The 108622-nt window shown below is 41.8% G+C and overlaps 2 protein-coding genes across 2 annotated transcripts; one reads left to right on the top strand and one right to left on the bottom strand.

Annotated features, from left to right (window-relative positions):
* Positions 1–13052: 13052 nt before the first annotated feature.
* fgf22 (fibroblast growth factor 22) lies at positions 13053–37414 on the bottom strand (the record flags this gene model as incomplete). Its single annotated transcript, XM_079266884.1, has 3 exons — positions 13053–13247; positions 14982–15085; positions 37009–37414. The coding sequence occupies 3 exons, from the start codon at positions 37412–37414 to the stop codon at positions 13053–13055; spliced, it is 705 nt and encodes a 234-aa protein (XP_079123010.1).
* Positions 37415–46859: 9445 nt separating this feature from the next.
* polrmt (polymerase (RNA) mitochondrial (DNA directed)) lies at positions 46860–87849 on the top strand. The gene is made up of 21 exons (XM_079267871.1): positions 46860–47015; positions 47274–47372; positions 47638–48455; positions 48840–48973; positions 53503–53689; positions 57124–57273; positions 59204–59371; positions 59854–60024; positions 60720–60959; positions 62794–63579; positions 63868–63990; positions 65189–65311; positions 66735–66914; positions 68006–68092; positions 69774–69887; positions 78708–78760; positions 81937–82035; positions 82337–82409; positions 83862–83953; positions 85790–85863; positions 87110–87849. Exons 1-21 carry the CDS (start codon positions 46874–46876, stop codon positions 87157–87159), a joined length of 3963 nt encoding a protein of 1320 aa, XP_079123997.1. The 5' UTR covers positions 46860–46873; the 3' UTR covers positions 87160–87849.
* Positions 87850–108622: the final 20773 nt, after the last annotated feature.

Consider the following 108622-nt stretch of genomic DNA (forward strand, 5'->3'; position numbering starts at 1 on the left):
TTTCAGTTTTTCCCTTTGAATGAGGCCTCCAGCAAGAGCACCGGGGCTTTGAAGCACATTTAGCTCAGTGGCCAAATCCTGGAATTACAACATCTACGTCTGTCACGTGATGCCATTGGGCCTAAAAATACTTTTTCTTATAGACTTACATTTGGAAAGAAACATCTGTTGTAGTAGGTACATTAACTCCCCAGTAAGAGCACTGTATTAGCCTGATTTAAATCAGTAGCCTATGTCCTAAAAGTTGGTAAATGCATTAATAATCCAGAGTTTTCCTCCGTTCATGTGATTGAGTCCGACAGTCTGGACCGAGGGCTGGGAGGCGGGGTTAAAGGAAAGGCTACTTTCTGCTCGATGAACTCCATGGATGCAGAAGATCTGCGTAAATTTATACTCTGAAGACAAACTTTCTTTGCATCAAGCGCCACTGAGTAACTTTCACAGGAAGGAACGGGGCCCTGCCTCCCTGAATCCAGTTCTCTTTATGCATCCATGTTTTGTATCTATGGCACTTTAAGCATATTTCATTACTTCTTAGAATTCTTAAACTTTCTTCTCTCACTGTTTTGTATAAACTGAGCCACTTAAGCTTCGGTGACCTTTAGTTTGATAAACCTGAAGTGAAAAAACGAAATCATTTGTTACGGCTCCACTCTTTAGCTGTGACCTTTGGGCTGTTGTTGGCTTCTGTCAGTGTGTTGATTCACCAACAACTAAATGAGTGACAGAAACTGCAGGTTTGCATGTCTATATTCTCAACTCACAAGTATGCAAGACTCTAAGCCTTGAGATCGCAGTCTGATAGCTAGAAGTCTGATAGGCTATCGTGACTCATCTGTTGGTTTGGTTTCACCGCAGTGGAACATGTGGGTAAATGGCGTGCATTATAAAGTCTGAGGTAAAATAAGGAATATATGAAGAAGTAAGCACAACGAAATCTATAAATCAGACGTTTGTATGTAATTGTTCTCGTTAAACGGGAATAATTGCTGAAGCATGCGGAGAAGAGCAAATAGATCCACGATATCTTTTCACGATGTTTTTACTGCAACTCAATCCAACATCAGGTTTAATTACTTGCTGTTAGCAGACTTGTTTAACACGAATCAGTTTCCACCACCAGTCATGTTCACTATGCATCTATGACTCTTTTATTCTCTTCATTATTTATATTTTGGACCATGTTGGTTCTCCTCTCACTTTTGGTGAATACTCATATGTGGCCACATCAAATGACCCTTCACGGAATAAACTTGCAAAATGCAAAAGGCAATGTTGACCAACCCGAAACAACCCGAAGGTTTCTTTGAAATGTTGCTACAATCTTGATCCGCAGAAACCACAGTTTCCAGCTGCAGATCTGAGCGTTGGTGTTGGTGCACAGTTGCAGTTTTGAAACCACACTTCATTCGTTGCATCATTATTCAACAGGCAGCAGCAGATGTTTCCCAGTGCATTGAAACATATTTCATTGTTTATACTCCAGGCTTTATGCAAACCATAAACACTAGTTGGATTTGTGTTGCATTCAGTACGACCTTTAATGTGCAGACAGAGTCTCTGCACCGCAAGCAGAGATAGGTGAGCAACAGCAGAGTAGTACTATTTAAACTTACCCTGAGAGCTTTTGTACATTAAAATGTACCCACCTTCACCAGCTGCAACATTAAAGTGATGTACACTCGACTGCATCAATAATTATAATCCAGTAATAATATCTTCAATATTTCTTTTAAATGGACCATTCTGCATAATGAGTATTTTTACTGTGGTTCTTGAAGTACATTCTGATTCTAATACTTTTGCACCGTTTCTTCAGTAAAACTTTAAATGCAGGATATTTACTTGTATTTCTACAGTGTGATAACGCTACTTTTACTGAAGAAACCGATTTGAGTACTTCTTGCCACCACTGCTTGATCTTGACTCAGCACTTTTAGGGTGTTTTCACATCAGGTACGACAGCTTCGTACTGTGCCGGAGTACGACTGCCCCCTCAGAGTGATGTCTGACATTGTACTCATATTCTGATCAATGAAGGTTTCTGTATTCGTCTCAGAATATCTCTGTCAAAGTATAAGAAACTGTTGTAAATCAAGCTCAGGCACCAAGTTATTACTCAGAGGTGTGAAACTAGCGGTTAGGTTTGTCTAACACAGTGTCAGTGTCTTAACGTTTTGCTGCTACTTCATGCTCAATGTAACTAGTTTTCTGTGCAGGTGTGGGTCTGTTTCCGTTTGACCTTTAAGGTTCAGGCTGTTGAGATGATTTGAGGTGATTTTAAAAGAGGTCTCATGCAACAGAAGACGCTTTGGACAGCGACCACATCACTGCAACCCTCAGCCTGCACGAGCCAAAACACAGCCGGCTGGCAGGAACAGAAACTAGCATAACCACAATTATCTTAGAATTAGATGAGCTGACTTCACGCTGCTCCATTAGGATGCCGTGTTCAAACTCATTGATCTCCAACTAATTATTTTCAAACAAAATATGTCACGAATGACTTCCTCAACCACACAGATATCTACTCATCAAACACAATCAATTACAATTCAAGTACAAAAGCCCTGCAAAATATCCTGTGCATCATATTAAATGAAGACGATCCTCTAAAGGAGTTAAATCTAATATTTGTTTACATTTTATCCCTGTAAAGCTTTAATATGATGACGAGCTGTAGTAACTGCTAGCCAGTGGTAACTGTGTCCCGCGCTGTTATTTCCACGAGCTGCTTTACCATCTACTGTACAGTGGATACCCGTTTAATTGTGCCAATTCCATGCATTTCATACATGACATGTACATACTCTACACAAAAACACCTTACTCACTACCACAATAAACATTTGTACCACTTCCACTCTTGGTGTATTTGGGTCATTGGAGTGTAACTTTGATGGGGAGTCTTACTGCATCATGTTGTGCTGCAGTCTTACTGCATCATGTTGTGTCTTCACACATCTACTCTACATTTGTATACCATCAAGTGTAACATTACACAAAGTGTATGTTATCTCAGCTGTTACGGTTACTCTGTTAGTACTTCATGACGTCCAGCAGAGAGCGCCAGAGTTTACAAAGAGACTTTTAAAATTGCTCTGCTTTATCACCATCAGAGGGTGCTGCTTCTCCATCAGTGCAAATCGAACGTAAAGTCACAAATTGATCTGTCTAATGACTCTTCTAACAGCATCGGTCTGTGCTGCATTAAAGCCCACTGCCTCACTTTGAGGAAACCAGTGAGCATGTGATCTCGCTCCAAATACATGGGGTACATGTCTCACAGTTAGACCTGGAGGTGGTTTATAAAGTGGAGCTATATGAAAATGAAAACAACCACTTACCTGATGTCTGATTATATGGTGCCGCTTGCTACATGATTGGGGTTTTAAAAACCCTTAAAATCTAAATTTCTGATTAAACAGCAACAGAATCTTCCTGGTTTCGGGATGAAAGACCTCAGAGCCTCGGAGGCCCACAGCCACTGAGTCTGGTGCTGAGGCTGTGGAAGTGCTGCACAGGACGGGAGAAATCTGCACTTTACTCGATAGCTACTGCATTGTTTCATTTTCTTGCTCATTTGTGGTCATTTTAGTTTTGATGTAGACGTCAGTCGGGTTGAGATTGATCTTTCTGTGCTCTTCATACCGTCATCATAGTTTATTCTGCCTCGACTCTTTCTTTCTGGCTTTGACGTGATGTTATGAGCTAAAGGGGGCCTACCGTGTCGACACATTGAGTACGATTTTAGAGGCACTGTGTCAAAGTCATGTGTTTTCAAACCTTCATATAATGTACATATGTGTCGAGCCAGGACAGATTTGTCATCGGTCCTTAAGGCCCCACACTTTGGCCTGCAGTTGAACCCACAGCTTGTCTCGACACAACTCTTTCTGTTCCACCGTCTGTCCGCTATGGTAAAGTACAATATAACCTTTATATACAGCTTGTTTTTAAGCTTTAGTTTTAGCCAGGATTTGAGTGGAAGATTGTTCCCTTACACACTCAGTGGGAGTGGATCTGGCATCCAGTTTTCTTGCTAGTGTCAAGTTCTTTCTCCTCCGACATGTTGACAGACCTGGACAGAGTAAATGCTAATAGTCTGATACACGGACTAAAATCCAACGAAAACCTTCTCGCCTGCTTTATTTCATATATCCTAACAGGGAAAATAAAGCAGATTTTTGACACTGTTCACGAAAGAAATTTGCTTTTAAGGAGGAAAAATACACCTGTTAATCTTTGAATTAAAAAAACAACAACTGCAGTGTTGAAAAAGTAGCGCCAAGCACGCAGTGACAAAACACAGAGTCTGTCTGGTTTCAGGGGCATGAAGAACTCCTTCACACAGCGGGCCTTGAGGGGCAGGGTGGATAGGCTTTGGCACGGCGAAAATTTAGCATGAAGCGGCACTGACTTTGGTCTTTTCCAGTCACTAACAGCCAAAGACAACCTCATGATGTTGACTGGGACGTTGGCCAACATGTGGCTGTTCTGCCTGAGCTGGCCAAACTATAGATGGTCTGTGCCCCTTAAGGCTGCCACCACCTTTTCTGTGATCATCTTCTTATATTCTAAGATTTTATTTTGATTGCGTATGTACATTTTGATTACATTCCTATGACAGTTTACCAGGGGTGGTGCAACCTTTATGCTCACATCTGCATGAAGAGATGTTGATCATAGCGTCATAGCCAGTAGCTGAGGCTACATCAAATTAAAAGATCTGTTGATGTGCAGCCTGTGGTTCCCAAACCAGAAGTCAGAGTGAAACAATGGTGCATTGAGAAAAATTAGCAGCAGTCTTGAACAACTGCAAGTATTTAGTTATCATTTATTGTTAGCCTTTTACACCAAAGCCTTCAGTGTAGCATTCAGAGCTCTAACCTTTTTCACCACCTTCCCAAATTGTCCTAAAATACACTTTAAATCGTCCCAGTATACTTTTTTGTTGCCCCAATACTAAAATGACAATTATAAAAACATTTTCCACAGTTAAAAAAGTGATGCGTTGCATAAATAATACACTGTGAAAATTGTTAAATTATAAATGAGCTCACATTTTATAAAAACATTCATTGACCATGTCTTACACGGTATGTTTTGCCGGTGACTCGAGTCAGAATCCCACCACCACTTCAGGACGCCAACTGCCCGACAGCCACGACAACTACTTTCACTGCCGCGGTTCGTCGTCTTGCTGTGTGTGCGTGTGTCAGTGTGTGTGTGTGACAGAATACTTGTGCACTCTTGACGAGCGCTACCTTTGGTCCCGAAACCTTTCCAGCATGTTTTTTTTGTCCCTGGGTAAGCGGGACACCCTGTGTGACACATTCTCATTCTGGCCTCTACTTGAAATGCACTTAAAAATGTTGATGGCACATTATTCCTGCTTTTTCTTTTCTGTTTTTTGAATGCGTTTTGTATGCGTTTTTTGACACGACAGCGAATGTTAAGATTGGTAAGGACATCACGGTAATATAATAGTGAGGATATTCTCTCTCTTGATGAGCGTTAGATGAGAAGATATAGACCACTATCTGTCCACTGCATTGAAGCTGCAGCCAGCTGCTAATTAGCTGAGGTTAGCATAAAAAACTGTCAGCAGGGACTGCTAGCCTGCCTCTGTCCAAAGTTGAAAAGGAAATGTGCTTACCAGCAACTCTAAAGCTCGCTAATTAACACATTATATCGCATTTGTTCGGTCTTAAGTCTCCAATGGTTGCTTGGCAACATCACGGTGAAACCTGCTCCAGCCCAAGAAATAGTTTCGGCACATGAACCCCTTGCCGCTTTCACACTTAAGGTCTACATAACTTCGTTTATGTAATGTCTTAATGAGGGAGTTTTAGAGGTGCTTGTGGGTGGATTTCTTAACCTTTGCACAGAGCCAGACTAACTGTTTGTCCCTGTTTCCAGGCTCTATGCTATGCTATGCTAAGCTAACCGTCTGCTGGCTCGAGTTTCATATTTGCTGTGCAGACACGAGAGAGGTATTAAACCTTCTCATCTCGGCCTGAAAGCATAACTTGGTGCTGGATAAAGCTCAAAACGTTTTGTCCTCCCATATGAGAATAACAATCATTTGATTTCCTTACTTTTCCTCTCATCCATTCTGATTCACACAATCATCCCTCCGTCCACCTCTTCACCTTGTCCCCCGGTGTTTGGCACGACTGCAGGCATCCGGAGAATGCCCGACATGGGGTTCGGCCGGTCGGCCCCACATACCTGCAGCGTGGCATGGCAGGGCTTTAGGGGAAATGTGGCGCATGTGCCACTCAGCAGCCCTGTCTGATGTCCAGTAAGTGGCTTCAGACATGAACACTAATCCACTCAGTGATGAGAAGGCCTCAGTCTGATGGCTCTGCTGCGGGCTGCCAAGACTGTCCGAGCACACGCTCAGGTTCAGACAGAGCGCGCTGAAGACAAACTCTGGGCTTCAAAGGGAATCATTGCAACTTTCATGAAATTGCATTTCCTTTGCAGGTATTTGACTGTGATGAATCAATTTGTTCATGCTTTCCTTCTTTCTTATGAACTATTTCAAAAGGACAGTGAACTCTGTCTTTGCTCTCAGATGAAGTAGAAGACATATGAAAAAGATAGCGTGCGGAACAGTTAAAAAAGCCCTGTATTTTTCTTTTTACATATTTTTGTCAGAGCAGTGCAACGGTGAATGATATCACAGCTGAGTGGAAAACTTCAACCTCGTTAACGTTGATATTTCCGTTCATTACCTCTAAAGTAGCTTCAAAGTTATTAACAAAATCTTTCAATCAATTTGTGCCATTACATCTGTAGCATTACATACCTCTGGAAAAAGGAAGTTCTAAGAGTTCGTCTAGTTTAGTGATTGCTTCTGAAGTTGTGATAAACCAAAAACAAGTTCATGCTGGCCGAAAAGGTTTTAGCCTGAACCTACCCTATTTTGTTCAATTCCCTTTAAATTCATACATTCGTGTAACAAACTTGTCATTTGCGCATATTTGACCACTGGTTCATTTGGGCAGTCCATGTTTATTCACCTCAAACAGCCGATGAACTCCAAAACTTTGTTTGTACTCGCGCTTGGCAGAGTGCGTGCAAGCTCCCAGCATGCATGGAGAAGTTTATACTTCGCTGTTCGTTGCATTGTCCTCCGAAACGCCAGAGGGCGGACGAACAAAATGACCTGTGGAGAATCAAATAGATAACAAGTGTAACCCATAGACCAGTGGTATTCAATTCAAATTCAACCAGGTCCAGTTAGAGGGAATCTCCTCAACTTGCGCTGTGATTGAGTCCCATATTTATTGAAGTAGCCTAGCAGTTATATCAACGTATGTATGTAGTCAACAACTGAAAATAAAGAAAGTTCAACGGACAAACATTTAAAAAATATTTATTGTCAATTTTCAAATATAACTCAAATGATACTCTAATGACAAATAAATGTTCTCACATTTCAAGTAAAATAAGGGCCGCATTTAGGATTAGAATACATAATGGAACGCTTTTAAAAATGTTCATCTGAAAGAAAGTATTTCATTTTAGAAAGATTTATTTAACTGACTTGTCCTTGCCCTTCAGATTCAAATTCATAGAATAAAGCCAACAGCAAGAAGGAAACTTTCAGGGTCTCCTGTCGATCTAGCCAGCTGTCACCTTATTACAGTTTTTGCTGTGAAATGAGGAGTTATCGAATAGATACCCAGAGCTCGTCCATTGCAGTCTTTCAAAGCAAGCGACAGAGAGAAATAGAAACAGAATATTCAAACATAATTTCTGGCCAATTTCGCACCTTTTTATCGACCTTGCATGCAATCGGGCCTCACCTAAATTCCCCCCATGTTCAGTCTAAACACAAGCTGATGATACACCCACTCGTGTCCAGAATGTTGTACATTTAAATTCAGATTGCCACCTCTAGTCCCACATAAAAAGAAAATGATCACACCATGACTGTGTTAAATATGGTATTATTTCAGATATAGTGTTGAAAAGGTTTCCGCAAATGTTAAGATCGTTGTTGCTGTGTGAACATTAAAGCTACAAGAAAACCTCCACAAAGGAAAATGTTGTGTTTTTTCCCCCCCATTGATGAGCCGCTTCTTTGACTTTACCTAACGGCTGGCTCAGTAACGGTTATGTATCTGACTCGTGACGAGACTCCACAGGACACAAGAGAGATTGGATTTTCTTCACTTCACACAGATTCATTTGCATTACAAAGTATACAAGTAAACCGCGCTGTCCGGAGTCAGACAACTTCACAATAGCACTGTACATTATTTTATACATCCATACCCTTCGAAGATGTCCTCCTCCTCCTCTGAACTTTCACCTAGACAAGTCACACTGTGTACCTCGACCAAGTCATAACAGAGTTTTTTTTTGATGAACAACAGTCTCCTTCCCCGCTCGTCTTCTCCTGATATGGATATGATTGATTTTACACAATTTCAAGACACAAATCTTTTTTTCTCCCACACTGCAAACTAATGTTTGCACCACTTATGACACGAAATGAGATTTAAGAGAAAAAACTGAACAGGTTCTGCTCTCTCGTGAATTTGGTCAAACATACATGTATGTAGTGTATACCTGATAACCACACACACACACACACACACACACACACACACACACACACACACACATGCTCACAAACTCGCATACACTCATCCGTCGTCCACCCTTTAGTCCATCTATTCAGCATTATAACTTGGGCTGTTTTTGTAACAAAACAAGGCCTAATCCTAAATTCAGGGAGCTGTGAATGTGCCTCAACAAATGGCAGACAAATGAGAAGGATTAGCGAGGGCCTGTGAAAGAGTGAAAGGTTTGCCATTGATCTACGGTGGTCCTGTTCTCTTTCAGGGCCACTCGGTCTGAAAACCCCACTGAGTAAGAGCATACAGGGCCACTCCAGAGCCCCCTAGGCCACCGAGAGACACACAACAGCCACAATTAGTCTCAGGAGCTGTAATGGCAATTCAATAAGCGCTTTAAAATTGTGCCTTAGTCCGTCTGCCACCCCCCAACCCCTCCCATCCCTCCCATTTTCGTCTACATACATAAGATTGGTATTATGAGTGGCGAGGGGCTCTTTTTTTTCTTTCCCACCCACCACAGTTCTTTTCAGTCACTGTGAGAGAAAATGACCACACAGGGTTTCAAAGGTTCCAGGGGCTGTGGTTTGTTGTCGCTGAAGCAGCGTGACTTGTGCCCCTGTAGATTTTGCCTAAGGCCCTCAAAATGGGCTTCAATGATTACATTTTTTTTCTGTCAATCAGCTGCGAATTCATTTTTGAAGCAGTCAATGTAACCTTTTCCATTTTGAATGGGTCATGCAGAATATACCGTCACATGTCCCGATGTGAAGGTGTGATGTGCTTCGCGGTGTCTTAAGTGGGCAGACAATACAACCAAATTCATGTTGCGTAAGAGGCCTGTGCCGAAACATAAAGAGATGACGCGCTGTGCAGCCTACCAGGTGCTGTCTGACGGACACTGAAGCGTCATTATCGTCATCGCATGACTCACTCTCTCGGCCTTCTGTTGACACCGATCAGATCAAACATAGCCCAAACACCTGTGCTCTGGACATCAACACATCATGGCAGAGGAGGAGCTGAGGATGTCTTCTGGATGGCTGTCATTTCCATTCTCCTGGGCTCTCTTTGGGACATTCCTCGTTGATTTTGCACAGTGTTTAGGGTTTTCCTTTTGCCTCCTGATCAAAGGCCAAAGCTTTTGATCAGGACTTCCAAAGGATCCCTCTTGTTTTGCTGGCAAGCACGCTGACAGGACAGTGGTGGAGCAATGATAATTACAGCTCCCATTTGGTGTCCCTGGAACTGGCACATAACAGCCAGTCGAACCCTCAGGCCAAGGAGAAAGAAGAGATTCTTGGACGGTTAAAAAAAAAAGGGGAGAGAGGAGAGGTAGAGGAGAAAAGGTGGACGACAAACTGACGAAGAGGCGAGTGAATCGGGAGAACGGGCAGAAAATGAGATGGCTTTGTGCCGTGCATGTTTAAGTGTGTCTGCCTGCTGAGGGTTGGATACCAATCAGATGTTCAGAGATACCTGTAAAACTGTACTGTATTCTGCACGTCTGTATAGAAAGCAAAACAGCTTAAATATACTGTATATCATATACATGCAACATTGTAGTACTGCGAGCTTGCTAGCTTGTACGAAAAAGGAAATGTAAACATGAAGATTTGCCGTTTAAGGCTGTTTGCAGGGAAACTGTTCATTTTTTATACTTCGGCATTTGTACAGGTAGGACAAACTAGATGCGTTTTGATGAGTGAACTTAACAGGTGTTGGTAGGCTGATTTTGGTACCTTTGGACAGAGACTGACCAGCTGTTTCCCCTGGTTTACAGTCTTTACGCTAAGCTAAGTTAGCTGTCTGCTGGTGGAAGCTCCATTTTAAAACGTACGGCCATGAAAGTGGTATCGATCTCATCTAACGCTGGGCAGGAAAGTGAATGAGCACGTACTCCAATGTGCCAAACTTTTCCTTTCTAATGTCTATATTTTACAGTTAGAATACAACAGCAACAAAAGGAACATTTACAAGCAGTCTTTACTTTACCCGCAAGGGTGCACAGCTGAGGACAAAGACATTTGCATGGCAACAGTACCGCCAGACCCCCCATACTGATGTGCTGCACCCAGACCTGTGGAGCTGAACTACAGTGTGACTTCACGCCATCCTGACCAGACATGTACCCCCGTCACAGTAATCTCACATTATGACAAGCTGAAAGGTTGGCCTTTATTCACCCCAAACAGCCACTATTCATCCCCCGACTCTCCTTTCTGTTGGCTGAAAAGAGCCGAGTGGCCTCCTGTACCACTGGAGGGCTCGTCTGTGTGTAAATGACCTCGATGCTCGGGTGCATAGTTCACGACCGCGGACCTTTCATCAGACACGGGGAGGTCCTCCACATCAACGCCTCTCCTGCTGTGAGTTTTGTCATGATTATGATGAGGAGGGGGATTATGTCTGAGAGCTCTGACGGAGATGTTACCAATGCTTAACAATCAGCTTCACGCTTGAGACAAGATTAAAATGCCATTTTGGGAGACGTGATTTGCAAACTGCTTTCTACTGTAGCGCAAGGCAGGGAGCCGTGACTCATGATTTATCCACATTTTTTATTGAAGTTTACCAAACTCAGCATGGACCAAGGCACTCACATGATTTTACTTTGCTGAAATGAATCTAAAGACTGTTTGTTCTGAGACTTTGGCCTTATATACAACCTACTATTACTGGCCTAGAGCTTGACAGCTGTTTATGATAAGTGGATCACAAGTGTACCGATATCCAGTAGTAATACCATATAAAATGAGCTGAATATGGACTTGATTACTTTTTTTTCCCCTTATTTTTTCAAACAGTATGACTACAATCCAACACAAAAAAGTAGACAATAACAATAAACATCAACTTCAAACAGTTAGAGTACAAAATGTTTTAAATATATTAAATGTTCTATTAGCAACAGCCTTGTTGAGAAAATGTTAGCAAGACTTAAGAGAGAGGCAGCATGTAATAACCCTTTACTACTGTGTACAAAATTAATGAAGTTGCTGCTATGTGACATCTGCTTTACCTATGTCTGCTATAATGCGTTAAATGACTCAAAACGTATACTTTTTTAATTTCACAACAAAGAATCGGAGACTAGATGAGACTTTGCATTTTCTTTTCTGATACTGATTCCTACTCTATCAGCTGTGGGTTGTTGAACGGGAGAAGCAAACACACAAAGGTCATCTCAGAAAATCCAGCATGTAATCCCAGTAGTTAGCGTCGTGTTCTTGTCATACATAGACATACACAGACAGAACAGTTCATTTAGCAATGTGTTTTAAGGCAGTAGAGATTTTCATCTCGTCTGCACAGTTCAGGTGCAGATCAGTGTCTCTTATCCAGTAGTGTCAGTACAGTATATCCCAAGCAACATGTGAGGATGTTGGATTTGCAGCAGCGCCATAGCCAGGATTTTAGAACCACTGAGGGCATGAGTCCAAGTCCCCTTCGAATTGTTCATTAATTATTTGGTTTCTCGTTCCTTGTTAACACTCCGATTAGCAACTTGAGGCGCGTGACTGGAGTTAAGAGACGCCATGTACAACCGTGTTGTTTCACAAGTAGCGCATTTTAAGCCAATAAAAAGCTAGATCATCGTCAGACGACAGCCGGTGGGTTCCATTTTGGCCAATGCTTTCTGTATATGAATACGTAATCTGTGTATAGAGATTATAATGATGTAAATCCTCACAGCTTTACTTCACTTAAATTTGATTCTGGTGTATGGATATACACAGATACCTATTTTGTTATAACTTTTTTTTTTATTTTCACTGGCCTAAAAGTAGTCAGATTTAGCCTTGTAAAAATATCACATGTGACACATTCATCTTTTCCATTTCACGTGTGAAATGTCCAAAAACCACATTATGCCTGTACGTTAATTCAGTGAAATGCTGTTTGACATGTATGTGAATGTATCATATGTGAAACGGTGTTGCACAAGGAAATATTATTATCTTATTATCATTTTTCAATTCCTCATTGGTTTAAATGGTGGTCAACATGTGACGAAGATGAGAAATGTGTTTAACATGGTATGATACATGGTGACAATTTAATTGTAGAGTCGATCGCATGCTTCCGTTCTTAGTTAGCGGAGCATCTAGAATAGCCTTGCTGTCCCTTTTCAGTCCTCTTACAGCCTCTTAAAGTCGTCACCCCAACACCGCACATGCAGTTCAGACACACAGACGATACTGTAGCCAGACAGGTGCCTGGATATAGTATAATCCTACTGTATATTTACTGTATTACTGAACATCATTAGAGAAAATAACTTAAAGATCATACTAAATCTACAATTGTTACAGCCCTCAACAAATGTACATTTATGTGACAGGAGGATGGAATAATGAAAATGAAGATTGCCTTCACGGCTGGATCAACACTAGTGTGAGGAGGCAGGTGAGCCAGTCGGCCGGTTGCCGGTCAGAGTTCAGACTTGGGCAGCTAGGAGGGGAGCATGGGCAGGAAATGAGTGGACGGGTGTCTCCGGCGAGCCTTGTGACCCCGCCGTGGCTTCCCCCGCCCGTTCAGCGAAACAAACATCTGCCTGCCGCTGTGCTTCCAACGGAGGGAGGCGTACGTGTTGTAGCCGTTCTCCTCAATGCGCTCCTTGAACTTGCAGCTCGGGTTGTACTTCACCTGTGATCAGAGGGAGGAAGACGGAGAGGTTTAAGAGGCTATTCCTGATGTGCTGGATTAGGCCAGTTTCCAATAAGTGCACAAAGGTTAATGTCTGTTGTTGCAGTAAAGGATTTCCCAGGTGTGTGTAATTTATAGTTTTTGCTTCAAGTATTTCGCTGGTTTGTCTTTTTGAAGCCACAATGGAAGTTTTTAGTCTACAATTAAAGGCTTGGTTCACCCCAAAAAACATTATGTTCTTCACATTGGGGTTTCACGATATCCACCTCTCATTTTCCATAAACCAAATACAGTTTATGTCAGTCAACTTTGTTTGTGCTGCTCAATTTATTTAAGAAATAAAAACCTCAAAGCAACATGTCCTTCCAGAAACAATGTTCTGATTACTTGGAATAAGCTACAGGCCCCGATCACTGAAAGCTGATCACTGACTGGATCACATGGAGTTCTGTGAAATATCCTGAGTAACTGGGACATTGTTACTGGAATGAAATGTTGCTATTTTTCAATGCCATCCTTTCAGGGTTTCAGTTGCAGGAACAAAGCTCAAACCCCCCAAAATACCACACATTTAAACACAAATATTGAGAATAATTTGGGTGAACAGAACAGGTAACGCGCTCAAAGTAATTAGAATGAACAAAGTTGGGAATAAAACCAACCTTTTTCAAAATGTAATGTTATGTTCTATCAAATATCTCTTTTCTGATTAAGAATAGAATAGAAATGTACTTTATTCATCCCCAAGGGGAAATTTGTCTGTGGCAGCAGCAAACAGGGTTACACAATAAAATAAAATATTGGGTATGGAAAATGCACACTATATACAACATAATAAAATAACAGAGCAGGACCTATTAACTTTAAGAAAACAAAGTAATAAAAATGCACAGTATGTACACTGAATAGAATTGTATTAAGTTAACTAAGTAGGAAAACAAAATAATAATAAAAAAGAGCTTAAGAGCTTTCTATTCAGGTATATTAATCTGTGAAGGTAATCCAACAGTCAGCAAAGCCACGTTTGAGTCTTGAAAGATATTGTAGTGAAAAGAGGTTCTGCTGCATTCCCTTTTCCAGATCGTAATCGTGCGGCCGTAATGAGGCCCTGTCTGTGATAGCATCAGGGTAGTATGAGCCCGGCGTGATTCACCTGCCTTTTTTGTTATTGTGGGAGCATTCAGGCCCGGGTCTTCAGATCTGCTTATGTCTTATTTACTGTGTTCGCTTGTTGACGGCACTTCTCTTATCACTGCTGCTGATAAGAGGACTGCTGTCCAAGATATAAGTACATGAGCTAGACACCACACACCTCAGGTCTGATGTGCGGCTGGTTATAACAAAGAGAGGTGATTACTTTCGAAAGCTTGCTGTGTGAAACATCAATTGGCAGATGGCACGCGAAGACTTTTAAAGGAGCCCAGCTGGCTTTTTGTCATTGCTGGTCTGGTGTCTTCTCTCTGCTATTTATTTTGACAGTGGAACAAGCCAACTCAAGCTGCAGGTATCGTCAGCCGTGGCCCAGGTGTACAGCCATGATTGATTGCGGCACTCTGACCTTTTCTCTGGACTTTCCAGCAGAAGATTCCCTTTACTGCCGCAGAATCCAGCATGTTTGGGTAGGCACTCATTTGGGACCCCTATACATACCTCCCCTACCCTCACCACCCTCCTCCCTTTCCCAGCCCTCCCATCTTGACCTGCAGAAACAATGTTGCCGGGTTGTATACGCACCGATCCAAAGAGCGTGCCTTTCTTGGACATAGCTAAGTACAGCCCGGTGCTGACAGATTTGATGGCAACAACTCCCACACTGACAGATCGGATTTCCATCAGGCCTGGAAAATAAAAGAGGGAACAAGAGTCTGGGTTAGAAACATGTAGCTTTTGGGAGTTTCCCCATCAAAAGCCACTCTATCATTAGCGATTAGAATACCAGACAGACATATGCTCTGGGGGGAGCCAAGGACAAGAGAAAACAGCACACGGATTCACATGACATGCCCAACGGCTCGGAAGAGCTCCCTTTGTGAGAAGACCAGTTGAGTTTGGAGCGTCTCGCTCAAAAGGTTGAGATTTGATCATATCAGAAAAGGCGGGAGTTTATTAAAGCTTAATTCAATAGCTTAATCTGTACACCCCGGTCTCGGACTACATCCTGAGATGCACCAAATTTGTAACATGCACTTCTGCAGCACACACATACAGTGTCTGAGCCTGCACAGTGTCATTCTGCCTCACTGCCTGCATCCGTTCAAGCCTCCTAGCTCCAGATGTGACACTCCACCCTGATGATGCCCAGTTTTGACACTCCACCCTGATGATGCCCAGTTTTGTTTACTGAGGGACACAAAACCCGGGCCTGCCGGCCACTTAAGCAGCCTCTCCAACTCACTTCACCCCGCGAAAAAAGCTGGCAAGCTTGTGGCCTAATTGTTTCCTCTGGGCTCTGATTGCAAACAAGTCCCATGTGGCTCCCTCTTGATCTGTTTTTTGTCCGCATGCAAAAATAACGGCACACAGCCATTGTCATGGCTACGACAGGGAGATGTTTTGGAGATGACCTGAAGGCTTACCGCATGGTTCTGAATAGCAGCTAATTGCTGGTGATGAAGCTCTCTTTTGGATCATGTTTTTTTTTTTTCTGGCTTAAATCGCCCACTTACACCTTCAAAAGCGCCCTGATGCGGCCTGCTATCTCACCAGGCCACGGAATCTTCTTTTTACACCCCTGAAAACCACGTCTGTGCAAAGAAAACATGCAATGTTGCTGCTCAAACACGAGGCACTGTGAGATATTTGTAGAAAAGGGGATTGTTGGCTTTGGAAAGATGCTGTAAACAAAGTACCAGATCAAGGTGTTGAAGGACAGGGTGGCGCAAAGCTGGTAGGAAATGAAGTAGTCATAAAAGCAGCAGTGGGCCACTGGTCTGGGTACCCAACTGACCAAACCCCAGCTGCTTTGGTACAACAGCGAAGTCTTGTTCACGGCAGTGACTGAGTTCCTGAGCAGTCTCGCTGGTTAAACCTGTCCAGCAATGACATATAAACGCTCCCCTCAGGGGTCCCGATAACCAAGATGACATTATTTGTCTGTGTCTGCCAGAACTGTCATATTTCTGTGTGATGATGTCCACGCAATGTTGCCGATGCCGACTTTTCTCAATGAGCACATCTGAAGGGCTCCAAAACTTAAAGAAATATACATCTGCTGCTCCCATCATTCTAAACACGCAACTATCTCCAACTGTTTTTTTATTCTTTTTTTTTTTTAGCTCTGCTCCCCAGTGGTGCTTAGTGGTGCTTGAGGTCATCTACTTCAGGCACGAGGAAGTACAAAGAGTAAAAAGGAGGAAAACCATGAGGAAGGTAAACAAACACAAACTCCTTTTGAGTGTCTTTCTTCTCTGACAGGGCCGTGTAAACGAAGCCCTCTATCCGCTCGCCACAGCTGCGGGGAAGGAGGGAATGCCTCCGTCGAGTCCGTCCAGGTACCAGCCCAGCTGCACCCCTATCATTCCTGCCTCTGATCCTCCGAGGAAACGTGAACACTTTGATGGCAGCCTCCTCTTTACGAGCTGTGTTTACAAACACCGGGTGCGCTACGGTGGCACCTGGAGCGTGCAAGGGACTCGTAAGCAATTAGCCGAGGCCCCGGCTGGTGATTGGAGCGCTGCAAGGGTTTATGGGGGATTAGTGCAAGCCAATGAAAACCGCTGGTGCCTGTAAGTGGTGCCAGCCATTATTTGCTGGTTTGAGTTTCCAGGCACAGTAGGTGTGTTGGAAGGGATGTTTGTCACATCTGAGACATTGCAAAGAGTTGTTCGTGAACAGTTCAAGTTTCAAATTAGAAGAAGAAAAAAAAAGCGTTAAAGCTGGAAAATAGTCTTGAAGAAATGTATTTTTAAAATTTGAGGGGTCCCTCTGGCTGACATCTGTAATGATTTTGTGAAGCACTTCAACAAATCTCTACAGCACATTAAATACTTTCTCTCCTATCGTCTCACAGGTAGCCTTCATGTCATTTCATTCATACATGCTGGTGTAGCAGCCAGCAGACACAAAAGATCTGAGCACATGAAATGGGGATTTCACATTGTCTCGAGGAATCACTCGGGCTCTGGACGCTTGACCACACATCTATAAAGACCAGTTAGATCCATATAACTCACAGTCCCCCCTTTGAAAAGTCACTCCATTGTGTTGAAAGCCTGAGAAATCAGAGTGAGGTATTTCAAGCTATTAGAGGGTTTTCCTAACTGCTGAAATCCAAATGTCACTTTACTGGAAGGAAAGGCTGTATGACGGAATCAATTCTAAGTATTCATTTTTAACTGGAACTATTACATTTTTTCTTTTATCATTTATCATTTGTTTTTGATTGTTGGAATCCTAAAACTATTAATTGTGGCTTTTAGGCCCCTGCAAACCAACTTAAATTTAGATTGGACAAATGAATACGTCTAACAGTGTGCAGTTTGAAGTGCAGTGTGGGGATAATCCTCTCTTTACACCCTGTTAATAACGTGTGGTCTGGTCTAAATTGTTAAGAACTTTTAACACAAACGGGCAGGAATATATAGTTTGCTCCAATAAAATTACCTTTTTTCTGCCGTAATAGTTGAGTGTTTAGAGAGAATTAAATCATTTTTTAAGCTGTGAATAATTTTCATTCAAGAACAGTTTCAAACCTTTTGAACCAAATCACAATTAAAAAGAAGAGAGAGAAAGAACGCAGACAAATTCATTCTTTGTCCCTGAGTTGCATTGGAAAGTGAAGGTCACTCCTGCTCCGCGTTCTGCTGAGCAAGTATCAACTGATGGCCCGATTGAGCTCATGAAAAAGGTCATTTTGGCTTCCCACTTGCAATTGGCAAGATCTCTTAACCTTTGACATGTTTTGGCTGGGACTGTCAATAAGCTCAAGCTGCCATTACAAGCAAATCCTGCACTATACATGTCTAGTCAACTGTGGACTTGCCATTTATTTCTCCTCTATGGGATTTTTAAAAGCATAGAAAAAGTCTTTGACCCAGTTTTTTTTTTTTTTTACTTTCTTCTCTTTCCGTCCCCCATTTTTTGGACGTTAGCCCAACGTCAGATCATTCAAGCCTTTTCTGACTTTGAAAAAAAAAAAAGAAAAAAAAAAGGCAGAAAGGAAAGAGAGAGACACTCTCACGGGGTTCCCTTTTGTCAGACTCATGGTATGGGGGAGGAGGAGGGAGCGAGTACAGGGTGAAGGTGCTGGTAATAAGATGGGGGTCTCGGTGGTGGGGGCAGGCGCTTCCAATGGCTGCTGCCCCCGAATAAGTCTTTGTTACTCACCTGAGAGGTGAAGAGCTAGACAAGCTAGACATTAATGACCACGGGTTTTGAATGGGGCTCTACAAAAGTGTGGCAAAATGGTTCCTTTCATCACAAATTTGAAGCAGAAAAGAGTGAAAGATTTTTCCTGCTCCTTTCCTCCCCGTCTTCTTTTTTTTATTGCTTTTCTCAGGTCTTTAATTTCTTGGGTTGCCCCCTTGAGCAGCCCTCCATGGCTCAGTGCTCGACCAGAGCGGAGCCTGGGAATCTTGGAGTTCCCGCTGTGCTCCTGCCCTTGATTGACATACCTTTTCAATTATTTCACAGTTTGCTTGCTTTTTAAACGAAGAGGGCCCTGTTGTTTTTTTCCTTCTGCCCTCCTTTTCAAAACACAAGCTTTTCATGTCGGGTCTGGGCTGCCGGGCCTAATGGCTGTGACCAGCACCTTTGATCTGCCATGACCCCCTTGAAGGGTCTGGTACTGGGCGAAGCAGCCGCCTGTGTGTATCGGCACAGACAAAGGCTGCATCACTCACCATTGCTTTAAACACCTTGAGATATTACCATGAGAACAGGCGCTCTAGTGGAGGCCATCACAGGTGGTGTGATGTGGAAACTTGGACATTAACCCTTGAATGTACAGTAAAATACTAAACAAATGACTTGTGGAGACAGGTTGGTTTTGATTGCTTAATTCCCAAAGGGAAATGTGCAACCTGCAAACAATGTCTGTGTTCGCGTATTTATGCAACTTTGGCTCATGGACACCACAGCGCTCTCTAATACCTTCGGGGTTGATACCGTTTTACATTGATATCCAAGCAAACCTGCGTGGTGGTAATTTCTGATTAACAACATCAAGACGAGTTTTGTCTTCCTGTAAGTTTAACTCAGCATCTGCAGATGAACTCACGCCGCAGTCCAATGAATGAGCTGCATGAATGAGCACAGGAGGTGTCAGCTGCATCCGAACATTTTTGTAACGTTCTGAAACTGACAGTCGGACAGTCACAGCCAATTTGCGCAGGTTTGAGCTTCGCTCTCGGAGTGTGTCTGCACTCGGTTCCATTTTTACTCTTTGCTTCAGCCCGTTGTTCCCACTAAAAATGCCGTTTTTCTCACCCCAATGCTGAGTTTTTATCCAAAAATGTTAAGTCTTCCAAACACTGGATGTGTTGCAAAGCGATGACATAAAGTACCCAGTGGGGATTGTGGTATTGCTGTGTGTTAACCTTTGGCCACTTCTAACTGTCTCTGTGATCAGTCATCTGGTTGTCAATACACTACAACTTCATCATCATCATTCACCTGTATTTATGCTTTTTGTCAGAAGACGTCACAATAATTGAACAACTAAAAAAGAGGAAGGAGACAATTAGCTTTTCTATTGTGCGGGTGGTTCCCTGATTATGGGTCCCTTATTATGTGACTTATCTGAATATGCTGATCATAAAAAGAGGATCTGTCGTGGACCAGTTTTACCTGCAGTCTGAAAAGCAGCCAAGAAACACAAGCAACGATTGCACACTGCCCTTTCATTTAGTAGTCCATAAAGCATAATCATGACATTGATTTGGGGCAGAGGCCATTGTTTATTCCCTGACAACATAATGTTGAGCAACAAAAAACTGATTATGGCCCTTAGCATGTGGTGAAGAAGTGTATCAGCACAAGAATAACTGCTTCGGTGTCAGTGGCCTTCAGTTTCAAACCGTGGCGGAAGAAGTATTCAGTAAAATGTTCCCTGTCAGTGTTTAACCAGGCTGTTTCTGGATTAATACTACTGCTGTGTATGTTACATTTGTAGATGTTAAAGGTTGCGCTAATTTGAACTACTCTACATACTGTTAAGTTGTTTAATTGACAGCAATGCATCATATTCTGTAAGATCATCATTTGTTTGTAGCACCACTGTCCTGGGAGAACCACGTATCTATAAAAAGTCAACCTCAGAAAAACAACCCTGTTGCATCTTATAGCTGACCCAAGAGACCCGACACGTGATTTTCACTGTCCAGGAAATGTTGTCAGACAAATGTACAAAAATACAATATTTCCGGAGAGTGGAGTAGAAATATAAAGCTTCATAAAATGGAAATACTACGAGTAAAATCGCTTGAATTTGAGTACTGAACTTGGTTGAATGTACGCTGTCTGAGAGATGCAATCAAAATGAAACAATGACTTTAAACTAGGACTGATGGAGAAACCTTTGTGCTACTGAAAGAATAAATCTCTGCTGTCTGGCACGTGATACTGGATGAGTGATGATCTCATTGCCGCGAGTGGGCTGATATGAAACCTGATCTTCAATTTGTTGTGGAATATGACAGAGAGGTAGTTTACGGGAAACACTGTGTTCTGCACTGAAATAGTTTGAATATTGATGTGTATTCCTCTCTCTTAGAAAGAGGATGTAAAATCATTGGAAGCAGCCCTGCTAGGTTCGTTGTGAAGATGTACACTAGTATTTATAGTGACAATTGAATGACAGCAAAGTTTTTTTTACTATTAGGTGTTTAAGAAGGTTTATTGGTTTGACTTGGACTCTGAAGAACCACTTGAAAGCAAAAATGTGAGCATTTTCATGTTTTTGGAGTGTATATGTATGGTCCTTTACATGCCTCGCTCAAATCACGTAGGGGCAGGTCAGGTCAGGGAGGCACAGACAGGAACAACACTGATCAGCCCCACACGGACTATTAGTTGAAACCAGAGGATAGAGTCGAATCACAACACATATACAAAACACACCCGAACTGAGTCAAAGGCAAGAGTAAACACGATCCTCCTGATGAACCAAGACTTCAGGGGATGACTGGGAGTCTCTCCTGGTAAAGTATACTCTATCAACCGAACTTTTGACCCCCTGGGACAAATCCGTCCCACACAGCCCTTGATTAGCAGATGGTGAGGAATTCCCCAGATCATGTTTTGTTTAAAAAAAAAAAGAGAAGTAACTTCTGGTTCAACACGGGACACAACCACCAGTCTCCTGGTAGAAAGACCTGCGTATGACCCAACCATCCAACTCGTCCTCTTTCTCCTTAAAGCAGCCTCTGATTCAAATAAGCCGAGAGCAACGCCATTTTTTAAAACCAGGCTGACTGGGTGCACCAGGTTGCACGTGAGTGGAAAGGACATCTGTAACTTGGTGGTCATCTATGTGCTTTTTATGCACACTTGTACTATAAATAGTCAACAGTAATATTGACCAGAGAGGTGGTGTTTTGGGCGCACAGCAACACATTAGACTGGACTGCTTGACAAGCAAAACCTTGTGAGCACGGAGGACTTTTGGCCACACCCCAACCAGAGAGCAGGTGTTTTACATCTGCTTTTAAAGGCAAAAGTACCTGCTTTGACATGACTGATTTGGGTGCCACAATGATTTTCTGCCCTATATCTTAAATAACATTGTAAATTAGGTCATCGTTGATTAAATTACTATTTGTGCTCGGACTTTTGAAGGATATAACTATTCAATTTATAAGCAGTTGCACATTGCAGGTTTACTCCCCAATTTAGATGTTTTCACCTGGTTCCTTTTTTACAAATTTGTATTAGGGTCACATAATGTTTCATAGACATAGTGATGAAATGATGCCATTTATTTATGTTCGAATAAGTGATCAGGCTCAAAATAAATATGATGCAATGCCTTTCTTGGTTTATTGGACCGACAAGTTCTGGACAGCAGTATACATTTTAGTCTCTTTAAAGGAGTTGTGACTGCCACTCTGAGAGCTCAACTGTTCCAGCAGAGGATTTGTGCTTTGCTGTGTGTGTGTGTGTGTGTGCGTGTGTGTCATGTGCAATTTTAAGTGTGTTTGTGAGTGTGTGTTGCAGAGCAGCTGTCGATCTAGAGGCAGTTCCTCCCTCCCTTTCTACAAACTGTACCTGTCTTTCTCTCCTTCCTCCTGTCTCCCATCTGCCAGCTTGCCTTTCACTGCCCGTCTGTCCCTCACGTCTCCTCTGTCCTACCTCTTTGGTCTCTCTGTCCCACAGTCTGCTTGGGTCAGCCCTCCTCTCCCTCCCTGCCGGTCGGCGGACATGCATCATACCTATCAACTCTCAAAGGACTGGGATGATTTATTCATCCCTATAACAGCTATGAAATATGTCTGCAGCTAGCTGAGCTGAGCTGAGCTGAGCTGGGCTGGATTTATCACACACACACACATATACACAAAAAAACACAGAACACACCACTTGCAGTTACAAATCTCAGGTTTTTTTAACAGCGAGAACCAAACAAGGAAGATAATAAAATCTAGAAAATGTCATCACGATAACCAGTGATGAAATGAAAATCAAATTAACTGCGCTGCACTCTCATCACCCACAACATTATTCAAAGCAGCCAACGCATCCTCCTATACAACGCTTCATGGGATATCTTACGAAAAGTTATTTTTCGTGCGTTCCCCTATGAATGTGTTGTTTGGGGAAACCAAATCAGGTGGTTAGGTTTGTGAAAAGATTGTGTTTTGGGTAAAAATATGTTTGAACTACTTTGTTAAGTTTAGTCAACAAAACAATTTGTTTAGGATTTGTAAAAGATTGTGGTTTGGGTTAAAATAAATAACTATGTTACGTATCTTACAGAGGTCGTGTTATTTAAGTACGTTAGTTACATTACAAAAGTAAGGTAAAATAAGTGAAGATTGTCTTTTGGTTTCTTACGAGACATCGAGAGACAGCCTGAGTCTGTTCGACCTATCTATCCATCCATCCTTCCATCCTTCCATCTATCATCCATCCATCCATCCATCCATCATTCCATCCATCCATCCATCCTTCCACCCCAACCTCCTTCCGATGTGGAATTTGTCACTCTTTATACTACGTCACCTGACTTCCTTAGAGGCAGACCTGGTTCATGATTACGTGGGTTATATTTGAATTACGGCGCATTACCTTTCTACGGTATAAGTACACATAGTGGGTGAGAACAGCCTGAAGCAGCACATTCAAGCCAATATGCAGAGTAATTCAGTTCCTGAAATGAGCTCAGACTGTCTGGGAGTCTGAACAGTGTTTCTCTTGCCAAATTTAGCTCTGAATTCCTGGACAGAGATGAATCCTTCAACTCGACTCATGTTTGATCAAACTAAATGTATAAATTACATAATTAAAGTATCATCAAAGGAAATAAGAAACAGGATTATTTTTTGCGCCTTTTTCTTTTTTCTCGCACACTTGAACTTTCACAGGTCTAAACATGCCGTCACTCTCAATCACTCTGTACGCACGGTGTGCCTGTGTGCATGTGTGCCGCCATTTAGATATGACTGTGTCCAATGGCTTCTATTCCTTGAGGAAGTAGGGCGCAAAAACGACATGTGCTTGTGTGCGTATTTCTGTGAGTACTTTCCCTTGCATGTGGCCCGCCCCATCAAAGAAACAAGGACGAAGGATAGAAAGGACAGGAAGAAAGGAGAGAAAAGACTAGCAGAGGGCTGGTCTTCCCTGCCCACATATCACTTGCTGTTCCCACATTCCACTAAAATCTCTGGAGGGATGAGAGTCGAGATGAGACGGATAAGATTATTTTTCTCCTGTCTTTTCAATCTCTGTCCATGTTCAATGGCCGTAGCGTTTTGTTCAGCGTTGGTTTTATTTTTATCACTAGCATTAGTGTTATTATAATTTTGCAGGTCGCATAAGGGAACATCCTCCATTGACAGTAATATTCTCTCATCCATCCATGACTCTCTCGTCCCCTTGACCGAGGTCAATAGCTGCTTTGCTTTAACTTTACGTCAAAGAATTCTGTATGTCTGCTCCTCTTGCAGCTCTGCAGCACTGGGGATATAAATCTATTCTGTTATAGAAGAGCAAATGTCATCCATGAAGAAACACCTCAGCACAAACTACAAAAGCAAATCTGGAAACAATTTGAAGTGCAGTCTCTTAGAGTTGTGTGCGCAGGCTGGTCTTCGGCCAGTTCCCCCTGCCTGCCAGACGAAGCCACTGAGGGAGGTGTAAAGCAGAGACAATCTTCTCCTCTTTTTTTTTTAAGCCATGTGAACAAGCCACATGGTGGTGATCTGCTGAAAGCTGACTCCCGCACTCCCTCGGCCCCAGCCCAGGCCGCAAGGGGTGACATTCTCTCACACACAATCCAGGGGCCGGTCCTCTTTCAGGACTCGCAAGCGGCCCTGTTACCCCCACCCTTTCATACGGGGCTGCTGGGAGAAGTACTCCAGGGATTAGCCCAGCCAGGTCTTTCAAAGGCCATTAGAGCAAATTACAGGTATCCCGTTACCAGTGCGCTGGGACAGGCCAGGTGAGGGGCGCAGAGGCCAGGCGGGAGAGCAGGGGTCAGCTTGGGACAAAAAGACAAGGCCACCCTGGGCCCCACTCTATCGGAGTGTCTGCCTGGCTCCACAAACTGGTAGGCCCGCATCTATGAATGGCTCACTTGATGGGACCTCAGAGACATTGTCTCACCACCGTAACTTTAGCCTTTTTTTTTCTTAGTACCCCTCCTACAAACCCCCACTACTCACTCTCCCCACCCCTTTCTCGTCTTTCGATTGATGCGGGCATGGCTTTGCCCAGATAACCGATCACACAGAAACTACTATAAAACATGAGAAAAATCCAATGAAATACGACACAAGGCATGTGTCATATCGACCGCGGTATTGAGAGAATGATCTAAATGCTGCAAACACTCACGGCCTGGTTGTGCGCCACACAAAAATCCCTGCCTTGGGCCAGAGATTTCGTTTGAATTGCATTAACCATTTCTGCTTCAAACCTAAATTTGAAATGTAATTGCAACCACACAACCATTAATGTGTGCTCTGTCAATGTATCAGTACGCTGCAGGCATCGTGAGGCTGATGCTGTTGATAACGTTGTGGAGATGGCCACTGGGAGTTCCGCATCCTGCCATTTTCCTTTCTCTAGACTGCTTGCACACACTCTCGGCCCGCACGCACATGCCTCTTGGCGACTTGCGCCGGCCACACACACGCAAATACACACACGCACGACTCGGCCAATCCCAACCGGTGGATGACAATCTAGTGAAGGAGTTGCGGAAGTGTTTCATTAGCCAATTACCGCTGGTAGATAAAGCCCGCGTTCCCACAGTCCGCGAGGCCGGGGGTCAAATGTGACCAATTACCCTCCATCCCCTCACAGGACAGATTAGTCTGTCTGATTTATCCCCAGACAGACTGACCCAATACTCTAGAATCACCACCCACATCTGGATATATCTGTGTACACATGTGTGTGCCTCTTCAGCTGTATGTGTTTGAACAATTTCACTGTTCAAAATCACGGCTTATACAGGCAGTGAACCTGAGAAAGTGATACTATCGGGCACTAAATACTAGTACAAAGACGAGAATTTTGTGAAAAACAATGGCAAGGCTCAGGTCAAAGATTCTGGCAGTACTGGAATCTCTTCTACCACACACACAGTCCCCATCAAACAGTGATTAGTGGATCTGCATGTCCTGTCAGCATGCACTCCACGGTAGTTACACCGCTGAACACTAACTTCCTTGGACATGCTAAGCTGTAATTGTATGCAATGGAACATCAGTCAGTTCATTAGGGACCTCCAGGACTGTAAATCAAATGGGAAAAGACCCTCCGCTGATCAAACCCCAAATTTACAAGCACGGTGGGGGCAAGCCAGCCAGAAAAGGTAACACTGGAGGACAACCTGGGGGAGTGTGCGAGTGGTGGGGTGGAGCGCTGCTGTAGTGAGGCTGAGGGATAGCAGAGGTGAAAAAGGTTAATGAAGCCCACGGTGCACTCCTCTGTGTCTGTGTGGTACAGAGGGGCCGCAGTCGTACCGACCAAGAGGCCTTTTCTTTAATCAAGGAGGGCAAACTGCCTCCAAATCATGCATCACATCCGTAACAGGCGAACAGCAAGCTATCAAAGGCTTCACAGATAGTTACAAACAGATCTGCCCGCCGAGAGCTTTGTGACTCACGGCTTCTGCAGTTTCCTGCACTTTGGTACGGAGGAGGGGCGGCTGGGACGACGGGATCCACATTAGACTGAGGTCATTCTCCTGTGCCACTTAATTGCAGTAAGCTGGTGTGTTGCATCTGTGGCTGGTTTGGTTGGCTGTCCAGACCCGACTCAGCCACCCTGAGTGGAAACATAATCAGGACGAAACAAAGGCCTTGTTTACAGTTTCCTACCATCATCTTCCCGGGTAGTTATCGAAGAGAATCCGCATCTGAGTCAAACCCGCATTCCCTGTCAGTTTTAACCACATTGAGTCTCTGCCCACATATGCTCTTTTATTTTTAGATTTATTTTTCCCTCCCTCTTCAGCAAAATTAACTCAGATCTTGCAGGTGATGATCGTGCAGGCTGCCTAGCTAAATTTGTGAAAGTATTCACTCATGCTGCATTCATCTCTCATCCAACTTGTAAATAGGGCTCACGTGAAACTCCAGGCTGTAATCACAACTGGGAAACGTTTATGTATTTGCAGGCTGAAAATCAAACAAAGATGGACGCCTCATATGTCCTAAAGTATTTTTAATTACAGTGTTGAAGATATTTTAACCAAAATTGTATGGATACAAACTACTGTACTAAGGGGCACTACACAAATTGTACACATGAAGCTTATTTTACTTGTCATGAGGAGTACTGCTCAGCTTGTGAAAGCTGTTGTACAATATCTTCTGTGGCGGGAGATTCCCAACTATCCAGTTGCATTATGGGAAAGGTAGGATCCTGTGTTTTTGGAGCTTGAACCATACTTTGGATTTAAACCCAGGATATCTGAGCCTTTGCTGCTTCGATTTTGACCATTCTTTGTTTAATATGTCTCTTGTGAGTCCCTCCCTGTATGTTTTCTTTATGTTCTCAGGACTGTGTCAATCCCGCCAGTTCCTTTGTCTTCCCTGGACGCCATCAAACAAACTGAATACAGGTCTTTTTTTGCAAGTAGTTCTGTATTCAACATTAGTCTGAAAACCCACCAAATCCAAGTTAGTTTGGAGAATACTGCCAACCATAAGTGCTCAGGTGTGGAGCGAGGTTCCAGTGACTGAGCACCAGGACACAGAATATTCCCTGTGGCCTGAGTTTGCCCCATATTTATATTATTAAAATGAGATGGGCACACAGGGAGGTGACAGAAGGCACAAGAGTGAAATCAGGGCCCTGTCAGAGCTGTCACTTGCTCCACTGGCCAAAGGGGCCTGACCCTAATCCTATCCACTGCAGGGGAGGAGACGGGGAAATGGAGACAGCAGGAGAGAGAGAGGCATGGTGATGGGTGGAAAGGGGCAGACAGACACAAAGAAAGAATCGAAAGGATGATAGTGAAAGATATGTGAATAGAAATAAATATACAAAGATAAATTGGGTACAGAGAGAGAGGGGCATGAGGTTGACATCAAACCAGCTTCTGGCAAAGATGAGATGAAAACCCGGTGTTTCACATGTGTTTGAATATTTCAATATTTTCTCTGCCCGCTCAGTTATGGGGGCAGAAAAGCGTGTTAAACCCACAAGCGTATCTTCCTGAATCACTCGAAAATAGATGAATGTTGTAGATGAATGTTATGATGTTACGTCCACTTTCTCAAGCTCTGAGAACTGAAGCAGTTTTCTCATATGAACTCCGGACAACGTCCACAGAATATGGTCTCACACTTCTTTACTGTTTCCCTTTCACACATGTAGCACACAACAGTTGATTGTCCGTGTTTCAGACGCGTTCTCATCTATTGGCCTCACGACTCGATTCAATCACGATTTGACCTGTCAACGATTCAAACGCACAACGATTCGAGATGCATCTCCATGCATCGCATCCTCAATTTTCCATATGACTGCACATGGATACTTTTTCATCAATTTAATAGAAGCAGACTGATACATCTGGTTGCAGTGCATGTGTGAAAGCGTCTTTAATCAGCCAGATAAAATGTCTAGTAACTGTTCAGCAAGAAGGAAGCAGCGTTCAAGACGAAGATCTCAGTGTGTCCACACAGGAGCGAGGCATGTTGTGGACTGCACTGTCCGACTTCAGCTGCATTACTGCAGTGCTTTTCGCCACCCTCTATGTTCTAATGACGAGCATGGACGTTCCAGACGGGAAAACACCCGTGTGCACACAAGCTTGCACATGTCAGCGTGCGCACAAACACACACACACACACACACACACGCATCGGAATTGAGTGCAAGGTAAAGTCTGGTTCATATTAGCCATTAAGGAGAGGAAGCGCACATCTTTTTCAGTTTAAGGTCCACTTCATGCTCCTGCAATGGCACAAGTATAAACACAGGCACATGCTTTCTAAAATGTACACACTCGTTCAAAGAGCCCTGACACGATACTCACATCCTGCTCGTGTTCGTTTAGCAAAATGGCCTCAGAGATAAAAAGCAGGTACGGGTGGATGTGTGTAATGCAGTTCAGAGAAGACGCTGTATGGTCTCAACCTGTTGGTATGCGCAGACCTGCATCGAAGTCGCTGTTTTTAGCCCTCCACATTTGCATTAATTATCCGACTCTCATGAAATGTATTTACAGTACGGGTTATTCAGAACAGACGGACTTCTCTGCTTCAATCTTGAAGTCACAGTCACACAATTTCTTGCTTTCACAAAATTGGCATCTAAATTCAAGACAAACTAAATATAACTTGTGTGATTTTTAAATCTAGCATTTTTAGTAATTTCAGATAGGTGAACCCTGTTCCCACCCAGGTGTCATTCCATATCGTGTGCATTTCTACATTGTGAGCCGTGTGTGTGAATTGTCTTTAAATAATAATAATATCTGCTCTCTTATTTATGGATTAAAATTTTAAAAAATGCCGTACGATCATAATTAACATTTTGAACTGCAGATTCTTTCATCTGTATTGAAACAGTCAGTCCTTTCTCACTTGAACTCAGTTCCTATATTCAGCTCTATTTACATATTCATGGTCTCATACTGTCTGGTAAACGTATTTAGCCGAGCTAGCGTCTCGGCTCTATGGCAGTGCCTGTCGGTTCATCACTTTGGTCCAGACTGAAATACCTCAGAAGCTATTGGATGGATAGTCATTAAAGTTGTGACGTCAAGTGACGTTGACGTTAACTTGACTGACTCACGACAAAATGTAAACTTTGCTTACTTACAACTATTGGATGGATTGCCATTAAATTCTGTAAAGACATTCATGGTGCCCAGGGGATGAATGCTAATGACTTTGGTGATCTGGGGAATTTTCTTCTAGCCATACCAGCTAGTCAAAGGTTTCACTTATTCTGTGAAATATCTCAACATCAACCACAGATGGGCGCGACATTTTGGTACAGACATTCGTGTTCCCCAGATGATGAATCCTAAGGACTTTGGTGATCACCTGACTTTTCTTCGAGCATCACTACCTGTTTACGATGAGCATTACAGCCTCACAGAGCAGCAAGCATGGCTGTAGACTCTTAGTCTTGTTTAAAAATCACATCAAATAATCAGAACTCGCACAGAAATACATGAGGTGATGTCTGCATGATAAGAAATGTTGGATCATGACAGGCTTTCTGGTGCTCAGTATCTTATCTACTGCACAATTCAGTGTGATCAGTTAAATACAGTAAATGTGTCATTTCCAGTTATGATCCTCAGTGTGATGCAGCTCCATTTCTCCACAGAGGTGTCATGATTAAACAGATTGCCATTCTATGACACATTGCCAGGAGCTGTAAACTAGATTTTTATGACTTAGTTGCCTGCCAGCAAGTCAATATTTAACTACACAGATTGATGAGCAGGTTGTGGTTGCTCTGCTTGCATGTGTGAGCTGGCTGAGATTAAAGTCTATTGAAAGTCCACGGAGTCCTCCCGTGTGCTGGCTTAAAGCTGCACAGGGAAAAACAAGGGCAAGGAGTACCAGATTCACCTGAACGTCACCTACAGAAAGAAGCGCCTGATTTGACTTCTTATTGCTTCCTTTATGATTTGGACCAAATCCTACAGGGACGGATTTCTGTCTTCAGGGCAACAGGTGCATTACATTCCAGCTATTATTGCTTCCTAGTCTTGGACTCCTCGTGATTTTAGCTTAGATTTGAACACCTTTAAACTCCTGTAGCTGTAGACGTATTTAAGGTTGCCAAGTTGTCGTCCAACGAACATTGTTCGATGGCGAACAATCAGTCCGTTCTTGTGGGAAAAAAAGACGGACAATATAGTATAATGCTTATTACAAAACCTCAATTTTGCTCTCTTACACTCTTAAATCATTTATTCATGTTCACACTATTTCTTCCTTCAAGTATTTAGAAATGGATATACTTGAACCCTGTATTCAGGTCTCATTCTCCGTCTTAAAGAAGCTTTTCAGAACATCAGTGCAAACACCTTTTATCAATGGCCTTAAGATCCAAGGAGCCGCTTACTGGCACTGTGAAGTCTTCCCTTTTGTGTTCCCTTCACACCCACAGGATGTCAAGAGCTGTGGGATGCTATAAAGGAATTGGCTGCTGGAGCCAAAGTCATACTCTATAAACCTGCTGATGAACCAGTAAATCCCAGAGAGGAGCCAGAGCCAGACTGGTAAAGGTTGTTAGCTACTAATTGCTACATTTCTAGAGCCCATTCATGATATCAAACCCTGGTGGCAGAAACCAGGGAACCTCGGCTAATTAGGGTGACACTGACACTCTTGTCCTGCAATGTTCCCAGGACAGCTATCATGTGTGTGTGTGTGTGAGAGCGAGAGACCGATTTGACATGCATGTTTAACATGCGTGCGTGTGCCAGTGATGTTTTATTTAGCTTTCGGCCTCTTGATACAAGACACAGCTGGCAAAGGGTCGATTTTCATTTGTCTCCCACAGGCCGAGGCCATGCACTGTCCTCATTGAAGGGATAACAAATGCGTGATTCGTGGGATTTTACCCTCCTGTTGGCATCCAAAATGTCCACGAATCCCGCTCTCAGTTGAGACGACCCGGAGGAAACCTTACATAATGCCTAATGAGCAACGGGAAGCGCTCCAGCACTCCTCCAGCCTTTAATTTCCACCTCAATACTGAGCAGAGCACGCCCCAGCCCTTCTCCTAGCCTCATTAACATGTGTATTCTCCAGATTCAAAACACCAAAGCGTTTCCTTCGGCCAGGTGCTTCCCTCTTTAGCCCCGCTAGCCCCCGGTGCTGTTGATCCAGTCACACGTCCCAGTCTGAGCTCTACAAGAATTCAAGGTGAGTCATGGTAAGGATGCAGAATGCCCAGGACAGAATAAACGTTCTTACACCTTTAAAATGGGAGACGGCACGCAACAGACATTTTGTAATGTCTGTCCCTCTTGGCATGTGTCTGCCATTGTCCCTAAATTGCAGCCTAGATAACACACGAGCTGGAGATGAAGAATAGTGGTGTTTTTGAGTCTCGCTTTATGTCAAAAGAACGGCTTAGTGTGCATAGATTATCTCCGATTTAAAATTATTTTGAAATCCAAGTGAAACGGAAGTTAGAGTGTATTTAGCTTCTGTGTCGTATTCCCCAGTGAAACTGGTGTACAGTTAAAAGACTAATTGATGATTGAAGATTGATTGATAGATGGATGTCATTGGTTGAAATTGGTTGTTACTAGCTCACTCAAGCACACATCATATTTAGTTTTAAAAAGATAACAGGGTTTTGATATAAAAATACGAAGAATTTTTTTTTGCATATGTTGTTCTAAAAGGGTTGAAGAGACATTTCTCATTACCTTTTGACTTTAAGTGTCTTCTGCTTTAGTATAATACAATGGTGAGTGCTTAACAAGAGCTTGAGAGTACTTTAATGTATAGGACTGTTCACAACTGGTACATAATGATCATATTTCCTGGGTATGAGGTATGATTGAATTAGTATTTACTCCCACACTTAAGTTCAGCTGACCCATAAATTAAACAGATTTTCAAATATGAACTCTTCCTCACTCGCATGTTCATTTTACTACTGTGTGTGCGGAGACAAACGTTCATCACTGTCTAACTGGTCAAACCTTTGAGGTGGATTTAGTCCTCTGTCTGCAGCACTCGTCCTGTCTTTTCCCATTTTTTAATTCAAGTCAGTCACTCCTTGGCGAGTGACAGTTTCCCCCGTCTAAAACAAGTTTGAATAATTTCCACAACATTTTTCAGCAGGGTGGAAGATTTTCTTCCCATGGGTCCCGGCCAAGTCAAATACACTCGTGAACTTGGAAAACTCTCACATCAAACAGCAAGATGTTGCACACCAAGGGAAATTTGGTGAACACAACACACCCTGGCTGTGAGTGTTGCCCGGCTGTAGAGCGCGGATGGAGCTTGTCTGGCCGCGGTGACTTCTGTGATCATAGCGGCGTGGTGAGGTGACCTTATTTCCTAAGGGTGAGCGGGGCTGTCGCTACCTGGAGGCTGCACAAACCTTTGAAGCCTTCAGCCACACACACACACACAAAATGTCACAGGCCATCCTTTTTTAAATGAGATGTAAAAAATGAAACATGAAATAAAATATACGCAGTGCGGCACGCCAAAAGGAAAAAATTGGAACGCGAAACCGAAAAAAGGGATGAAAATAGAAAACAAGCTTGTAATTGAAAACCATAAAATTTCAATGAGCCTTCACGTGAATTTGACTTTGGTGACCGTACAAGGAGCCCATTCCCCCGGTTCTCTACTCTCTATTTCGTACTGCTCCACTTAGCTTTATGATTTGCTGTTGCAATTGATCACGAAACGGTTGCTGGGCGTGCCCACACAGCTGTTGTGCTGCAGCGCTGTCTAATTAGCAGGCAATGACCGATGACCCAGGACAGGATATGATGCGTACCTGCCTGGAGCTTTTGTAAACACTTGGGTGTGTTTTTCCCCTCGGTCATTTTCTGCTTTGCCATAGGTCAAAAGGAAAACATGTCGGGGCCCTCCCCCTTTGGTCCCTCAAAGTACTGTAGAGTGTCTCGTCTTGTGGCACTTTCACCAAGTTATTTTTAGAAACTTGGATGATGGTTGTAGGTGGATCTATATTTAGAGCGTGTGGTTTCACAGGCTGTAGTCAGATAGTCGAGTCACGTACGTATCTTGTCTGATTACTATCTTTCTGGTTTGATTAACAAATAGATTGACGTGCCGCTAAGCATGAAACATGCTTGATTCTGAAAACAAATCAGGAGCAGATACCGGAAACTGTAGTGTGTGTGTGTTTGACGGTGGTTGACTGTGTACTTTTGACTGTGTGTGTTTGACTGAGTGTATGTTCATGTACATTTCCGTGTGAGTGCTCACAAAGCAGGGCATTTAATCTCTTATCTGTCCTTTGGTAATATCTGATAGGGCATTTTAATGAGTGCTGCACATCATTTTTGCATGTTATACTAGCAGCTTATCCCTCACAAACCCAAAGGCAAGACTGATAAACTGAAATGCAGTCATTTACCGTTTGTGTTTTGCATTTCTCTCTATCAACCCTGGCCAGCTCTGTCATCTCTCCGAGTCCTCCTCCCTCTCGCCTCTTCCCTCAGCTGTTCCATGCCCCTGCTCCGCTGGGATTGATACAATATTTTCCAACCCTCAATTAGCAGAGAGAGCCTGTTGACTAATTTTAACTGTTTTTGCACCTGAGAGGGAGCTGGGAGTTTGGGCTGGAAAAACTGAGTGGGGTGGAGGTGAGGGCCGGGGCCTGGGTGTAGCAGGCAGAGCTGTCAGGGCGTTATAGCTGTGTCGACAAGAGTGTGAGGGCGACACAGAGGACAGAGGAGAGGTCGGCCAGACTGCTGGGCAACGCTCCTGAAAGCTGCCCAGCAGGCTCAGGGCTGTCCTGAGCTCAGGTTAGTCTTGTACAAAACAATGGAAGAATGTGGAAATTATAATACAGGCCCAAACAATACGGTGTCTCCAACATTGTCTGTATTTGTCTGTGTGGGTATGTTTTTGCAAGAACGTGTCTCAAACTTTTTTTTAGGTTTTGCCTCAGATAGAACAGGAGTTCTCAACTTTTTGTAACTTCAAATTCTCAAGACAATTCAGAGGACCACCTTTCCAAATAAATGAGAAAAAAACATTACATGACAAAAAAAGGAGACAAAATAAACTGTAAATATGTGCTGTGTGTCAGCTGTAATGACCTAAATACATATTCTGCTTACCCTCACCTATCACTCCCTGCCATTATCAATCCAAATTTAACGTATTCAGGGTCATATTTCCTCACCACGTGCTTTGGAGCTTTTACTGGTGCAAGGTTGTCTCCAACATCACTCTTTTGTTTCAAAAGACGATCCGTTTTGTGTCCGTCTAATGTGAGGGGACGTTAGCTCGCTAACAGTTGCAAAAGACGTCAGTCTCTACCTGATGATGTGTCGTGGTTGGTTAACTACTTTGTTTGATATGCTGTGTTTTTATTTTATTTATTTGGATTCTTGTGCACATTTAGACACAGAAATAACTAGCTTTGTAAAATACCAAAAAATAAATGTCGTCAAACCATTTGTCAGTACTTCCGCGGCCCACTAGATGGCGGTCTGGGGTTCACCCGTGGGCCTCCACCCAGTGGTTGAGAATATCTGAGATAGAACCAAATATTTCAAAAGTATCTATAACATCCTAAACAAGAAATGACTCCTGTTTCCTGTGTGAGACTAATGGCGATGTTGCCCTCTGCGTCACTGCTCCTCTCATTAAATATGCACAACTTCCTGCTTGCCCTGCCACTCTAATCTATAGCATGCCCACCGTATCAGTATCAAGAACTTGTCTGGGTCAGGAGGCTTTAAGTCTGATTGAAAGCCTCCTCACGTGACGGCAGTAACGGTAGCCTCGCACAGAAACCGAGTGAGACCTCAAAACGGCCTTAAACCAGATCTGCCCCATTGTGAGGCGCAACCACAGACTGACCACAAGGTCCACATGACCGCTGGTTTGGCACAGTGCTCGGCTCCGAAACACACCCTCGCTGTGTGCGAGCGAGCAGATAGAATCGTTCTTTCCACCAAAGGAAATGAGAGGACGATGGCTAAAATGTATGAGGACATTATATTTGAGGGGACTGCACTTTTTTATATGTGCAGTCCAGAGCTACTGCAACCACCGAAGCATTAATAATGACAAGAAAAAGCACGAATGTCACAATCCTCAGCCCTCATGTTGCCGTATTGCAGCCACTATTCCAGCATGACCTCTCGGGTGTCAAATTCATGCAACGTTTGGGAGTGATATTTTATTATGGTAGCTGACAACTACCACTAATATCAAAGCATAATGTCCCAGCTTGGAGAAGCCCACAGGTTTGACTTTAATGTTGTAATAATTCATCTCAACTTGAATTTCTACCAGTGTGTGTGGTTTTAAAAGATCCTGCCAGGTGACTAATCCCGACAGGTGAACAAATGTCATCCAGACTGCAGCTTGGAGTTTATTGAAACAGTGGCAACAGACTGGCTGGCCTGTTAGCTGGACGCAGCAGCTGCTCCAGCCCCCAGTAGCCGTATGGAAAAACTCTGACTCACCCACTTGTATAAAAAGGCATTAACGAGCAAATGCATAAATATTACAGTCAAAGGCATAAACGTCTCTAAGGGCCATCCAGTCAGTCAGTCAGCCGGTGACTAATGGAGAGGGAGGTCAGATCGTGAGCAGAGGCGGCTCATCTGACCTGGTCATGCATCTGAAAGACGCCCATTGATGGACATGCTGAAGAGGCTCGGCTGCTGTTTGAGCGACCTCTTCTCAGGTGTCCCTGAAGCACGTTAGGCACAGACTATACAGAATAACCTATGGGTGTCTATGTAGAACTGCATTGACGCATGCTGGATACTTCACGTTGGGTATTGGTGCTAAGAGGCATGATTGTGGGGTGCAAGGAAGAGCCACAGCCTCTATGGAGAGTTACAGCCGTGTGCCCGATTGTCAGACAAATGTGACGGCAAACAGTAAGTTGCTCAGTGAAAGAAATCACAAATCCAATAGCAGGTTGCATGAGGCTTTAAAATGCAGCTTTGTTTTTACGTCTCATTGTTTATGACAAATCAAACTATGAATACACGTGAATCAGTGCGTGTATTCGTTGGAGGAATGTGTTCCCGTTTCCACCTGCTACTTACAATTGATGCATTTTCGTCACAGTTTTGACAAGTTAATCCCCGGTGAACCTGAAGCTTTTTTTTTTCCAAGCCCAGTTTGCATCGCCAACTGATGCTCAATGTCTCTCCTCAAGTCAGCTTTCTTGTGCCGGCTGTCCCACGAGGAGTCTAAATCCACACTAGGGTATTCCCTTCTTACCTAGCAACGCGCCTCTCATGCTCTAAACACAACACAAGTAGCTCAGCAGCAATGAAACCAAAGGATATCCCTATGAACTGCTATAAAAAGTGAACAGATAACAAAGTCCAGCCATAAAAAAATAAAGAGTGAGGGCGTCACAGGGCATCCTGTCCTCTCAGTGACACTCAACACACAATTAATGAACAGAACTTAGATGCACTTACTGTCTGGGTAGTTTTTCCGCCGAGTGCCGTCCACCTTGCCTGTTTTGTCAATACAGAGGAAGAACTTGTTGGCAGAGTAAAGTCGCCGTAGCCGGACGTCGCCCTCTAGGTGATTGTAACTGCGAGTGTGCCTCTCCAAAGTCCATGAGCAGTTGATGCCACTCGCCAGCACCTGAAGGGGCTCATGTCCAACCCCAGGAGGACAGGCCCCTGTGGCGGTGCCAGCGGTGACCAGCAGCAAGGTGAAGCATGCCAGGCAAAGGGAGGCCGCGCTGGGTAAGGGGAGAGTCCGCCCGGTGGAGGCTGCGGTGGTGGTGGTGGTGGCGGCGGCGGCGGCGGTGATGGTGGTGCTGCCAAGGGCAGGTTCAGGACAGAGATGAGCTACGGACGGCGTCCATCTGCACATGGTGGGTCAGACTCCCAAGGTGCACCTTGTGCAAGCTGTAGGCATGCTGATGATGGGGGAGATGTCCCGGCGGAGGGATGACAAGAGGGTGGGAGTCCTGAAGAGAGAAGGGAGATCCTCTGGATGTCACAGATGACCAATTCCCACCTCAGAGCTGACAGCAGGCCTTCCTACAGCGACACGCTTTCTCCAGTTGTCATCTTTTCGGTCTTGCTTTCGATTCTACTTGTCCGATCCTTTCGTGAAGTGTTTTATGAATCCACCTTTAAAAAGCTCCTCTTTAGTGTCGCTCCTTGTTTCTCTGGCTGTTCTCCTCCTTGGACTGAGGTCTTCTTTCCCGTACCACAGATAAAGTCCTGGGCTGTTTGAAGATGCGCATGTGTGTGTGTTTGTCTGTGTGTGTGTGTGTGTATATGTGTATTTTTGTGTTGTAAAGTGTGTGTGTGTGTGTGTGTTTGTGTGTGTGTGTGTGTGTGCACCTAGCGATGCACTACTCTTTCCAGCTGAATAGGAACAAGGTGCCTGTCTGAGCTGCTGACCCGTGGCTGAGAGGGAGTTGAATGAGGAGGGTTGGTGACTGACTGCGTGCGTGCGTGTGTGTGAGTGTGAGTGTGTGTGATACTGAGAGAAAGGGAGAGAGAAAGAGAGGGAGTGAGCGAGTAGAGGGAGAGAGCCGGTGTGTGTTTGCGACAGAGAGAGAGAGCTCGGCAGTGAGAGTGTGTGTCTGTGTGTCAGTGAGTGAGCGGCAGCCAGCGAGTGTGTGTCAGCTATAGCACGGGGCAGTGAAGCAGTAAGTGAATGGCCTCACGCTCAGTCAGTCAGTCCTCTCTTCTGTGGAGGCACCGGCTGAGTCGTCCTGCATTTTATCCTGGGCAGGGCCAGCATCTAGGGGGTTGAAAGAGAGAGGGGTGGGGTGGGGCCACCGCACTCATTCATAACCATTTTGAACAAATGAGGAAAGCCCGCATAGAGCACCGTCCCCTTTCTTTTTTCTATTCTCTCTCTCTCTCCGAGAAGTTTATTCTGTGAGAAACAAGTCATTTGCTTTTCACCTGAAGATTTTATTATCCTCTTCTTCTTTTTTATTTTCTTCGTCACGGACACCTGGAAAGACTTACATCTGCTTTGCCCATCCCAGAACCTCTGCTGTCTCCCCTTCATGTGAACAGTGAAGCATTTTGCAACACGGCCAAATCAGCTCCATTACTGTCCAGTGAACCAGCTCGGAGACTGGGTTTTTTTGACACCTTCACTCTCTTTTCTTCTCTCTGGCCACATGTGGCAAATTAAGGGAGCCTTTTTTCTTTTTGGCCGCTGCTGGTTTGAATCATCAAGCAGTCGGAAACACAGAGCAGGTTGCAGGAGTGTCTGCAGAGTTAGTCCAGATGAAGCCTGAGAGACTTTCTGATCACCTGTGTTAATATTTCAATGGAACACCTTCTCTGATCTTTGCCATTTAAATTGGGGGAGCAGGACGGAAATGAAGAACACCTTTTATTGTGACTTCCCACACTCTTGTCTGTTTTTTACAAGCCGTGTAATGAACCTGATTAGGGCAAGAAAGCCCATTCGGGTTTGATGAATCTTTACTTCGCGTATTCGCGATTGTGTATTGTTAATATGTGAAGAAGACAAAAACATTTTATCCTGTCCAACTCGAACATAAAGGAAGATTTTGGTAAGTATGCTTCTGTACTTTCTTGCTGCAAGTTAAAGGAGAACATTGATACCACTATATGCGCCGCGGTAAATATAAGAAACAGCCATTAGCCAGTTAGCCTAGCTTAGTATAAAGACTTGAAACGGGGTGAAACAGCTCGTCTGGCTCAAACCCCAAGAGCGCTGGGATTTGAAGCAAATTTTACATGTTGGTCAAACAGTGGAATTACAACTTAAGTGTCCATCACATGATGCTGTTGGTTCACAAAGATCTTTTACCATTGACTTACATTGGGAAAGAGACTTTTGTTGCTCAGTGGATAGCCCTTCTTTAAATCATCAGGTCGTAAAAGTTGTAAAAATGCACTAATAGCCAAATCCAGAGTTATTTCCCTTCCTTCGTTTACGTGAACGAGAGCAAAGAAATCAGTTGTCAGTAAACCAGTGGACTCCAGAAACGTGCTGGTCCTGTCCAAGAAATACACATAATCCCCTGTAAAAAAACACTGTTGAATATGTTGTTCTTTAAATGAAACATATATTATGTAAAGTAGTGAGCTTTAGAAGTGCTGGGCTGCTTTTGTTTCCTTTGGACGGAGCCAAGTTAGCTGTTTCCCTTTTGTTTTGTTTTGTGCTAACCTAAGCTAAGCTAACTGCCTGCTGGCTCCAGAAAACAAGATGGAGACTTCAAAGAGAGGCTTACAGCGATGGGACAGGATGGGACATACAGTACATAAAAACATGCACAGTACAAGCATCCAGTTAACTTTTTCTGGATTCTGGAGTCCGTGCGCTTGTCGTCCACACAGTCACAAACTGTGGGCGGATCTACATGGACGTGGCAGATGCAACAACCATGAATTGGAATAAAATGTCGAACGATCCCTTTAAAGTTTTTACATTTTCAAAGTGAGACGAAAACTGTGCTGGTGGATCGACGAAAAGAGAACGAAAAGTGAGAGAATTAGTGAGAGAAGATGCAGAGGTTTTCAAGTGGGGCTGTCCAGCGGCAATTCCCTCCTTTTTAAAAGAGTCCCTCTTTCAATTATGAGTACCACCCTGAGGCCACGCTTGTCCTGGGCTGGAGGTGTGTTTGAGGAGTACGTGCTCAAAGAGGGTGACAGTCACTTCACACTCTTCAGCTTGTTAACTGCCCCCCAGAGACTTGCTGTGCCGCTAGCCCCTTTTTAAACCTTCCCATCATAAAACAAAACACTTATGAGAACGAGTCCAGTCACCTCTTTCTCCTAACTTCCAGCTCCAGTCCTCCCCCAACCATTCCTGTCTACCTGCCAGTATGTTCTGGTCTTCTGGTGCCCGCTGGGCTCCACATCAAAGCCGCTTTCAGCATAGATCTATGTGGGACCTTCGTAAAAATCACAGTCTTTCACCCTCAATTAAACCACGCTGCCGTGTCTGTTGACTTCCTCTGGTTTCATCCTCCCGTCTCTGTCCTTGGAAGTCTGTTCTGCATAGGACAGTTTTCGGTGAAAGACAGAGAGGGACAGAGATGATTGTGAACGTGTTCTTCGTTAAGTGATGAACTTGTTTCCCCATCTTCAACAAGCACAAAAACATGGATATAGTTTTGAGGACATCTGAGTGTTTGCAGGCTTGGCTCAGTATTTCATTTGTTCTTCTCTCTCTTTCAGCACTGTAACAATATTTGTTGAAAGATTTATGCAAGGCATTTGGATAACAGTTGCCTTTGCTTCATGACTGACAAAAGTGTGAAACACTGATGGAGCTGCATCATCTGGGCCACTTGGGAACTCTTGGTAACTAATCAGTTAGACACGCTTGTTGTTCTGAAGAAGTGACACGTTTCAAGTTAAAAATCAACCTGCTACATCCTGCTTCACTTTTCTTGTTGATTGAGGAAGATTGTTTTGTTGCACATGCTTGCAAGTCAAATGATCCTTCCAGCTAATAGTCCCAGCAGACTCCATATGTCAATTGTAAACTCCCCAACAGCCCTTACCATTTATTTTTCCAGTATGACATTGATTTGCCAACTTTTTTCATTCAGGTCACAGAAGTTAAACTAGAATTCATGCTACTTTTCTGATCACATTACAGTCAGGAAGAGAGACACAGACATTTTGTAATTGTATCTTGACTGAAGTTAAAAGTATTCCAACTACTTTAGAAACCAGTAAGGACATGGTAGACCCTCTTCTCAGCACACTACAGCGCCTTGCTTTATGTTAAAATAACATGAATGTCATTTTAATTTAAGTTCATTTAAGAAAATAAATGAATCACTCTTATTTTATTCTGATAGAGGACGAGGTGTCTCATTCTTTTCTGTTGGAGTGTTGTCTCACACAGTGGTGCCAAACACACATACAAGCAAACAAAACAAAGAGAGAAACAAAAGAGTAAAGGAAGCCTCAGGAAGTTCCAGTTGTCCTTTCTTTGCCGAAAACTCCCCGTAATTAAAATCATACAATCATTCGATGTAACTTCTCAAAAAATCAGAGTGCCCCCCGAGGTCAAGAACAAAGCTCGGGCCTCATGTGAGTGTCAGATGTGGCAGCAGATTGCTTTGTGGTGTCTTGGAAGCAAATGTTTGGGCTCTGAGCTCAGTGCCAGAGCAGACACAAGCATAATGTGTTTCTTTGTTAAATGTCATAACGTGCAATCTCTCTCACTGTTATACAGTTTGCATCTTTGATGTTGAGGACGCAATTAAAACTATTTCAACTTTGTGACATATAATGAGGATTGGATTAATGGATTGGTCATGGTGCAAACCACTGCATAACTTCTATTTACATCGATCAGAAACAGGTACAAGAAAACCTTTGGAGAAAAAATGGCTGATGCTTGTGGCTGTGTTCAACTCTGTCACCCAAATATGACATTCCTCTACAATGAAACAGCATTGTCAGTTACTTTTCAAGGGAAAGTATTTTCTCCTGGATTGAATCTCTTTCTGTTGTAGATACGTTTCTAATTATATTCCGCGTAGGGTGGATGTTTGGGTGGACAGGCGGGAAAAACAAACACAATGTTTGTGACCCGTGTGAAACCAATTTTAATTTGCGTCCGTAATTTAAATAACTTAACAAACGTAAACATTTTAATGATGTTTTTACCGAACCTCAAGACGCTTTGTTGTTTTTTTGCTTTCTTTCACTTGACAACGTTAACCACGTGTTTAAACCGACAGTAATCCTGGAAACAATACATTTCACTCTAACCGTAATGGAGAGTGCACTTCAGTTGTACGGTTACGTCATTTTGCAGGAGACAGGGCTGCTCTGTGAGAGGCACAGTAGTAGTTTGAGCTGAATGCTAACACAGCTTAGTTTTTAGCCTGTTTCAATCAATCAATTTCCTGCATTTCTGCATTTTACTGCTGCATTTTATTTCTTACACTGTTTTTTTAATTGTTTTTGAAATCTCCTTTTCTTTTGCCTTGTGTTTTGATGCTTTTAATGGTTTTATGTGAAGCACTTTGAATTACCTTGTTGTTGAAATGTGCTGTACAAATAAACTTGCCTTGCCTGTTAACGTGCTAACATTTGCTAATTAACACTCGACACAAACCACAGCTGTGGCTGCTGGGAATGCCATTCGTTTTGCAGGTATTTGGTCCGAAACCAAAGTATTGGACAAATTAGAAATGTGACATGATGACGGTGGCAGAGGATCGAAATTCATCCTCAGGGGAACATGAGTGTCTGAACCAAATATCCGGGCGAGCTGTCTAATAATTGTTGTCACGTTTCACTCAAAGCTACAAATGTGATCTCAGAGGAGAAGTCAGGCGATCAACATCGTCGTTAGGACTCATCCTCTGGGGACCATGAAGTTTCACCTTCAATCAATCACAACAGTTGAAGAGATATTTCAGTCTGGACTTGTGTGGGTGTGCCCTGAGCTGAGAACACCACTCTGTGAGCCAGGCACCCAAGGAGGATGTTCTCAAGTGGAGGAACCTAATCTTTCCCAGCAGGAATCCAAGCGGCTCTGTAAGTGTATGAATAGAGATAATATCTCAATAATGAGGCCTGTTTTGTACCATCAAAGTCTTCAAAAGGGTCTGAAACCCGACCTCCCTCCTAGCACTGACAATCCCTCAGTAATAGCTCCCTATTATTAATTGTTTCGCCTGCCTGCTAAGTCTTTGTCTCTCTTTTTCTCCCTCTTGCTCTTGCAGTTGTGTTTTTGCTCACCCATGACCTCGTACTTTTAAGAGTGCTGACATTCTGCCAGTTTGTAACTCAGTGGTAGGGAGGTGTTTGTTTTTTTTAAACAAAACTGTTTCCAGACAACAATCTACTTTCTCTTCATTGTAGATGCTAAACTGGAAGTTGCACTCGCATTCGGAAATTATCTCACACGTATTATTCGTTGGCAGTGAATCCTCATAGTTTCAGCTGTTATGCAATTCCTCCTTTCAGCGTCCAACACTGCCTGTGTTGTTGCGTCAGAGCCGACTCACAGGTGTGCTTGGTATCTTTGAGCTGTCTGCTGTGGTTGGCTGACAAACATCCGGACGTGGTTGAAGGAACTGACCGGACCACCGCAACTCAGCCCCGTTTAGGACGCGGGCCCTTTGCATGTCCTGCTCTGTGACCATTGTCTGTTGTCGGCGGCATTATGATAAGTGGGTCGTCTATCTGATGCTGTGAAGAGTTCTGAGAGATCCAGCCTCCCAGTTCTCCCAGCAAGCAGAGATCCAACCGTCTGATAGTGTTTGATGAGAAGAAGAAAAAAAGACTCTTCAGGGGTGACTCAGCATCTGCGCGTTGCTGATCTGATGTATCAGAAGCCAATTACAGAGGACACACGGACAGGAACGGGAACGGGACGATGAAAAAAGCACTTTAAAAAATCTTTGCTGACTCAGCATTTCTTCACTCTCCCGTCTGAACGCTGAGGTTGAGGTTGAGGTTGAGGTTGCCATAGCGTCATTGAAGTTTGAAGTATAGGCCTACATAATTCTTCCAAATTATTCTATTAACGTGCACTTGCAAGCAGTAGCATGACACGTCTTAAGACATTTTAACTGACTCTCTAATTGAATCCGTCTTCAAATGCAGTAAGAGCTCTGTGAGCCACAGCAGTCCGGTAAAGGCCCGTGCAGAAGCCACGTCTCCCTGTAATGGACAGTAATGTAATGGACATAAAGTGTGTGATGTGATGAGTAATATTTCATAATAATGTTTGAGTCAGTGCTGCGGAAATTTACAGAAGGCTGTAAAAAAAGTGCAGCTTGGGCCCAAAAGTGTGTTTGTTAAAAAGAAGAAAAAAAAGTTTCAATACATTTTTCAAATTCAGCTCTGAATATGGCCTCTCGGATGTCTCATGTGGAGTCTCTCACGTGGGTAGTTCCTTAAGAAGCAGTTTTAGTTTACACAGGTCACTAATTCCATGTAAGTGGTGCACACACACACACACACACACACACACACACACACACACACACACACACACACACAAGAGACTCAGACTCACACACAAACACATGCCAAAGGCTGTTACCAACACAAGCATCTCACACAGAAGTATCTCCATCAAAAAACAGCCCTCTCTCCATCTGTTAAACAAATAGGGAGCCCCTACAAAGGTGTGCAAAAGAGTCCACATGATCAAAGTGTGTGAGAATGGCAGCCTTGTCCTGGCCTGGCCATTATCAGGCCCCATGAATGCCTGTCTTCTCCTCTTTTGTCGGTCGAGGCATTGACAGTCACTCACCCGGCAATGACTGTCACACCAGCGCAAAGAGCCAGCCGCCGACAGGGGCCAACCACATCAAACGAGGCTGTCAAGGGGCCCTGCTCGTGAACCGTGGCAACAAACACCTCCTGATCCTCACCTACAGCTCTGCAGCAGACACCCACCGCTGTGCTCTCAGCCACAGCCACTGCCTCCACTGAGAAAAGATGTACTGCATGGACCCCCCCCCCCTCTTCTCTCGCTCTCTCTCTCCCTCTCTCTCACTGTCAAGTAGTGCTTGTGTTAACCTCCAGCCTGCCGAGACACAAAGGGCCGCTAAAGTGTTTAAGAATGCTTTATGGATGCATGACAGGGGGAGGCCGACACTGCTGGGGGGTCAGAAAGTGTACAGGATGTGAATGAGATACATTCAGTTTTGCTTTCAACTTGGAGATGAGTCACGCTTGATTTAAACTCTGTGACGTTCGAACTTCAAAAGTCCAAAAGAAGAAGAAGACAATCATTTAAAATTGGCTTTAATAATAATGCCGTGTTTTACTGGCAGTTTCTGTGCTTGCAAAGAAAAATGTGAATTTCCCATAACTTTATCATTCATGTTGAAGGTCACAGGGGACCGTGTTGTACAATACAGACGTAGCAATTTTGGGCAAACGGTCCTCTCAGTCAGAGCCAGTCACTACTGGAACAATCTTCCTGTTGAATTAAGAGAGAGCACAAATGACCAAACCTTTAAACATAAACATCAGAGATGGCTTAAAGCAAACTAAACCTGCAGTCACAACTAATCTCACCACATCACCTCTGGCACACAATTGTTTTTACATACCTGCAACTTTTGTAATGCATTTATGTATCATATTGTGTTGTACTGCAGAACTTGTTGAAGCTTTGTAATAAAACATCAGGTAAGTCATTTGTAATAACCTGCCCAGGGACGACAGATAAAAAGTAGTGCTCTAGCGAACGCTGGCACATTTACATACAGGTAGAAGCTGATGTATTTATGAATGTGCACTGTCTCTGGTAAGTAAATAAATAGATACAAATAAAATACACCACTTTGTCTGCTGCATATTCAATATTTACGTCTCCTCAAGAAAACGTATTTTGTGTGCTGGGCTCTTAATTTAAACTTGTTTCCTTGTTTAACCAGTACACAGGATTATGATCATAACTTTGCTGTTCGAGACTAAACTATATATTGTACCAATGATGGTAAAGTTGCATAAACCAAAACAGCTCAGAGAATCCTATATTTAAATGAGGGTGTAAAATAACACGTATGTGAATACAAATGTTGCTTGTATCATTGCAGGACACTGGTTTTCACCTTGGTCTCCTGTTTGACCTCCTACTTTGATTGACTTTGATGAGACTGCCACCTGTAGGCCAAACAATAATTCACTGTCCGTACTCTGATGTTTATGGCAGTTCATGTTAGTCAAAAAAAAGACAGCGAAGAAAATAGAAAGAAATAATTAGCAAAAAACAAGTGCAGTTCTGCCTGTTGAATATAGAAAGAGAGAGAAAATACATGAATATGGGTGATAACTAAAACTCTTTCTAATTTCTGCTAGCCCTTTAAATACATCTAATTATGTCCTGGTTTATTGATTTTCTAAAATGTATTTGAAACAACAAAAGTATTGATTTAGTATAATATTTTGTATTATTTTGTATCCATGTAATTGTAACAGATGGAAAGTTTGTTTAAACTGAGCCTTATATCTAAAAAGCATGTTAGCGTGTAACGTTAGATTAATATTCAACTGATAATTTGTAATGTTTCATGGCCCACACCTGATAATCGAACATGGCTTCAACAAAAGTACGTCAACGGGAAATCATGACGATAATCAAACACCTTTACAAAAACTCCGGCTGACCTGATAACATTACACCTCAATTAACATTCAAATAAATGATTAGCCATCATTACATCAAAATTCCTGTCAAGATACAGAGCAATTTAAAAACGTATCGCTGCTCGATTTATCTGTGATCCTCTAGCCATGCCTTAACCTACGATCATCGCTCCTCGCGACTAGCTTGGTCTAATTTAAGATGGCTGCCTAGAGCTCAGGAGTAACGCGGTTGTTACATGTCAACATGTCACTCCTCAGAGTATGTGCCTTTGCAAAATGTTTGAGTCGTCGCAGTTTATTTGAGAAATGTCCTGTTCGCGTGTCTCTAGCGGACCGCTGTGAGCTGTGCGTGTCGATAAGAGACGGCGGGGTCAGACGAATATCAGGTGAGCCGAAGGAGTCTCCTGTGTGCAGTGACAAGTATGATGGACAAGTTTGCCCAGTGGTCCGAGGACTATTGTGATGTAACGTTATATATGAATGTAATTGTATGTTTATGCAAAAATAATGCAAAATGACCTTAGAAGTAATTGTTTATTGGCAGAAAGCAGAACGCCCTATCACTCTTATAATATGTAGTTGTTGCAACTGTCTTGCAACATGTATTTATTATTAACTCTAATGGTATGTGTTTTTATTTTCAGAGACACCCCTGCTGCTTCAAAGGAGAAATGTTTCATTTGTGATCCCAAAGAGAGACGATACTAAGAAACGTGTACTGGAGCAGTCTCAGTTGTTAGACGGTATGATGTTGTAGACGGCAGGTTGTCATGCTGACACATCTCAAACCCCCAATAGTAACTTAAATGATCAATATTTGCAATTTAATGCTGAATATTTGTAGATCTTCTCTGAATGCTTCCAGCCCAAACTGCATCTGTGTCCTATTTCGTCCAGGACTCCTGTATGCTAGAGTACTTGGTAGTTCTTTCTGTCTATCACTAAACAGGCGGGTCAATCATTTTGTTGACTCACATTAGATTTGCCTTTTGTGTTTTTCTCTCTTAGTGCTTGAGGCCAGGATCCAGCAACTCCAATCTGACATCGTTTTAGATGTCCACCATGCAAAGGTGCATTTTGTTAAAGCCGTTTTATCTGGTAAGGGTCCCAAAGGGGCACCTCAGGAGAAAAGTGACATTCCTAAATCCGGAAAGACTCTTAAAGCTGCTTCTAAATCTCAGCCCAGCCGCTGGATGGAAAAATTAACTCGGGAGAAGAAAAACAAACTCACAAAGCAGCAGCACCTTCAACAGAAAATACAGAAGAATGTAAAGGAGAAACCTGCCGCCAAATCTAAAGGAAGCAAAAGCAGCTCCACGCTCCCCGGTACTTCACACAAAACTATATCTAAAACCACGCCCTTGATTAAGAACAGTCGTCGCATGAAATTGTCTGATGAGATTCGTGCTGCAGTTCCCGCTGCAGCAGCAGCGGGGACAGCCGCTATGGTACATAAAGAATCTAAAAAGAAACAGAAGGGCTCTAAAAATCCGGTTCCCGGTAAAGAGGGCCGGAAGCAGACTGTCACTGACGCCCAGAGCAGCGCCGAGGAGCAGGCCAAGGTGGAGGAGCTGGAGAGGAGGCTCAGTCAACAGGTAAGCCAGTGGACGTCGGCGAATAGCTTGCAGCACCTACAGGACGACGGTGAGGCCACTGCATGCGGGGACATCCAGCTGAGCATCCGCTCCTACCTGGAGGCGTGTGTGTTCGCCGGGGCCGTTGAGAGGGCGCACCGGTTCCTGCTCAGCCAGCACAGAGTTATGAGTCGGCGTAAACACCTGAACACGGATGTCTACAACATCATGATGAGGGTGTTGGCCAAGAAGGTGAGTTCAGCGACCAAGACACCATGTTTTAAAAACGGATTGAAACTAGCATTTGTTTAGCTCCCCCTCTTCTCTGCTGTCTGCTGGGTTTATTTTTGTGTGGTGGTTAACCAATTAAAACACTCAGATTTATTAACAGCCTAGTAAATCTTGCGTTGTCACTGTTTATAAGTCATGATGGTACACGTGTACTTACTTGTGAATACTTCTCAGGTTCTCTAGTAGTTGCCATTCTTTCTGTTGTATTTTATAAGTTAACAACATTATGAATTCTCATCTTTTGTCAGTAACTTGAGTTTAATTTTCAGATGTTTCATTGGTAATGAAGAGTATGTGGAAGCAAAGACAAGTGGTCCTCCCATGCATCTCTCTCTCTGTTTGTAGGGCACGTTAAATCAAATTGGCCGCATGTTTATCCTGTTAGAAGAGGCTGGTCTGAAGCCAAATCTGGGATCCTACTGTACTGCTCTGGAGTGTATGGGCCGCAATCCCAACTGCTCCCCAAAGGTCATCACAAGGTATACAAACACACACACACACACACACACACACACACACACACACACACACACACACACACACACACACACACACACACACACACACACACACACACACACACACACACACACCACCTATGAACAAGACTCATGATGTGCTGTGTTTGTAATAACGCACATTTACCATGGGACAGAGATTTTTTGAGTTTTAGAGGAGAGCAGTTGTAATACAGAGGCTCACCAGCAGGGGTCAGGCTGTGCTCATAGATTGCACTTTTGCACATCCTTTCTTGAGTTCTTGCCTATACTATTCATTTATGATTGAAGACATGATTGTCACTGTTTAAGACCATTTTAATCTAATAATAATAGCGTCAGAGAAGAAGCAATGTGTAGCAAATAATGATGGTCAAAGCTTCCCTCTTCCGTTGTAAACAACACAAGTCGTCTTTGTGTATCAATCGTAAATTCAGACACGCTTTATTTTGAGTGCCACACACAGTACCAGTGTTCTGTGTCTCCTCTGTGTTGAGCTGACAGGATCAAATGTTCATAACACTTTGAACCTCATTTGCGGTTCCTTTCCCTCGTCTCTGATATTGTTTCCATGGCAACCCAGCATCACAGGCTTTGTTTCTTAAATCATTTGTCGATTTTTGAGGTTTTCGAAAACAAATTATTGGAGCTTTTCCCAAGGCCACCTCGACTTGTTTTGGTTGTGGCAGCATGCTGACGCACAGTGTTAATGAGGTCGTCTTAGGCTGATTAAATAGTTAAAAGACAGCAGGACGCTGCCGTCATGCATTGAGGTGAACTTAACTTTTCATCGAGGACAGCCAGCAGCCCAGTTGTGTCTCAGCGGTAACTAGGTCATCCTGACAAATCCCCGTTAAGTATTATTAATCAAGTTTTTATGTCACTGACCCACAGTCTGATTAATGACATGACCTATAGCACATACAGTATCCACCGACTGGGCACAGCTTCAGCAGAACTCTACATGTGTCACAGTGTGTGTGAGCCTGTTTGATGGCAGCCAATACAAGCAGCTGGCCGGCTGCCCAGGCAGTAGAAGAGCTCGTAGGGGCCTAACCTGAAGTTATTATAGCAGAACAAATACTGTATAGACCCTGTTGAACAATGCCCTTTCATGCCCTCTTTAAAAAGCCATGACCCAGTTCAGGAGTATTCTTCTCAGTCTACATTTCAAGAAAACGTCATGATATGTGGAGAAGGCTATCTTCCTCCAAAAGCTTTTAACTCTCCTATCGATCTAAGCATCACCCTCAAAAATCCATTATTGGTTTGGTCCTGATATTTATTATTAACTGTACATTGTTGGTCCGTTGTGATCAATATCAGGGCTTGTAGGGTAAACTCAGGTATCGTGGAATTTGACTGTGTTCTACGGTTAGTTACCACTTGAAGACAACTTCCTCTTGGTAGTTTTATCTTTTGAGTTTACAAGTTCTGCCTGAATGCATTATACGTTTTGGTCCTTTCGATATAAGACCCCTTCATTCACAGAGGGAGTGCAGGTTCAGCCAAGAGTTGCAACAGGTCCGTCAATTTCTGGAAAAGTTAAGGTCAGGAATTTTGCGTAATTTCAAAATGAAAATTGTACTTTTTTTAATTCGTGAATTTATTTGGGGGAAGGGGGTGGGGCAAGCTGTGCAACCCAAAGTTTGCACACAGCCCACATTGTCTGCTCGGATTGCTAGCTTGCTAACTCACCACCAACTCCCGTTAAGTCCATCTTGAATTTCTCCCTGAATTTTTGCAACTCTAGTTCAGCCTTCAGTCTGAGTCTGAATAACTGAAGTGCAGCTTCTGGCACTGCTAATCACATTGTGCAAAAGAACCCACTCCCACAGCAGGAGTTTGCAGTGAAATTATGAAACATTATCACTCTTATGTAGGCCTGTCGCAATCCTGTCACACAGTGGTGCTGCTGTGTTTTGCTTTGCAACTAGACCTAAATCCATGTAGTTCATTTCAATGGCTGCTCGTCAAATAGTTTGCCAAAACGATGTTGGACTCAGGACACATCACCCTATGCAGCGTGGGCCAATAGCGGGCCAGTGGGGTTGTGGGTAGGTGTCTGGTTGGTCCCATCGATCACTGTAAGCCGATGCTCGTATGACATCGCTGTTCTGCTGCGGAGCACCTCCTGCTCAGTCTCTGGTTGAGCAGTCCTCACCATCATCATTTCTCTCCGTGACTCAGTGTGTTTGTAGTCTGCCTGTTCTTTCCTTTACTGTGTTTTCTACCTATTTATTATGGCCCGACTGCTGTGCTCTCCTAATATCACTCTCTTCTCTGAAGTCTCCCCTGCAGCATCCTCGCTCTCAATGTACCAATCTGTTCCCCTCTCCTCTGTCTCTCTGTCTCTCTCTCTCGCACTCACTCACTCACTCACTCTGACTCACACACCCTTATCCCTCTAAGTTTTTCCCTTTTGTAAGTGCTGTGTCCTCTGGAGCTCTTTGCCCCCGAGGGTGCAGCAGAGCAGCCACCAGGCTGATTATGCCCTATCTTTCAACCTCTCTGCCGTCTTTGTTCCTCTGGACCACAGTGCCGGCACCCAGACTAATCCTCTCTTTGTTGGAGGCTCTCTCATTTACTCCGACCAAAATTGCACATTGCATCACACGAGAATCCGAGGCATGAGTGCAAATACCTCAGAAATATGACGTACACTTCATAACTTCAAATACTAGACGTCCGACAGAATGTTGTAATACGAGGCTTTGTTAGTTCTATTTCTAAATTTCTGTGCAGAACCCAGCTCACTTCTGGATATAATAAGTCGGTGTAATTTGCTGAGCCAAGGTTTCCTCCAGACGGTAATTAGCGCGCTGTTATTTCTATTTGTCTTTAGGAAAAGCAGTGCAGGGTGAAGCAGAGCTCTCTCATCCTCTGTGGTCGATGACAAATGGGGCTTCCTCGTTTCCGTCTCTCGGCATAGTCGTGTAGTTCTGTTATTTACCTCAAGGGAGCAGTGCAACCAAACATGATCTTCAGGCTCGTTGTTGGGCTTTATACCCTAAAGTGTGCATGAATATAATCATGTTATTACGCCTCATTTAGATTCTGGTGATTGGTTGCACATTGCTATTGTCTTTATGCTGCAGTCCAGTCATGGAGACTGTGCTCTCTCGAGGAGATTATATTCAAATATACATTTCACTGATGTCGTCAGCGCCCGTCTGCCTCTGTCTCCAGCTCATGCTTTGCCTCTGACAGAAAGGCCCCGTCAGTGCAAATATTTCAATTGATATTCTGCAACTGTTGATTAGGGACGGCGAGACATATACAATGATCCGACAGACGAGGGACTTTTTTTAAAAGCTGAATTAATCAGTAGCCCGGCAAAATGATTATCTCACTCCCATTCCCACATCAACAGGCAGGTCAGAAGGTCGTGATCTCTGAACTTGTGATCAGACTCCAAAGTCTGTTCCATCATAACAACCATGATCTCCCACGCAAATGAAAATCTACTGAGTCAACTTTCTGAAGACTGAATCTGAACCAACACACTGAGCAAATAACTTTCTGCAACAGAGTTGTGTGGAGGTTATATTTCGTCATGTGTGTGTGTTTGTGTCTGTGTACGCATGTTTTAAGGAAAACACAAGCAGCTTTTACAAAACAAGCAATGCTATTTTTACATGAATACATTTTGACCCTTTTCAAAGGGAATATATAAAATTTCCAGTAAATCACAAAGCAAAGTATAAAGACAAAGTACACACATGTCACAATAATGTATTAAACTCTTGTACAAAACAGCTGTTGTCTTAAGCACGGCTGTCCTGACCAAAGAGTTTCTTACACGACTAACGCTCCTTTTTTGTCGACCGACTGACGGATCTGTAAAACTGAGTTCCTCCACAATGAATCGCTCAAAAGCACCACTTTAAATCTTTTGTTTATTAGAGATGTGTTCCTAATTTTCAAAGCAATAAGTCACGCAGCATGACCAAGCTTAAAAATGACTGATCGGCGAAAGACATTTTAGTCGATCAGTCAGTGCTTTTGTCTTGTTGTCATTTTGACTTGAGTGTCATCCACTATCTGTGTCTATTTAACCTCTCCTGTTGATGCGTAGACTTTAGTTTTTACTCCGTAATATATTGTATGAAATCAATGTGCATTAGACACTAAACTTTGCTGCCTTCTTGGCCAGATAGCCACTGCATTTTATCTGGTTGAATAAAGCTCTTTCGGTGTTCTGTGTCTTAAAGGTTAACCAGATGATGTCTAGTCTGTATTCCTACTCTAACACTCTCTATTGACTGTACTATTGGCAATTGCTACTCATAGATCGCATATGAGTCTGTGGGGAGTAACTGGACGGCATGATTTTATTCCAAAGAAATTCCAATAGCGGAGATTTAACCGCCAAAAATCTCAAAACCTGGCATGAAATGAATATGCAGCCAGTTGTTCTGATGAGCGTCCCCACAGCTGTAACATGGCTCAAATCTGCTCCAGGGCCAATAACAACCTGCTTCACCAACTGTATGTCCCTGTGTGTGCAGGTGCCTGAGCCAGATGGAGGAGGACGGCCTGTCTGTGGACTACCTGTTCAGCCGCTGTGTGTTCCGGCAGGATGAGAGAGACATGGTGCTGAAGGCCGTGCACATCGTCCAGCCCGACTACTGTCCCGGCCTCAACGCGAGCACAACCGAATGCTCCTCATCGCTGGTCCACGACTTCTACACACAGGTATCGCAAGCTCGCTTTGACACCGTACACTGACACATCATTACTTACAGGCACTGACAGCCTATTTTCTCAATAATAACGCTTGGCTTTGAGTGATGTCTCCTTAAATGAACACATTATTTTCTCCCAAAGTTTGAACAGTTAAGGTTATTTAAAGTTTTTTTTTGTCCATGCTTTTCTCACTGTCTTTAAGTGGGTAGGGGTCTGTTGGAGAACAGGATAACGTATTTCAGAGACCAGGACCCCCGTTGTAAAAGCGATTCAAAATCTCGGTGGGATTATCCTGAATAAATCAAAGTTGAATAAATATAAAAAGAGTTTATCAATATTTAAAAAAAAAAAAATCAAAATCTGTCTGCGGTTTGGTTGCTCATGTTGTCAGACTACTGTCAATCAAATCTGATCAAACCACACACACACAGTCCGTATGAGGAAGATCAGTTGCTTTTAATAAACTCTTAATAAATAATAACATTTTTTTCCTCAAACTTTCATTTCGGTTGTTGCTCATTTAGTCATGAATGATTAATATTGAAGGTTGTTGAATTATGGGTCTTTATTGGTATATACTGTATATATTCAAATATCATCAGGGTAAATTGTAATTAAAACATTTTGAGATTGTGGAATGAATGAATAGCAGAGAAAAGTCAGTGGTCCGGGCTGTAATCCTTGTGGCTCGCCAAAGTTAACTCAAAGTAAAGCGTTCATAAATTCAAGAGTTTTAGTGTCCATCATTATGTTAAAGATAAACACAAACGATTGAATCTCTTCAGTCATCATAACCAGTGCGTCCAGGTGTTGGCTGCTGGTCGCCATGCTTCAACCTTACAGTAGATTCAGTGGATGTAACAGTGACTGCTTTGCTAATCTTTGGATGGCAGATGTTTGTTGTAATCAGCAATTTTGTGTCACTTTAAAAAGATGCGATGTACACGCCATGTACATGTATATTGCATATGAAATGGATATTCAATCAAAAAGCATTATAGAAAGGCTTAAATTTACTCAGGAAGTGCATGGGGGTTTATAAGAGTGTTAATGTACGAGTCTAAATACAGAATAAGTTATTTCTTCAAGGCTGATTCTGTATGTTTTTAGTGTCAAAGCACCAGAGAGCTGGGAAAGCTGGCATGGCTCCAGCGTGACTACGAAAGATTTGATTGTCACCCCTTCACAGCCAGACAGGCACTGGCCTATTTATAGTGAGCCAACTCTGCTTTCTAATGGGTCCCTCGATTTCCTTGCCTTTCCTCCTCTCACCTCTTGTCTTTTTTTCTCTCCTTTTTTTTTCTTCCCACCTCCCTTCCCCTGATGATCCTCACGTGATTCATTAACAGCTTTTTGTTCAATTGCGGTATTTTCAGCCTCAATCCTTGCGCCGCTTTCACTTAGGTCGAGTGACATATTTCTGGTCTCCTGTAGCTCGTTATTGACCTGCGTGTGTGATGGCGGCAGTCAGCAGGTCATGTATTTTTGTCTTAGGAGTGTATGTGACGCTACGCCAGGTGGTGAAACAGGTCAAATGTGACTGCTCCATTACAGTTCCGATTGCATTTGTAAGGCCGGTGACTGTGACTGTGACTTTCTGGCAGGTTGGTTTTAATGACTGAAAGGCTGTCCAAATAACTGGTCCACTAGATAACAGAGGAGCAGACTGGATGGTCTCTGGAGGATTTTGAATCGGTGTTAGCGGCAGACACACAATCTAATTAGAATATTGTTTGTTGTTGTGAGATGGAATTTTGATTAAGCTGATGCTCGTACAAAATGCAGTTTGATCTAGTTTCAACTTGTCATCAGAGATTGAATGGTATTCTATCATTTGATCGTTGTGTTCTTCTGGAAACTGGCCTACATGCATTGTGGATGCGTTGTGGGCTGGACTCAGTAGGGATTAGGAAAAACATTGTCGGTTTGGACATTTGAGTTCATTCAGTTTTACAAAGTATTCAAATAAAATCGCACAGCTTTGCTTTAACAAAATTCCAGCGCAGTCTGTCGAGCTTTTTGCTTTTCTTTGTATCCCAGAAGCTTCAAACCCATCGTGCCAGCACTATTTCCTCATGGTATACTGATCATGTGGTGTTCGCTTCTTAGCTAATCTATTGTTCTGAAGTTGTGTTATTGTACAAAGAGCTGTGTGTGGGACGCTACCTTAAGCTTTGCTCTGGCTGCTGGCAATGCTCCATCTCTCTGAGGCCTGATTTACAGTCTGATGTTGTTCTTACTGCTGTTGTGTACTCCATCCACTCATGCCCACAGCCTTTCTTCGATGTGGACAGATAAAGGTCTTACTGCCTCTGTAAACAACAATGTACTTTTAGAGATTTTATTTCTTCTAGCAAGAAATTTGGCAACAGTCGGTCTGTTCCTGACAGTAGTTGTTCACCTTGTCAGTGCAAACTACTTTAAGGCGCGCTATTGTTGTTATTGTTGTTGTAGTACTTGTTGTTGTTGTTCTTTTTATTATTAGTGACAATGATGCTTAAAATAATGAGAAAAGAACAGCAACAACAACTACTGCTGCTACTACTATTGTTATTATTTTCAGTTACAATTACCCCTAAAGAATTTGAGAACTGAATTATAATAATAAAAACCTGATAACAGAAATTGGATAGAATTATAGCATCATATGTATGCTAGTTTACATCTTTAATTCTCTACTAAATCGAAAAATAATGTCCTTTTGGTTATTAAAAATGAACAAATACTGTACATCTGTCCATCAAACACCGTTACAGCCCTATTTGTGATCAATATTGGCTTTTGCAGAACACTGAGTTTGATGGAGTTATTTCATATAATGTAACGGTGACTCCAAAATTCACCATCCAAACACTCTAAGCTGCCATTAAATGTCCAGTCGTGTCTTGAAAATAATAAACTCAGAACAATGATCTCTTTGTTTGCCAACTAGCAATACTGAGCCAAAGCTTGTGAGATTGAAACTGGGTTTAAAGCTCTCTTGGCGGCAGACTGCGATGGTTTCATGACTTGGCCTTCGCTCACTGGCCTGAAAAGACTCTTTTCTACTTATTGCCCTGAATTGGTCCTCTCAGGCAAAGTTTATCATCCCGGTAGTCATCCAAGTGACTTCCAGCCAATAAGTGATTGGTGTGTTAGAGGTGTTTAAAAGTAAGATGGTGTCTGTCTGTCAATCTTACCATCTTGAGAGGTGAAGCGCAAGGCAAGAAGGGTCCAGTGTGCAGGATTCAGGGGGAACTATTGTCAGAAATGGAATCTAATATGCATAACTACATTTTCACTGGTGTAAAATCCCCGGAAAAGAATAATCGTTGTGTTTTCGTCAGCTTACGATGATTCCGCTGGATGCCACAAAATCCTCGACACTGGACCTTTTAATGTCATACAGTTGAAGCAATCATTATTTCTTAGCTTCTGTCTTTCTCACTTGTGTGTGTTTTTAGAGGTCCGACCACCAGTTCCCTAAACTGGACTTCACTCAGGAGGAGCTTCAGGAGCGCTTCAGACTCCAGCTCAGCATGGAGCAGGCCTGCACTGTCACCATCGACTCCGTGGAGGCTGCCAAGCCCGTTACTGAACACATTGCTAAAATGGTAAACAAACCCACTTGTTGCCTCTCCTCATCTTCATCACACTCTCAATACACTAGATTCTTAGAAAATGTGGATTTATAGTGCTGTGATGCTGAAAATCCTTTAAAAAAAATGGTGTGTTATGGAGTTGTTAATAATATGTGGTTTGGTCTATATCGAAACCTTCAATCCCAAATTATACTAGATGTACAACGTTTGGTAATTCAACCCACTATTGTCAGATATCTGCAAAAATGTTGTTGCTGATGCAATGTTTTTAAAAATATAAGACATTTCCCACGAACCTTGTTGCTTCCTGTTTGATAAAAAAAAAGAAAAAAACATAGCTCCATTTGTGCTGTAATTTTGTCTCCTTAATCTGCGAACAATCCTGCATCATCCAACATTCTGGCTCACAAAACAAACGTAGAGGGTGTGTTTACCGTGGCAGTTGAAAATACCATACTAATATAACACCGTTTACGCAATGATGATGTATTGACATTTATGTATTTATTATATCTATGGGTACCTTTTTTGTTTCCTGAGTGAAGTTTCTCTTTTTCCTCTGATATCAACTTTTAACCAATATGCATTTCGGCGGGACATGTTGGAGTAAGAAACATATTCCTGTGGTGTGCCGTCTTTTTTTCCAGCTCTGGCATTTACAGTCCAGACTGGCTCGTCTGCCCCTGCAGATGGGCTACGTAGGAAGCGAGCAGGCTGAGAGTCCCTGGGGGTCAGGAAGCATTTACTGACAGGCAGGGCAGAATAATAATGTATTGTAATGGAAGCCTCTGGAGAGAACGCCGGGTCGCCTCTCCATCCACCATGCAGACTGACTGAAGAGTACACATTCACAGAGTCGGGCACAGAACATACGTATGGCCACAATACCACCACAGGCACACAAGCACACATGAACAAAACAACTGCTCACCCATCTACAGAATCTCATTTTGCATTATTCATTCAATTGTTTAATGTCAATTACGAAAATCAGGAAGCATAGCTTGAAATGTGATTAAAGTGCACCAAAAGTAATAATGCCGAGGCAAGTGCTCATTCTGGCTTCTCCCACTTTTAAATCACATCGGATCAAATATGTACCACAATGTGAGAGCACAGAACGGTGTGGGTTTAGATGGCTGTCTAGTTTAAGATGAAAATGGAAAACAATCAACAGTAAACCTAAACGAGGGCACTTCAAGAATATTAAACAATGCTTGTAAAAAGTACACAAATGTATTTGATAGGACAATTCTCTTTGTAAGATTTCCTGAAATAAGATGTAATATTTAGGGCTTTCAAGATAAAAAACGTTTTAACATTTCGCTTGTTGTACGGGTTAAACAAACAAGAAATACAATGTTAATTAGTGAGCTTTAGGTGGGTGGGGAGGCAAAAAAAAGTCTTACCTTTGGGGCAAACCAGGCACGCTATTTACCAGTTTTTGTGCTAAGCTAAGCTAACTGGCTCCAACTTTATACTCGTAGCATCAATCTTCTCAAGAAAGCGAAAATGTCAAACAATTCCTTTAACGTCAATGTTATGAGGCTGTATGGTATCATTGATAAATTGATTACATCGCTGCAAGCCATTCTAATGGGCCAAGAACGTTTTTCCTTTCAGTTCGAGTCTTGGATGAATCAGTCGGTGGCCCAGTAGTGTTTCTCTCAGAAGCAGAGTCTGTTTTCTCCCCGTCACCTGGAGGTTTCTCCTCCAAACAAGCCTAACCATCAAATGGAATGCACGCTCATGCTTCACAACCTTGTGTCCAGTGAGAGGTGGCCCCATCTCCCGCTTCACACTTTAAAATGACGTTCCATTTGGTTCAGACAATATGTGACAAACAATCATCGGTGCAGGATTGTTCATTTCATTTGACACGTCCTTTGAGGGTTTCCTGCTGGCAGTCACCGTCATGAGATCAGTTGTGTTGTCCTTTCAGAGGGAGCTGCTGGCGGATCAGCGGGCACAGTGGCAGAAGATCCTCCTCCAGGCCCTGAGGGAGAGTAAGATGATCCTGGCTAACACCAACACCAAGGACTACCGGCTTAACCTTTATCCCTACCTCTGTGTGCTGGAGGAAAGAGAGTATGTTGACATCATGATACAGGTAATACAAACCACCCAGCCTGCCACTCAGTGAGAAGCCAGAAGTCTTGGCTTTAACAAAGACTTGTCGGTGTTTGAGCCAAAGTGATTTGAGGGACGACGGCTTAACTTTACCACAATGTTATAGAAAAGATTTGTCGTGATGTCACCGCTACGCTCCTTTGTTTTCTCCACACTGCTGTTGTGCAATACGACCGAACCCATCTGGGAAACCACAACACACAAATCAAGTGGCTGACAGTGACGACGGCTGCAAAAGCATCAGGCTTTATCTTTGGCAGCAAAGGATAGCACGCTTTGATCAGATACCTTTTGCGCACAGCATGTGTTTTTTAAATTCTGAAAAGACCATTTACACTTTGATTTCCCCTCTGACTGAAGGACTGCTTTTTCCTTAAAACTGAATCAGATCTGCTCTTTGTGACAGAATTTTCCGAAATGTTTCCTTCTGTTTGACGTTTTGAACTGTGTCCTACTCTTCAGAGCGTTGCCAACATGCCTCCCAGTGGAGAGGCGCTGAAGATTTTAGCCAGAGATCTGGGCAACCGGGTCTACACCAAGTACTCTGTGCGGCAGAAGCACCAAAACCAGATGGTGGAAAAGTTGCGCAACATTTACAATGCTTACACAGACCTGCTGGCCAAAGACACAAAGGTAGAGAAATCATCTCGCTCCACATGTCTTCTCCTGTATGTATTTCTTATGCGTGTTAGAGAACGTGTATCTCCTGTCAGTTTATCTGAGCAAGAGCTCTTTTGCATGCACTTTGGTGCATCACAGTCGATATTTGTCACAACAAAAAGTGAGAGGGAAACTTCTGTCTTTTTTTTGGGCTGCACAATAATCGAATAATAATCTTGGTCACGATTTCAACAGCTCATTACACTCCAGTAGCTAGTTATACCAGAAGTTAGTTACGGTTCGTTTGTTTGCATGCAGCCTTTGTAGTTCAAATTATGCCTATTATTGTGTTTTTGTTGTTGTTATGACACCAAACACTCAACTTCTTACTTACTTGTCTGAGGACCAAATCATGTTTTTATCCTCTTGGATCATCTTGCTCTTGAAGGCTCCTCAGCTGTGTGTTCTTGTTTTTGGCTGAAATATTAATGCATCAAGGCTTTTACAGTATTCATCATGTTTCTTGAAACATGAAAGCTATCTTTTGACTAGATCACAAAAATAGAGCCTGTTTGACAAATTATTTTAGGTCTGACTATCAAAACCGAGATCTTGGGTCTTCTCAAACATGTCGACATGCCTTCCAAACACTGCAGCTCACTGGGATGAGCGATGACTCCGTCCTCACTAAATGGAAAAACAACCCGCTTCCATCTTTCTCCCTCTAGGAGTATGCCATCCTGCCCAGCGAGCAGTGGAGTAAGCTTGAGGCGGACCATAGTTCAGGACCCTCGCTGCAGGGAGGAGAGAACCACTGGCCATACATCGTATCCCTGGAGCTGGGCACCTACATGGTGGACATGATGGTCAAGAACCTCAAAATCAACAGCGACATCGTGAACCCGGCTTTCGAGAGGAAACGCATCCCCATCCTGTACCACATGTACACCTTCCGTAGCACACGACAGGTACGGTGGATGCGCAGGTCTTACCAAGTGCTCACAGGGATATCAAAGGAGTCGGCAACCCTGGCGTCGGTAGCGATTATACTCCTGCCAAATAGACAGGGCTTTGATAACCTGCTAACAGGATTACGGAGCATTAAACCAGAGCCAAAAAAGATCCTTTCAGCTGAGATTTATGTGGAAGAATGGTCAAGAATTATATTTAAAGGGATCTCCTGAATCCTGAGGAAAATATTCAAAAGGATTAAAAATACAACAGTTCATTATGAGAACCCTCCTTCAGTTCAATCAAACTATTATATTCATTATGACCTTTTGAAAATCACACACAATTAGTCCGATTTTAGGTTAATCGGGTACAGTCGTTGCACAGAAGTTATAATTTTCATGAATATGGAAAGAACCACAGTGAAGCAGAAACTAAGGAAATACCTGAAAGCACTTGACCGTCACTCTAAAGCCCATTACCTCGTAGACCTGTGCACCCGCCAATCCATGTGAAGCTCCAAAGAGTGGGAATTCTAAAACTATTTTCCCCCTTGTGTGAATTGGCAGAGGGAACAGTCGAGCAAGATGAATAGGTTCCGGCCTAATCCCTTTTTTAGTGTCCCTTTAATTGGCTCGTTGATTTACTGCCACGGGACCCTGCAGGAGGGTGAGCCGACCGTGTCTTGGGTGGGGTGGAGCTAGAGAGAGAGAGAGAGAGAATCATGGACTTTTTGGACTAAATGCACTTTGACACTGTTGCAGAGTTTTCTTCTTTCCTCGTATTCTCCCCCTCCCCTTCCGTTCTCTCTTCGGAGGTTAGCCCATCAGGGGAGCATCCTAATGATTTTACAGCACAGCATGACAGTCTGACTCATGCAAGCAATGCTGAGGTGTTTTTATTTTTCTGTCAGGTTACTGTATTTGTTCTGATGATGGTCTTTATGGCCGGTCCTTCGTGTTGTATGTACGAGTTAGAACTAGGACACATCATTCTGTCACATCAAAGAAAAAACATCGCCTCCGGTCTGCCACCCTGGCTAGGGGTTTACATCATTATAGAAAGAAAAGAAAGAAGTTCCTTTAGATCATCTGCAATGTGGGAGCTCCAGTATGTAAGCCACATTTCAGTGATCACTTTCAATAGAATGAAAATGGGACCATTCAGTTTAGTGGTGAGGTTTTTGGATCGGGATACTGACTCAAATAGCTTGATTGGGTATCGTGACAATATTCAATTCATATCTATGTTTAAATGCTATTTACATTTTAGAATGGAATTTGAATTCCTGTTTGTTTGGACAATTTGTTGGTGTTTTTTTTGCTGGTGTTTGATTTATTATTTTAATTTCAAAACAATAATTCAGTAAATTCATATTGATGTATTTATTTGTTACATTTAGTTTTTACAAAGTTAGAAAAGCCGTTTCTAAGTCAGGCCTGATGTTGCCACATCACAGAATAGTGCCAGTCACTTGCACACAGTGAGGCATACAGTTCATTAATTAAACACTGGTTTCAGATCGGTACTCGGTATTGGCCGAAACCCAAAGCCCAGGTATCGGTATCAGGACTGAAAAAGTCGGATTGGTGCATTCGTAGAGTGCATGTCGGCTTTCTGACATCAGCTGGTGACCAGTTGTGTGAATGATGAATGATATCACTATTGACTTGTGTTTATCCTGGTTGTTTGGGTCTGTACTCAGTGCAGAGGTTGTTCATTGTTCTTCTTGTCAGTTATGATTCAAACTTCTATGAATCAGATATTCGAGTATGATTTTTATTTTATTTTTGTGTGTGTATCTGCTCGTTTCTGCTTCTAATTGGTTTCCTTTGATGTTTCACCCTCCAGGTCGGCTTCATCAAACCCCACCCCATCCTGACTCAGATGCAGCAGGACGCCATGGAGACCAAGTTGACCTTTGACTCCTATGTGATCCCGATGCTGTGCCCTCCGGTGCCCTGGACGTCTGTCAAGTTTGGAGCCTACCTGCTGACACCTGCCAAGCTGATGCGCACAGTGGAAGGGGCCACGCAACACCAGGTGTTGTTGGAGAAATGCCAGAACCTCCTCCCGGTCCTGGACTCCCTCAACCAGCTGGGCAACTCTGCCTGGAGTATCAACAAACCCTTGTTGGACATTATTATCTCCATCTTCAATGATCGGGGCAGTGATAAGCTAGACATCCCTCCTCCTCTGTCAGAGGCCCCCAAAATACCCTACTTCAATGTCCAAGATCCCACTTATACGGCCTCTGAGAAAGCCCACATGAAGAGGGAGGTGATTACTGCCAAAAAGAAATGCAGTGAGATGCACAGCCTGCGCATGGATGCTCTGTACAAACTCTCCATCGCCAACCACATGCGGGATGAGATCTTCTGGTTCCCTCACAACATGGACTTCCGGGGTCGTACCTACCCCTGTCCTCCGTACTTTAATCACCTAGGAAGTGATGTCACACGGGCGGTCCTTATGTTTGCAGAGGGGAAGCCCCTCGGTCCAAAGGGACTGGACTGGCTAAAGATCCACTTAGTCAATCTGACAGGGCTGAGGAAGAGGAGCTCACTGGAGGGACGGCTGGAGTACGCTAACTCTATCATGGAGGACGTATTGGACTCTGCAGACAACCCTCTCAATGTCAGTTTGTCCTTATTGATCTGTCCTGTTCAGTGAAAGCTTCGTCCAAACATACATGCATAGTTCCACGTAGCGTTTCTTGTTAGCACGTATCAGTTTTCAGGTTTACACCATTAACATTAGCAGAAATAGAAAAACGGCTACTATTAACAGTTTCTGAAATATGCAGATTATAGCGTTACCCCTTTCTCTCTGACTGCAGGGACGGTCAGTCTGAATAGTGAGCTGTTCCGGAAGTGTTTACGTCAGCAGTGTAATGTTCCATGTGCTTGTGTTTGTCTTCCTCAGGGTAAGACGTGGTGGATGAATGCAGATGAGCCTTGGCAGGCTCTGGGCTGCAGCATGGAAATAGCCAACGCCGTGAGATCTCCCGATCCGACGCAGTTCATCTCCCATTATCCTGTTCACCAGGTACCATTAAAAACAACACAATTATTTGTCTATTTACCGAGTTGAATGGCGATTTGTAACACATGTTGAATCTCCTACAAATGTATGATTGATAAAACTAGGGAAAGTGCTGTGCAGCAGTTGCAATGCAAAGTGTGAATGGACTTGTACTTGTAAAGTGCTTTTCTAGTCACCCGACCACGCAAAGCACTTTAACCCTACATGTTATTCACCCTTTCATACACTGATTGACCTGCCGATCCTTTTGATTGAAGGACCCGCTCTACCGCTGAGCAGTATTTAGCACCTCCTCCTCGCAGCTGTTTTGAAATTTCAGTAGCGTCAAGGTTTTCACAATATCAGTCACAATATCATCAAATGTATGGTAATTAATGTGTACTGAAATAATGAATAAATGAAGAAAGTATAAGGATCTAAATAGCCAAAAGGAGAAACTTAACTTTTAATTGAACAGCATTAAGCACACTGACAGCCCGCTGCTCCTCCGCACAACACATGCCGCAGCTTTAGCCCGAACACGAGGGTCATGAAGGCAACGGGAGAGAAGAGCAGAGAGACACTCGGGTCAGAGGCCACGTTTTGGTGGAAATGAAATGAAAAAGATGAAGTCTGCAGCTGGCAGGAACGTGGCCAACTTCACTGCAGTATTTATATTCGGCTTTTTCATTTTGCCTTGTGAGCTGAACATGGGGATGCTGCCGGTACCCAGATCCAGCTAATCTCATTTAAACTGCCCAGTCTGATGGACGGCTGAAAGCAGTTCATTTTTTGATTGAGACGCAGTTAACTATAATACAAAGACAATGACCTATTACTTTTAATTTATTTTTAAATGTGTGAAAGACAAATAATTGATCATCGGTTAATTAGGAACACCCCTTGTGACTTTCCTCTGTCTGATGCCAGATCCAGTTACAGATGCTCCGAGTCTAGCATGAAGTTCAAAATTCACTTTAGGCTGTGGGACATGAAAATAATCAATCATGTGTTCTTATTGCTCTTACGTACTTCTTCTGTTTCCTCTGTCCTCTCTCTCGTTTCTTTGTTCTTTCACTTCCACATCCTTTAAATCATCGGTTCTTTGTTTTGCCCACCCACCACCCCTGCGCTGCCCTCTCCCATTTGGTGCCTGTCCCTGTAATTCTGTTCTCTCCTCCACATCCCGTGCTTTAATCTCTCCTCTCCACCTCTCCTCCAGGACGGCTCCTGTAATGGTCTCCAGCACTACGCTGCTCTAGGCAGAGACGTTATTGGTGCCACATCAGTCAACCTCATGCCCTGTGACGTGCCCCAGGATGTGTACAGCGGAGTAGCACAGCAGGTCAGCGCCAGTGCTTTTTGGTTTGCATCGTTTTTTTGTTCCCTGCATGGACTTGGAGTCGCACAACATTGCCGAACTGCGATTTTAATTGCGAGGCACGTTGCAGTTGCTCAGCTGTTAGTATTCAGATGACTCACTATGTCCCATAGCGAGTGAGAGATTAAGCATTGAGAATGAATTTCAAGTTTCTCACTGTAGGTCTTGCATTTATAAGTTTCCCATGCCTTGCATGGAAGTGCACTGAGAGTAGACTCGCACATCCAAAGGCTTGAGGCAAGAGTGCATACAATGCTATCAAAAGAACCCAGCTATTTCTGAGCAGAAACAATTTGAAGCCAATTGTTGTGAACTGACATTTCAGTACAGGAGGAATCAGAGTTTGCTGAGGAAAAGAAACTGTCCCAGGGCAGTGACTGTAATTACAAAGTACATTGTGGTGTCGTCAGTGAGCCGGGGGGCTGACTGAAAGAGCAGTTCGCTGCAGGACACTGTCTTATTGTTGTATTTCAGTTACTGTAAAATAATTACCATGATGAAATCTGGCCTGTGAAACAGCCGGCTGTAAACCTCGGTAACTCGTAAAGATAAGCTGTACAATAAGTAGCAGTGGCGACAGTCATGTAGACCATGTTAACTCTAGTAGAGCTAAAACAATCAGTTGTTTACTGCATCAGTTGATCAACAGAAATGGAATTGACAACTGTCGGTCCTTTTTAAGCAACACTTGCAGAAGATTTTCTGACTCAAACTTTTACACTGTGAGAATTTGCTGCTTTTCTTGTGTTGATGTTTTGGACTGTCGGACACAAAAATAGACATTTGATGGCTTCACGAAACTGATGTAGTGGCCGACCCATGTGTCAGATCTCATGTTTTTATTTTCTTTTTTGGGGGGGGGGGATCTGATAAAGCACAACAATTTAATAAAAATGAAAACTAGAAAAAAAAAATCTTTTAAGTAGATCAGTGCTCGGTACAGTGCACTTATTTTTAATCAAAGATGTAATGAAATAAATTCCCACAGTTAATAAAAGAAACAAACTTATGAATGAACAGCATTTGTCAGTGGATAGCAGCATCTCTCTGTCTCTGAAAGAGAATGGACATTTCCAAACTTGCATGAATAAAAATAATAAATAAGCAATGTTTGATTTGTGGCCTTCCCTCCTGTTGGCTAACGTTGTTCCACAGCTGAAGGCCGCCTTAGCCCAAAATTTAATTACTTGGCTCGATTGTTTTGGCAACCGATTTAATCGGTCTGCGACTACTGTGATGGACCTTTTTCAGCACTTCTTCCCTCATTATGTGCATTAACGTCAAAATATCCTCCAAAAGACACGTTTTGAACAGAGGCTGTTTCCTCATTTGCGTCGATGTAAATTACACATCTGTGTGTACCTACGACTTGCCCGTGCGTTTTCAGGTGGAGGAGTTCCGAGTGCGCGATGCACAGAGCGGTATGAAGATCGCCCAGATCCTGGAGGGCTTCATCAGCAGGAAGGTGGTGAAACAGACCGTGATGACTGTCGTGTACGGGGTCACGCGCTACGGGGGACGCCTCCAGATAGAGAAACGACTGAAGGAGATTGATGAGTTCCCAAAGGTACAGCAGTTGTGATGGCTCGGGGGCTTTCCTCGCACTGCGTACGGTTTTATTTCTAGTGTTGTATCAGCGAGGTACGGTAGAGTGGCCTTTTAGCACAGGCGCTCCTCTGTATAGGTGTCCCCTTACGTCTTCCTCTATACATTCTAACGCACACTGAGCCCAGACCGACTCGGAATGATGTCCAAGATCTTCTCTCCTGAAGTCAATGCTCCCCGGATGATGTTGCTCCATTGTCTCCTGCATGTGCACAAAGACATTTATCACACAGTGGAAAGTGACTGCGTGTAATTTGTCCACCCAAAGGGGTTCCAGTAGCTTTGACCTCGACATTAAGAGTCCCACCACACTGTCTCGTAGGGAGCCGCACAGAGCAGAAGCTTTTAAAGTTTCTTTTAGTCCAGCTAATTTATGTATCGTCTCATTGCAGTGGAATAAGATATGGCATGGTTCTATCAGGGAGGCCAGGAGTGTAATGCAACAACAGATATATTTGATACCCTGCTCGCAGTCATTATGAATCAATTTTTAGCTCGGAACCATTGCACTTCGATTCGGCTGCACGTAAATGGATCCACCCGTTGTGTCATATGACACCGTGGCAGGGGGATGGAGGCATTTAATCTTCTTACAGCTCTGTAGTGCTGACTCTGTCAAATAGCCATATACTTCCTTACAATAGTTGGAGTTAATCTCATTGTCCGTATAGATGGGATCGACATGATCCCGCTGTCAGTGTATCTACCAGCTCACAGCCGGAGGATTGTGCTAAATGACTTCTGCATAATGTCCCTAATTGTTTAAACAGGGAATTAGGGGCAAGTGTAATTGTGAGTGATTACAGGGGGACGGATGAGATCATATCGCTGTAATGATATGCGGAATATTCCACGCTCATTCAGCGCTGCAACTTTTATCACTTATATTTGCATTTTACATTTAATCCCTAATTATAACGAAGTGGGGGGGGAAAGAAAACTCACAATATATAGTTTGTTTTAATGAGAAATGCAGCGGAGCACAAAGATATTGTGTGTGTGACTGTGTGGGGAAACAAAATCCACAAGCCTAATCATGTGTTGTATTTCCAGGAGCATGTATGGGATGCATCCCATTACTTGGTGCGTATGGTGTTCAGTGGCTTGAAGGAGATGTTTACAGGGACCAGAGAGATCCAGGTGGGTTCATTGCACCTACATGAAGTCAAATACATTTTCTCATCTAACAAATCACCACAAATATGACATGCAACCACATCCACACGTGCAGTAGATCCTAACCCCAGGTATAGAGTAACACCACTTTGGTAACTTTTTATTCGGTTTCTGTAATTTCTTGATCAATGTTTTTGATAAAGGCAGATGTGATTTGCTTCTTATTTTGTGGAATTTTAAGACAAAAGGTCAACGAACACACTCGCGCTTAAAGGAATACTGGTGAATATTTTACATACAAATACCGGTAGTCATTTTGTGGGTGAAGCAGTCCTGTAATTCCTATTCCAATGGATTTGTTTTGAAATCAACCACTATGTATAAACCCAACATAACTCACTTACTCTTAAAAAGATAACGGAACATAATCCCTGTTTCCCCTGTAATTAATACAGGAGCACATGCAGGAAACCTCTGAGGAAAGACCTGTAAAATAAGAGGCGTCTGACTACTGACTTACTACTCCACACAGGATGATATTTAATTTTTATTGATGACTAGTTTACTTCACTATTACCCCGGCAACGACACCCATTCATCACATGGACTCGATTTAGGACGTGCACCTGGTTGGGGTGTATATATTATCTCCACAGGCAGAGAGGAGTCTGGCAGCAAATAGAAACACCACCCACCGCTGGTGTGTGTCCTCTGGGGAATGTGTCGGCATGGCCCAGTCTGAGATGAAAAATCCCCTTCCCCATCATGCCTTGGTGCCAACCGTGTATGTGTGTGTGTGTGTGTGTGTACGTGTGTACACGTGTACACCTGCTGCTTTTAAATAGGTCACATCCTCTTGTATTTCCCAGCAGTGAGTTGAAGTAGGAGAGTAGCTGATGAATTCCCGGTGCTGTCATCCCTGACCTCTTCAGCGCTCTCTGTATATTTCCCATTCATCCTGTCAAGCAGCTACTCATTCTCTTCAAACTGTCGTCCTTCTGTCCATCTGATTTACACTCTCCCTCTGCCTCTTATCAATCTATCGATTGATCGGAGTAATATTTCCAGCTTCCTCGTCGGCTGATCTCTCCCTCCCGTTTCTTCGCTTTCATGCCATCTTTATTTCATTGCACCTGGGAATATAAGGGGGGGGGGGTGGTGGTGATGGATGGATGGAGCAGCTTTGGGCCAGACTGCTACCTCAACTTGTTAGGACAAATATATCTTCCCAACAGCTCTCTGTGTGCCTGCATGTGTGAGGAGGCATTAATAGGGTCTCTATTCTTGGAGACTGACTGTGCCAGACACGGCGTCATTTTTACAGTCCGGCAACAACTCCTCACATGTTCCTCGGCAAGTTCCCTGCTCCAGGAAGTAGAACAACAGACTGTCACTTCAATGGAGGGCGACTTGAGAACCAAGATTTTCATTGACGATCATGTGTCAATGCTGTGGAGAGAAAAGTCCTGTTTTCTGTTTCACTGTCGTGTCTTGTTATATTTGTAGCCTGATTTATTAAATCTGCCACTCAACTGTCCAAACTCACTGATTTGAGCTTGATTGCTCTGTTCTCTACACACACACATAGTTACAAACATAACAAATAGGCAGACTCACACTCTTGATTGGTGAAGGGCTTTGAATATTTATAGTGTGCTCGAGTGTGTGCCCTCACTCTCCCCCTGCTGGCGTCCGTGTGTTGCAGGATTGGCTGACGGAGAGCGCCAGGCTCATCTCCAAGTCTGGCCACACTGTGGAGTGGGTGACACCCCTGGGTTTACCAATCATTCAGCCGTACCACCGCACACGCAACCAAGTGGTAAGTGAATTAAAGGGATAAATCTGTGTTTTGAAGCGGGGTGGAATGAGGTCTTTATAGTCGGTGGTCTTACCTACTGTAGATGGTCAGTTTCCCTCAGCACTTTCTGAAAGTACGGGAACTTTCGGAGTGAGGTTAGCAGGGATTACCGTCGCTGATTGGTCAAACACTGCGCTGCAGGTTCAACTCGTGTCCCGCTTCATTGATACAACAAGGAAGTACTCGAGTATCGATTTAGGTTCGCAGTGAGACAAAAGCGAACAAATGTTTGGTTTTGTTCAACGTCTTTTTTCGATGAACACGCTGGTGTTTACCCCTGTGACCATCAGCAGCCCTCGTCCCGTGTCGTTTTCCTGTTTCATACATCAGCGGACTAATTTGCCAAATCTTCGCAGGTCTTCAGACCACTATAGAAACACAGACACAGAACCTTCTATTTCCTTTAAAAGTAATCGTGGGACTCAAATCACCTGCGACCTAATGCATGTGTGGGGGGTTGTAATAATTTGTATGGTAAGCCTCACCTTTCACACCATTCTCAATACTCACCGAACCTCGTCATAGCACACTTTGTACACACCTTTTTGACTCTGTAGACATTTATTGTTGTTTACATACCGGCTAGTAACGGAAACCCCTGTGAGAGCCAGCTTAGTGCGGATATACCGGTAGTGTCATGTGTTTTAAACTTTACCCCTCATTGTCTTTTTGTTCCAATATTTCCGCGAGGTAGTGAGATGCTTTGGATCATCAGTTTGACTATAATCATAATTCCACAGTGCAATTCCCACTCATTATATTTCATTGGACTTTGATGGAATTTCTGATGAAGCTGATGATAAATCATTGGTGGCCAGTTTGCTGTGAGTCGCTTGGTTGGTTCTAAGTCAGAGGTGTTCAGTAGGTTAACGCGCAAGTTGCACCCCCTCTCTCTGTATTCCCCTCCCTCAGTCTTCTGTCTTTTTCTTCTCCAACTCTCTAAAAAATAATTCTTGTTTCAGTCTTCTTACATGCAAGACACCCAATCCATCATGACTGCTTCAGTACAGGATGCCTTGCGGGTGGAATGTACGATGGGTTCGGTGCGGGAGTGCACCGCTGATGGTGTATTGTGATTGCTGTGAGTGCCTCGACTTTAATGGAGCTCAACAACATCACTAGAGTTGTCCGTCACTGTGGCGATCCTGACAGTAACGAGTCTGTGAGATAACACGTCCGTGTGCCAGCACATCTGCAGATAACGTGTGTGTGTGTGTGTGTGTGTGTGTGTGTGTGTGTGATAGATGAGTATATGAAATCCATGTTGCCCTTTATATCCTTAAGGTCATTAACTAAGTGAAAGGAGAGACGGACATATAGCGTATGCCCAGCACATGCAGTCAGCTCGCTGATAGGTTGGCCCAGCATGCCGCCTGCTCTTTATAATGACATCAAGCAGACGGTTGGCTTAGAGGGGCAGTGACACCTCATAAGAAGGCGCAAGAGAGCGAGGGTGACAGATGGCGGGTCCCCTGAGGGTGCATCTCTCTCGATGAGAGAGTGTCGATGTGTTAGGCCGATTTCCTTTGATTTGATCGGCTTCTTTTAATGTCCAGCAGGGACAAGGAAGCTGATTAGCATGTGCGGGTTTTTTTGTCAAGGCCTAAAGATGATGAATGAGATGATAACTTCATGGATGAATGAGGTTTTTGGCTTACATTTCACAGATCACTTTTTTCATTCCCGTCAATAATTCTCTAATCCAGTTGCATCATTGGGCAACAACAATTGAAACTTTGCAGAAAGGTCACCTTTTTCCCTGCGGGGCTGGATTAAATTCAATCTCCCAGTCTCCTCTCTGCCTCTTAAATCCAAGGCCACAGTGTTTCTGCGGGTCATTAGTAATTCGACTCTTGATGGAACGGGAAGATGAAGTGTGATGCACAAAAAGAAAACCAATAAGGGGAGAGAAAGTAGCTACACTCACACATAATCAGAAAGGATTGCGTGTTCGTGTTTGTGTATCTCTTAGTCTGTTTGTTGGTTCTTTTCCGCGTGCATACGGAGATGAGTACGAATGCCGGCCAGTGTAGTCGAGTATTTTCCACGGCTGATGGAAATTAAAGTAGAATGGAGGAGCTGAATGGAGCTTGAACATACATCAGGGAGGCTGCTTAACAGGATTGGGAGATACTAATCGGACCAGAGGGCACTCTGGCTCATGTTCCATGTTTATTTTTCATTCTCCCCTCCCATGCAAGGTTACAGTGAGATCTCACTCTCAGGGGATGGTGACACACGGGAGTCGTCAGCTGGATTTGACTGGATTTGTGAGTTTATAGCGTGACTAAAAGCTGAGTTATCTAATGTCCTCTGTGTGGAAAGATGCAGTGAGGTTTTTGCTTGTAATTGGTGGACAGTTTGGCATTGTGCTATTCCTTTTGGTACAGTACAAGTAGCAATATGGTCCACTGTCAACATTGAGAGTTTAGTATGATGTGGTCTGAGCCGTAAGAGTTAATACCTTTTTAAATAAAAGGGTTTTGCATCCGTTCGTTGTTGCTTTGTGGTCAATCAGAGTTATTTTGGTAGATTGCGACTCTGTAGTTCTGCGTCCGTTCGATGTTGTTTTGTGTCTCTCTGTGGTTGTTTTGCAGCTCTTTATGGTCGTCTGCTGGTCAGTTTGAGTCTCGTTGTGGGCATTTAGCATCTCTTGGCCAAAAAGATGATGTACGCTTCTGTCTGGTCTACTTTTCCTTTGATTGTACAGGCCTGGAGAAAGTTTCCAATTCTATACAGAGTGTGTCGGCTTTTCTAGTACTGGGGAGCTCGGTATCTCTAAATGTCGTCGTCATGCCCTCCATGCCTCCGTTTGCCGTGGAACGGAAGCCAGCTGTTCCCAGGAGTAGCATGGAGTTTCAGTGATCTTGTGGCATTTTTGGATCAAATAATGAATGCCGTTTGCGTTTCAAGGACATCCCCGAGAGGAAGAAAAAGAAAGTTTGATAGCAAGAAGGTTTGGAAAAGGTCAGTGGAAGTGTGGCGAGCTTCAGGGGTGTGCGTCAGTGTCAAAGAGTCTGCAGATGTCTTCAGTGGGGAGAAGGCGAGGGGGAGGACCAGGTGACCCGGAACAGCAGAGACAAGAAACTGCAGCCACTTCAATGGAAGAGACGTGTGCTATTAACCACGATGTGATGAATGGGGATTCCCCTCTTGGCAGCACGGTGTATATGTGGTTAGTGATGGCTGTTGTATCCATGACCATCTGTGCTGCCACTCTCATGTGATTTAGACTACAGAAGCCGATTCCCCGCGGACACACAGCCGTGTTCGCCAGGGTCTCATTCATCACAGCCTCTGGGTTTGAGCCAGGTCGTGTACACAAATCATGCACGTATGCATTATAATCAACAGGGGTCCAGTGTAGGATAGTGACCTCATTTACAGTGTGGCAGTCCATTACTCACATCTAACGTAACCTCCATCTCTTTCACCCTCGCACCTTTTTGCATCGCGGCGTTCTCTCTCTCTAACCTATCCGTTAGCACACTTAACAGCGGATGTAAAGAGGGGGACGATGGACAGATTCCACCCACAAGTCCACCTAGAGCAGGGATTCCCAAAGTGGGGTGCGCGACCTGCCTCTAGGGGGTGCGCGAGAGGAAAAGTGTAATGGCGGTCTGATGGTGTAATAATATTAAATATTAAAAAAAAATGTAATTTTAATTTAAAAACTGTCAGGTGGGACATCTGAAGCTATCAGTCGTAAAAGAGGAGAGGGACAGAGAGAGAGAGAGGAATCGGAGGCGAGGGGAACGGAGAGGTGCAGCACAGACAAATCGGGAGCACATCGGCCCATCGCGGAGTCAAGGTGAAAAAGAGGAAACGAGAGTGAGCATCAGACTGGGAAAAAAAAGAGGAAATATGATGAAAAGTCTCTGTGTCTGGGCTTCACTTGGATTGGCAACGCAGATTCCCCAAAGCCACAGTGCGTGGTGTGCAGTGAGGTTCTGGCTAACAGTCTGAAGCTCTTATTTACGTCGCCACCTGAACACCAAGCATGCCAGTGCAAGTCAAAAGCCCCTTACATATTTTAAATCGAAATTGGAGGAGTTACAAAACAGCCAAAAACAACTGCAGTCTCATTCATGTGTTGGGTCTATAAATGACGCACTACGGGCTTCATATCTGGTTACAGAATAGCGAGAAAGGGGCTACCGCACACAATCGCCGAAGACGTGTGCTTGCCAGCTGCCAGAGAGATGGTGGAATGTATGATTGGGGAGAAAGAAGCAAACAAGTTGGACATGATCCCGGTGTCCAACAACACTGTGTCGCGCCGCATCGATGCTTTGTCCGAATACATCCTGGCTACATTAGTCGCTCATTAATTGTAAATTAAATGTGATAATCTGCCTCTGAGCCTGTGCGTGTGTCCTCGCATCCGTATTGCTCTTTAAAAGTGACGCCTTGTGTCACTGAAAGTTATTGAAACTTTGTTGCAGTGTTTCAGGGCGTTTTCACACCTTCAGTTCGTTTGCTTTGTTGCAGTTGCTCCTTTGTTCGGTTTGTGTTCACACTGCAACATTTAACAGCGGACTAAATCTTGTAAACAAATGCCACGCGCAAGCAAACTGTTCTCTCATTGGTCCGATTCTTATGCGGCTATGAAGGCTTAAAAGGCTCTGTTGCTTCTTTTTTTTTTTTTTTATTAAGGGGGGGGGTGCGCGAACCCAGTCGGGATGTAGAAGGGGGTGCGCGGCCTAAAAAGTTTGGGAACCGCTGACCTAGAGCAATGATGGATGAGACGGCAGCCATGGCAGGACCACACCGCGCTTCTTTTAAAGCCATTTCTTGATCATTGTCTGACTCCGTCATTCATCACACAGCAACCTTCAAGTATTCGACTGGAATGTCCAAACCCAGTAGCTCTCTAGCTTTAATGTGCTTTCAACCAACACCTGTAACTTTAATCCCTAATATGTAATAATTACAATATTTGATTTTTACAACTAGGCTGTCATAGTAATATTATTTACAGAACAGTATGTATATTTTGTGTCTTATTACCATCAAAGCACCTCCATCTTGTTCTACTCTGAGATGTAGATAACAGAAGATAAAAACTAAGAAAATTGTAATCTGTAACAATATCTCAATGCACTTTTATACTAATGCTATTTTCATATTTCATTTTTGAAATATTTCAAACTATTGGATTTGATAAATGCCATGATACTTTTATCCAAGTATTCATGGTCCCCAGAGGATGAATCATACTGAACAAAAGACTTCTCCTCTTGCACCATCATGAGGTTGCCAGGGGAAATATCTCAACAACTATCAGCTAGATGACCGTGACATTTGGTGCGGATATTCATGGTCCCCAGAAGATGGATCCTACTGGCTTTGATGGTCCCCTGACTTTTCCACTAGCGGAAAACTCCACTTTGACTAGCAGGTCAAATTTTTCACTACTGCAAAATACCTCAAAATCTACTTGATGGATTGGCCTACATTTATCACTCTCAGACAGTATATTCGAATGATTTGCCACCACGAGGTTGAGTGTTTTTTAAATTAGGTTTGGTGCAGACATTCAAGCCCCCCTCGAGGTGAATTATAATAACCTTGGTGATCTCGTATCTTTTCATCTACCGTCATCATCAGGTCAAAGTTTTCATTTGTTCAATATTCTATGTGGACTCTTTGTAGTGTAGAACTTGAAGAGAGGACATTTGAGAGACATATGTCTGGTAATATTATATAGAGAGACAAATCCTGGAGCTGCTCTGCAGACACCGAGTCATGAAAAAACGATTACATAACCTGACGGCACCCATGACGACTTTACTGGGATATGGTGTATGTCTTACATTCATCACTCATACACTCTTCGGGATGTAACCTCTCAAACAAATGCTCAGTGAGCGCACACACTCAATATGTCAATGGACCAATTTCAAAATGTGTCACCTGCTTTCATTATAAATGGCGTTCTTGATGTCCCAATTTCCAGCTCAGCGTTTTTGTCGATGCTGCCTAAAATCAATAAACTGAATCATTGAAATAGAACTGTGTAATTCTGCTCTTGGGTGTATTTTTTCCCGTTTTTAAAGGAAGATACCTCCCCATCAGGGCCCATTAGATAGTGCCCTCTTAAAACCATAACAGCAATAGGGAGAGCATCCCACATGAAATGTCTGGTTTCCAGCTTTCCAGGAGGTCATTATAGACTCAGAAAAAGCACCAAGTGGAATGGGGAATAGTTCAGATTGCAGAGGGATGTGCACTTCAAAGCGCCTCTGTGTCCTTCATCCCACAGAGAAGCAAGCAAGATCAAATATAAGAGCTGTACATTAGCACCAAACACGGTTTTTAAAGGCTCCTAATGGTCCTAAGGGTGTCAAAACCGCTGTTGTCTCATGCGCTCCTATTAGGAGTTGTTTGTATTACGGACAATAAAGGAGTTTAATTCAAAGACTCCAATCGGCAACTAATTTGGAAAATGTGTCAGCGTTTACAGCCAGAGCCAGTCAATGGTAGTATAAAGCAAAGCAACAACTTGTATGAGTTAATCCATCACTTTTCTTTCCGCCTGTTCTAACCAATGCAAACGCATGTAAGCCCCACACTGAAAGGCTCCGCTCCAACAGCTAAGCTGTCATGCTGCCCAAAAGGAAATTATTTGTTTCTTTATTTTGCCTGTTTTTCCATATATTGGATCTTCAATCAAGGAAATGGAAGCATTTATGTTCTCGTGTAAGCCTGTTAATAATTGGGAACAAATGATAGTACTTTATATTATTGTTATATTGTTAATGTTGTGGGTAAATCTGGTCAGTAACTAACGGTAGAAATGTCTGACTTTTCACAATAAAAGCACTTTGGTTTTTTTGAGTGCAGTGCTCCGAGTATCATCGAATTGAAATGGCAAAACGTTTCCGCATCAAAGCGACATCAGTGAGGGGAAAAAGAAAACAACAAGACACTCCGATACATTAGTCCAGGCTGAATGAAAGGCAAACGCACTCATGGTCACCTTGCCGAGCCGCTGGCCTCCTGCTGCCGGTCATATCTCGCTCCTGATAGGAGCCCGTCGTTCCCGGCACGGTTCCAAGGTGTCAGGGAAAGACTGCCCTGCCACAGATGCCTTGGCACAGCTAACTGGATGGACCCTCAAGGTTTGGGGGATTAGAGCGCTAAATCTGTGTGCATTTTCCTTTGTAGATGTGTCTGAGTCTGTGAGAGTAACTCTAGATAAGCACTTCATGGCCCCAAGAAATGCAACGTAGTTCATCTTTGAACAAGCTGTCGGGGTGATGGATCATTTTATACTCTAAACTATTGGCATCAGTAAAGCATGAATAGAAGGAGGGGTGGGATATCTTTAAAGAAAACAACTGTGGTGGCCTTATCGATCAGGGATTGTTTACGCTTGCGTGTGCCCGATGAGGTCACCATTCAATATTCACTGCTTTTCAGGTGATAGTTTTCCAGGAAATGAAGTCCCCATTTTGTGGAATCTTTACAGAAACCAAGTGATCAACGTGTGCCGGACATGATGAGCTTACTGTGATGTGCTCACACACGTCTCTTCCTCTGATTGTTTACCTTAGAACAATTCACAGTACTATCCCTGATGAGCATGCTGCCACCCAAAAGCTGCACAATGCAGCTCACTTGAATCCGTTTTGTTTTTAGTCAAGATCCACTCGGACGAGTTATATTAAACATATGCACACACGGGAGGATGTAAAATAACTCGGCACAGCAGAAAAAATAAAATGGTTTAATAACATTTATTATAATGACATTTAATACCCATTTGTAAATATATCTATCTGACACTGGGTTTAATTCTCCATTGAAGGCATATAGCTGCCATTACAAAGACCACCACGGCTATTTTTAATCAGCAAAGCAGAGGTGAACCTTTGAACCACACTTGCAGCCTTTAGGGTTCAAGTAGCCTGCGTTGAGTCTCTACGGCTTCACGTTGCCACCTTGTGACACCCTGACCCACACAAGCAGCTGGAAGAGGGATGGACAGATGGAACGGTGGTTATAGATCTTCTTCTATATGTCTTATCAAGCATGATTCGTTTTGTCAATTTATTGACTTTCACCCTGAATTCTTTCAATTAGGTTGAGAAAGTGAGTCAACCTGAGGCAAGAAATTAAAATGGATTTAGGTTTTGGCTTGACAACTGATTTGGAAATGTCCTTAAGGTGAAGGGACTCATGTCAGCTATGGTTTTGTTGTCAGCTATGGTTTTGCTGCAAAATGTTACGGCCTCTCGTGTAATGAACCGGCATTTCATTTATTTAATTGAAAATTGCATTACTGTTATTGAATGCCTCATCGTGTGGAAATGGACTTTATTTGCTGTTTTTCTATATTCAGTTTTTGCAAGATGTCGTTCAATACCCTACATACAGGTTAAAGTGTCCAATTTAAAACTCAAAATGTTTATTATATTTTCTTGTCGTGCATTTTTATGACTTAAGCTCTTGATGTTTGTTTGCCTCAAAGGGAAAATCTGTTTCCAGTATATGACAGTATGACTAGATGACATCATTTTGTAGTGCTGAGACGATTACCGGTTGTCAATAAATCAATGAGGCGATCAACTGAAAATGAATCTCACTATTTTCATAATCGATAAATCATTGTAGTCATTTTTAAACAAATGTGCCAAACATGTGTCCTTTCTAGCTGCTTTTCTTTGTCGTTTATTTTGGGGTTCTAGTCACAGACATTTGACATTTAAAGACCTTCTTTGTCTGGTTTGAGATGATTATCCCACTCAGTTCTTTGTCTTTGTTTTGCCTCTCCAGCTGAAGAGTACCATGCAACACATCAACCTCCAGATCAGCCATGACTCCAAAGAGTAAGTCGTCCTGCAACTAACATCTGTTTCTCTGCTCTCGTACTGAAACTGACCCACAGCAGATGGAAAACGTCTTTATTCTCTCATTCTTGCTCGTTGACATTTTGCGCTGAAGTGTCATATTAGTGACCCGGAACAAGGGTAGCAGATAGCTGACGAGAGAAGGACATTTTTTTTGTCTTGGTTTTGTGTCTTTTGTGAGTTTGCATTCACAGGTTTCTATAATGTAGTGCAGACAGCTTGACAACTCTCGGTGAAGCTTTTAGAGGTGAGTGGAAGTAGAAAGTAGAGCTCCCTGGAGGCAATTAGCTTACACTTTCAAGAACCAGATTTTCAGCTGCACAAAATCTCTTTCTCCACTGGCTGTTTCCACTAATTGCCTACTCAAACTCGGATGTAACTTTGCTGTTGTTATAGAGTAAGTAATGGCATCAGAGGTGTTTGGAAAACCTTTAAAAGCAAAAAGATCGAAATGGGTCTTTGCAAACAGTAGTTTGAACTATTTTGTCCAGAAGCTTCATTCTGGATGTACAACACGTACTGGAAAATCAAATTACTGCTAAAATAGGAATCTAAGATGAGACGGCGCCAACGGCACCAACATACTGTACAGCAAACCTGCAATATCGCTGACGAAGAAAGATAAAATCTCATGTGAAATAATTGACTAAAATGACAAAATTACTTGTTTTGGTTGGACCAGATTGATTAAAATGTTCAATCTAATTTGATGACATAAAAATAATTTGACTGACAAAAGCAAGACGGAAAACATTTTGACGAAAAGTTACTTATTATTAGAATGTAATGACTTTTCGTCAACTAAAACTATGAAGTATACAACTGACTAAAATGTGTCTCAAACCAATAAGCATTTCATCCAAAGAGTAAGACTTTGACTAAATCTAAAATATCTGTCAAAATGAGCAGTGGTTGTTCAGAAGGATGACCGATTGATATTTGACCTTTTGGGATAAAGAAGACTGTGATTTGTGGTGTTCCTTGAATACGTGCTAGTTCGGGATCAGTGAATGACCGCTGTGACAGGGAGGCGAGAGAATAATGTGTAGATAGAGTTTAAAAAGAGACGACTGGTAGAGGTGAGTAGAGGACAAAAAGAGACGGCGACAGAAAGTCGAGTGAGGACGGGAGTGAGAGCGCTGAAGACGGATATGACACATGCAAAACGGGAGCTCACACACAGCCGCACCCGCTATAATTAAGGACCCTAAAAAAGCTCGTCCAGCGTCTAAATATATAAATAGTCGCAGGCGGGGTAGTGACAGCCTTGAAGCCCTCGCGCTCTTTAAATGATGAGCCCTATACCAACGTTCATCATCTCTTGAACCGAAGTGAACCATCAGCTCTACAGGGAGAACAGTTACACTTTAGAGAGCTGTGCGTACACGCCTACAGGAGATAAAGGTGACATGTTTGTTTTTGTGTGTCCATGTAGGGAAAAAGACAAAAGACAGTCTCGTACTAAGTGCAGACAGCTGAGTGAGCTTGCAAATAAATCTCTAGGAATCTTGTTTTTGTTCAGCTCAAGCCCGACACAGCAGAACGAAAGGCGCTCTGATAAAAGTCTAACATTCCCTAGCCAAAAATAAAGCGGACAGAAGGTAAACAAGACTGACAGACAGGCATCCGGTGTGTGTTTTAGCTTTGGCTTTGGCCCAAGCCCTCTCCGCTCTGTCTCCATTCCCATTAGAAGAGCGTTCTGGTCTGTGGCAGCCCAGAGGATTTGAATGGCACAGGCTCAGGGTAATGGGAACATGGTATACAGATTGGCTGGATGCTTTTTTTCCCCCTCCACTGCCAGTTCCATCACCAGTAGCAGCAGTGCTGCATTCATATTACCTTGTACTGTTTCTTTTCTGTCACTTCTATATGTGTGTGCTCTCATATTGACTATGTGGGTCACATAGCAGAACATAGGTATTGATGTTGAAATCTATTTTGCACACGCAGACCTTTTTCAAATCAGTCCTTTAGAATTGTCATAGCAGGGAAAGCACAGGTGTGATAATAATATCGATGGTGCAGCCACCGTTTGTGTTGTTTACGACACCTGTTATTCTGTTACTATGACTTCCTAATACAAGCCTTAACTCGGTCACGGTAATTACGTTATCAACTTATCGTACAATACATAGACTTGATCTTGATCACTTTTGCTGACCTCGATATTGGCCGTTGTGTTTACATAAAAAGCAGGATTTTCCCGCCATTATAAGACATTGCGCAGACATTGCACATTTTTGTTGACAGTGCTTTTAATTTATTGTTTTGGCTGTATATCGCATTCAAATTCCAATTTCTGAATATTCTTATAAATGTAAAGTTAACTGCTGTTTAAAAGGGTGTATTTGCATTACTGTATTATTATTATTATATCGCTGGCTTAAAATGACCATGTTGTTTATCGCAATTATTTCTGGGACAATATATCATCGAACAAAAGTAGTTATTGTGACAGTTCTGCTTCTGTCCTTGAAATAGTGATTAAGCTACTACAAGGAACTTTAATTTAGTGTTGATTCTGGCGGTCCCTGTGGACGAAGGTGGTAGTGTTCCTGAGCACCAGAGTCCCTTTAGAGAACCCCTCTTTCCGGATGAAGCTGACTCAGTAACTCTTAACATGCACCTTTCTGGTGGTGAGTTAGACATTTAGCTTAGCTTAGCACGACGACCGTAAACAAGGGGAAAGTGGTCGCTTTACTGTTCATAAATGTGTACAAACCACAGGAGCAAAGTGATTTAGAAAAGGTCAGACTGTGTGTTTGGATCTAGCAATGAGTGTGAGGGAGGTGTCTGTGGAGTCTAGCGGTCCTCTACAGCTCCATATCTAACCACAGCTCTGTACTCGCTGAGCCACGACTACTTTCACTCACCAGCAAATGTACTGTAACGTCCGACTTAAAAACATCCTCCAAAGAACAGGGGCGTTTTAATGCAATTCTTATTAACATGCGCTGTCTCCCGAGTAGTGCATAAACCTAAAAAGGGAATGAAAATATAGGATTGTTAACGGCCTCACAGGGAATTACCAGAGAAGTTCGTAACGAGGCCACTTCAGTCGTGTGGAATAAGTTGGCTGAAACGTCCCATTTCGTATTAGAAAGCAGCAAAGTACATATTCTAATGTCTGTGCTTTGCTTTCTGTCCCTTCACAGGAGGCCAGACACAGTTAAACAGAAGAATGCCTTTCCGCCGAACTTCATTCACTCTCTGGACTCCACACACATGATGCTGACTGCTCTCCACTGCTACAGGTACCATTCAACATACCGTACTTGGAACACCTCAAATTACACAGATGCTTTTTTTTCTCCTCTTGGAGTCATTTGATTTATGAAGGCAGTCTGTAATATGCTTCTGACGTTGGCTCTCCACGTATGCATGACCTCAAATAGGTCTGTCAATGTACCCTCTCATCTTGAATGCAATTATCACCTCAGATAAGCATTGTGTGTGGGTTTTAGTAATTATCGTTGTGCATTTTTAATGTCTACTCTGCCTTCAATGCTCTTTTTTTCTGGTTTCACTCCCTTCACTCCTCTCCTCTCCTCTCAGTGCCGGCCTGACGTTCGTCTCAGTTCACGACTGTTTTTGGACCCACGCCCTCACTGTGGACACCATGAACAAGGTGTCCCATTACAGTACATCCTTTCTCTTTTCACTCATTCCTCATCCTCAGCATCCTCTCAGAGCTGTGTCATCCTGTCTGTCAATCATCACGGTTTGGAATTCACCTCTTTTATTTTTTTTTGCTGATTGATTGAAGCACGTGTGATTCAGATCCTCTGCCTCTCTTGCCTTTACATCCAGATGTCCTTTCTTTGTAGCATCCCCTGTGCTTGTGCTAACGTAGAAGCATCATCTTTGTTAAAGCCATTTTACCAAACTGAACATTCTCCCAGTTTCATACATTTGCAGGCTGCTGGCTTGCAGGTAGCACCATCAGATAGAGCCTGAGTAAATGACTGTCCCTGCTTGCTGAAACCAGCTTGTCTACAGGCCCAGACTGAGACACAGCGTAGCTTAAAATGGATCGAATTACCATAAAGACCCAGTTCTCTGTAGCTTCACGTCTTCATCCACTCTCAGAGGAGTTACAACCAATGAAGCAGTTCCCTCTCAGTACATTTATTCTCTCTCATGTTCTCTTGATGTCTGCGTACGCTTTCCTCATTGCACCAGTAATTGAACAGAGCGGCAGAGGAGGAGCATTCGATATCTTAGTCAACACCTAAGCACGTCAAGAAGGTGCCGCTAGTATAGCCGGGTTTCTGAATGATGTCACTGTGAGATGTGTGCAAACCATCAGATTGACTGAGAGCTTATGAGAAGATAAACAAACTTGCAATACATTTGGATTGAAAACTTGTAATTTCCCTTGAGTCAATCTAGTACACACAGCAAGCATGTGAGGTTTGCACTCATAACATACTATAGGAGATCTTGAATATATTTAGTGTCTATATTTAAGACACAAACATCCACCTGGACTCAGGGATGAACTGAGTGGTCAAAGGCCACAAAACAAGTTTTTGCTCATAACTTAAGAATTGATATGCTAATTATGACAATATCACTCAAATGTCTAAAGAGGATAAGATGACATTTTGGACAGACTCGGATATAAACTGCAACTTGACTGGTTGTCGGAGGCACACAACTGTATTTGTCAATACTCTCAACAATTATATGAAGTGTATTAATTCACGCTGATGCATCTCACGGATGCCGGGCAGCTTTTTTTTTTGCACTTCAAGTCTATTTCTGTCGTTTAGTGTAATCTGAATAGACTGCTGTTTAGATCTCAGGGATATCTAACTCGAATACATGTTTTACATGCCCTTTATCCTCTTCTGTATGACCACGGATAACCTGCAGCACAATGAATGGCCCTTCTTTCTTCAAGGTTGTGTGTCAGCACTGCAGCGTTGTAAATCAAATCCACACCCTACCCTCTGTTTTACACACTGACCTCTCCGTACAGCCACAGCAGAGGCGTTCAATCGGTGTTCAATCTTGTCGGTCAAGGGTTTGAGTAACTCCAAGTACGCTCCTCTCTGCCTCTTCCTCCTCCTGTCAGGTCTGTCGGGAACAGTTTGTCGCCCTGCACAACCAGCCAATCCTTCAGGAGCTGTCCGACTTCCTGCTGCAGAAATACTGCACCGGGCCCCCGTGAGTTTACACACCTGCATGCAGGAACACCCTCGCATGCATGTACGTACATGAAGTCTCAGGAGCAACACAGTGGTCGGTTATCGTTCAGGTTTATGATGATGAAAAACTGCTATTTGTTTTTCATAGCATTTCCTATTCAGGTGCAGATAATTATTGTCATACAGTATCTTTTGCTAAATCTTATGTGATAGTTATGAGGTAATATTTTCACCCTTAATAACCCCATCTGCAATCTGTGCATCTTATTCGCATAACAGCCACCAGTCTGTCTGTCTGTGTTTAAACAACACTGTCGGCTCTTTGTGGACTTTCATGGTAGAGACTGAACATGCGACTCCATGTACATACATTATAAAACTGTCCAAACAGAAGGTGCACACGCACATTTGACATTATAAGATTGTAAAAGTTATGTTGACACGCCAGGGTTTTTCCTCCGCTTATCTGAAACATTAGATCCAAGAATGATTTCCTCTCTCGCTCTCTCGCTCTCTCTCAGTGCATCTGTCTTGCTGGCTTCAGGCTGGGTTACGCTCATCATCCGACTGTGTTTTTCTCTCTATAATTATAATAATTGGACACCTTCTCCACAGCCTTTACTCCACAGCAGCCCTCGCCCCTCTTTGTCTGTCTCCCTCCCTCGCTCGCAGGCACATTAATGCTCCCCAAGCCTTGCGAACGCATTATTCATTCTTCTCGGCACCACGGCGAGAAAGACGCATGGGAATCTAAAGATTTTCTGGATTCCTTCCCTTTGTCGCAATGAGTAACTGAATATATTTACCGTATTTAACCTTCCCCACAGTTTAAGCAAAATGTGTTAAGTATGATTATAATTTAACTTCTTCCTTAGATGGATTCTTTTTTGCTTATTAGACCTCACAACGTATTGAGTGTTTGAAACTTGAAGCATTTATTTTATTGTTACAATAAGACCTTGGGAAGGTAATCTCAGTCGGTCCACAACTTGAAAAATCTCAATTATAAGATGGATTGCCAGTCAATGTTGTTGAAACATTCATGGTCCCCACAGGATGAATCTCTGACTTTGGTGACCCCTGACATCTTCCCGAGTGCTCCTATGAGGTTGACATTTGTAGTTAAGTGGGTAAAGATTCTTACGACTATTTGATGGATAGCGGTAAAATTAGGTTCAAACATTTATGTTCCCCTGAGGATGAATCGTAAAAACGTTGGTCAACCTTTAACTTTACATCTAGCGCCCTAATCAGGCCAACATTTTTAATTTATCCAATACTTTTGTATATTTTTCATGACCAAATACCTGCAAAACGAATGACATTCACATCAGCTTCAGCTGTACTTTGTGTTTACGCTGAGGAGCTCATTTTAGCATGCGGTGACAATGGTAACCGCCTGCTTAACATCAGCATTTGCATTGTCAGTGTGATTATTTCTTTCAACTTTTTAAGGTACCAGCCGTCTGTAAAAAGTTCTACATTATGTCATCGTCACACAGGCACAACGGTGGCTGGTAAAATATTCCATTGGCTATTTTTGAGTGTACCAGTCACATCTCACACATTGACAGGTGCGTTGCGCCACCTCTAGCACTTCACATTAGAAGTACTAATTATGTGCTAATTCAAAGGCAATGACTGGCTGCACTGGCTCGCGTGTAACCTCGACAGCTCGAATGTGACATCCAAGTGTGAACATCCGGCAGAGCTTTAAATACTTGCATCAGACGGCAGATGAGGCCACTTGAACGAGGGCTGAAACTCAGAAAGTGCTGTTGCGTTGACTCGGCACTTCTAGACACACTAACATGCTCCTCCTTTTAAACTTTGTTTGTTTGTTTGTTTGTCACAGGACTGATTTCAAGAGCAAGAAGTACCAGGAGTACAGGAGGCTGATGCTGCTGCTGGCCAAAGTGCCCCAGACAGGTCAGTTTGCATGCAGCTGTCTGGCCCCCAAACAACTGGCCTCGCTCAGGCTGGGCTGTTGTTTGAGAGGGCCAATTTGCAGCATGCTGTTTTTTTCACTAATTGGATTGAAGTGAACTTGTATGTCCTGCAGATCTGTCTGAGGTTAGCAGAAAACGACAGGAATGTTATTGAATTGGGCTCTTGCACAATCCTTGTATTTTCTATCCCGGTTTATAATTGCTAATTGTTGTTGCCTATTGTTTACATAGTTATCCCATTGTCTGTAGCTAGTTGTCTTGCTGTCTGTGTTGCCCACACAGGGTATTTAGCCTGCTCATTCAAATATAAAAAGCCATTGAGTTTGTGTTTCAACAGCGAGGGTCTGACTTTAATGACGATAAGGAAGTTAGAATAGTGGAAGCTTTAAGTTTGTGTCGTTTCTCTTTTGAACACCACAACATTTTTACTTTGGTATAGTTTTATATCAAGAAGGTAAGAGAAACTACTCTTTATCACACAATGCAGTACAGTATGTCATCATGGTAACAGTCCGTATGTGTGATACCATGATTACATAATATTCTTGCACAAAACACAGTAACTTCATACAAATAGAAGATAGAAAGTACAACCTCATCCTGTTTGGATTAGATTAAAGTGTGGAGCTCCTGGTTGTATATTAATAAGCATATTAACAGTTTTGACAAGTAACCTAAATATTACTGTTGGATACTCAGTATATTACTTTAACCTTTCATATCGGCATAATGTTCTTCTTCTTAAAGTTTTCATGGCCTTTCCTCAATAGTTCAGGCTTCAGCTTCAGCTGCTGCCGTCTGCAGTCACAGAGGCGAAAGGACGGCCTCATCCCAGAGCCAAGATTAATATTAAAGTTCAAGAGTCTTTTCCCTCGACGATATCTCAGAACAAACTACATCCTGCAGTTCTTAGCAGTTTCCTTAATGTAATCATTAACCACATCAAAGAATCAACAAATAAAAGATTCATCAAATTGTGAAAAATGCATTTTGTATCCGGATAAATCAACATGAGATGTACCGTTTCATTTTCAAGAGTTCACACGAATTAAAACCTTACAACGGAGCATCTTCTTTCTCAGCGACAGTGTTGATGGTCATGGTCTGTCGGCCTTCCTCTAGTTACAACATCACTTCAAACTTTTCACGCATCGACTCTTTTACTTTCTGTAACTACTGTCCACAGACTTAAACCTGCTCTGACACCTCGCCTCTTGCCTCTCTAGGTGAATTTGATCTCCAGCGGGTGAAAGAGTCCACTTATTTCTTCAGCTGAGAGACTCATGATGTCCGAGTCAGCGGAGGGAGATGAGTGGAATTGACAGAGTCCAGCAGGGAGGGACGCTGCAGGCCCCCGGGTCTCGGCTGGCTTTCTCTCCCTCAGACATCGGGGCATTGATCCGGCCGCGCCCTGCCCGACCCCTGCTCCGCAGGCTGGCTGGAGCTGCTGGAGGCGTTAACACACAGTGAACTCGCCTGATTAACTGACTAGTGGGCTGAGGGAAGGGAGGACGGGATACTCATCCAGGCGAAATGATGAGGGAATCAGCACCGGATGGGAATGTTAAGACTTCAATCAGTGAAAAGCAGCTCTTATAATGACCATATTCAGGTATACGTGTGTGTGTGTGTACGTGTACATGAGGCATACGGACTCCATCACTCAGCACTTCTGCTGCTCAATAACCTTTTTCACCTACGAGCTGTAATTGCTAGTGTGTGTGTGTGTGTGTGTGTGTGTGTGTGTGTGTGCATTTTCATGCTGCGAAGACCTGGCTCTGCGACCATCCCACCCGATCATCGAGCCCATCACTTACTGGATGACAGGATGCTCTCTGACACACTATTTAAGCATTGTCTGAAGAAGAGACGGTTGAGAGGAAATGAGAGACACACTGACATCGTGGGATGCAGGACTCTCAGAGGAATGGGAAAAGGGTGAGTCAAGGAGATCTCAGCCTGCGTTGTGTCCCGTTGTACTCTTGATTCTCACCTTCTCAGAGTGACTAAGCACCTGACAATTGCCCTAAAATAAAAGTATCTTAAAATGTCTCCTTGTTCATTCAGTGGTTCAAAGAAATAGCTGGTATTCTTGGTGTGCTTAAAAAGGATGAATGAGAGCCTGTTATTTCGTAATATCTGCATATTTCAGTTCTATTGTGTGTCGTGAGATGAAGGCGTCCTTTTCGATGCACCACAAAGGGTTCGCAGGCTTCACTAATCAACTCTGATCTTATTTTTCTGGGCCAGTGCCGCAACTAGAAGTAAAAATAGCGGAAGTGCTATCTGATCATTACAGCAGTTTCAGACAAAAGGTGCCGTTGATGTTCAAAGGCAAACGTAGACTCGGCCAAACAAAGCTGGCTGAGTGGCAATGTAATGAAATGGAAATGATCTCTAGTGTGCTGATTAGACTGCAGGTTTTCAGAGGATTTGCATGGCGCCACACACATGGAGATGCTCCTCGTATTTTATGACGGGCACGAGACGTGACCTGCGACTTTCATCAGTTATTTTACTATTTTGGAAGAAAAAATATGAGCGATCCCATAATGAACTCTTCTTTGAACTGTTTTCATGCTCGATGTGCTTTCTGTGAAATGCACAGGTATAATCACAAACACGCAGTGTGTTCATGTAAATGTTTGAAAATGAAAGGTCTGTGTGTTTCTCACATGATTAGAATTGATAATATAACTTGGTTTCCTTTCATGTTTACAGACATTTCAAATGAAAGCCGACTTTTAACCGCACCAGGAAAACTTTTGTTTTGCGGATTAAGAGTAGTTTAACAGTACGGGAAATGCGCCTTTTGCTTTGTTGCAGAGAGTTAGGGAAGAAATTACAAGTTTGAATTGTATATTCTAAATATGACGCAAGTAGCAGCTTAGCTTAGCAGAGGGAAATAGCTAGCTAGCTAACTCAAATGCTGGTTTTGGTCGGGCTAGCACTCACAATAACTTCTCTGGGTTCCTTTTTTGCACGGTTCTGATAGCTTCCTCTATTGTGGACTCATGCTTTCTGTCACCTAGAAGGTTTGGTGCCGTTTGTCACCTTTGCAAATTATTGTTACTGTTCACCAAAGTTGAACTGAAAGAGGAAGATTCACACATTATTTTTGCCTCCAGATCCTCTGATTGTGGTTATTCATCTGCTAAATGTAGCCGTTTTAATTCCCGGTGTGTGCAGGCCTTTAATGCTAATCTAAGCTAGTGTCACATTTACTTTGTCCGAGGGAGTGAACCGGATATTGAAGATGTCCTTACAGCAGAGGCTTGATGGGCCTGTCGCAGTTTCTCTGGGGTGATTCCAAGGATGTCTGCTGTTAGATCGGAGCGTCTGCGGTAATGGAGCACAGCTTGTAGCAGGAAATAGCCACCGTACTTTCCATTACGAGTCGTCTCCAGAGATTAACGTGTTTTGATGATGATGTGTTTGGGTGGGGAACTCTATCGTGCAACGGTGATGCAGTTCTGACGAGACGGAGAGAAGAAAATGCGATTATTGACTTCCTTTGAAATAATGATGATCCCCTTTGAGCCCACTGAGATTGGCCTCTATGTTGATGTCTCATGTCCTTATTTTTCCTACATTAATTTTCAACTGAACATCTATGACATGCCAGCCATCATAAATGTGCTTATTGACTGATTGAGACTTCAAGTCCAAAGCAGTGCAGTTCAAAATTCTCTTGACGTGCATCTAATTTAAATGCAGTCTCTCATAATATTTAAGGCAGACAGATTTACAGCAGACAGGATGTTTTAGTTCTTCACTGTCTCTGTCTGACCTCAATGTTTTAGATTTGAGGAAGTGGTTTGTGGTCTATAATTGTATGCCACAGTAAAACGTTGTTGTTTAATTAGCCTCTCTTGTTCTCCTTTGATTAAAATGATTACTGTAGTGTCGGCTAAGCAAAGGTTATGTTAATTTTAACAGGAGCTAATATGTGATGTATCTGACAATTTGAATAGATTTCAAACAAGTTGTAAGTCCACGTACTAGCTTTTTCTAGAGCTTTCAAGTGCCTTCATCCGCATATATTTTGCAGAGTTTTTTGCTGCTGATGAAGACTGAGGATGCAGCTGAAATCTCTGGAAACACACGAGCACTGATGGCCGTAATCCTCCATAACAAGTACTGCAAGTGGACCACTGTAAATGTTTTCTGGAATGATAACATGCACTGTATGTTTTTGAATGACTCCACACCTGCGTAACCAGCTCTTTCTTCCAGCCACAGGAACATCAGAGAGCGGTCAGGGAGGTGTCGGCCGTTATCTGCCAGGCATGCCAGGCATTGAATCCACTCTTCGATAGCTAGACCACTCACTCTCACTGAGAGCACTTTGATTTCCCTGCCAGGTCCCCGGGTTCACCCCGGCCTATCTGCTGCCCCGTGGCGTCACGAGTGGCCGGCACTCAGCAGCTCTAGCAGGGGAGCGGAGTGGACAGACAGTCCGGGAGGGAGCAAGTGGGGCCAGAGTTCCCTGTCAGCAGGAGGGGGGAGGAAGCAGGAGGGAGCACCGTGGAGAGGGAGAGCGAGAGACAGGTGGTGTGTGTGTGTGTATGCCAGTGTGAATTTCCTTTGTTTGACCTTTATTCTGACTGACAGGTAGTGATGGGTTGATTAACAACCATCAAACACACACATCTGGTGCCTGATGCAGCGCTGCTTCAGTGAACTGGACCTGATTAGAAGAAAGGTGTCGAAGTGTTGTTCCCTTTTAGATGTTTAAATCTATAAAATATGCGTTTCTTTTTGATGTGAAAATATTTCTTTTGATTATTTATTCGGAGGAGATGTATAGCTCTGTCGAGGTTTCAACTACTGTGGTGAAATCGCCATTAAATTATATCCAGAAAGTACTGAATAAAGAGCGGCATCTGCATTTAAGCCTTTTGATGGCATCTCACTCAACAGGCGTTTGATGGATTTTCAGTTTCCCCTTTTGAGACATCAGTCCCAGCTGTGTGCAGCCTGACCTGCAACTTAGACAAAATGACACTCTTGGAATGCCTTATCAGCGAACTTAAAGATTATTTGAATACTGTTTGATCATTAAAACTGAGCGAGATATTAAAGAAAAAAAAACTGTTTCAATCTCTATCTTGAGGTTTCAGCTGTCATTTCTAATCAATTAAAAGAGAAAAGTGTTTCCTCTACTGCATAGTTGACTTTTTTCGACATGCTATAATATGACTTTTTTCGACATGCTATAACATGACTTTTTTCGACATGCTATATGACTTTTTTCGACATGCTATAACATGACTTTTTTCGACATGCTATATGACTTTTTTCCACATGCTATACTATGACTTTTTTCGACATGCTATACTATGACTTTTTTCGACATGCTATAACATGACTTTTTTCGACATGCTATACTATGACTTTTTTCGACATGCTATAATATTACTTTTTCCTACACACTATAACATGACTTTTTTCGACACGCTATACTGTGACTTTTTTCGACATGCTATACTATGACTTTTTTCGACATGCTATAATATGACTTTTTTCGACATGCTATAATATGACTTTTTTCGACACGCTATAACATGACTTTTTTCGACACGCTATACTGTGACTTTTTTCGACATGCTATACTATGACTTTTTTCGACACGCTATACTGTGACTTTTTTCGACACGCTATAACATGACTTTTTTTCGACACGCTATACTGTGACTTTTTTCGACACGCTATACTGTGACTTTTTTCGACACCCTATACCAGGGGTGTCAAACATACGGCCCGCGGGCCGGACCCGGCCCACCACGTCATTTTATGTGGCCCACGAATCCGCCAGCAAAAAAAAAAAAATAATAATTTTTTTTTTTTTTTTTTTTACAAAAATTTAAAGTTAGATGTGAAAATAAAAATATCCCCATGGTCGAAATTATGAGATAGAAAGTCGAAGTGATGAGATGGCATGTTGTCTGTGTGCCGACATTAAAACTATCACAACAGGTGGACAGGAGATGCAACAGCCCATAAAGAGGATTTCCAACAAGTTTCTCAACATGCGTACTTCTCTGTACTGAAACGTCATCAGTCTCAGCCCAAGTACTGTTCCAATTCAAAGTTCACATCGAGCCAAGCACGGCCCTAATGCCCGGATGTGGCTCGCTCTGCCCATTTTACCCGGGATGCATCGGAGGTGACTTGTCTGTACTTGGGACAGCCAAATATCCCAGAATGCATTTTGCACCAGCAACAGGAAACAATGGCGGAGGAGAAATCACACAACTGGAAGTACGTGTTGTGGAAGTCACAGATATCCCGGGAAACTAAACTAACTATGTTAGGAGTACCGTAGTTACATTTACACCGTCTTACATTTACAACCGGCCCTTTGAGGGCGACCGTGATGCTGATGTGGCCCCAGAGTGAAAATGAGTTTGACACCCCTGCCCTATACTATGACTTTTTTCGACACGCTATAATATGACTTTTTTCGACATGCTATAATATTACTTTTTTCGACATGCTATAACATGACTTTTTTCGACATGCTATACTGTGACTTATTTCGACACGCTATAACATGACTTTTTTCGACATGCTATACTATGACTTTTTTCGACATGCTATAATATGACTTTTTTCGACATGCTATAATATGACTTTTTTCGACATGCTATAATATGACTTTTTTCGACATGCTATACTATGACTTATTTCGACACGCTATAACATGACTTTTTTCGACATGCTATACTATGACTTTTTTCGACATGCTATAATATTACTTTTTCCGACACGCTATAACATGACTTTTTCCGACACGCTATACTGTGACTTTTTTCGACATGCTATACTATGACTTTTTTCGACATGCTATAATATGACTTTTTTCGACATGCTATAATATTACTTTTTTCGACACGCTATAACATGACTTTTTTCGACATGCTATACTATGACTTTTTTCGACATGCTATAATATGACTTTTTTCGACACGCTATAACATGACTTTTTTCTACATGCTATACTATGACTTATTTCGACACGCTATAACATGACTTTTTTCGACACGCTATACTGTGACTTTTTTCGACATGCTATAACATGACTTTTTTCGACATGCTATATGACTTTTTTCGACATGCTATACTATGACTTTTTTCGACATGCTATACTATGACTTTTTTCGACATGCTATAACATGACTTTTTTCGACATGCTATATGACTTTTTTCGACATGCTATACTATGACTTTTTTCGACATGCTATACTATGACTTTTCGACATGCTATAATATTACTTTTTCCGACACGCTATAACGTGACTTTTTTCGACACGCTATACTGTGACTTTTTTCGACATGCTATACTATGACTTTTTTCGACATGCTATAATATGACTTTTTTCGACATGCTATAATATGACTTTTTTCGACACGCTATAACATGACTTTTTTCGACACGCTATACTGTGACTTTTTTCGACATGCTATACTATGACTTTTTTCGACACGCTATACTGTGACTTTTTTCGACACGCTATAACATGACTTTTTTCGACATGCTATACTGTGACTTTTTTCGACATGCTATAATATGACTTTTTTCGACATGCTATAATATGACTTTTTCGACACGCTATAACATGACTTTTTTCGACACGCTATACTGTGACTTTTTTCGACATGCTATACTATGACTTTTTCCGACACGCTATACTGTGACTTTTTTCGACACGCTATAACATGACTTTTTTTCGACACGCTATACTGTGACTTTTTTCGACACGCTATACTATGACTTTTTTCGACACGCTATAATATGACTTTTTTCGACATGCTATAATATTACTTTTTTCGACATGCTATAACATGACTTTTTTCGACATGCTATAATATGACTTTTTTCGACATGCTATACTATGACTTATTTCGACATGCTATACTATGACTTATTTCGACACGCTATAACATGACTTTTTTCGACATGCTACACTATGACTTTTTTCGACATGCTATAATATTACTTTTTCCGACACGCTATAACATGACTTTTTCCGACACGCTATACTGTGACTTTTTTCGACATGCTATACTATGACTTTTTTCGACATGCTATAATATGACTTTTTTCGACATGCTATAATATTACTTTTTTCGACACGCTATAACATGACTTTTTTCGACATGCTATACTATGACTTTTTTCGACATGCTATACTATGACTTTTTTCGACATGCTATAATATGACTTTTTTCGACACGCTATAACATGACTTTTTTCTACATGCTATACTATGACTTATTTCGACACGCTATAACATGACTTTTTTCGACATGCTATAATATTACTTTTTTCGACACGCTATAACATGACTTTTTTCGACATGCTATACTATGACTTTTTTCGACATGCTATAATATTACTTTTTCCGACACGCTATAACATGGCTTTTTTCGACATGCTATACTATGACTTTTTCGACATGCTATAATATGACTTTTTTCGACATGCTATAATATGACTTTTTTCGACACGCTATAACATGACTTTTTTCGACACGCTATACTGTGACTTTTCGACATGCTATACTATGACTTTTTTCGACACGCTATAACATGACTTTTTTCGACACGCTATACTGTGACTTTTTTCGACACGCTATACTGTGACTTTTTTCGACATGCTATAACATGACTTTTTTCGACATGCTATATGACTTTTTTCGACATGCTATACTATGACTTTTTTCGACATGCTATACTATGACTTTTTTCGACATGCCATAACATGACTTTTTTCGACATGCTATATGACTTTTTTCGACATGCTATACTATGACTTTTCGACATGCTATAATATTACTTTTTCCGACACGCTATAACGTGACTTTTTTCGACACGCTATACTGTGACTTTTTTCGACATGCTATACTATGACTTTTTTCGACATGCTATAATATGACTTTTTTCGACATGCTATAATATGACTTTTTTCGACACGCTATAACATGACTTTTTTCGACACGCTATACTGTGACTTTTTTCGACATGCTATACTATGACTTTTTTCGACACGCTATACTGTGACTTTTTTCGACACGCTATAACATGACTTTTTTCGACATGCTATACTGTGACTTTTTTCGACATGCTATAATATGACTTTTTTCGACATGCTATAATATGACTTTTTTCGACACGCTATAACATGACTTTTTTCGACACGCTATACTGTGACTTTTTTCGACATGCTATACTATGACTTTTTTCGACACGCTATACTGTGACTTTTTTCGACACGCTATAACATGACTTTTTTTCGACACGCTATACTGTGACTTTTTTCGACACGCTATACTATGACTTTTTTCGACACGCTATAATATGACTTTTTTCGACATGCTATAATATTACTTTTTTCGACATGCTATAACATGACTTTTTTCGACATGCTATAATATGACTTTTTTCGACATGCTATACTATGACTTATTTCGACATGCTATACTATGACTTATTTCGACACGCTATAACATGACTTTTTTCGACATGCTATACTATGACTTTTTTCGACATGCTATAATATTACTTTTTCCGACACGCTATAACATGACTTTTTTCGACACGCTATACTGTGACTTTTTTCGACATGCTATACTATGACTTTTTTCGACATGCTATAATATGACTTTTTTCGACATGCTATAATATTACTTTTTTCGACACGCTATAACATGACTTTTTTCGACATGCTATACTATGACTTTTTTCGACATGCTATACTATGACTTTTTTCGACATGCTATAATATGACTTTTTTCGACACGCTATAACATGACTTTTTTCTACATGCTATATGACTTTTTTCGACATGCTATACTATGACTTTTTTCGACATGCTATAACATGACTTTTTTCGACATGCTATACTATGACTTTTTTCGACATGCTATACTATGACTTTTTTCGACATGCTATAACATGACTTTTTTCGACATGCTATATGACTTTTTTCGACATGCTATACTATGACTTTTTTCGACATGCTATACTATGACTTTTCGACATGCTATAATATTACTTTTTCCGACACGCTATAACGTGACTTTTTTCGACACGCTATACTGTGACTTTTTTTGACATGCTATACTATGACTTTTTTCGACATGCTATAATATGACTTTTTTCGACATGCTATAATATGACTTTTTTCGACACGCTATACTGTGACTTTTTTCGACATGCTATACTATGACTTTTTTCGACACGCTATACTGTGACTTTTTTCGACACGCTATAACATGACTTTTTTCGACATGCTATACTGTGACTTTTTTCGACATGCTATAATGTGACTTTTTTCGACACGCTATACTGTGACTTTTTTCGACACGCTATAACATGACTTTTTTCGACATGCTATACTATGACTTATTTCGACACGCTATAACATGACTTTTTTCGACATGCTATAATATGACTTTTTTCGACATGCTATAATATGACTTTTTTCGACACGCTATAACATGACTTTTTTCGACACGCTATACTGTGACTTTTTTCGACATGCTATACTATGACTTTTTTCAACACGCTATACTGTGACTGTTTTCGAAACGCTATAACATGACTTTTTTTGACACGCTATACTGTGACTTTTTTCGACACGCTATACTGTGACTTTTTTCGACACGCTATACTATGACTTTTTTCGACATGCTATAATATGACTTTTTTCGACATGCTATAATATTACTTTTTTCGACATGCTATAACATGACTTTTTTCGACATGCTATACTATGACTTTTTTCGACATGCTATACTATGACTTTTTTCGACATGCTATAATATGACTTTTTTCGACATGCTATACTATGACTTTTTTCGACATGCTATAACATGACTTTTTTCGACACGCTATAACATGACTTTTTTCGACATGCTATACTATGACTTTTTTCGACATGCTATAATATTACTTTTTCCGACACGCTATAACATGACTTTTTTCGACACGCTATACTGTGACTTTTTTCGACACGCTATACTATGACTTTTTTCGACATGCTATAATATGACTTTTTTCGACATGCTATAATATTACTTTTTTCGACACGCTATAACATGACTTTTTCCGACATGCTATACTATGACTTTTTTCGACACGCTATAATATTACTTTTTCCGACACGCTATAACATGACTTTTTTCGACACGCTATACTGTGACTTTTTTCGACATGCTATACTATGACTTTTTTCGACATGCTATAATATTACTTTTTCCGACACGCTATAACATGACTTTTTTCGACACGCTATACTGTGACTTTTTTCGACACGCTATACTATGACTTTTTTCGACATGCTATAATATGACTTTTTTCGACATGCTATAATATTACTTTTTTCGACACGCTATAACATGACTTTTTCCGACATGCTATACTATGACTTTTTTCGACACGCTATAATATTACTTTTTCCGACACGCTATAACATGACTTTTTTCGACACGCTATACTGTGACTTTTTTCGACATGCTACACTATGACTTTTTTCGACATGCTATAATATGACTTTTTTCGACATGCTATAATATGACTTTTTTCAACACGCTATAACATGACTTTTTCGACACGCTATACTGTGACTTTTTTCGACATGCTATACTATGACTTTTTTCGACACGCTATACTGTGACTTTTTTCGACATGCTATACTATGACTTTTTTCGACACGCTATAACATGACTTTTTTCGACACGCTATACTGTGACTTTTTTCGACACGCTATACTGTGACTTTTTCGACACGCTATACTATGACTTTTTTCGACATGCTATAATATGACTTTTTTCGACATGCTATAATATTACTTTTTTCGACACGCTATAACATGACTTTTTTCGACATGCTATACTATGACTTTTTTCGACATGCTATACTATGACTTTTTTCGACACGCTATAACATGACTTTTTTCGACATGCTATACTATGACTTTTTTCGACACGCTATACTGTGACTTTTTTCGACATGCTATACTATGACTTTTTTCGACACGCTATAACATGACTTTTTTCGACATGCTATACTATGACTTTTTTCGACATGCTATACTATGACTTTTTTCGACACGCTATAACATGACTTTTTTCGACATGCTATACTATGACTTATTTCGACACGCTATAACATGACTTTTTTCGACATGCTATACTATGACTTTTTTCGACATGCTATAATATTACTTTTTCCGACACGCTATAACATGACTTTTTCCGACACGCTATACTGTGACTTTTTTCGACATGCTATACTATGACTTTTTTCGACATGCTATAATATGACTTTTTTCGACATGCTATAATATTACTTTTTTCGACACGCTATAACATGACTTTTTTCGACATGCTATACTATGACTTTTTTCGACATGCTATACTATGACTTTTTTCGACATGCTATAATATTACTTTTTTCGACACGCTATAACATGACTTTTTTCTACATGCTATACTATGACTTATTTCGACACGCTATAACATGACTTTTTTCGACATGCTATAATATTACTTTTTTCGACACGCTATAACATGACTTTTTTCGACATGCTATACTATGACTTTTTTCGACATGCTATAATATTACTTTTTCCGACACGCTATAACATGACTTTTTTCGACATGCTATACTATGACTTTTTTCGACACGCTATAACATGACTTTTTTCGACACGCTATACTGTGACTTTTTTCGACACGCTATACTGTGACTTTTTTCGACATGCTATAACATGACTTTTTTCGACATGCTATATGACTTTTTTCGACATGCTATACTATGACTTTTTTCGACATGCTATACTATGACTTTTTTCGACATGCCATAACATGACTTTTTTCGACATGCTATATGACTTTTTTCGACATGCTATACTATGACTTTTTTCGACATGCTATACTATGACTTTTCGACATGCTATAATATTACTTTTTCCGACACGCTATAACGTGACTTTTTTCGACACGCTATACTGTGACTTTTTTCGACATGCTATACTATGACTTTTTTCGACATGCTATAATATGACTTTTTTCGACATGCTATAATATGACTTTTTTCGACACGCTATAACATGACTTTTTTCGACACGCTATACTGTGACTTTTTTCGACACGCTATACTATGACTTTTTTCGACACGCTATACTGTGACTTTTTTCGACACGCTATAACATGACTTTTTTCGACATGCTATACTGTGACTTTTTTCGACATGCTATAATATGACTTTTTTCGACATGCTATAATATGACTTTTTTCGACACGCTATAACATGACTTTTTTCGACACGCTATACTGTGACTTTTTTCGACATGCTATACTATGACTTTTTTCGACACGCTATACTGTGACTTTTTTCGACACGCTATAACATGACTTTTTTTCGACACGCTATACTGTGACTTTTTTCGACACGCTATACTATGACTTTTTTCGACACGCTATAATATGACTTTTTTCGACATGCTATAATATTACTTTTTTCGACATGCTATAACATGACTTTTTTCGACATGCTATAATATGACTTTTTTCGACATGCTATACTATGACTTATTTCGACATGCTATACTATGACTTATTTCGACACGCTATAACATGACTTTTTTCGACATGCTATACTATGACTTTTTTCGACACGCTATAACATGACTTTTTTCGACATGCTATAATATTACTTTTTTCGACATGCTATAACATGACTTTTTTCGACATGCTATAATATGACTTTTTTCGACATGCTATACTATGACTTATTTCGACATGCTATACTATGACTTATTTCGACACGCTATAACATGACTTTTTTCGACATGCTATACTATGACTTTTTTCGACATGCTATAATATTACTTTTTCCGACACGCTATAACATGACTTTTTTCGACACGCTATACTGTGACTTTTTTCGACATGCTATACTATGACTTTTTTCGACATGCTATAATATGACTTTTTTCGACATGCTATAATATTACTTTTTTCGACACGCTATAACATGACTTTTTTCGACATGCTATACTATGACTTTTTTCGACATGCTATACTATGACTTTTTTCGACATGCTATAATATGACTTTTTTCGACACGCTATAACATGACTTTTTTCTACATGCTATACTATGACTTATTTCGACACGCTATAACATGACTTTTTTCGACATGCTATAATATTACTTTTTTCGACACGCTATAACATGACTTTTTTCGACATGCTATACTATGACTTTTTTCGACATGCTATAATATTACTTTTTCCGACACGCTATAACATGACTTTTTTCGACATGCTATACTATGACTTTTTTCGACATGCTATAATATGACTTTTTTCGACATGCTATAATATGACTTTTTTCGACACGCTATAACATGACTTTTTTCGACACGCTATACTGTGACTTTTCGACATGCTATACTATGACTTTTTTCGACACGCTATAACATGACTTTTTCGACACGCTATACTGTGACTTTTTTCGACACGCTATACTGTGACTTTTTTCGACATGCTATAACATGACTTTTTTCGACATGCTATATGACTTTTTTCGACATGCTATACTATGACTTTTTTCGACATGCTATACTATGACTTTTTTCGACATGCTATAACATGACTTTTTTCGACATGCTATATGACTTTTTTCGACATGCTATACTATGACTTTTTTCGACATGCTATACTATGACTTTTCGACATGCTATAATATTACTTTTTCCGACACGCTATAACGTGACTTTTTTCGACACGCTATACTGTGACTTTTTTCGACATGCTATACTATGACTTTTTTCGACATGCTATAATATGACTTTTTTCGACATGCTATAATATGACTTTTTTCGACACGCTATAACATGACTTTTTTCGACACGCTATACTGTGACTTTTTTCGACATGCTATACTATGACTTTTTTCGACACGCTATACTGTGACTTTTTTCGACACGCTATAACATGACTTTTTTCGACATGCTATACTGTGACTTTTTTCGACACGCTATACTGTGACTTTTTTCGACACGCTATACTGTGACTTTTTTCGACATGCTATAATATGACTTTTTTCGACATGCTATAATATTACTTTTTTCGACATGCTATAACATGACTTTTTTCGACATGCTATAATATGACTTTTTTCGACATGCTATACTATGACTTATTTCGACACGCTATAACATGACTTTTTTCGACATGCTATACTATGACTTATTTCGACACGCTATAACATGACTTTTTTCGACATGCTATAATATGACTTTTTTCGACATGCTATAATATGACTTTTTTCGACACGCTATAACATGACTTTTTTCGACACGCTATACTGTGACTTTTTTCGACATGCTATACTATGACTTTTTTCAACACGCTATACTGTGACTGTTTTCGACACGCTATAACATGACTTTTTTCGACACGCTATACTGTGACTTTTTTCGACACGCTATACTGTGACTTTTTTCGACATGCTATAATATGACTTTTTTCGACATGCTATAATATTACTTTTTTCGACATGCTATAACATGACTTTTTTCGACATGCTATACTATGACTTTTTTCGACATGCTATACTATGACTTTTTTCGACATGCTATAATATGACTTTTTTCGACATGCTATACTATGACTTTTTTCGACATGCTATAACATGACTTTTTTCGACACGCTATAACATGACTTTTTTCGACATGCTATACTATGACTTTTTTCGACATGCTATAATATTACTTTTTCCGACACGCTATAACGTGACTTTTTTCGACACGCTATACTGTGACTTTTTTCGACACGCTATACTATGACTTTTTTCGACATGCTATAATATGACTTTTTTCGACATGCTATAATATTACTTTTTTCGACACGCTATAGCATGACTTTTTCCGACATGCTATACTATGACTTTTTTCGACATGCTATAATATTACTTTTTCCGACACGCTATAACATGACTTTTTTCGACACGCTATACTGTGACTTTTTTCGACATGCTATACTATGACTTTTTTCGACATGCTATAATATGACTTTTTTCGACATGCTATAATATGACTTTTTTCGACATGCTATAATATTACTTTTTCCGACACGCTATAACATGACTTTTTCCGACACGCTATACTGTGACTTTTTTCGACACGCTATACTATGACTTTTTTCGACATGCTATAATATGACTTTTTTCGACATGCTATAATATTACTTTTTTCGACACGCTATAACATGACTTTTTCCGACATGCTATACTATGACTTTTTTCGACATGCTATAATATTACTTTTTCCGACACGCTATAACATGACTTTTTTCGACACGCTATACTGTGACTTTTTTCGACATGCTACACTATGACTTTTTTCGACATGCTATAATATGACTTTTTTCGACATGCTATAATATGACTTTTTTCGACACGCTATAACATGACTTTTTCGACACGCTATACTGTGACTTTTTTCGACATGCTATACTATGACTTTTTTCGACACGCTATACTGTGACTTTTTTCGACATGCTATACTATGACTTATTTCGACACGCTATAACATGACTTTTTTCGACATGCTATACTATGACTTTTTTCGACATGCTATAATATTACTTTTTCCGACACGCTATAACATGACTTTTTCGACACGCTATACTGTGACTTTTTTCGACATGCTATACTATGACTTTTTTCGACATGCTATAATATGACTTTTTTCGACATGCTATAATATGACTTTTTTCGACATGCTATACTATGACTTATTTCGACACGCTATAACATGACTTTTTTCGACATGCTATACTATGACTTTTTTCGACATGCTATAATATTACTTTTTCCGACACGCTATAACATGACTTTTTTCGACACGCTATACTGTGACTTTTTTCGACACGCTATACTATGACTTTTTTCGACATGCTATAATATGACTTTTTTCGACATGCTATAATATTACTTTTTTCGACACGCTGTAACATGACTTTTTCCGACATGCTATACTATGACTTTTTTCGACATGCTATAATATTACTTTTTCCGACACGCTATAACATGACTTTTTTCGACACGCTATACTGTGACTTTTTTCGACATGCTACACTATGACTTTTTTCGACATGCTATAATATGACTTTTTTCGACATGCTATAATATGACTTTTTTCGACACGCTATAACATGACTTTTTCAACACGCTATACTGTGACTTTTTTCGACATGCTATACTATGACTTTTTTCGACACGCTATACTGTGACTTTTTTCGACATGCTATACTATGACTTTTTTCGACACGCTATAACATGACTTTTTTAGACACGCTATACTGTGACTTTTTTCGACACGCTATACTGTGACTTTTTTCGACACGCTATACTATGACTTTTTTCGACATGCTATAATATGACTTTTTTCGACATGCTATAATATTACTTTTTTCGACACGCTATAACATGACTTTTTTCGACATGCTATACTATGACTTTTTTCGACATACTATAATATGACTTTTTTCGACACGCTATAACATGACTTTTTTCGACACGCTATACTATGACTTATTTCGACACGCTATAACATGACTTTTTTCGACATGCTATAATATTACTTTTTTCAACACGCTATAACATGACTTTTTTCGACATGCTATACTATGACTTTTTTCGACACGCTATACTGTGACTTTTTTCGACATGCTATAATATGACTTTTTTCGACATGCTATAATATTACTTTTTTCGACACGCTATAACATGACTTTTTTCGACACGCTATACTATGACTTTTTCCGACATGCTATAATATGACTTTTTTCGACATGGTAGAATATGACTTTTTTCGGCATGCTATAATATGACTTTTTTCGACACGCTATAACATGACTTTTTTCGGCATGCTATAATATGACTTTTTTCGACACGCTATAACATGACTTTTTTCGACATGCTATAATATTACTTTTTTCGACACGCTATAACATGACTTTTTTCGACATGCTATACTATGACTTTTTTCGACACGCTATACTGTGACTTTTTTCGACATGCTATACTATTACTTTTTTCGACATGCAATATGACTTTTTTCGACACGCTATAACATGACTTTTTTCGACATGCTATACTATGACTTTTTTCGACACGCTATAACATGACTTTTTTCGACACGCTATACTGTGACTTTTTTCGACATGCTATACTATGACTTTTTTCGACATGCTATAATATGACTTTTTTCGACATGCTATAATATGACTTTTTTCGACACGCTATAACATGACTTTTTTCGACACGCTATAACATGACTTTTTTCGACACGCTATACTGTGACTTTTTTTCGACACGCTATACTATGACTTTTTTCGACATGCTATAATATGACTTTTTTCGACATGCTATAATATGACTTTTTTCGACACGCTATAACATGACTTTTTTCGACACGCTATACTATGACTTTTTCCGACACGCTATAATATGACTTTTTTCGACATGCAATATGACTTTTTTCGACACGCTATACTATGACTTTTTTCGACATGCTATAATATGACTTTTTTCGACATGCTATAATATGACTTTTTTCGACACGCTATAACATGACTTTTTTCGACACGCTATACTATGACTTTTTCCGACACGCTATAATATGACTTTTTTCGACATGCTATATGACTTTTTTTCGACATGCTATATGACATTTTTCGAGATGCTATGATAACACTTTTTTCGAGATGCTATAATATGACTTTTTTCGACATGCTATAATATGACTTTTTTCGACATGCTATAATATGACTTTTTTCGACATGCTATATGACTTTTTTCGACATGCTATAATATACACACTACGACTTTATTTTAAATTTGACATTCTATGCTTTTACTTTTTGATCTTTTTTGCTGTACTATATTTAGCTTTTTTAATTACTTTCAATGGCATACTGTCTTTTGACTTTCTGACTTATTACAGTTTTTTACTCCAATAAGTCAATGCAAAGTATACCATGAAAGGTTTTAGTACACCATGACATTAAAATGTTATTGAAATGTCATATTTGTCATAAATAAGTTTTTTTTTAAAGTCGGAACACTTTTCGCCATAAACATTTTGAAAATTCGTAGCATGTCATGAAAATTACCATTTACAAATCATAGCACTGTATGCCCTAACAAAAACATAAAAATCATAAAACAGTAGATTTTTTAATTACATTATATGGCATACTTTATTATGACGCTATACTATATTATGGATTTTCTTTAGATTTTTTATGCCATACAATACAATGACATTAAGATGTTTTTAAAGGTTTTTTTATTAAGATATAACCAGTTGCATTCTGAAATATGAACTACCCATATGAAGGCTTTGAAAAATGTCACATTTCATAATCAAAGCATTTAAACACTCAACATATGAATCCAATGTACCACACAAGTAATATTGCAATCTTTTACTAAGTTCGAAGGGTATTTCTTATATTGATAATCAGGTAGATAATCAGATGATATTAAATGTAAACAATCAATAACAAAGATTCAGAGGCCATCATAACTTTGACACATCATTTCATGACTAACAGAAAGCAGAGACATTCCCCATCACGTTCCTTTATTGCATTAAGAGGTTTTGCTTCTGTCAAGAACATGCTAAATGATCTTTTTGTGCTTTTCCAATGCGCCAACTCATTTAAGTGAGAGCGATGTTTGTCTTGTGAGGAGCTTGCTTTCATTTTTTACAGCCACATACACAAAGAATATTGTCCTTGTATGCGGAGACTACAGTATATGCTAGGCACTAGGTATGCACAGTACACGTAATGGGATGCGAGGACGGTAGCGCGGCTCAGTAAAAGGAAATCTCAGGCAGTCGCTGTTTGTGCAATCAGACAATGGGTTTCTGTGTGAAGGATAAGATTCTCCTTTTGATTCAAGGGAAATCATGATGACCGTTAAAGACCTCGGTGTACGTCATCACGCCTACTATTGCCTGTCGTGCTTCGGTATGATTTGGTTTTGGAATTGTTGTTGGCTTTGTTCTCGGTCACTGTCATTGAATGTCACTTACAGGTCTGGGATCTGATGAAGAAAGCAAGCAAGAAAGAGTTCGGCCAACAAAAAGCAGGGACGTAAAGGACATGACAAACTAGTTCCGAATGATCGCTGTTTTTAAATACAGAAACTAGTATTAAAAAAAATCTGTCTTTTCAGTATTTCTGTTTGTGTCATTATTTGTCAGTAAGAGAGAATTCACCTGCACTCCCGAGCATGAATGCACTTGTGTGAGTTGGAGACCAACAATCACATCTTTGCTCAATCCAAATGAGCAGCCCTTACGCTCTGAATCTCTGTGCTTTACCGTCACTGATGAACCCAAAGACACATTAGGATGGAATAAAGTTTGAACTCTGGAGAAGCTGCAGCATTGGCAACAGGAAAAATTTGGATCCATGAAGAAAATCTTTGAAAAAAAGCATTTTGAAAGTTCACAACTTGGCACACACAAATACTTAAGTGGACGTTGTTGCTGCCGCATGTGTTGTGCGCGGGTTGTACAGACAGCATCCCTCCCAAAGCATGGAAGCTGTACAAACAATGTTAAACAGCTGCGGTGTGGTAACATTTACATAACACTAAATGTGTCTGTAAAGTCGCAAAAAGAGAGAAAAGTGCATTTACAGAGTTTTGGGCAACATGCTAATTGGACATAAAAGGGGGAAAAAGTCAGAAAGCAGCATTGGTCAAAGCACCAGGACTTACAAATGGACTGGAGTGTGAGATTAGATTCATAAATAAACAAATAAAACATACACAATAGAAAAAAACATGCAGACCTCACAGCAACTGGCACAGGATTATACAGACAGTGGGTGGTACTGTGAGCGACTGTAGAATAAGAAGTGATACATCTGTTGTAATGCAAACTGTTTTGTTCCGCTTTAATTACATGATCAAGTAATATCTGTTCAAACCAGATGATAATATGCATTTCATCAAAGATTAAAAAGAGATTCCATTTTCAAACATTTTCCGTATGTCTAGTTACAGTAAACTCGGCTAAATAAATAAAGTCTGCTTTACATGACGTCTACACACAGAAATAACAACCATGTCACTCAAGGCATTGTCAGCAAAGAGCGCAGATATAAATTGAACATCTGTTTCAGTTCGTCCTAAATCAGACTTCAAACTAACAAACAAAATGAATCCAAAGGTCAAATATTGCATCTCCATCAACTTCATCTCGCTCGTTTTTTTAAACAACTATTGCTGTAAAAAATGAGGGAATATGTTCCGTGTACTGCTCTCTGATCGGTACGTTGAGTTAGTGAGGATGAATCAGCCGCTGACAAGTCATTCACATCTTGACATTTTGAAACACTTGCATACAAAAAATGTAACTTTGGTTTCACTCTGTTCATTCGTCAGCATTTATTGAAATGGTGTAGTTAAGGATCATTGCACTTCAGTTATTATTATCTGATTAAGGTTTAGCTACTGCCGCATTACATCCTGTCTTCCTGTATTGTGGGCCTTCTAATGAAGTAAAAAATGTCTACATACTTAGTTTGTCACTAAATGCATTTCTTGTCCTAAGAGAGTAAACTCCACGGCACAACGTGAAGTTCAGTAAAACACTATTCTCGTAACGAGCCTCTATACTAATTGTCTCCGAGGATCCAAATAGGTTCCACGGGGGTGAAACAAAAACACAACAGACCTCAAAAACACTGTATAAAAATACTTACAAACCTTCAACTTTGTCCCATCCAGAACCTTGAAGGTGGATAACAACACAGGAACTGAAAGTAAAACAAAATTAAAATGCAAAACGATCACGGAGGAGGAACTCATCACTGGCAATGAATAATGAAATCCAATCGAAGGAGAGAATATTAATAGTCCCAAATAGTTCCAATTCCCACTCTCATTACCCAGTAATGGTGCAGGCATTAATGAGACGAGGTGAATGGAACGACATGTCCGGGGGAAAGGGTTCCCTTTTTTACAACGCTTCTGGACACAAACCAGCGGTGTCCGATGGACTCTTATCGAGGCATTGATGACAGCGGCACACAGCAATATACATCCTGCAAGGTACCTGTTGATCAAAGCTGGAGCCTTTACGTTAAGGTGACGTTTCCTCATCTGTGTGACTTTTGGCATAGTGACACATCGCCCAAACTGCTGCTACAAGAAATGTGGGATTCTGGGTTGGAAAAGAATGCATTTATAAGTGATTTGATTTTGTGAGTTTGAATGGATTTACATTTTTTTGAGTCGTACAAAATCCTTTGTAATTACCTGGCAGTGAATTATAATTTCTAAAGATACAATAGAATACTTCTCACAAAGTGTCGGATGTTACTACTCGTGAACTCGTGAATCTTGAAGCTGCATTAATTCGTTTTTGGCCACTTGGGGCAACGTAAACAAAACACAAGCTGACAGCCCTGACGCATAATTACTTCATCAAGTTGTTGCGCCAGACGAGTTGCCAAAGAAACGCCGACTTACACATCCAGCAGACACAAGCAACTCTACAATCCAACTGGAGTCGACTCCCTGGTCACCGATTTCTATGTATTTACTCGTCTTTTAGATCTGGTTTAGTCGACACCAACCAAAGAATATCTGTTTCCTTAGCTTGCTAAATGTGCAGGTCTCATGGGGTTTAAGGGG

The sequence above is a fragment of the Melanostigma gelatinosum genome, assembly GCF_949748355.1.
Source record: "Melanostigma gelatinosum genome assembly, chromosome: 4".
NCBI lineage: Eukaryota > Metazoa > Chordata > Actinopteri > Perciformes > Zoarcidae > Melanostigma > Melanostigma gelatinosum.

Excerpts from the sequence above, each read along its gene's own strand:
- polrmt (XM_079267871.1), top strand. The coding sequence starts at position 46,874 with ATGTCACTCCTCAGAGTATGTGCCTTTGCAAAATGTTTGAGTCGTCGC. Across the intron at positions 63,580-63,867 it reads CTGCAGACAACCCTCTCAAT|GGTAAGACGTGGTGGATGAA; the intron begins GTCAGTTTGTCC and ends TGTCTTCCTCAG. Across the intron at positions 65,312-66,734 it reads ACAGCGGAGTAGCACAGCAG|GTGGAGGAGTTCCGAGTGCG; the intron begins GTCAGCGCCAGT and ends GTGCGTTTTCAG.